The 144,179-nt window shown below is 41.3% G+C and overlaps 2 protein-coding genes across 3 annotated transcripts; both read left to right on the top strand.

Moving 5' to 3' along the window:
* Window positions 1–69,377: 69,377 nt before the first annotated feature.
* Window positions 69,378–70,802, top strand: HRH1 (histamine receptor H1). The gene has a single exon (XM_062500838.1). The coding sequence runs from the start codon at window positions 69,381–69,383 to the stop codon at window positions 70,800–70,802; it is 1,422 nt and encodes a 473-aa protein (XP_062356822.1). The 5' UTR covers window positions 69,378–69,380.
* Window positions 70,803–73,443: 2,641 nt separating this feature from the next.
* ATG7 (autophagy related 7) lies at window positions 73,444–143,975 on the top strand. 2 transcript variants are annotated; one of them, XM_062500435.1, is made up of 19 exons: window positions 73,444–73,468; window positions 73,861–74,061; window positions 74,278–74,332; window positions 75,242–75,359; window positions 76,122–76,199; window positions 76,650–76,766; window positions 77,308–77,457; window positions 77,962–78,050; window positions 79,014–79,135; window positions 80,290–80,380; window positions 81,651–81,795; window positions 82,340–82,498; window positions 84,702–84,896; window positions 87,073–87,273; window positions 87,521–87,636; window positions 88,265–88,340; window positions 89,461–89,541; window positions 101,375–101,497; window positions 143,576–143,975. In XM_062500435.1, exons 2-19 carry the CDS (start codon window positions 73,893–73,895, stop codon window positions 143,606–143,608), a joined length of 2,118 nt encoding a protein of 705 aa, XP_062356419.1. In that variant the 5' UTR covers window positions 73,444–73,468; window positions 73,861–73,892; the 3' UTR covers window positions 143,609–143,975. The 2 variants fall into 2 exon arrangements, with proteins under 2 accessions (XP_062356419.1, XP_062356418.1); XM_062500434.1 differs by lacking the exon at window positions 143,576–143,975 and adding an exon at window positions 101,988–102,116.
* Window positions 143,976–144,179: the final 204 nt, after the last annotated feature.

Raw genomic sequence — 144,179 nt, 5'->3', positions numbered from 1 at the left:
CTAAGGGGAAATTTCCTAAAATGTTCCCAGAAAGCTCCAGGAGAAGATGGACCCCTGCCAGGGATGATAAATTCCAGGATGCTGGGATCAGGCAGCCACATGTGGAATTTATAAAACCTTCTGATCTTCAGCTTGTGCTCATGTCTTTGATTTTAAACCAAAATGTTTTGTTTTTCCCAGCAACCCTTTTGTTTTAGGTAGAAACCTTAATATGGCAATGTGACATGTATTTAAAATAAATAGATGGCAGATTTAATTAATCCAAGATAGATTTATGAACAGAGCAGATCACATTTTTAGCTCATTATTTGATCAGCCAACTTAATCTCAAAGAACAACACTTGCAGCTTCTCACTGCATCTCCTTTCATCTTTCTTTTTTATTATTTTTAATCACAAGCCTTTTGTGTTTTATAACCCCTTCTGCTAAGTAAATCATAAATACTTTGAAGAGTAATTTCAAATATTTCCTTACAATCTTTTCTCCCCGTGTTCCCATTTTGCTGCTGATTTCCATCCTCCCGTGTTGGCAAAAACCCAAAACCCAGAGACAGAAATTTTTGTTGTCATGAAAGTATATTTTTCAGAAAGCCTTTCAGAGGAAAATCTACGTGTTCTTCACCTTCCAAGCCTTCTGGCATGGAGCTGACATCACACACGAGGTTCTTTGCTCAGACGAGCCTCCAAGCAATCCAGCAGAGTCGCCAGCAAAGATTAAGGACACACCAAGGTCAAAAGAAAGGAGAAAAAAAAAAAACCAAAATAGTACCAGAGAGGCTTGCTCTGTTAAACTATTTAACTGCAGACAAACAATCCCAAAAGCTGGAGAAAAATAGGATATATCTGGATAGTCTCGGATTCAGGATGCCCTCTGAGAAAAATTTTTGGTGCTTAATTATTTAAACTGCAAAAGGCTGTTTAGATTAAGCAGAATATGACATCATTCAGCTAAATCTTTTAATGATATCAACTTCAACTTTAACAACAAGCATATTTAACAGAGCATGCTGGGGATTAAAGTGATTTACTGGAGTTACTTCTGAAAATACACTGGTTGAGTTTAAATCTAAATAGTTTATATGTAAATCTGGCAGAAAAAAAATCTTAACAAGCAAGTTTTGCAACATGAGACATTAATGATGTTGGATGTTGTGTCACAGCTCTTACATGGCCCAGAGTTAATGGCTCCGTGCCCTTCTGCAGGTGCTGCTGCCTGTTTTTATGTTGGGATAACAGGACTGGAGCAGGAATCTCTCAGATGGTGGAGAAACTCTCAGGTAAAGCCCTCCAGGAATGGCAGCTTGGTACAGCCAGCCTTTGTTCCATTTGGTGCCTTAGGATTTTAACTTTTATCTGTTTCAGATCCTGTATTGCTTTAGTGCATAACTCTAAACTCCACATAGCCTGTTAATTGCTGTCTTCAGGTTTTATTCAGACACAAACAATTCAATTCCTCTCTAGGGCTGGGAATCAAGGACACCTCACTGTCCCAGGCCCCAAAAAGTACAAGCAAAAGTGAATTTGGAGGGGTGAGCAAACTGGGGGTAAATGACTTCATTACCTGCAGCTGTAATTGGAGGATTAACCCCTGACATGTGAATGGACCAAACTCAGAACTGTGTGAAAAACTCGTCACCATTGTCCAGCTTGGGTGCAGCCTCTGGCAGGCTTTGCCTGCCCAAGCTGTGCCTATTGAAGGCCTTCAGTAAATGCCCACTTTATTCTCCTGACCTTGTCTAGTGTCTGTTCTAGCCACTCCAAGGCAGCACATTCTGCACACAAATCCTTGCTTCCCAAAATTCCAGCCCTGCCTGAGCTCAGGGTTCCAAGGCAGGCAGTGAAGCCAAAGTGCCAACCCAAAATCTGGGCAGCTCCTGTCCTTGTCCACCTCCCTCCTTACCAAACATCTGTTTTGTCTCCTCCCAAATCCTTAAATTGTACCAAAATTCCAGGCAAGAACCCAAGACTTTTGGCAATTCCCAAATCAATTGGTTCCTATGAGTGAGAATTCCCTGGTTTCAAAAATCAGTCTGTAGGTAAAAGCTGTGTGAGGGAGAGGGGGAAATGTCTTGGTGTTGGCTCTTGGTGAGATGCTGCCCTGCTGCTCTCCCTGGAAAGGGAAAGCTTTGGAGTGGAAGGAGTTCCTCATCTCCCACCCTTCTGTGCAGTCCTCCTGCACCAAAGCAGAGCTCAAGCTGCCTCCAAACAACCTAAACTTAGAGTGCAGCAGAACATCATCCTAATCCTCCTTTCCCTGCAGTTGCTGGACATTTCCTACAGTCTTGGAATTCCAGTTCCCTCCATCCCCCACACATATAAAAACAAACAAACAAAAAAGTCCAAATAAGGCAGCTCCAGCTGTTGTCTCCTCAGGATGTGGAATTTTGAACAAAATTATATCCCTTGAAATGTTTTGAGATGGATTTTGCCCAATTTTGGGGTGATCCACCCAAACACAGGCACTGGCCCCTCTTTTGAGAGCCCTTCCAAGCTTCTCACAAAAGGCAGCACAGAGCTTTTCACATGTGAAGACAAATCCCAGAGCTGGAAGGACCTGGAGCTGCTGGAGAGAGCCCAGAGGAGGCTCCAGGATGTCCCCAGGGATGGAGCAGCTCTGCTGGGAGGAAAGGCTGGGAGAGCTGGGATTGCTCACCTGGACAGGAGAGGCTTTGGGGTCACTGAACTGTGACCTTGCAGTGCCTGAAGGGGCTGCAGGAGAGATGGAAAGGGACTGGGGACAAGGGATGGAGGGACAGGACATGGAATGGCTCCCAGTGCCAGAGGGCAGGGCTGGATGGGATATTGGGAATTAGGAATTGTTCCCTGGCAGGGTGGGCAGGCCCTGGCACAGGGTGCCCAGAGCAGCTGGGGCTGCCCCTGGATCCCTGGCAGTGCCCAGTTCCAGGTTGGACATTGGGGCTGGGAGTAGCCTGGGGCAGTGGGAGGTGTCCCTGCCATGGCAGGGGTGGCACTGGATGAGTTTTGGGGTTCCTTCCAACCCAAACCATCCTGGGATTCCATGAAAATAATGTGCAGCTCATCTGTGCAATTGCAGGACTATTCCAGACTCAGTGGGAAAAAGAAAATATTTATTCTGACACTTCCTAGCAGGCAAAGAAGAAGTGGGGCTGATGCCACAGTCTGGGGAAGTGTTTGATCTCAGCATTAGGTCATCCTGCTTCCTGCCCAGCCAGAGCTAATTGTTAATCTGCTCAGTGCTCCCTCCCAAGCTCTGTCAGCACCAAGTGTCCTGCATGCAAACAAATATTCTGGGCAGCCTCCTCTCCCACCTCCTGCTCCTGCCTCTTGCAGGCGAGCACCTGAATTTCAGCTCCTGCATTCCAAAGAAGTCATGAATTTCAAACAGCTGTGCTTCATAGACTCACTGCCCATAGAGTCTGCTGGTAAAAATCCATTTCACAGCTATTTCTGCAGTTTTTCAGGCAACCAGTGACGTTTTGTGCTATCAGAGGCCAACTTACACCTATAATTTCTGCTTACACTTGTAGAATAACAGTTGAAGTAAGGGGAATTTTATGCTTTGAGTGTGGTTCGGATGGTCTCAGCTGTGATTCTACAGTTAAAATTATCTGATAACAAAGAGCCTGGAACAGATACTTTCCCTGGCTTTCCTCCTAAAACTCCTAAGGGTTGAGCCAGACTTTTGCTGTGCCCGCAGAATCTGGCAGGGTGACACACCACCCCTCTCTTTGGTACTTGACACAAACCAGAAGAGAGTGATGAAGAAAATTCCATGAAATCCAGATCCCCAGACCATCTCCTGTAATACCTGAGTACATCATCCCACTTCTTGGTGGGAGGGATCTCCTCCCTTTGTTACCCCAATTCATTCCAAACTTCACAGAGTTCAGCCCAAACTTAAACCTTTTCCATTCCAGCAAGCAGAATTTCCTCCAGTGCATTCTCACATTTTGTTCACTCTGGGAACCCTGAAGTTTTATGATTTCCAGATGCCCAACCTCATTTATCACAACCATTCATCAGATGGGTGCATCCTGCTTAGAGAGAGAGAGAGAGAAGCCACTTGTTTGGGGAAAGAAATGCAGAAGAAAAGAGCTTCAGCAGAAGATTCCCTGGCTCAGTCCTAAAAGGAGCAATAAGGGCCACATCTCTTTCCTCTCCCTTCTCTTCCCCTGCTGCTGCCTCCCTGCACAGGTAGCTCCCCTCCAGTTGCCAGGCAACATTCCTGCCTCACATGCTCTGCATCCAAAAAAAAAAAAAAAAAAAAAAAAAAAAGGAAAATAAAGATTCTGCGGGGGCAAAATTATGCTGACAAGTCGGGAGTGTAAACTTTTTACGGCGCTGCCTCCCCTCCCTGCCATGCTCAGCACCTTTCACAGCACATTAAATCTCATCTCTGCTCTTTGCAGAGCACCACAGACCTCGGGAAAGCCGAGCACACTCGGGATGGGCACTGAAAAAGCCCCAGAGAGGAGAGAGCCCCCAAAGCAGAGCCCTTCCTGCTGCAGGTGCTGAGATTCCCTCTGCACAAAGGGCTCCCACAGGATGCTGCTGCTACAACAAATCCTGCACGTGCCACAATAATCTAGGGCAGGTTATAGACAGAGCTTTGTGCATTCTGCAGCAATGGCAAATCCATTTTCTTTACTTCTCTTATTATCAAAGCCTTTAAAATTTGACCATAAAGCAGAACTCCTCCAGGCTGCATTTTATTCCTAATGCAAGGTTGTAGTGCTGCCTGAACTCTCTCTCTCTCTCCCGTTATCCACCCACACAGACTATGAGCACCCTAAAGAAATAATAAAAAGTACAATTCACTTAAGCTATTCAGCAAATTTGACATTAACCTCTTTATATGTTCCTCTATTCCTGTGTAATCCAATTATTCGAGGGGAATCTCACAGGACTACACTTGGGAAGAAAATAAGTTTACAACTTCATATGTAGGGATATATTTGTTAAGAAAAAGACCAACTACACTGCTCTGCCTTCCTTTAGCAATACTGATTCCCAATTTTTAGGTCCATACCTCACTCCCAACCCTCAGGACTTCATGGAAACCACCACAGTGCCAAGCTTCTTTTAGAAGTACCATAAAATGCAATATATTTCTGTGCTTTACTTCACACCAGTGCTGATCCCTTCAGCAGAACATTTTTCCTTGTTCTCAGACCCCAGTTTGGAAACAGGCTGGAGCAGAGCACGGGTCTGGCTCTGGGCCTCAGTTTACCATCAGTAAAACACATGGGATCCTTTGCTTCCCTGCTTTAGTCAAATTGTTCAGCAGAGAGATTGACTTTGGCTGCTACAACAGGTCCATTTCCATCAGATAATACATATTTGCCATCCAAACTATCTGTTAAAAAGTCAGACTTGATGGCAGGTTTTTGCCAAAAGAAAAAATATATTAAAAAAGGGATGCAAAACCATCAAATACTTTATTTCAGAACAAAGCCAACAGAGCATCTTGTGCAACAAAGACCCAAAGACAAATTCAAGCTGCAATTTTGTAAAGAAAGGATGAGATTTTCAAATCTTCTGGAATTTCAAGGTGAGGCAGTCATGGTTGAATGGAATACTGTTTTTTTGGCTGTGAATGACTTCCTGGAAAAAAGCAGGAGAGGACAGAGCAGTGGAAGTGCCACTGCCCCGGGGGCTCCAGCCCGGCTGCCTGCGACACCGCAAGGATCAGACAAAATTACTGCTGTGGATTCCAGAACAAAACACTGCCCCACACTCCGAGGCCTTTCCTGGCATGGCCATGGCACATTTCCATCCCCTGACCCTTCCTACGATGATCAAATCTCCCCAGTCCTAAAGGAAGACCTCCCAAAGGTTACGAAGGGATAGGAACTGGTCACCAGTTCAAACCTTCTCCTTTATAAATGCATCAGCAGGGACCTGTGAGTGATTTTGGGGCTGAAGATATCAGGGTAGAAGATATCAGATACCTCTCCCAACATCACTTTGCCTCACAGGATCTTTCTCGGTCCAAAATTACCCCAAACCAATCCCCAAGCCCAGGTCTCTTCCCTGGATTTCCACTCCATGAGACCTTCAGCAGCCCCTGAGATTTCTTGGTCCATCCATAACCAAACCCTGTGTGACAGGACAGGTTCATAGCTTGTGACTCTTGTGGCACTGTCACATCAAACCAGGGGAAATATCACTTTGTATTGGCCCACAGCACTGCAAACACAAACCCCAGGAACAGAAAATGATGTGCAGAGAGCTCCCAGCTGGGGCTGGATCATCAATTTCTGTACGACAAACAACAGGGACAGATTTAGGGTGTTTTGCCCACAGTCATAAAATGAATATATTTTGTTCTCAGCAGAGGATGGTGGGCTCAGCCTGCAGGCCCAGAGAAAGACTGAATTCTGTAGTGGCTATTCTCCTTCAGTACAACACTGCTGTGCCTCACCTGCTCATTCAGTGAGAGGGGAACATAAATATCATGAGAGAGAGAGAGAGAAAAGAGGTGTTCAGTTCTGAGAGCCTCGTGGTAAAAAGCGATGGTTACAGGGGGAAAAAAGTGCTTTCACAGCCAAATAGGGGTGCAGTGCTTTGTGCAGCCTGGTCAGAATGCTCCTTAAAGGCTCCCAAAGTGTTTCAGTGATGAAGAAACCTTCAGAGCTAATTTAAGGCAATTAAAGGATTAGTGGCTTTAGGTCAGGAGAACTGAGAAATAGATAAAAAGCAGATTTTGAGGGGGTGAAAATCTTTTCTTAAAAATGCCACCCATATCAGCATAAAAATCAGCCTGAATTATGCTCTCAAATCAAATTTGAGAGACCTGTTCCTCACCCAGACCTCTCACCAGCTGTCACAGGGACAGTGATGTTCAGGGGTAATCAAAATATGGGTTTGTTATTAATACTTGCTTTCAGCTATTAATGTAAAGTACAGCACTCTAAGGGCTGTGAACTTTATTTTAATCAGATTCAATGTAATTTTTAGGTTTTATTGTATATTGTTTGTGTCATGTTTGTATTTAATGTATTTTATTATTATAGTTTTACAATTATTTTAAAAATAAATATACATTTTATTAATTATTATTGCTTGGGTTTTAATATTTTGGGTGTTTTTTATTTTAGTAGAATACAGGGCTAGGACAGGAAAAATTGTACATTGCATGGTTGGTATTGACACTGTTTTTGTTTGTTATGGCATTTTTTTGGTTTTCACAAAATTTATTTTTGTTAGTTCAATTTTTTGTTACTTATCTTTTGTAATTAATAACTTACATTATAGGTTACACTTATTTTAAGGTTAAATTTCTAGAGGTATATACTGGGATTTTTTAATATTTTTGCATTATTTTTTATGTATACCTAGGTTTTTAGGTAAAGATAATTTTATGACTGGATTTGGGACTTTTTTTTTTAATGGGGGAAGAAATCCTCACTGACTTTTTCAGCTACTTTCTTATGTATAATGCAGCATTGGAAAAAAAAAAATGAAGACGAAACAGTTGCTAAATTTCAGAGGTGAAGCCATTCCCACAAGATCTTTTTATAAGGTCACACCTTTAGTAAGAATCCCATCAGAAATAAATCATCCCAAAGGACCCAGCAGGGCTGTGACACCACCCCCATCTCTACACAGACATTTCACACAGGAAAGTGGGCAAGGCAGAAAGCATCTTCTATCCTGGATTCCATTAAATAAATGAAAGGGAAGCACCTTGACTTAAATATGGAATTGGTTTCTCTGCTCTGTTCTGTCGCAGCCTGCTTTAACCACATTTTCTTAGCAAAGCGACCCTTGTGCCCAAAATCTGCTGAGAGTCCCTGTGGCCAACAACCCGTAGCCCAAAAGGAACAGGAGGAGACTGGCAGCCACCAAACCCCACATCTGCAAGGTCACCTCTGCAAACAGCAGCAGGAGCCCCCAGGGCAGGGGGTGAGGAGCTGCACTCCAGGGAATTCCTGTCCTAGACAGGCTCCGTGCAGCTCCAGCGGGGAGATACTGAATTCTAGTTCTGAATTCTAATTCTAGAACTGAATTCTAGTTCTCAGAAGCTAGAGGGTAGCTCTCTTTAAATGCATCTATTGTGCCTTAATTACTCCATGTAATCAAGGAAATCTGTGCTCCCATGGAATTATTTCATGAACTTGAAAAAAAACACAGGTGATATTGCATGTGGGGAGGGTTTCCTCAGCTTCCTCCAAGCCTTTACTCTTCACCTTATTCTACGAGGCTGCTGTGTTCAGTAACGGCTTTAGTGCATTGCACAGGGGCAGAGGGTGAGGGAGTGTGTCTCTTTTTATATTTCTGCATTTAAAAAGCATCTCTCATCTTCTAGGGACTGTCAAGCAGTGAATGCAGTCAGGAAAAAAAAAAATCTCCCAAAAAATGCTGCCTACAGGTGAACACCCAGAAATAACATGAGAGGAGAAAATGAGCTAAAATTAATTAATTAAATCTTGGAAAGTTGGCCGAGACAATTAGCAGCCAAAAGACTCCCTGGCCTCTGGCAGAGGGGTTTCTAAGCCCCTCTTTCAGCTCTCAGCTGCCCTGTGCTCTCATACCAGTGCCAGGGGAATGAGGATGCCTGGGAGGCTGCCGAGCAGATTTCCAGCACGCAGGGAAAACCCCCCGGAACAACACATGGCCACAATCAAGGCAAGCTCCAAGCACTGAGGTGCTTTCCTCTCCAGACAGCATTTTGAATTTGAGCTCCCAGTGCCCCAGGGAGAGCTGTGGGAGCCCAGCCCAGGCTGGGTGGTGGGGCTGGAGCTGTCCTTCCATCCCCTCCCCGGGGTAACAGCAGTTATTGGCACAGGATGGCATTTCCCATCGGGGGCACCGTGGGAAGGTCACAGCCCATTGATGCAATCTCTATCAGGACATGTTCAGCCCTTAAAAACACTGATATTCTACTATTTACTCCAAGCTCAGCTCTGCTGATGCACCCACCTGGCAGGTTCAGACCTGGAGCACCACAGGAGCTCCCAGCCACCGGGAATTAGTCCCAGAGGAGATTATTCCAGCATTTTCTTCCTTCTTTAATGGCTTTTGCTGTAAATATTTGAAACTACAGTATATCCCCTATTCCCTGAGTATGCTCCAAGGTGAGGCCAGCTGTTCTCTAGGACTGCCACTTACAAAAGTCTCTTCCTATCTCAAATACTGGATGGCTCCTGATTTTCTTTGGTATTGACACAAAAAAATATTTATTTAACTAATTCCCAGCCAAAATAATGTGTATTTTACTTTGCTGAGTTTTTCAGCTGCTCAATTAATACCCCTCTGTACAGATCTGGTTCTCTTGGTGGGATGCTGCTTTCCAAACCTGAACAACTTAAAATGCTCAAAAGTGGGTGAAATCAGCAGTTTTTAGTACCATCACTCATCCAAAATTTAACAAAATGTAACTAATCATGAGCAGCAATTATGCCTTAATACACAAACCAGAGAACTGTGGAACGGAAATCCAACCCAACCCTTTTATGCACAGAAATATCTACTGAGTTTTTTAGTGTTAATTATTTCATTTGTCAGTAAATACCATGATTGTCTCTTTTGACACTTGCCATGTTCTCCTGTGAGCTCCACACCAGTTTTTTCTCTACTTATCCCCATTCATTGATCAGCTAATTTCATTTTCTCCCTCTGATTCTCTCAGATGAGGATTTTATGTATATATTGGATTAAATAATAAAGCCAAGAAGTTGTGGGGTTTATATTTAGATAAATATATATTTAATATTTAGACAGCAACTGGAAACCAAGAATTGGCTAATGCAAAATAAAGGACTCATATGACAATATGCATTAATTTGCAATTGTTGTCAAATGTGCACCAGACATTGTCAGGTTCGAGTAGTTGATGTGTTTAGAGTTGAAAAAGCAAATCTAAAGCCACAGTGGCGCTGTGGAAGTGAGGCAGGGTGCTGAGGAGAGCCATTCTCCAGGGAGCTAAAATCCAGAGGCAGCCTTTTTTTTTTTTTATGTCAAAATATGGCCTGGTTTGAACCCTTCAAGGCTGCCAGAGAAGGGCTGTGCAGTTTCACACCAGCCCAAGGAGACATGAAGGAAGTGGCATGTGCCACTTTGAGGGGACACTCTGGGACAGCAAGGGCTGGGCACTCAGCAAACAGGAGGAGCAGCGTGGCAGCTCCAGCAAAGCCAGATTTGACAACATTTTATTCCTTCTGACCTCTTTGTTCTGCCCTGCTCTGGCACTGACACTTACCCAGCCACTGGAAAAGGGAAAAAAAAGCCCACAAGTGAACCAAAACTGCCTCTGCTACTCTGCAAAGACATTTATTGGGAAGATGGCAGCTGCACCAACAGGTGAAAATGAGCTCTTGCTGCTGCGGTGAAGCTCTGATTTAATTTGGCACAAAATCATTTGCAGATCAAGCAAATGTGACACAACCGTCCTCCCTCATGTTTGGCCGTGTCCAGAAACTACAGCCACATCTGCTCTGGTGGCCACACACAGCTCCAGTGCACCAGCACTGAAAAACAAAACACATTCTCCACCTCTTCCTCCCCATTCCTCTCCACATTCTCTTCCTCTTAAGCCTTATTTGAATTTCAATTCCGTTCAGGCTCAGTCTCACCTGGCAGCAGCAATAACCCTGATCAGCATCTTCACTACAAAAACTGGGATTGCTGCATGATCTTGCTGTGCACACAAACTCTGCTTTTCCCATTTGGTTTCCATTTTGTTTTCCATTTCCATGGCTTCATCCTAAGCAGCGCTCGCGCGCCATGACCCTGGGTACAGGACATTGCGAAAGGCTGATGCCACCACTGTGCCCAGCTCTGGTTTCAGGAAGGATTTCTGGGCTCACTGAGGATTCTTGCAGCCTCTGAGGTTTCAGGAGAATCCGTGGCACCTGACAGAGCCTGACGCTGATGTGTACACGTGGCTTTCAAACCAGCTGCTGTCCCCTAAGTGACACACCAAGTGCGAGCTGTAGCAGATGATTTCAAAAGCCAGGACAGATTTATACTTATGTACTGATTGTATGTGTATTTCTATTTCAAATAAATGTGTTTTAAATATCAAGTCTTGTCTGGATTCTTCTGGTTTGTGTGTTACCTTGTCTTTGAACTCTCTTCTGCACTGTTCTTGCTCAGCACAGTGCTGGGAGTTGACCTTTTATTGCAATGAGAAACAAGGCCTTGGGCAAGGCAAGTACAAAATAAATGGACCAAAGTAAAATCTGATGGATTGCTTGAGTTATAACATCAAACTGCTAATGCAAACGTTATTCCTCATAAATCACTTTGCTAAACTACTTCTGTGCAAGAATAGCCTTTACATGTCAGAGCATAATATTCACTGATGATTGCCACATATTAAATAGAATCCCAACCTGCCCCTCTTAAGGGCTGGTTTAATTCTTCCAGGGGAGCTGGGAAAGTGTTAAGTTCTTGTCTTCAAATAGATCCATGTCCTTCTTCCATGACCCCAGAAAACAACCTGGAGCTACATGGCACTGCTGTGCGTGCCTTGGTCCAGCTACAAAGACAGCAGTGCTGGAGAATGCTGCTAACTGGGCAGTTCCTCTTAAAAAAATATTAAAATAATAAAAAAAATAAAAAAAAAATTAAAGTGGTTTTACCAATTGGATTTCTTTCTGAGCCAGTGAATAAAAGCCATCATGGTGATAAATTTCTACCACAGGGTTGTGCCAGATCACATGTTTGGGTTTTATTTCGTTCTTTAAGTTTCTTCCTAAAGCTGGTGGGGCTGGCAGGAGACAGGACTGTGTGGCAGTGCCCAGAGAGGACATCCAGCTCCTTCCTGCACTGATCCTAAAGCTGTGGGAGCAGGGGAAAGTCCTGCTGGCAGATTTAATCAGCCAGCTCCTCCTGCACCCCAGTGAGCCCCAAGTATTTGTTGAGAGAACACAGGCTGCGCTAATGAAGTGGAAATAATAAATTGGGCTCCATCTTCTATGTTTTTCCTCATTTAGGCAAGGGAGGACAGGATTTATGTCATTGTTTTACAGAGGGTACCTGCAGACAATTCAGACTTTTAGAGCGTTTCTACAGGAGCATCCCCCAGGTCAGATCCTGAAAAAGCAATTTTAGTCACGCTGGAAAAGGAGCATCAGACAGGAATCTCCATAAGGTTTATTTCTCCAGAGGACTCTCTGCTCAGTTCCCTTTGCAGAGATGGATTTTGAATCCCCTCACAGGATCAGAGCAGCTCCCTTTGCAGCCAGCAGGGTTTCCCCACTGGGCAACCTCGAGTGCAGGAATCAGCTCTGTAACACATCCAGAGCTGCAAGACTGCTTCTCCTTCCTGTTGGGAGACAGAGGCTTTAATAATTTTAGTAGCTTTCATAATTAAATCCACTCCTTGTGTATATAAGGGTTCAGGCATTACTCCCCCTGATTTCTCCCTGCACACGTTATCCCTGACCAGGATCCTGCAGCTTTCCTCTGGTCCCACAGAAACTGTGCTCCCACAGACCAGACTGTTCTGAACAGCTTTGGTTGATTCATATCCCACAGTACAGAAATGTTTGGGGTCTGGCACAAGCAGCTGCTTGTAGCAGGGCTATGGGGAAACAGGCAAGGTCCTTTTAGGGCTGCTGGAATAATCCCAGTTTGTACCAAGGGCCAAGCCCTCACCTTCCCTTGGCTCTCACCCTTCTGGAGAGGTCACTCAGCCTTCCCTCAGTGACATTTACTCCTGCAGGGGAGCACCACCAGCTTTGGAGCCATCCTCAGCCTTCAACACGAGTCCTCTCCAGCCCCAGAGCCCTGATAATCATCATTTACACTCAGCAGCACTGGATGAAGCTGTGGAAGGCAATTGAAACCCTGGAAGGTAATTCCAGCATCAGAACTGCTCTTTCTCTAGATTTCCTCTGGACAACGAAGCCATTAACGACCTCATTAACCTAATCTTCCCTTAATGCCTAGATCAGGGTTTGGGCAGCCCATGTTTGACTCTCTTGCCCAAGTGACCTCTCCTTCCAGCACACAACTTCTTGCTTGTCATCCTGTCATCACCTCGTGGTGTGAACACTCAGAAGAGAAAGTGGGAAACCACAGCTGAACCGCAGGGAAAAGAAATTCTAGTGAAGGGGTTGAAAACAAAATTGGATCCATTTTGTTCTGGTCACCAGTCAAACAAATTTCCTTAATTATATTTGAATTAATTTATTTCTCTTTTCCTCTCCACAAAGAGGCACATGAATAGTACTAAAGCATGCTCCCATGTAGTAAAGATGCATTCATTCCAAAGTTTTAAGGGACTTTTCTGACAAAACAAACCAGCAAAATATATTGAAAAGCTTGGAAATCAGTTTGGGGAAATAACTCTAGTAACTGAATTGCTTGCTTACAGGTACAAATCAATAAAGCCTAAAATAACTGATTTACAGCAGCTTTGAATTATTAGCTGCTGCCAGAGTTGGCAGTTTGGTAAATTTAAAGACCTTAAAGTCGTTCTCAGTCAATAAGTTTTCCTTGATGCTGGAAAACCAAAGTGCAAATCTCACCAGTAGTTCAATAAATAACAATTGGGTTTGGTTCATATTGGTTCACACAAAACAACTCCTCAAAATCACACTCTTAATATGTGATTCCCTTCTGTGGGAAGCTCATAAAGTTGACACAATAAAGTTGTTTAATTGATGTTGATTTAAGGGAAGCAAGGATTTTAGGGAGAGGAAAACATGGTTTTTTTCAGGTTTAGCCCAACATAGTCAGGATAAAGAAAAATGCTCATTTTGTACGTGTAAAGCCTTCTTTAATACTGGAATAAAAGAAGTTTTTAAAGTTAAGGACGAACCTCATAGCAAAAACAAACAAACAAACAAACACCTCCTAATTTAAAAAGCTCTTATTTTTCTACTAAAATGCAGAAGTGGAAGTGCTTGTGGTGCAGCTACCCAGTGAGGGTTGGGATTATTCACTGGTCTCTCTTTGGGCTCCAAACCAAAATTAAACCCCAGACAGTTCTTCCAGAACCAGCAAAGACAATTTCTCCTCTGAAAATGCTTATAAAGACAGAAAAATATTTTACATATCTCCTCATTTAAGCTAATTCCTTCAGGAATTCCTTCAGGGCTGAAGGTTCTGCTGTCCAGTCCCAGCCATGCCCTACAAACCCAATGGGTTTTTCTTCCATCAGTGTTATTTAATAGACAGATTCCTTCAATCATGTTCTTGACATGTTCTCCCAAATTCCACATCATCCCAGACATGTCTCAGGCTATTTCCATCTCTTTCCTGGATAGCTTTGGACTGTGTCAAGTCCTGGCATATACAATACACTCATTTCCTGGAATATTGGACATTTTCCTGCAGCAATTACTTTCCAAGGCATTTCAATGTCTGCCTGTATCTGTGGTGAATTCTGGGTTTATTAAGGTGGAAATCCACGTGTGCTGCTGTCAGGGAACAGCAAAGTTCAGCCTGCTCTTACAGTGCAGATTTCCAATGACCATACTCAGCTAATTCCATGCTTTATTCCTCACTTAATTGGTCCTGATAATTGATTGTCCTCCTATTTTGCTTTACCTTGGAAAGTGCTGCTACAGGTGAGTCTTTGGAGCTCTGAAATGATTATTTTACTCCCACAAATGGTTATAATTATGTTTTCTCAGCATTAAATAATTGCTGCTCACTGTATATTGTTTTAGCTTGTGTTAGTGTCAGGGTTTGCCCTTTTCTGACCCAGAGATGGGGCGACTGAGAGGCTTTTTAAAAACCTTTATTCCATTTTCAGTCTCATATGAAGGGTGAGACAACACAGATGTTATAATTCACACCATCACAATCAGAAGCCAGCTAATTTCTAATTACAAGGCACTGTAGGAGCACCGTGGGGTAGGACGGTCAGGACGGATGGAGACAAGAGATCTCTGAAGCCAAGTCTTGGAACTTGTGGTTTATTGCAAAGGGCCTGGGTGAAAGGGCCCCACTTGGAGCTCCAGCCACAGCTCAGAGCAGGCACCAAAGGGCAAGAGAGCAAGAGTAAGAAGGCTGAGAGAGTGAGAGTAAAGAGCTAAGAGAGTAAGAGCAGTAGTAAAAGGAAGGGCAAGTGCAAGAGGTTCTTGTTACTACACCATGAATTTTCTTCTGTGTTGAATATTCTAATTTTCACTAACCAATCTAATACAAGATACAAATCCTATAGCATTTACATACAGCCTATATGAATTATTACATTGCCATGCTGTGTTACACTTTAAACCCTAAAAACTCCTCTTTGTATCCCTCCTGCCAAGCTGGTAGGGTCTGCTCTGACCCTTGGAGCTGTCTGCAGGCAGAGGGAATTGTTTAATTAAGAAGGGATTGCTTTCAGTTGGCCATACTATTGTTTTCCAGTTGTTCAGTAACTAAGGTTTGGTATCTCAAAGATTGCTTTCATTTCAATCTCGCTTATAGTTTCCATATTCTCAAAATCTTTAGCCAGGCAATCATGTTTATAAGGTTTTCCTGATTCATTTTCCCCAACATACACTATAAGCATTTCTAAGCCTTTCAGCTTTTGTCACATCATGCTGTCAAATGCCTTAAAGCCAATCATGAAAAATCACCCCTCGTGGGTTATACTACAATGCATCTTTCACAGTTCTAGTTCTCCAAAGTATCCAGTCTTATTTGCAAGGCCATCCTTTGAAACTTTTTTCCTAGCTCCATTTCTCTCTCAACAACATCTGTCCTATTCCATGGCATTTCTAAGTCAGCATTTCTTATCTCCGAGTTTACATACAAATGCACACTGTGTGGGCCTTCTATCAAGCCCTGAGAACTCTCTACAAATACATTTCCCACATGCTAAAAATCTGCTTTCCATCAATTCCTCAGCTGAGTCATGAAAATAAGGGATTTGCTTCCCTCCATCGCCTGGTGTCCCCTCCCAGTGCCTGTGGTGACAGAGCCAGCCTGAAACCTGAGCTACCTGGGACAGCTTCTCGTGCATCCCTGCTGGAAAACACCCTCCTTGTCAGACCCACATCATCACAGCATCCTGGGATTAACAGCAGCAGGTACTGCCAGAGCTCCCTCATGTCTGCTGAGCTCATGGCAAGGCTCCTCCTGCCATCCCAAAGGGCTTTTCCTGTGCATCTCAAAAAGACATGAAAGGGGGGAAAGGCTCTACAAGCATTCTGGACTGACCCCCGAGGTGTTTGGGTCCCTCGGCTTCAGCTCACTGCCCCTTTTCTTCCCAAGCAAAGGTTTCTGTGCCATCTGCCACCAGCTCCCAGATTTTGCTGTTTTTCATGGCATAAATTCCTGGGTTTTCCCAAATTAAAATGGCAAGACACCACAAAATATCACCTGGTCATAATTACCCATTAAGCAAAAAAACAGTAGATTTTTTTAAAAAAATATTATATATTATAGTAGGTATTTTAGATTTCTTTCCAAAAGTATCCAAAGAATTAAATGGTACCAAATGATTTGTGAGACCAAATGAGCACCATGCAATGATTATTTTCCAGCTGCCTCACTGCATTAAATTCCCCTTTCCCAGCAGGGAGAATTTAATATTATTTAATTTAATCAATTTAATTATTCATTTATCATTTATTTTCACCTGGAAATGAACCACCTTCCATTCTTATGTGGATATATAGTTCAAGGAAGCCTTGCTCATAACCTGTTTTAACTACACTTTTTTCAAATTAACATGAAAGTAATTCAAGAAGAGCTTTTAAGCTGCAGATAAAAACAAATAAATAAGAAAAAAAAAAACAACCAGAAAAACAGGGTATGTAGACAAACCCTCAAGGTTCTCACACTCCAAGGGAATCTCAGGAGTGGGATTTGGGATCTGGCTCCTCTACAAGGACACAAAGTCAGTTCGAGGATCAGTGCCACCAAGCCATGTCAGTAGTGACTGACAACTCTGGATATTTACATTTCTCTGTGTTCTTGCTCTGGAATCAATGCACATATTTCAATATTTTCAGGTCTCCAGTGAGGTGACGTCTAAATGCTTTGCATGGACAAATGACCACCACACACAGCTTTAGGATTCCAGAACTGCTGGGTCCCTTGAATTATCCTTTCCTCTGGTGCTCAGTTCCACTGGGGATTGCACATTCAGCGCTCTGGCATGAGAAGAAAATAACTTTTTTCTTCACTCTTTCACCTCTTTCTTGGAACATGGTAGAGCATACTTAAGAAAAGTTAGATTTGATTTAAGCTGTGAAAATTGGCTTTTCCTTTTAACCCCTTTGCTGCCTTTTCTGTTGGGAAATAAAGCCAGATGTATTTCAGGACAGCATTGTGAACAGCTCCAGTTGTCAGCACAGGGTCAGCGTGCTCCTCATTCACCTGCTGCAAATCCTGCTCTGACATTCCCTCATTCTCTCTGCCAATGTCCTTTTAGTCCTGTATTATTTTCCAGCCCTTGGAGAGCATTTCCTGTAGTCTCCCTTTCCGATTTTCCCTTCCTTAGTGCTCCAGCCTGACCTCGCTCCCTCCTTGCAGCCCTTCAAGACACACAGGGGTTTTCAGGGCTGTTTAACTGAAGCCTGTAGGTCTCTTCTCAGCATCCTAATTCAGCTCTTTTTGCTGCTTCTGGAGGAGACTGAACTCTGTGGCCCTCATTTTCCAAAAGCCTCCAATCTCCTAATTAGGCACATGATGTGAGAAGCTGGAATTTCACAAAATCCATCAACACTTGAGCACTGACCTTCTGAAACTCTACCCATCAGCTTCCAAGGCCTTAGGGTTCATAATTTTTTTATATCTAGCCCTCATTTTAGTAGCAAAGTCCTGATACTGTTGGGCAGCAGAGGTGCTGTGCTTTTTCAGGTATTTTTGCAAATACACACAGTGACTTTAAGAAGTCCAAACACAGCTTTATTCTCTGTACAACATATTTTTTACTATTAATTGTACAGACTGAATTTAACACTGGCTGTGAAGAAACAGAATTAAAATCACTTCTGGGATAACACAAATGTATGCTTGTCAGCACACAAAGTATGAGGCATTTGGGGAGAGAGACAATAATTAGAATTTAATTAAGAATGCAGAATATGTGAAAGGAGCAAACCATCTGCTTGGAACAAAGATGGAACAGAACAATGAGAAACCTTCTGAGAAAGAGGGATATTCAGAAGGCTAAAAAAAGAGGATTATATTGCCCTACTAGATTTTAATACCACCCCAGAAGGATTTGCTGTAACCTGGGAACCAAATATTACATTCTGGCTGACTGATGAACCCTGGTTGGCTTTGATAAGGAAGATGTTTCACCGCAGCACATTTCTTGGAGAAAAAGTGAAACTGATAGTTACCCAAAGACCCAGTTTTAATAATCTGTGGCTGAAGGAGCTGTGGAGTGATACAGCTGCACTGGTGCAGTGCCTCAGTGGGGTAAAGACAAGGAAGCCACTGTGACTGTAAAGCACATGGATGCATTTTCTTGACTCCAAGTGGGAGCAAAAAGCAAATTCCCATCAGAAAGGAACGTTTGTTGGTAGCAGAAATGCCTGCAGAGTGCTGCTGTGCAAAGATTCCCCTTCATAAAGGGGGGAGAAGCTGCCTCAAGGCAGAGCAGGAGAAAATCCAAACCAGCAGCGTTCAGCACGGCCACTTCCCCCAAACAACTGCATTTTGTGGTGTTTCCACACGGAAATTCAGCTGGCATTGCTCCCGGGGGTGGAACGGGGGGCTGCAGGCTCCAGGGCTGGGCAGGAGGAGGCAGCTGGGGTTTGGAGGGTTCGGGGTGGCTGCTCACCAGTCCTGGCTCTTGTGGGGACTTAGCAAACACCTGATCACGCTGCTGCCTCCTGTCCCCGGGCACCCTCCAGAGCTTACAGTCCCTCCTGCCTCATTAGATTGATATCTGGGGAGGGAAAATTGCTGCCTGTCATGTTTTTCATGGCTAGACAGCCCTCACTCCGCGTGCTTGAAATTAGCACAACAAGGCAAGGAAAATTAATCAGCAGCTTGGGGCTTCAGCTGGGAAAGGCAGCTTGACCTCAGCTGGTTGTTCTGAAGAGGTCAATTTTGTGTGGCCGTGGTCACACAGACCTCAGATGCTGAGGAAGAGGTCCCTGACTCTCTCCTGGGCTTGGAAGTGCTAATTCAAACCACAAAAAACACCAGGAGAAGTGCATTCTGTTTATTGGTCCCCCACCTAGACAGGTCCTACTCATCCACTTCCACCTCGTGCTCCTGCCTATCGAACAAGAATTATTCCCCACTGGTGAATAGTAAAGTTTAATTAACATTTATGGACTGCTGCCTGACGTTCATGTGGAATTAAACAGAAAGGACTAATAATGGAGAGAATATACAATTCCAAAGCTGAATGCAGAATGTAGGGCACGTAGTCGTGAATCTCATTTTCTGCTTATGCGTGGCACAATTTAAAGGACATTTTTAGCCTGCTCTGTGTGGAGGAGGACAAATACTATGCAGCTTTAAATAAATATGTGTTTTTAAAAGAGGTGTCTGTGGGACCAGCTGGGATGTTATCCAAGAGAGGATCCAGTGGGTACATTCTCTATTCCTTCGTATCACTTCGTTTCTCTATCTTCTCTCTCCATAATGCTTTATTTTGTTTCTTTTCCCCGCAGCCTGTCCTGGTATCTCAGCCCACAAAGCTTTGCTCAAGTCCACCCTGTTCCAAAGGGCTGGACTAGATGAGCTGGACAATTCCTGCCTGTGAGAAAGCCACCCCAGAACAAACCCCCGTGCCCAGGTCTGGAGCACGAACACGTCGGGACAGATCCGAAACACGGAATCAGAGGGACAAAATCTGGGCTGCAAGTTGCTGCCTGTTTCATAGCAACACTCCCCTGATGTCACCCAAATCGTGACCTCAGCATCAGGGATCTGCTCGGGGTCATCTGATGTGGCAGCACACACAACCCCAGAGCCCCAGTCCACACCAGCACCGTGGGCAAGGAGCTCCTTTGCCCTCCAATAAACTCTGAGTGTGCCTGCTAATTACAACAATCACCTGCTGAAATTATGGAATTCTGACCTCAGACAGAAAGGGAGGAGGGAGGGGAATAAGGAGGCCATGGCTCAACCAGGTTGGCAGGGCAGGACTCAGAGCTCCCTTGGGAGGGGACAGGATAAAGTGGGCAAGGAGCTGTTCTCTCCCTTAGGCAGCACAGCCATGCTTTGCTTTTCTCATGCAACACTTAGCTCTCATATTCTCTATTTTTACTCTCTTCATATTCTACATTTTTTACCCTTTTCATATTCTGCATATTTTTACCCTTTATATTTATGGATATATTAAGTTGCAGAGTACAAACATTTTTTTCTTTTCTTTCTGGAGGATGTCATATTCTGTTTCCTTCATTAAACAGCAAAACTGAAAAACCCTTCAGATATAAAATCCAAACGAAGTTGCTTAATGAGACAAAAAACTTAAATATTTTATATATGTTCCAATAAAATATATGTTCCAATTAAACCAATAAATTACAATGAATTTCGTCTTTTCTCTCTTTAACTGGAAAGAACTTATTTCATTCAACATTAACTCCTTATGTAGTGTGAAAAAGACAACAGAAGGCCACATTTCATCCTTTATTGCAGACTTTTAAGTGTGGAAAGTACTTGATGAAGCTGGATATAAATTCTGTTCAAGGCACCCACCCAAGAAGAGTGTTCTTGTCATTAAGCTAAAGAAATTCCTGGGTGCTGCTGAACAGATTTAACACAACAAGGAATGGAAGAGAAAATGAAGAGAAAATGTTCTCCACCTCTGGGTTTTCTCAATCAAACCCCAACTTGCTTCTGAAATCCTTTAGTGTATTAAAACCTGAAAATCTGTCCTCTTCCCACCACCCTGCTTCCACTCATAATTTAAAAAGAAAGACAAATTTGGTTCCCTGAACACTAAAAATTAAGTCAGAGCCATTGGTCCTCTCTAATCCTAAACTTCTGCAGCCAAAAGGCTTAAAGCAAAAAAAAAAAAAAAATTGCTCTTCCATCCTTATTTAACAAATCCTGCTGCTCATACAGACATTAGCATACCTGAACTTACACTTGGAACATAAGCAATCCCTTCTGGTCTTGGATATTTTCCTAGTTTTCCAGCCTATGTAAAATCCAGCATTAAATTCATCTGATAAATGCTTCCTTAAATATTTATTTCACTGGATTTTCTCATTGTCCCAGCACAAATCTTTCCCTGTGCATTTTTCAGCTATTCCAAAGCAGTGAAATACAAATTTGTCCCCAATCAAGCACCCCAAGTAGCAGAAGTCAACAGTTTAGTGGCCATAAAATATATAAAGGAAAAATTTGGAGCAGCTGCTCCCCAGCTGGAACACAGCTTCAGCAGGTATTAATGACAAAAATGGCAATTTTGGAGTAGTGGTAGCTTGACTCTGCCAGACTGGAAAGGCTGACCTCAGGATAGCAGCTTTGGAAAAAAAGGAGCTGTCTGTGATGGTCTTGCAGCAGGAAAAATGGCATAAACTTGTTGGTTATTTCTAGCAGAATAACTGTTGGAATAAATGATTTTGTGGGATTTTCACGGAGTCACAGAATGGTTTGGAAGGAACCTCAAAGATCATTGAGCTCAAAACCACCAACAAAATTCCACCAACAAAACAAACCAAAGAAAATCTGTTTGTGGAGCTCACAATTATTACAGCCCTGTTGGGTTTCATACATACACAGGAATATGTAATAATGAATCTTGATAATGAATAATTATGAATTTATTAACAAACTGAAAAATTATTTCACATTGGCTTGTATACAAACAAATTCGGTGCACTGATTCCCCATCAAAAATAAACGCCTTTCATGGCAGTCTGGTCCTTTGGTCAAAGAACCCAAAGCTCCCACCAGCAGCAAGACTTCCCTGTTTTCTCTTTTATAAAATTAAGTTCATTAAATCAAAGTCAGCCCTGAAACTCAGTCAGTCCCCACAATGTTTTTAGGTTATACTGCATGAATTAAGAAACAGAGAACTTGAGAAAAACAAACCAAGTGATTCTGAATTTATTTGCAGTGAGCTGCAATGAATGCCTGGATCTGCAATTCCTCATCCTCTCAGGACAAAGAACCCCATGTGCCTCTTCCCTCCAGGAGAGCCAAGCGAGGACTAGGCAAAAATCCTCTACTTGAACTTGATAAGTTATGATTTTATAATTTTGTCATTTTAAGAAGAATCTAAGGGTTGATTCTCAAGTCATTAACACTGAGAGCTGGAAACTCCTAAGCTATTTCTATATACTCTTCATCTGAATATAAACGTTAATAAATCACTGCTGTCCTCCTCAGAACACCCCAGAGAGGAACCCTGACATTACCATGAAGGTCTGGCGCATCTTTTTGTAACTTCAGGAGTTCTCCCAAGCTCTGATGGATTCTTCTTTCCTACCTCTCCTCATTCATTCCATCTTCTTTCATCCTTTGATTCTGCCTGCAGCCAAAGCAGCCGTACTGCTTTTACTCTCCCACCATCGAGTTCCCTACTCTCATGGGTATCCCTGAATTTTGCAACAGGTGAGGAATGAGGGAGGGATTTATCCAAAGTTCCTCTTTGCATTGCACACACTGCTGTTGAACACTGAAATATGGGCAGCCTCTTGCCTCGCCAGCCAACTCCTAAATAGCACAAGAACAAACTCTGGAGGACTGCACAGTCTCTGATCAAATTTAAAATAGATTGCTGGGATAAATACTGGAGGCAGTGATGGGACTTTAAATCATCAAACCATCAAAGCGATCTAAAAATAACCAACTGCAGCTTGCAGGCACTCGATTTCAATTTAGAGCTGAAATATTTGAGGGGTCCAATTATTTCCAGGTTGCATGTTTGGTCTCCTGCTTCTCACACTGTTGTAGCTCTGGTGACATTTTACACCAGAAGAAAGGAGCACTGTCCACCTCTCCCTTACCTAAAGGAGCAGTAAAAGGAGAGCCTCAGGTGTTTAAAACAACAGAAGTCCTGGCTTGTTCTGTTGTAGCAGTTGGAGATTTTGGGAAAGGTGGGGAGGGAAGAGGGAATTTTGCTGAGATTTGCTGTTAATTGGGGTTTTTTCTGCCATGGTGCAGTGGCCCAGCTTTGCAGTAGGAAGTGCTGGACTTGGAACATGAATCACTACAGGGGTGTGAGTTCTGCTTCAGCAGCCCCAGCACTTGAGAGGGGATATGTGACCAAAATATTTCCCTAAGACTCAGAACACACAGGCTCCTGTCCCATGTGGCTCTTCTGAGTCCTGCAACACATCTGCATTGCCAAACCATAGAAAGAACCTGGTCAGCAGCGAATAAACCTTAAACCTGCACATGAATAAAATTATTATCATCACTTCATGGCCCCTGTCTGTCAGACACTAAACCACCTCCACTAATCCCATTGAAATAAACCCAAAATCTTTCCTCTTCTACAGAAGGTCTACAATTTCTAAATCAATTCGTCCTCTATTTCGCTTTTTAAGAGAGGAAGAAAATCCAAACAGCCTCTCTGCAGGTCCAGCAAGGTGTTTTTTTCACCTTACCCAGAACCACTGAGTTTGTTGGAGGAAAGGAGGTACCACAGAATGCCAGGAAAGAATCTGAGTGCACCAGGTGGAATGTGATGCATTGCAGAGATTTTGGATGCTCTGTAAGGAAAACAACACATCCTACAGGCACTGCTTTTCCTTCTCTTTGGGACCAGGGTCTGGCTTTGTGCACCCCTTTGCTGATTGTGCCAGTGATGTTCCCATGGCAGCACGTCCATCCCAGGGCCCTGCCCCTGAGCAGGGCTGGCAGCCACAGCCTCATCAGGAATTCAGCTGAAGAAATGCACATCTCCCTTATCACTCCTCTGGACAGCTCTGGAAAGGGAATCTTGTCCCCCTTGCTGTCTAGCGCACAGCTCTTAATTTGGGATTATTTTTCCTCTGCACTACCAAGCACAAAAAAAAAAAAAAAAAAACAAAAAAAAAAAAAAACCTTGCTGGAACTTGCTGAGCTTTCAGTTTTGGCACCATGTTGACACATTTTACTGGGGGAGCACGACAGAAACTACAGCTGAAACTTCGTACCAAGGAAAACACCTTTCTCCCTCCTTGCACTGGCTTCTCATGCCAGTATTTAGATTATTAGGGAGCCCCTCCTGTCCTATTCTGGAATCACAAATCACAGCTAAAATGAAGATGATTTAAGCCCCAGCTAAAATTCTGCAGCCCTCTTCTCCAGACCTTGAAGTCAACCCTTTAGGATAATGCTTTTGCACACTTGGGCAGTTCTGCAACCACTTCTACTTCTCCCAGTGCAGGCAGCACCAAAGCCATCAGCTCTGAACTTTGTCCGAAGCACAGCACAGCCTATCTGTTGCAGCACTGAGCTCAGAACATTTCCCTAGAGTGGTATTCCCATCACTGCCCTGCACCTTCCCAATTTGTTAGCATCACTGCAGCAGCTCTGCTCTGCCCGTTGCGTGCAGGGCTCAGGCTAATGGGATGTGTCACATTGCACAGCCCTGCTGCTGCGTGCTCAGAATCTGCACAAATAAACCTTCCAAAAAGGCCCCCAATCTGGACACTGCTGCAGGGCCAGCCAGGATGGGTTGGAGGGCCACCACTCTGTCAGGGGCTGGAGGAGCACCCAGGAGATGGCTCACGTTAACAGCTCTGGACAAGGCATTTTCTGGCTGCTCCTTGAGCCATCCATCACGGGGCTGTTGTGTCAGGACTGCATCAGAGCTCATCCTATCAGGATTCTGAGCCCTCTGAATTGTTATCATCTCCAACGTGTGCAAATTGCATGCAGGGCAATGCCAGGGCTGGGATTTTTCTATTCCAGAGGTGAGGCTGGATGAACACAGAGCCAGAGCACATTTGTAACAGGAGACCTGTAAATACACACCAAGGTGACTCTGCCTTCAGCTGCACCTGCCTTCATGGAGTCAAAAAATACCTTGATCTGATGAATCACTCCCAAAAGCTTTGCTGCAAGGGAAAACAATCTTCCAAGAACTTCAGACTCTGACATGAACTCCTAGAAATCACATCTTCAGGAAGTCTCCTCCTGGGGGTGTGGTGAGGGGATGCCATTTTCATTAGCAGGACAGCAGTAATGAGGAACATTTTCTTTGTGATCATGTTGTTCCAGCAAGCACAAAGACCAAAATATTTGTCATTTTCTTGTTTTTCCTCCCTCACTCCACATTTGAGTATTCAAAAATTCAAGTCATCCTTTGTGCAGTGCTTACATCTGTGTAAATATCATTGCTAATTATTGATGTTGTGCACATCCAAGCAGAGCCCATTAACCCTACAAGGGACAGGAGCTTCTCAGGGCTCTGTCATAACACAGTGATAACACAGTTTAGGAGAGGAAAACAGAGAGGATAAACTTGGGCCTTGAGAAAGGTAAATCACAGACTGGTTTGTGATTGCCTCATTCAAGATACCACAAGACATTTAAACAACTTTAACACATGGCATGGATGTGCTGAACGTCTGCTTGTGTAGGGTCTGATAACTGAAATAAAGAATAAACACTGAGTTCTGGATGATACTGTGGGGCCAGTGCAGAATCTTCTGGAACAGGATCAACTCTGAACCAAATGTTCACTGCCCAGATGGGTTCAAAAGGGTTTGTGATGATCAAAGGACATATCAGATAGAAGATATAAAACATGTAAAATGAATATATACAGGAGAGCAAGATTCTTCCCAGCAACAGAAGCATGGATCTCCATCAGAAATCAAGAAAAAAAAAAAGAAAAGAAAAAAAGAGAAAAAGAAAAAAAAAAGAGACAAAACAGCAACCTACAAATATATTATCCAGAGGATGGCTTAGTAGAGTATGCAAGAAGAAAAACTCTTTATTCATAACTATTAATTGGAAATGGAAATGAAGAAGAAAATATCTGAAGGACAAAATTAGTGGCAAGGCTAATCCTTCCCGAAGGTCTTTTTCCTGTTCATTTTCTGGCTTATATTTTGCTTTCCTCTACAGCAACTCTTCCCCAGAAGTCCCATTTGTGGGGAGATATGAGGTTTTAAAAGCTGTATTTGACTTTACAAAGATCAAAACTAGTTAGACATCTTCAGAGGTCTGACACACTTGGATACAGGGGGTTTGTTTTCATGTTTAAATCACAACAGCAGCATCAGTGAACAACAGCAATCCCTGCCTCAGCCCTGAGGGCCTCACCTGGAAAAGGCCAAGGAGTGAACTGTGAAAACAAATTGTGATTGCAGCCCATTTAAAAATGTGCCCTGTAAAAATCAGTCTCCAGAAAGAGCTTGTTCCCAGTGAGAAGCTCAGATTTGTTGGAGAACACTTCTCTGTGGGGGGAATCATTCCCCACCTTGGCAGGGCCAGGCTGGCAGAGCTGCTCAGAGCATCTCCCTGCCAGGAGTGATGTGTGCACTTAGAGAAACGAATGGGCTGAGAAAATACCACACTTGGAGAAAAATACAACAGATCTTGTGGATAAAAGCTGTGCAGCAATTTACCATCAAGTCTTCCCAAAGGAGAAGAGCAAAGTGGAAACCACAGCAGAGATCCCCCAGCACTTTGTTCAGTGCCAGCTTTTGGATAATGATTTTAAAAGGTGTTTGTCTGGTTTTGGGGGATTTTTTGAGTCACCCTTACAGGGCAGTGAAAGAAAGTGTGCTGAGGATGTTGCTGCCATTTATTTTGAGGGATTTTGGGGCTGCAGCTGGAAGCAGCAGTGAATGGTAGTGGAGGTGGTGATGGTGAGACTGCAGAGAAGGTCAGAGCAGGGGTGTGCCAGAACAAACTGGGAGACACTGGTACCAAGCACTCCAGGCATCTCTGCTCCCTCAGCACATGTGGGAGCTGTGGCCTGTAGAAAATCAGGTCCTTTTTATTTTAAAAAAAGGGTTGTTTGGTGTCCAGGTCCCATGGAGCAGGGACGACTTGTTCTGCTGGCAGCTCCAAATACAGACCATCCATGAATTGTTATCACAAATGCATGTACTGTCCATGAATAATACAGGTGCTGCTGACAAAACAGCTCCTCGATCCTTACAAAGTGTTCTACAGGGACTTGGAACACGCTTCAAAATTATTATTGGGCTAACATTCAGCCTTTTGCCTCTACTCCTGTCTGCATGCCCCAGTTTGCTCTGAAAGAGTAGCCCCCAAAGGGTGGTTCTGTACTCAGTGAATGCACCTACAGGAACTGTATTTTTCTGGAAGCAAGCCAGGCAGATATCATCCAGAAAGGTAACATTTCATAATTATCATTTAATTGCCACTTTTAGCTCTAGTCCCCTCCAGATTGAAAGCAGTGCTTATCGAACCAGGCTGCAGCCAAGCACTGCTCACCAATAGACTTGATTTTCAAGAGATCATCAGATGCTCTTTGTGAAGCATTCAGCCCAAAAAACCAGCTGAAATTGAGGCAAAATTCACTCAAGCTCTTGGCTGCTGCTGGGTCACCTCTGCCTTTGAGGAAAGGACTCCAGTGACACTCAGTGACACTGACACACATCCACGAAGCCAAGCACGAGGAAGGGAGAGGATAATGAAGTATTTCCTACCCACAGCCCTGCAAAGGAACTTTCCAGCACCAAGAGGACAAAAAAATCAGATCCCTAATGAGGCCAGAGTCTGTCAAAAGAGTTCCCTGTCCCTGAGGCACTCTGTGATCAGGAGCTGCGTGGTTCATGCAGGGTGGAAGAGTTCTCACAGGAGAGAAGAGCCAAGGAGCCTCTGGAGATGCTGGGTCACACACCCTGAGACAGGAGGAGGAGCTCAGTCTGGGTCTCCCACATTACGGACAAGCCAAGAGTTAAATTAGTCCTAAATTTAAAACAAAGCAAAACAAAACCAAAAAAAAAGAGCTAGAGAGCTGCTACTCAGTTTTGTAAATTCTACTGAAATCCACCTTGTTCATACCCTTCTATGTTCCTCCTCGGATTTCAATGGAAATGTTCACTTGAGAATTTCCTTTGAGGGGGATGAATTAAGCAGACACTGAGCCCCCTTCTAGGAGAGGAGGAGATGCCCTCGAGGTCCAGGTCCATCCTTACCTGCCTCAAAGCAAGGTGTCCCCCATAATTCCTGAATAAAATAATGAATGAGAGGGAATTAACTGCTTTTTCAGAGGCGTTTTCCTGCAAGAAGGAGCAGTAACTGCATTAACCTTGAGGCTGATGCTCCTCTGCTGATGGGGAGAGGAAAAAGATGGAAAGGTTGAGCTCTAAACCACCCCTCACCCTCCCATGGACTGGGCACAGACAGCAGCAGCAAAGAACAACCTGCTGCCACTGCAGAGCCAGGGCTCCGGAGGCACTCCTTGACTTTCCAGGAAAACAGATTTGTCGAAACATTGAGTTCTGGTCTATTTGTGTCTGGAACGAAGCAAGTTAACTTCCACTGTGCTGACATCAGCCAGAGCTCCCTCACAAGCTGTGATCCTGCTGGGGATGATTTAACCAAAAGAACAGCATTTGCAGCAGTTCTGGCACACACAGCTCTGACAGCACAGCCACACCACCAGAATGCCCTGCAGATGGAAAACTCACCCCAGTCCATCGCTCATTTTCCTAACTTTTTCTATCCAATAAATAAAAATATTAGGGCCTTCTAGTCCAAATTTAAATTTTCTTATAACTATTTTAAAATTGTTTTTCAGTAAGAATATTTTTTTCTTTTAAAACAGGCATTTATTTATTTATTCTTTGACACCAATATCCCACCATGCCACCCACTGGGCAGGACTGCCTCACCACAGTGGCTGTTTATTCCAGTTTATGAACTAATCCCAACCATCTCTAAGATGCATTTCCTTCCTCTTCTTGTGTGATTCCAATTTTTACAGGTAATTCTGCTCCTGCTACTCTCAGTTTGGTAATAAATTGATAATTTGGTGAACAAATTAGTGAAAAGTTCCCTAAACAGCTCATATGAGCACATCACAGGCGAATTTCACAGCTGACACTCTCTGGGATAACATCCCTTCAATTCCTGGCTGCAGAAGGTCACTCTTTGTTCTCACTTCTCAGTATTAACTTGCAAAAGGGGCATCTAAGGTAACAAAACTCAAGATCACATCATTTATAACAATGAAATTCCTGTTTTTTCCTCCTTTTCACACCTTCCCCTCATACACTCTTCAGCCAAACAAACCTTCCTCCACTTCTGGAAGTAATGAGAAGAGATTTGCTTTTCCAGGCTGAGACACCCAGAATATGTTTCAACTGCTGCTGAAATTTGCACTTCTTTGGGGAAATAATTAGCCAGGTGAATAGTGACCTTCAAAAACTAACAAGAAAAAATCTCTACACAAAATGAAAAAAAAATTCCAAAACTAAAAAAACAAATAAACCAAAAAAACCCCACTCTGATATAACTTAGTATTTTGCACAAAACACTGGGCCTCCAGCTCCTGGAATTGAGGGGTCAATTTTTGAAGCCCAAAGCCATTCCCAGCCACCCAGCTCTGCCCAGGCAGAACCAGCTGCCCAAAATTCCCTCCCATAGTGGAAATCTGACTGCATTCACTGCCAGTGACAGGAGAGCAGAGCAAAGTGAATTTTCCTTAAAAAAGGCAAGAGCCTGGTTCAGACAAACAGATTTAAACATCATTGTGATAAATAAACACAAAGCTGCAGATTCTCAGGTGATGTTTTCTATCAGAGCTCCATTAATCCCATCCATTTATGTCCTTTTACCCAAAAATAACAACTTTCCCCAAATAATCCCCAAACCAATGTCTCCTATAAGATATCAGGGGAGGCAGGAACTGTTGGTGGAATCCAGTTTCAATTCAGGGCTTTTCTGATCTAAAGCAAAACTGAGTGGTTTCAGGTAAAGGATCACCTCATTAAGCTTTAATGCAGAGCTGTTGAAAACCAGTTATTAGGAAATTATTTCCTGCTGCTTTATTCTCTAGTAAAGTTCAATAATTAGAAATGTTGTAAATCTCCTTTGTCTTAATACTCTAATTGTGATGGGGCTTAATGACTCTTCTTAAAGAGAGAACCAAGCAAGGGGAATTAAAAACCTTTCCCCAGAACAGGAAGGGGCTGCAGATATTTGAATGTATTAGTTTACAACACAGCAGGATTGCCAAGAGAAACTTCCCCAAACATCTTCTGGTAAATAAATCATTTGTTCATTTATTCTCTGAAAGACACACACTGTTTAGGACCTGCCTGATATCCAGTGCACCAGAGATTGAATACACCAAGTTAAATCCCCAATATACTGTATAATTGATCCCTAATTTACATTCTGGATCAAGTTTCTATTTATTTGCTTACACATTTCTTCAGTAAAGAGCCTATTATTGTCTCCTTGACACCACTGTAAATAAATTCCTTGCTGATTAGCATTTTATATGTCAGTAAATTCTGAAATCCAGAGGCTGTGGTGTTTTTAATCCCCTCACTTGCTCCAAGATGATGCACTCCAGGTGATCCTGTCTGCTGCACCAGGCAAAGCTGAGCTTGGAAAATGAGGGACATGGATCTTGGCAGGACCAGAGCCACAGAATTCTTCAGTGGCAGAGGCAGAACACACATTTCCCATGCTCTTGCATGACAAAAAAAAAATTCTATTTTGTGCACCTTGATGAATAATCATTCTAATTTTTTTTTAAGTGAGCAGGAGAGCTTGTGCATGAGAAAAGAAGTGTTTGGGTATTCTAATCAGGCTAGCATGGGGGGAAAAAACTCAGTCTGAAGGAGCAGATCTCCTCCAGGCAATTTTGCAAGTTGAAAAACTCATTGCGATGTCAGTTCTTGAACAGTCAAAGCCTTTCAGCTCAGCATTAATCAGGATATATTTTAATCAAGGAGAAATAAGTAGCCAGGAAATAAATCTGAAAAGGAAGCAATAGCAGTGGATTTACAATTAAAATTATTTCATGGAAATAAATTACTTTGTGTTGGGTGTCTTTCAGCATCAGCTTGTGGGGGTTTTGTGGGCTTTTTTCTAAGTAAAGCAGTTTGGTAAATATAGACAGTATATTTTTATATTTCTGCTTCTGATCACTTAAGTAATTAAAGACACATTACTTTTTATCTGCATAATTAACATGTATCATCTTTATTATCCTCAAGATCAGGGTGAAAGTGAACTGAAATGAGATGAGGGAAGGCATTGGACTAAAACCACTTTGAGAAGACACCACGGACACACCATGATGGGATGGTTCAGCTCCTGGGGATGGGAAAAGTCTGTTTTAATGGGAAAGTAATTCATTTGACAAAAGTACAAACATTGTACTTTTGTTAATAAAGATAAATTTCTACTTCATACTCCCACTCAGAGCAGAGGTTTGAGCAGGAAGGGTTCAGAACAAGACAAGGTGAACTTTTCATCCTTACTCTGCAGCTGAAGGATGACAACTTCCTGGGCCATCTTGGTTTCAGAAAACGCAAAAAACCCAGGGTCAGGGCTCTAGAGAGTCTCTGGAATGTGCCAAAATACATCATTTAAATATTCTGGTCAATACATGCAGCTGTATGTGTGGAGGGCTGGCAAGTTCACCAAGGTGCCTCTCAAAGTGCTCATTTTTAAAATACTGAGTGTGAAGGAAAGCAAAAAAGTTACAAAAATTGCAATGAAACAGGAAGAGAAGGGAAAACTATGTTGTTAGACAATACAGATCATTTGGAATTTGCTCCATATTTTCCACTTTAAAAAAAAGGAAAAAAAAAAACAGAATGTGACCTTTTAGTGATGAGAATGAAGAAAGGAGAAAGAGAACTGCAGGGAGGGGAAGAAATAAATTTATGACACGAAATAAGTAAGGGGGAAGTGCTTATCTCTTAAATTCCCCAGGTGTCAAGTTCAAGCTGTCCACAAGAGAGCCAACCATCATTCCTTCCGTTTATAAATGGGAAAACAGAGAGAAAAATAGGAACCAGCTTCCTACAACCCAGCCATTCTGAGTGTTCTTTAAAATAAAAACTCATTTTTATATGTGAATGCACACATCACAGACATTCCTCCATCAGCAGGATTGTTCCCTTGCATGTGCCTATGAATAGTCCCATTTATTCCCTCCTTTTCACAGGTGTTTCACAGGTAACATTCACAGTTCCCTCTTTCTTAAGGCCCAATATTTCCAAACGTGAAAACCACAAACATCTGTTCAAAGCAGCTCCTCTTTATGAGTTCCTTCAAGAATTGCTCCTAATATCTCCACTTCTATTCCATGTGACACACATATATATTTATTTCCAGAAGTTATTAGAGCTTTGCTAGGGTTGCTTCCTTGCTGTCACAAGTCCAATATTTCACTTGTCTTCTCAAAATGAAAGGCTAAATTTGGAAGATTAAGTCCCAACCCATAACTCTGAATTCTCTATAATTATTCCTTACACTAGCTCACTGCAGAAGACCAAAAATATTCTGCTGCATTTTAATATCCGTAACATTAGAGGACACATGGCAATTGTTGTTTTGATATGTGTGTAAAATAACAGCACCAACAAGCAACAGAAGCAATCTTGCTGGTGGGAAGTGTGAAATCCTAGAAATGTGGGTGAGTTTACCCAAATAAAAATGGGTTTTCAGTGTCTTTCAGTAGCTGCAAATACTACACAACCATAATTCTCTCTGTTTATTTTGATTATATGCATTATTCAGATATACCATTCGTGTCTGCCCAATTTTCAGGAAAATTCAAAGACAATGAAGGGGCAGGAGATGCCAACAACCAGCAACAGGAAATCCCAAAGCATCACCACTTTGTTCTTCTGTCCCTCAAATCCAAACACCTCCTTTTGAAATTTCTTTAGTGCTTACAACATCATCAGAGTTTTGCTCTCAGCTCAGACTGGACCTTATTGTGGAGCAGAGAATTTTATTTCCAGAGAAGAGGGGGGTGGAACAGATAAACATAAAATGAGCTACGTGTTAATAAAGAGTCTTTGGGACTTAACAGTGTCTCTTTTTTTTTTTTGAGCCAGAAACACTTAAAAAAAAAAAAGAGGAAGAGGAAGAGGAAATAAATTTACTATAAATAAGTAAAAAGCGCTATTAACCAACACTCTCCACATTTTATAATTGTATAAAGCAAATATGAATTCTGTCACTGCATGAAGTAAAATACTGAAAGTTGCCATGAAGTTATAATAAATTAAGTTATAATGAATGAAGTTCATACAGAAAGAACTGAAACAACCTTTGACCAGAGGAACTGGATGTGCAGTGCTCCCCCATGTACTGAAACATAAATTTCAATGTATTCCAGTTCAATTAATTCTTCACTACTGCTGTGTAGATTTGAAGTTCAGTGCCATGTAAGAAACTCCCTCCAATTTCCAAGTAGAAACAGCAGCTGTGTCAGATTTTAATTATTTTTTTCCAGTATCTCCCCAAGTCTCGAGCCTGCCTCAGCTTTCAGCAGGGCTCCATATGGCTCCTACAACTGCCAAGCAAAATACACTCATCAAGCCCACTAGAACTCTGCAGCCAAAATCCTGCATCAAAATGATGAGCTTTGGAAAAGGAGGAGTGCCTACAGAGTTTGGTTTGATGTGCAAGACCAAAATAAAACCCTACAGAAAGTTTACCAGGTGCTTAACCTGAAGAAAAAATGCTGAAATTTATTGAATATCTTCAATCCACTGAAGAAAGAGCAAGGAGGCAAAGCAAGGCTCAGCCTCCTGTGATGTTGAAATTTAGATTGGAACAGCTCCTAACCCAGGAGTTAAAATCATTCTTTCTTCGCCTTTAAAAGTTCTTTTTTTTACTAAGTTCTCCAACACCTTCTTTTCCTCTTTTAATTAAATAAAAATCCCATCTGCAGCACAGCCACTAGCCTGGGCTCCAAGTGCCCTGGAGAAGTCCAGCTCTTTTCCTGAAAACCTCAAAACCCACAAGGCACAAAACTGTTAAGGGAATCAGCAAACATAAAAATTCAGCCAGGAGGAAGGTGCAGCTTAAATCCCGAATTTCCAGGAGTGCAGGGTGACAAATACAACAGAGCTCTCATTTCATGCTGTCTGTGGGATCAGGCACACGACAGAAAATTCTCCACCTTCCCCATCCTCCCGTGGAATCTCCCGCACCTGGATCTCCCTGCCAGGAGTTCTTGTCTTTGCCATAAAGGCCGAGTCTTTCCTCAGAACTGGGGAGAAACCAAGCCCAGGGAGCAGAAGGAGCAATTAAATCCATCTGTGGAGAGCTTTCCTCCCCCTTGGTGCTGCCTGGGAAAACGCAGCTCGCATTTTAAAGCTGTGAAGCACTTGTCCCATTGCAAACGCCTTTTCTTGTGCCAAGTGAACTCTCAAAAATTAGATATCATTGTGGGAAGCGCTGCCTAATGAGCCAGTGGCATTTAGAATATTCAGATTTTTTATTGCTGCCATCCAGTTGCCAAGCCCTGAGAGTGCCACGAATAGGCTGTGGAAATGCATGGGGTGGTCACAAGCACAATGGACCTGGGGTACAGCTGTTCCTGCAGCTGCCAGAGCCCCACACGCTCAGGGATGGCAGTGGCTGATGGAAAAATTACCCTGCTGCACTCCCCTGTGCAGCCCTGCTACCACACACAATGCCTGGCTGCTCTGGGGAATTCTCACTCTTGAGATCTCCCACCTCCCCAGAATGAGTGTGTATTAGAATACTACAGATATTTATATCAGAAGTAAACACTTGGTGGGGTATGAAGAACACAGCCAATGGTATCTGATCATGAACAACCAAAAATAGGGTGAGTTGCAACCACTTTTATAGGTAAAGAATTTATTTGAGGGGGGGCAAAACTTCCTTTACATTGCTGTAGTTTCACCTTTTAAAGACTTTCATTATGTTCATAGTACACTTAACGAATATTTTTGTAATAGATTCTTACATCAACACCAGGATTTAAAATATTAGACAAAATTTCTTATTTTGCCTATAAAATAATTAGCATTTTGTTCCTACACCACCATTAAAGATCAGGAGCAGACTCGGAGCTCAGCCAAGCTGGTGATCAACAGGTAGCAGGTCATGGAAAGTTCAGATCCTGACAGAATCCTCCCTTCAGGTTTTTCCACGTGCACAGTCACAGAGCCTGCCTTTGGTATTTACATGTCACTAGTTTCAGAGGACTGTTAACATTAGTTAAGAATGGGGTGGAAATCCTGGTGAGTGACAGCACCTCCAGAAATGCCCCAATTTAATGGTGCCATTCTAAGGGCTCAGGCTGCTGGTTGGGGATTTTTTCAGTCTGTTTTTCTTGACCAAAATTAAGAAAATTGAACTTTTAGGAAAGATTCTTAAAAAAAAAATCAGATTTTTTTTCTCTCTTTGGGAACAGAGTTCAGACGAGTAAATTCTGCTCCTTACCAAAAAAAAAAAAAAAATAGAAAAAAAATCCACCAACCAACTAAAATCCCAGAAAAGCCCCCAAACCCCGCAGTGAAATAGAAGGACCCATTTTCCCCCTAATCACCAAGTCTTTTCTGGCTCAGAGTGAAGCCTGGTGCCTTCATCACCCCCAAAACAGCATCTCTCCAGGTCAGCATACTGGAAAGCTCAAGCCAGGAAGGCAGATGTTCCCAAATCCTCTGGGAAAACGGGCAGCTGGCAGAGAAGAGTATCAAAGTCATCACAGAAAAAATAGATGATAATAAAAAACTAGAGTTATCACGAGCAGCAGTTCAGCATGGGGAAAGTTTTCTGATCCTGCCTCTTCTGTTTCTCCACGTCAAATATATTTCTTACTGCTCCCTTCCCACACCTCATGCTTCCCAAATCCAAAATGCAGTTTTAGAGCTTAGATATAGAGACAAAAAGAAAAGAAAAAAAAAGCCTTTGTGCTACCTGTACCTCAGGTAGCAGGCTGTGGCAACCTGACCTTAAAAGACACTGGAGCACTGGAGCTGCATCTAAACAGAATAAAACCCTGTGAACACTTTGATCTGGACAAAAAGCAGCACTTCAGAGTGAATCCAAAGGATAACATTCCTCTTATCTCCATTAGACACTATCTAGAATTGCAGAATAATCTTCTCTTCCTTGCTCCATAATTACAGGAATCTTGGAGCATCCTATTGAAACCCCTGCAGAGATTTCTCTTTGCAGTGTGAGTCCAAGGGAGTTTTAAATGGAAATGCAAAGGGAGCTGATCTCCCACCAAATAACCAATAAGACCTCCACAAATCTATGATGTTTTACCAAGTTTTTGAGCTGCAAAGGATCCAGGTGTATGGGGATTAATATCAGAAATTAATATTTCTAGGAATAGTATCTGTCAATCACTTAGGTACTTCTTAAATAAAACACAAACCACAAATTCAGCATCATTATCCTTCATGCTACACCAGATTTTTCTGTCCTTTTTGTGTTCCCAACACCTCTGATTTCAAACACTAATGTTTCCATGGTGTCATAGCTGATAGCAAATAAAAATTTTAACACTCTCCCTTGCTTTATTTCCAGTTCCCTGCTCCGTGTCTCAGGAGCTGTGCAACAGCTGGAGAGGCAAATGGAAGCAGACACATTTACAGTGGATCATGTTCAGCCCCAATGGAGTCTAAAGATAATTTATCTGTCCAAAGCCTCCATGACGCTTCTACATTTGAGCAGATTATTGCAAGGAAGGGAAAAGCCCCTGGCATACAGGGAGAGTTCTAAAGGAGCAACAAGTTCATCAAATGTTATTCTCTGTGAGAAGAGTGAAAATTTTCATATGTAGACAAAATAAAACATTTCCCATTTCAATGGGAGTCAGACTGGCAAATGGGCTGATTTTACTGGAGTCCATATTCCACAGGAAATTGCACCTCAAATCCTTTCCCCCACCAAATTCCAGGCAAGAACCTTGCCATGGAAAACTCTTCCCCTCTGTGCTGTGCTCAGGGCTGTGTGGAGGGGTGACCCTGCTTTTATAATTACACTGTCTGAGCTTCTATGTGGTTAAAAGAGGAATTATAAATATGGAAAAATCACATTTTTCAATGCTTCTGCACTGCAGCATAGATCCTAAAGCTGCTGGAGCATTTATTTCAAGAAAGAAAGGCATCCTGTGCTTGACTAAGATAATATTAGCCTTAAATTGATTACACAGCAGTGATTCAGGATAATGATACAACAACAGGCGGATGGTTTTAAACTAAACAAGGAGAGATTTAGATGAGATTGGGATGAAATTCCTCCCTGGCAGGGTGGGCAGGCCCTGGCACAGGGTGCCCAGAGCAGCTGGGGCTGCCCCTGGATCCCTGGCAGTGCCCAAGGCCAGGTTGGACATTGGGGTTGGAACAGCCTGGGACAGTGGGAGGTGTCCCTGCCATGGCACTGGATGGGCTTTGAGGTCCCTCCCAACCCAAACTGTCCCGGGATTCCATGATTTTAAAGCAGAACAAGGCTCTTGGTGCTTTCCCTGGAAGCAGCACCAGCCCCAGGACTGGACCCTGCTGGGATCCCAGAGCATCCTGTGATGCCAGAGCTGCTCCTGCTCCTGCCTGCTCCTGCTCAGCCAGAGTGGGGCTGCCCAGGGCAGGATTCCAGGCAGGAATTCAATCCTTGGGAGCCACACTGGAGGGCTCCCATCTCATCTTGGGAAAGAACCCAAATATATCTAGTTACTGGTTTGAATTAGCAGGTTTTACTGGGAGCAGTGGTAAAAATGGATCCCTTAATCAGAAACTGGCCTGTTAAAGTGAATTTCCTTTAAACCTTTTCAGCCAGCTGGGTACCTGCTCTCCTCACACTCCCCTCTTCCTTCATGTCCAGACTCCTCAAGTTTATCCTGCAAACAAGCCCTGGTCCACACACAGTCACAGAATTTCAGTCTGTCTCCACTGCAATCTACTTTTTCCTTTCTTATTGACCATTTGCAAATAAATCGAACAAAATGAGTCCCCAAGCAACTGCTGACTTGGCCCAAAGCCAAATTATCCACATAAATTCTGGCTGATGGCAGAGCAGAGCTACAAAGAATGAGCTTTTTCTAAGGTTCTGACATGCTTTTTGTACAACAAAATAAATTCAAAACCTACAAGAAATGGGGTGTTTGCACAAAATGTAATAGAGCTGTGGAACTCCTCTGAAGAAATTCAGTTTTAAAAAGCAAAAACAACAACAAAAACAAACCTCCAACAAATTCGTGGAAGAGGCCTTTCAAAAGAGGAGACCTCTGGATCTTTTTTACCAAACTTTTATATTATTCCCTGTTGAAGATACAGCGCTAATCAAATACTCCTTTTGGCCCATCCAATTAAACTTCTTCTGAGTTCTACCATAAATAAAACATTCACCACTTAAGCAGGAATAAACAGCTCTATTAACCTATATTTGCTTGCGTCAAATTAATCCTGTCTGACAAACACCACTTGTAACCTCACCTGACACACAAGAGAGTTTCAGGATTTAAAGCACCTGTGCAATTTGAAGCATACATATTCATTGTGGCAAAATTAATTATCAATCTGCTTTTCCTAGCAAGAGGCAGGATGGCAAAGGGGGCACTGAGATTTGTGTTTTCCACAGTGCTGAGCTGACAGAGAGCTGCCTGCATCCAGCACTTACGTAAAATGTGAATTTTCTACAGCATCCCACATTTCCTTCACCATCCAAAGCCCTGAAGTTCAGAGCCCAAGAGTTTTCTAAGAGCTGTTGGAATAATAACAAACAGAGCAAAGAAATTCAGCTACAGTTTAATGTAATATTGTATTTTCCTCCTCTTCAGATTTCAGAAAAGAAGATGTGTCATGAAAAGAAAGAATCAGTTTTATTTCCTCACAAATATTTCATTTTTTAAAGTCAAACATTGCCATCCAGTGGCAGCAAGAGCAGTGCTGGCATTGCCAGATAACAAATCCTGTCTCTTTTTCCAGGGCCACCCGGCGTCACAAAAACACAGGCAAACAAAGTTGTTCATTTTCTTCCCTGCTGCCACATTCAGTTCTAATTTCACATGAGACAGCAGAAGGATTATGTAGGTAACAAAGCTCCTCTCTACAAGCTCATCAGAGCAAATGCTGAGATTTAAAAAGCGTTTTTAAAATTTCCCTTGATGTTTAAGCTCAGCTGGGACTTTTCTGGTCCTACCCTGGCACTTGAGGCAGCTCAGAGTCTGTCCCAGCTCCCACTCTGGGCTGGAAATGTGAACTGAACCCTTCATTTCTCCCTTCTGCACCAGATTCCGTCAGGGTCCATCAGATTCCATCAGATTCTGTCAGGTTCTATCAGATTCCATCAGATTCCATCAGATTCCATCAGATTCCGTCAGATTCCATCAGATTCTGTCAGGTTCTATCAGATTCCGTCAGGGTCCATCAGATTCTGTCAGATTCTGTCAGGTTCCATCAGATTCCGTCAGATTCCATCAGATTCTGTCAGGTTCTATCAGATTCCATCAGATTCTGTCAGGTTCTATCAGATTCCATCAGATTCCATCAGATTCCATCAGATTCTGTCAGATTCTGACAGGTTCTATCAGATTCCATCAGATTCTGTCAGGTTCTATCAGATTCCATCAGATTCCATCAGATTCCATCAGATTCTGTCAGATTCTGACAGGTTCTATCAGATTCCATCAGATTCTGTCAGGTTCTATCAGATTCCAGAATCCACCCTCTCCCCAGCCCACCCTGCAATTTACTGTGATCACAAGCAAGCCTAGCTCAACTTTTCCCCCTACAGAAAACCTTCCCTCAGAACATTTAACCAGCCACTAATTAAAGGGCTGCTGTAAATTAAATAACTCCTTAAAAAAAAAAAAGGGGGGGGGGGGGGGGGGGGGAAGCAAAGCAAGGACACACATTCTCCTTAGCATACAGAGTCATGTCCCGGTGGGATATTTTCAGGGGAAGAATTCAGGAGATGAGACTTCTAATTAGAAACTGGGGAGAAAAGTTAAAAATCCATACATTTTAAAATTCCCAGAAGTTCTGCAAGCTGTTAACCTTGCAGCAGAATCCTCTAATTATGCTCGTTAGCATTGTTAAGAAAAGATCACAGGGACTGAATTTGCATGGAATCTCTCTGAAGAGGGCCCCAGCCCTGCCTGGTGCTCAGGAACATTCTCAGACGTGCCCTGGGCTCCCAGCTTGGCTGGAAAGGCACCAAATCTCTCATTTTGGCTTGGATTTTTACAGAACAGCTTCTGGAGCAGCAAAATCCACCCTTTCAGCCCAATAATTTAAGGTTCACTCACCTTTCCTCACTTAACAATCTGAATGTGGCTCAGAATCCTTGAAATTGTTCACTACACGTTCATTAACGTTCTCCATTACTCCCATATCATTAATTATTCCCATATTCCAAATTCCCATTTGTTATTCCCCTCTGAGCAGCTGCAGATGATGATTTTCCTGAGTAGGATAAGAATTAGATTAATTCACAATCAATTTCCTGGGGCATTTGGCTGCCAAAAGAAGTGGTGGTTGGCTTTCCTGAGAAGGAATATTTTAGCCAAGAGAAAGGATAGGAAGTGGTCAGTTGAAGCAGTAAGATTTTTGGCAGTTTGTTTTTATTTTTTAGGGGAAAAAGTATGCATTGTACATCCTAGCACAGCAGGATTTTTGCCTGGTTATTTTAGTTCACACACAGAAAAAAAAAAAAAAGAGAGAGGAAAAAGACCCCAGCTGTTACAAATTTAACTGGAATTCAACCTGCAGCACAAATTCTGAATTATCAGAAGTCTTCAGCCACAGCATGGAGCCCTTGCTTGACAACAATTTATCAAAGTACCCGAAGACTTCCTCCAAAACACAAGACTTTAAATACACATTCAAGGGCCAAACACAGTGAAAAGTGAGTTTACACATTAAAATGGAAAGTTTTTTCTCAGCCCAGCGCTGGCAGAGGTGGATCCTGTATTGGTAAACCTCTCACAGGGTGCAGAACCTCGAGTGAGCAAAAGATTTAAAACAGACACATAAAAAAATGCAGAATGTAACTTTCCTCTGGGAGAGGGCAAAGGGAGGGAAGGAATAAAGGAGGAAGGAACAAATACTTGAAGTGCACTTTACTGAGTGCTGCTAAAAATCTCCATTTCTTTCACTGCAGCCTCACAATCTTGAGATCTCCACGAGTTTCCCAAAGATCCTCAGTTCCTCTGAGCAGGATGTGCTTGGGATGGGTGCAGCTTTGGAAAAGGCTGAAAGAAATTTGGGAAGGTTTTTTGTTTGTTGTTGGGTTTTTTTTTTGGTTGTTTTTGGTTTTGGGTTTTTTTGTGTGTTTTTGTTGTTGTTGGGTTTTTTTGGTTTTTTTGTAGGGCAGGTTTAACCCGGTCCATAAGGCAGCCTAAGAGACAATACCAAATCACAAAGAGAATTTTATTTCCTTTACACTCGGTTTATTTGGTTCACAGTGAATATTTTATTTCTTTTAATCACCCTTTCAGCCCCATAAGATGATGGAGGCAGCTTTAAAGTACTTTTTTCAAGAAGGCTGGGTAGATTTTCATTAATTTTTGTTGTTGTTTTCATCTGGGGTTTTTGCCAGCAGAGGCTGCTCTTCCATTTCAGTTCAGAAAACACACACCAGTCCCATAAACACAAAAATCCAGAGAACCAAGTCTTGTGTAAATTGCTTGTTCTAATGAAATCAGGAACACTCAAAATTTAAAAACCAAACACACAGTTTACTCTAAATCCTACCCCACTCATTTATCATCCAATGCTTCCCAGCAAAAGTTTAATAATTTTTGTTTATTTCCTTCAGGTCAAAGAATTTTAAAGTTGGAACTTCATTCAGCAAATATATTCATTTCAGTGATATTTATCAGCTTTTCTACAATATTTATTGCTCAGGTATTTATGAACCTCAGGAGAAATAGAGATTCATTTTCTCAACTGTGCAGCATGGAGAAAATTCTTATCCATCTTTGCCAATGGGGAAAGCCTGGAAAATTTGGCTGCGAAAAAGATGTCCAGCTCTCCAAACCTCACTCACTGCTTTCCCTTCATTTTAGGTTTGAGGATCTGAAGCATTTATCAGAGACTTTTAAGGAATATTGCTTCTATTCCAACAGCTCTCATTCTTTTAGAAACAATTCAAAAATCACTGATCAGCCCAGGAGTCCAGCCTGACCCCAGGACTGCACAATCAGCATTACCCAGGAGTATGGCAAGGTAATAAATACAGCAGAGACAAGGCACAGAAAGGAATGAAGAAATAAAGGCAATGTTTTAAGCCATGATTCTATTTTTCATTAGACACCTGACAGTCACATTTACAGAGTTTAGCACTGCCCTCCTGCACTTCAACACTTCAGGTCTTACAGCCCAGTGGTTTGGCTGAGCCAAACTCCACTGATTCCAAAATAAAAAAACAAAAATAAAAAAGAAGATAATTTCTCCCCTTCATTTTTTGTTCAGCATTAAGATAGGCAATGACATGGTCAGCTGTGGGTGGCATTTCAAAAATCCAGAATGTGCTTAGGCACAGCAACATCCAAGCTAAGCTGGAATCCATGTGACTACACTTTTAAGAGAATTTCCATTTAGCTCTTCCTCTCAGAACCCCACACAGGCTGGCAGAGCTGGGGGTGCCCACCTGGAGAGCAGAAGGATCCAGGGAGAGCTCAGAGCCCCTTCCAGGGCCTGAAGGGGCTCCAGGAGAGCTGGAGAGGGACTGGGGACAAGGGATGGAGGGACAGGACACAGGGAATGGCATTAAGCTGAAGGAGAACAGATTTAGGCTGGAAATTGAAACTGTGCCCTGGGAGGGTGTGGGAGATCAGAGGGTGGAATTCCCAGAGCAGCTGTGGCTGCCCCTGGATCCCTGGCAGTGCCCAGGGCCAGGTTGGACACTGGGGTTGGAGCAGCCTGGGACAGTGGAAGGTGTCCCTGCCGTGGCACTGGATGGGCTTTGAGGTCCCTCCAACCCAAACCAGTCTGTGATCCTGTGATTCATTTACAAACCCCTCAAAGACCACTGAACCTGAGTTTATTTGCCTTTTTCCACTGCTGACAGCCACAGCAAACACAAGGGAAATGAAGCACAAGAAGCTGACAAGAAATACAAGGACACTCGTTAGCACAAGACCTTTCTACCATTTTCTTTCTGGAATCTATCTGGCTTTTCTGTTCGCATTCAAACTCTTCCAATGTGTGCACTGATCCTCCAGATCAGGGGAGGAAACCAGCAGCAAAAGCATCCCATCTTCCACCCTGGGAAATGCTCCCAGCAGGAGCTGCCTCTGCTGCACAGCCACACCTGGTTCTGCCCTGCAGAGTGCTCCTGCTGCTCCTCAGCCCCACAAACCCCACAAAACCCCACAAACCCCACTCTTGCTTCCCCCCTGGAACATCCCCAGTGCCTGCTCACCTGCTCACCGGGGACACAAACTGTTGGGAAGAAGAAATCTGTTTTTTCTGCATTTTGTAGAAAAAACTTCTTATTAAAATTGCAGTGGGTACTGGCTTTGTCTCCTTAGTGAGGAGAGTAAAGAATATTGAAATTGCAGTGGGTACTGGCTTTGTCTCCTTAGTGAGGAGAGTAAAGAATATTGAAATTGCAGTGGGTACTGGCTTTGTCTCCTTAGTGAGGAGAGTAAAGAATATTCCTTCAGGTGAGCCCCTCACCCCATGCAGAGAGGGACAGGAATTCATGGACATACAACAGCACTGAATTGCCTCAGACTGCTTCTCTGTTCTTAAGACCTATTACAGAGGGGAAAAAAACAAACAAACAAACAAATGCACTTCAGAAAACTGTCAATGTTTATAAAATAAAATGGATAAAAGCCACATGTCAAGGCCATTCCTTAGGATCCAAAGTGTACATAATGTAGCTGTAATTATCATTCTGAACACACAGGGAAGGCAGAATGTGCTTGAAAAACTTGAGCAGAAAGGCATTAAAACTGGGAGAGAGGTGTGGGAAAAGAAGGGAGGAATTGCCCTGGACTTAGACCATAGACCGTAAGATATATTTTTATTTTAAAGGCATCAAATGAGCAGCACAAAATTAACTTTTAGTGAGCAGCTGCAGCTTATCAGTGCCAGCACACAAGGTGAGAAAGGCCTGAGGATAATCAGGGGACTGAAGAACATGTTAAAGATAAGAGTCAGACCCACCTGAGAGATCTTTCCAAATTGGGTGAGAGGCACCAAGAACAAGGTGCAGCCAAGGAAATTTCAACTGCACATAAGGAATGGTACTATTCCTGCTGGTACTGGTCAAACACTGCCAGAGACACAGTGGAATTGTGTCATTCAAGATCCCCAAATTCCACTGGTTAAGAATCCAATCCAACTTCAAGATCAGATCTGAATTTTCCATCTGGAGTAAGGGATGGGAGCAGAAAATGGCCAAAGATCTCCTTCACTCTTCAGTATTATATAAATGTGCAATATTTATTATTATTTATTTATTATTCCCATTCCCGCTGGGAACTCAAGGCTGGGAGTTCCCATCCTCCAGCAGAGATGTGGGTGCCAAACTACTGAAAAATCCTGGGCAGTTCAAAGAGAAATCCAAACCAGAGGGCTCTTTGGAGCCTGTCAGAAGGAAAAGGAAATGGCTCCTTTGTCAGAATGATTTAATATTGTATTACCCTTAATGAATCACATAATAGATGATTAATGCACTGCCCAATCTTTGTGTACAAGCTAGAGGTAAATCAGAAGCTGTCAGGAAGAAGCCAGGGCATTTGGCAGGCACTGTTCAGGCTTCTGGCACATGAGAAGGAAGCTGAGAGATTAGGGAATAAACATCCAGCCAAATGTTTATGGCAAAATTATTAGAAGCAGCACAGGCAGTTAGGTGGCAGGATAATTATCAATGTACCATTCAAACAACACTTCAGGGCTTGAAACATGGGGTTCAGGACTGGAAAATGGGATTTTAAGTAGTAACATTTTCTTGATAATAAAGGAAAATACAGTTATTTTCTGAAGTAGATAGAAGAATCATATCTTCTACTTGTTCTTCTTTCATGAGAGGGGTATTACAGAGCTGGGCAGAGGATTTCTAGTTTAAAACAAACAAGCAAGCCAAATGAGAAAGAAAAAAAGCCTCCCCCCCAGAAAAAAACACCCCAACAAAACACCCCAGTTCCCTGTATTCTTACAATTGGTACAATTATGTATAAAATTCATACAGGAAATTTACTTTTTGCTCCAACAAACCAAATTCATGGGAAAAGGTAAGGGTTAAATGAGAGGCCAGAGAAAGCCAATTCAAATGGCCTTGACTTTCTGTAGGTGGCAGGAGCCTGTGTTTGTAATAAATAGTCCTGGAAAGATTCAAGTTGGTTGGACAGTCCAGAGGAGACAAATAAAAGTGTTTGTGTATGTCAGAAGGCCAAAGAGAGAACAACTTTTTAATTGTTTAGTGAGGAAGCAGCAGCAGAATCTGTCTGCAAGGGGGGCAGAACTTCCTCACTCCTGCCATGACAAAGAGCACAGCTAACAATGGACTGAGCTGATGGAAGGGAAACTCTCCAGGGCTCAGGAAATACTGAATGGATTTTTAAAGGATTTTTAGATTTTCTTAAAGCTTTCACCAAGATCTTGCATGCAAGGACTGGCAGGCTCTGGGATTATTGACCTGTCCTTTTTCAGAGTCTGGGAGGAGATTACAGCAGGAATTTGTGTGCCAGTCCAGCAAGAGGTCAAGCAACTCAGAATTTAGGAACACATCCCCTGTGTCCTGGGCTGCATCCTCATCCTCTCCATCCACCACCTCTGTCCATCCCCAGTCATTTACCATTAAAAAATTGCACAGGCACTAGCCAGAGCAGTTCTGAAGCCAGCAGAGCTTTCAAAACAATTTCTTATCAAATTCTGAATTGTCTTTTGAAGTCTGGAGAAGCTTTTCTCGCAGAACTGCCGGAATTAATTCTGAAATTACTATCTCACAGTGTCTTACTATCATTTGAAATAATACACAGTATTTAAACCATCTGAAGAAGGATTTTTTTTCAGTGCTTCAAGAAAACCTTCAGAAGTGTGCTGATGCTTCCTCAGAACAACAGAGGTTCATTATCAGTAACCAGGAACACAGGAAAACACAGTCAGACAAGAAAAAGAGGGCAAGTAGCTACATTAAGCAAAGGTCATGATCTCAATTCTACTTTTCCCCAGAATATTTCCTAGGCAAAACCAGAAGGAAACTAGAATTTTTTTACTTTTAGCAATTAACTCTAGTTCTTATTTATTTTCCACATCATCACCCATTATTATTTCCTGCTAAGTATCACCATGAAAATATTGCTTTTAACTGTAAACACTCCCAGATGAACCATCCCATCTGTGCAGAAAACCACAGCAGCAGAACCTGCACTCATTATTTCATGTACTGGAAGGAGTTTTGGAGGTGATGAGCTTTATTACTTCCAGAAAGGGACACCAGGAAAATGCCATTCTGCAGCAGGCTAGGAGGCAAGGATGAGGAAGCAAACACAGCAAGGTGAAAATGTATCCATGTATTTATGGTTTTTATTCCCCTTAACTACCCAACAACAAGAAACCAAGATGTAATTCCTCATCTAAATCCTGAAGGATTTTTAAACCCCCTTCCTTTTCCTCACACGCCGATTTTTAACACACATTTTCGCCTCAGAGCCATGCTTTCAACACTTGTGTATGTACAGATGTTTTTAAAGCAAGATTCTGCTTTGATAAACACAGGACATGGTGAAAACGAAAATTCTTCTCCCTACCTGCAGTGCTTCTGCCTGGGTTTAGGGAGTTATGATTTCCTCTAACAAACTGATTATGAGGCTCTAACTTGGAAAATATTAAATCAAACCCATCCTCTGCAACTTCCCCATAAATTCAGCATTCTGCTCTCAGTGACTGCAGTCAGCACAAGCATCAAACATTTAATTTTTTTTATCTACAAAAGCTGTGCCTGGTTGATGTAGGTCTGTCAACAAGACATTTTTTGCCACACAGTTTCTCTGGGAGTCTGCAAAAAGTGATGAGAATATTGTTTACATTTCCAGCTGATAACTTATACAGACATGTGCTGTTCAAGCTTCCTCATGGATCTTGCCAGGGGTTTTTTGGAGATATGAAATTAGTGATTAGAGCTGAAGGTGACAAAAGCGCTGAAGGTGACAAAACACTGAAGGATGAACATTCCCCCATCTCAGCAGAAAAGTGTAAAGCAAATGATGTATATTTTCTTGACTCTTGTATTTCTTCATCTCCCCTCTCTACAGATGTCCGTGTCCCTTCCCTGTCCCTGGAATTCCTTTCTTGTTCCAGGACCATTGTCCTGAAGGCTTTCCCAAAAGCCACCCTGCCAGGGTTCCTCCACCTCTGCACAATTAAATCCTACCATTAAATCCAGTTAAAGCTTTGTTAACCCTGCACTGGCAAAGGTTGCACAGAAATGCAATTTAACAAAGCACAAATAATCCAGCTCACCTCCATCCATCCTTCCTGTGGCACAGAAATGCCATTTAACAAAGCACAAATAATCCAACTCACCTCCATCCATCCTTCTTGTGGCACAGAAATGCAATTTAACAAAGCACAAATAATCCAGCTCACCTCCATCCATCCTTCCTGTGGCACAGAACTGTAATTTAACAAAGCACAAATAATCCAACTCACCTCCATCCATCCTTCCTGTGGCACAGAAATGCCATTTAACAAAGCACAAATAATCCATCTTACCTCCATCCATCCTTCCTGTGGCACAGAAATGCAGTTTAACAAAGCACAAATAATCCAGCTCACCTCCATCCATCCTTCCTGTGGCACAGAAATGCAGTTTAACAAAGCACAAATAATCCAGCTCACCTCCATCCATCCTTCTTGTGGCACAGAAATGCCATTTAACAAAGCACAAATAATCCAGCTCACCTCCATCCATCCTTCCTGTGGCACAGAACTGTAATTTAACAAAGCACAAATAATCCAACTCACCTCCATCCATCCTTCCTGTGGCACAGAAATGCCATTTAACAAAGCACAAATAATCCATCTTACCTCCATCCATCCTTCCTGTGGCACAGAAATGCAATTTAACAAAGCACAAATAATCCAGCTCACCTCCATCCATCCTTCCTGTGGCACAGAAATGCAATTTAACAAAGCACAAATAATCCAGCTAACCTCCATCCATCCTTCCTGTGGCACAGAAATGCCATTTAACAAAGCACAAATAATCCAACTCACCTCCATCCATCCTTCCTGTGGCACAGAAATGCAGTTTAACAAAGCACAAATAATCCAGCTAACCTCCATCCATCCTTCCTGTGGCACAGAAATGCAGTTTAACAAAGCACAAATAATCCAACTCACCTCCATCCATCCTTCCTGTGGCACAGAAATGCCATTTAACAAAGCACAAGTAATCCAGCTCACCTCCTTCCATCCTTCCTGGTGTCTTAGAACCCAAAGTGGTAGTGGTCTGGAACCCAAGCCAGCTGAAAATCACCCGCAGAGGAGCTCAGCTGTGGTTTCTGAGTCCATGCCCTGCCTGAGAGCCCGGTGAGGACACAGCTCCCAGGGTGACCCGAGGGACAGCACACCAGGAGGGGAATGCTGCCTGAATGCCAAGGGATGAGCTGTTACTGGGGTCCCAGCTCCTCGCACGCCTTTCCTGACACTCACTGACCCCAGAGGCAGTGGCTGGAGTTCCATTTCCTCCTTTGCCTCGCCTCCTTCACCCCTAGAAATTATCCCCCTGGCAGGGACAGCAGGATGCTCTCTCCCAGGACTGGCAGCTCTTTGGAGAGGCAGTGAGAGGTGAAACTTGCAGTGAATCCCTGCTAAGTGACAGATCAACAGGAACAGAGGGGAAAGTGAGTGCTTAAAAGCTACTTCTACATCTTTTCTCCTTTTTTTTTTTTTTTCAATGAGACATCACTGAGAAGATACTCCTCTGTGTAAGAAGTATCTGCCAGGTTTTCAATTAGGAGGATTCCTGCACCTGCTTTTGTGTGTTTCCCCTCTTTGTGAGCATTAACAGGGAAGCCTTTCCTTATTTCTCCAAAAGCTTTCCTCCAGGGTAGCATTTCTGTGCAAACTCGGAGGAAATGGGCTAAAATCTGTGAATATCTGTCACTTCCAGGATGAAATCCATATTGCCCCTGGACATCATGCCAGACTTTTCCTTCACCTGCTTGCTGCTTCAACCCAGACACTCCCTGAACTCAGTTTTTCATCACCAGCTTATTGCAGGAACACATTTTGGGGGAACAAAAAATTCAGGGCAGCCACAAATCTGTGCACATGGGCTGGTCCTTCACTTCTGCCAATCTGCACCAAACAGACCCCACAAAATCCAGGGAAAGGCATTCCTTAGAAACAATATTCCAATAGGAGCACACAAGTTTCTAAGTGCAAGCCTTCCCCAAGACTGCATGTTCCAGCATGAAATGCCTTCCAGTTCTGCAGGTTTTAGAGACATCCTTTGTTTGACTCAAAGCAGCAGTGGCAAACCACATTTCTGGGTTTGTTGATATTGCTCACAGTCCATTATTTCCTTTCATGACCAACACTTTGGTTTGTTTGCTTTAAAAACTAAACAGACCTAGGCTGTTTCTTCTTCTAAACTCAAAATAAAGTCTTCAGCTACTCTTTCTTTTGGATTTGTCTCCCCATTGTAGCTGGTGGTTACAGAGACTAAAAACAATATTAATAATAATACATTATTCTTTTTCTATTTCTTGATGCTTCCTGTACTTTTCCCAGAATTCATCCTTCCTTTCATGTCTTCATTGTGCTTATGTCAAGGCAAATGGAGAAAGAGAGAAATTAGGCTCATTATATATATATATAAATATATATATATATATATAATAAAAACCAGAAAACTCTTTTGCATCCAAAAGCAGACAAAAATGACCAATTTTAAGGACACAAGTAAGACTTCAGGTAAACCATGGTCATCATCTCTGGAGAACTTGTGGATTTTTGCAAATGCTGAGGGAACCCTGGGACAGGAACACAAGTTGCACTGGGCATGGTTCCCATTAAAAGTGGGAGCAGCAGCAAAACTGCTTCCATGCAGTCCCGACCAGGATTATGACTTTATTTAAGCTTTTCTTGTTTAGTTCCACAATGTACATCCCCTTACACACATATATTTGATAGATATATTTTGTAAATCTTTCAAACAAGTAATTTGCTTCTGTAAATTTTACAACGTCTCGGTCTGGACAGAGCATTACCAAAGAATTTCTTGTCATGGAAAAAGAGGAAAACCCTCCTGTAAAACAAAGATGTTGCCTCAGTTCCAAGAAAGCAGCTAAAATGCAATTATATACCTGATTTAATTCTATTGTAAGAGATTCCCCCGAGGTATTTCTTGCTTATAATAAAAATTCTCAGTATTTGCTGGTGATGACATATTACAATTGTACTTATAATTATAATTTCCTGTATTACTGATAAATAAGGAAAAAAATAGAAATAAAAAATAGACATAAAAAATTCTTTTTAAAGAAGAAATGAGAGCTGCACCCTATGGAGCAGTTTGCTGCACTACAGTGGTGCTTCATAAACACCTGATTTATGGCATTAGTGACTGCTCAAAGCCACTTCCAGTGCACTCCTAGATAAATGAGAGCATTTTACAATTAGCTGCTTAAATATATGCAGATAAATATGTTTCCACCTTTCCTGTGACCCACTGGAATTAAGAGATCACTTCTTGTCAAAGGATCACAAGGATTTCCCTGGGGGCAAAGCCAGGGCTCCTGTGTTTCCTGCTCCTGTTCTGATTCACAGCCACAACCCAGGAAGAAAATGGGACTGGAGGGCTCTCAGGAAGGAAAAAACTGTGAATAACGTGGGAGCTTAAAGCCTTTGGCTGGAAAAGCGAAGTGATTTATCCCTGCTAATTTACAGGGGGAGAGCGAGGACAACACTCATAAAAACCAGTCTTAGTCTGTAAATATTCTGGATTTAGAGCAAGAGGTGCAAAGTGGAATGATGAAATGATGCAATAAGACCCATGAGAGGCTGAGCTGATGCCTCTTGGGACTACCTGCAAACAGGGGCCAGACAGAATTAAGGCAATAAAAGCAGTTCTGTTTGTTGAAGGCTCCTCAAGTACCTTCTGGGCAGACGAAGTCCCCCAGGGGCTACATCCAAAAATGGACAATGTTTCTTGGGTTTTCACTCTTGGAGCTGGAAAGGGGCTCAGCCTGGAGAAAAGGAGGCTCAGGGGGAATCCCTGGCTCTGCACAGCTCCCTGGCAGGTGGGGACAGCCAGGGGGAGATTTGGGATCTCGTCCCAGGGAACAGGGACGGGAGCAGAGGGAATGGCCTCAGGCTGGGCCAGGTGGGAATTTCCCCATGGAAAGGGTGCTCAGGCCTTGGAGCTGCCCAGGGAGGTTTGGAGTCCCCATCCCTGGAGTGAACAAGGAATTGCTGGATGTGGCTCTCGGAGCTCTGGGCTGGGAACAAGGTGGGGATTGGGCACAGCTGGGACTCGACCTTGGAGCTCTCTTCCAATTCTTATGATTTTATGTGGAGAAAAGTAGCTCTGGGGACATATCATTGTGATAATTGATAAAAGATTTGTGTTAACAATAAAAGTTTTGGAGTTTCTATAAACTACAATACTTAGATGAGACATGGAACTAGATAAAGGGAAATATATGATTAAAACCATTCCGTTTAAATCCCCGTGTTGTGAATATTGTGTTTTCTATGTAAATTGTATTTGATACCAGTTTGTAAAATGAGGTTTTCCCACAGCCTGGAAGATTTTGCAAAATCAGATTTCCTGCCTTTGTATAATCAAATGCAACCTATCTGCTAAGGCCAGACTTCCCACTTCTGCTTTCTTTATCTACCAAAACCAAATGGTTACTTGACAAATTGTCCAAATATTTCACACAGGGGTCCCATGGAAGTTTTTTGACCACCACTTCTTACCTGGCAGAACTATGACAACAAAAAAACAACAATTATTGATTACTACAAGGAAAACCATGCTATAAAAAGGAGCTGCAAACCAAGGTTGGATGAAGCGTGGAGTGGGCGCTGACCCCTCACAATCACCAGCGCTGCTGGCTCCCTCTATATCAAATAAAGCAATCTAAATTTTGCTAAATATCCAGACTTTTTGTTTCTCATTTACAACATCATCCTTTATTACTGAGCACTTCCTAAACTCTGAGAGTGCAGAAGAATGGAATATAAATTTCCAATGTCACCACAGCCACTGCAGCTCTTGGCTCACCTGTGACAGCCCAAAGGTTCCTGGAGTAAAGTCCATGTTAAAACACTTGGTGCAGAAACACAACACCCTCAGTTTCTCTCCTCTACAAGGCTGCTGAGTTGATATTACCCCTTCCATTCAAGCAGCCCTTTACAACCCAAAACATTTACACAGAACTGCAGGCAGCACACAGGGGCACCATGGAGGCCAAAGTGCTGAAGGATATTAGATTTTTCTCCCCATACCCAGTGGTGTACATTAAATGGAATAATGTTCAAGTGCTTACCTGTGAGCAGTGGATAAATAGTTTATTTAGAAGCTTTTTCTCCCCTTGGGATCATTTCCTACTTTGTTTCAGTTTACTCTAGATATATTGTTATAAGTACATATTATATTATTGGCTTTTTGCAAATACTGAATGAATGCTGTATGTATAATGTTGGAAAACTTTGCTGTATGAATATAATTTCTTTTAGTTCTGCTATTAACAAAATTTAGAAATAGTAGTGTGATCAATATATTTTTTCTTGAACTATAACATGGCGATGTAAAAATCTTTTGTTCTTTTAACTAACTCAGAGAATGGTAAAAAGATCATCAGAAAATTCTTCACATTCTTGGATTATCCTATCTGGATGAAGAAAAGCAGAACTCCAGGGAAGAAATTTATTGATCACAGAGTAGGCAACAGGATGGAGCCACAAAAAAAGTTGATTTACAGGTTGGAGGAGGGATGATTTTGAATAAAGCATGAAGCTCTATGAATATGCATATGTTGATGCATTTAAAGAAGTGTTTTCTGAGTTAGTGTGTGCTCTTGGCTGAATGTGAAGCACTCAGCCACAAGAACCTTTTGCTTTATTGTCTTTGTCTCCCATCTGTCTTTTCTTATTAAACCTTCTAAAATTTACCAGGAAAGTGAACCTCATTTTTCACACATATGGAATAAACTTGTTTCTAGGCCAAGCTTAGCTTTGTAAACATAATTCTTCACACTTCAGAGCACTCTGTTTTCAGAAGGCCTTCCACTACTAAAATTCTGCTAGACTTTGCCTCAAAACAAATTCCTGTGAGGACAGCAACATTCACGTTAGTTGCATGAATAGAGAAATTACAAAACAATTTCAGATAAATACACAGATGGGGACAAAGGAAGGGGAGAAAAGGAATGTTGAGTTCCAGAAATCCCTTTCTGAGCTCAGCTCAAGCTGCTCCAGAAAAGTTTTCACCTTGAACTTCCCTCTGAACTCCACCCTAGAGCTGCAAGAATAAGGGCACAGATAAGATGAACTTCTTTTTTTAAGCAAAATAATAAACAGTAAATGCAGCAGAAGATGAAAATAAATGGCTAAAGTGTCTGAAGAGGCACTTAATCTTCCACTGAAAGCCCTTCTGTCTCCCTGAATCCATCTTTCAATTATTAAGGACCCTTTTTATCACTCAGAAATATTTATTTATTTATTTATTTATTTATTTATTACATAGGTTTTATACCCACAGCGACATTGTTTTAAAGTAGACTTTTAAATCCAGGGCAGGGAAATGAATTCCACAAACACCACACCTTGTGCACGAAACAGCAGCAAAACAGTGCAACAATTTCTGGTGCTATTTTTTACATTTTTCAAGAGTATAAAGCATTTCTCAGTGTACTTTTTTCCCCCTCCCAAATCCAATCCAGGATGCTTAGCATAGATTCTCCTGGGTGGCCTCATTGTTCTTCCTCATAGCACAGAACAAGAAAATCAGCCTGATTCATGAGGAGAACAATTCCCAGATATATCAAGAGACATGGATGCTACCTTATATTACCTAATATTCTTACATTATCCTGAAGTTATTTTATGTATTTTACTGGAAAGAGCCTTAAATCACCTAGAAGACTGAGTTTATATCTGTAGCACAAGGTTCTGTGAAAAAAATTTCTACCCTTTTTCTACATTTTCCACATTTCTCCATTTCAAGAACTTCATAAGAATGAGCAAGGATGTCAAATGAAACCTGTCACCAGATTTTTGGTGTCATCTTTGGTCAAATTCCCCACAGCTGAACTCAGATCATTTGGATATGAACCACTTGGAAATATTTTAGCATTTATCACCATTCAGCTCTGAAAAGCTCATGAGGAGCAGCCACAAGGAGAACTGCATTGATGGGAAGAGACTATTCCCAAAGAAAATACTTGCAAAAGGAATATGCAAAGTGCTGCCAAACCAAGCCTTGAAGGGACTCAGGTTCCTTCTAAGAGCTGCAAAAAACAAGAGGAAAACAATCTCTCCCTCCAAAAGTTCCAAAATAACCTTAATCCTGAGAACAGCTGAGACTCACACTTTCCTTTGAAGTTTAATTCTGTTGAAAAGGGATTTTGGAATTTTTATCAGCTTTTCCTTCAGTATTCCCTTAACCCATTTTCTGTAAAGGATATGTAAGCTGAAAATGAAGGTATTTGCCAACTCCATGCTTTCCAAAGTGCTGATGGAGCTGATGCCAACCTGCACAGAGCTCCTTGAGATGCTTTCTGCACCATCAACATCCTCAAGAAGCATTAATGAAACATTTCAAACACCGTGGTTCGTTTTCCTCTCCTCTTAAAGCATTTGTAAGATACAAATGTGTGATCAGAGAATCATTTAGGCTGGAAAAGACCTCAAAGAGAATCAATCACACCCAGAAGTGCCAAGCCCACCACTAAATCATGTCCCTGAATGGCACCTGTAGCTTTTAAATGGCACAAACACATTATTCCTGTCACAAACAGCCTAATGGAAAATTAAGATAAACATTTCCTTATGGCTGCCAGATTTCCTCCTATTGCTTCTTCAGAGCCAAGTAATAATTAGAGGGGGAAAAGAATTTTAAAGGGGAGAAATAATCAGAGTGGTTCAAGGTTCAGACCCTGCACTTGTGAAACTACAGAATCTGACATAATCCAGGGTGCTTCCTTTTAATCAATCCTGTTGCAGCTACAGCACCTTCTCCCACAAGTGATAATATTCAGAGGTTGTATAAAATAATTTTCCCCATAAAAATTGTTGGCTTGGTTAGCAAGGCTTCTTGGCTTTAATCTTACTTCTTAGTGTGGACAGGTTTCACTTTCTCCCTCAAAATATCTGAAAGTTTCTGGAATCAAATCCAATATTTTAAAAAAAAATAAAGTTGTTTTGGTAAGTCCAGTTAAATTTGAGTACTTTTGCAGATATTAGATCGAATCAAGTCACATTTTACAAATATTAAAATACTCATTAATTTGCAGACAAATCCAATATTTTCTGTATTAAGAGGACCTCTTGCTCTTTTCTCTGTCAGATATAAGAGCTAGAAAAATGTAAAATAATTAATTAGAAAGGCAGCCTGAGTTTAGCTGGTCACATCTTAAAGACTTGGTTTCTGGAAAATAAATGTCTAACGAGGAAAAAAAAATTCCCAGCACTAAGAACCTGTCACAACAACACTCATCCAGCAAGCAAAGAAAACTGCACTCAGACTCACAATAATATTTTTAGAATAATATTCTCTCCATTTTTCAGATAAATTAAAACCAGATAAGGTTTCAATTCTTGCAAATGAGGTAATTCCAGAGCATTTCCTACTTGGAAATTTATTTATCTCTCAGACAACAAATGTAGATCTGGATAGCAATTAGTGACATTAAAGGTCATTAAGATACCTGATTCATGCCACGATCCCACAGCAGTTTCTTTCTGCAGCATCTGCTAAATTCAAAACTAACTAACTGAGAAAACTTATTTTGGAAGATACTGACTGGTTTGGGTAGGAAGGGATCTTAAACTTCATCCCATTCCACCCCTGCCATGGCAGGGACACCTCCCACTGCCCCAGGCTGCTCCCAGCCCCAATGTCCAACCTGGCCCTGGGCACTGCCAGGGATCCAGGGGCAGCACCAGCTGCTCTGGGCACCCTGTGCCAGGGCCTGCCCACCCTGCCAGGGAACAATTCCTAATTCCCAATATCCCATCTAACTTACTTCAGAAGAGTAAAAAGCACACAAAAAATACCCAGCATCACAGGAGGTGAAAAAAAAAACAAAAAACATAAAACAAAAACATTAATAATATCAAACCCAGACAAGAAATACAGGACAGTTACAGGCAGGTGGAATGCAAATAATTCAGCTGGCACATGTACAACTATGAAGGACACCCTGGCTTTGCTAAAGTGGGAGAAAATTATTGGCCAAGACTTAAATTTTTTACAGCTTCTCTTTGAGATGTGAACTACATTGTACCTATTGCCTGCAACGTGATTTCATGAGTCAGGACCAGCCAGCCTGGAACCAAGCTCCTAAGTGCACCACAAAGCATCCTTTGGCTTAAGGAAAATCCCAAGGACAGGGGTTTAGTGAGCTGAAAAGGGAACTCAGGACTGTTCTGATCCCCACAGCTGTGCCAGGATCAGCCCCACAGCATCGACACAACACCAGACTCTTCCTAAAACCACCCCACAAGTGATTCCCAACTCACACCTCTGCAAAATCAACCTTAAACCCCCTCTGCATTGCCACAGGGTTTATAGTTCCATCTGCAAACGGGGCACAAGGGAAAATGCAATTAGGAATCATGATCAAGTGTGTGAAAAATGAGTGGGAGAAGTCAGTATAGGCAAATTATTAAATATTATATATATTATCTATCATCATTTACTTGCAATTATAAACACATACACATAATATTTGCTTCTTATCCAGCGTGCTGTGCTTAGGAAGAAACTTAATCATGAAAAGTAGGATGCCCTGAGGGGGAAAAAAAATGAAAGAATAACTACGTTTATTTATGTAATGGGAATAAAACCATGCTGCTATCCTTCTGTTGTACATAAAGCCATAAAGAGGAGCAGACACACAGTTCCACACTAAATATAAAATTTATAAATATACCCATTCACTGGGAATTATGGATCTAGCCAATAAAAATTACTTATTTCCACTTCATAGGGTGCTTCTCAGCATCACCAAAATTAGCATCACTAATTATTTTTCATCAGAGACCAGAAGAACTCTTCACTGCCATCAGCAGAACTTCTCCAGGTGCTGAGATAAGAAACTGAGGACAGCTCAGAACTGCCTGCTGAGGATTACCTTAATTAAGGGAAAAGCTGTGAACTCCTCCCCCCACTGCTCCTCCTCCAAGGAAATATTTCTGTGAGCACTGCAGGTACAAAGGAGAGTGGCTCCTCGACACTGTTTTTTGGGGTTTTTTAAATTCCCCTTGGAGTACTGAGCTCTAGAATTCCCTGAAGCTGAATTCGGGATTTGTGTGGAATATTGCTCAGGAAGAGCAATCAGCCACTGTTCCTTCCTGCTAAAACCATCTCAGAAAAATCTGAAACTCATCATAACTCATCATAAACTCTCCTGTCAGGTCCATGTCATGTCCTACATGATTAATTCTGAATATATCATCCAGAAATAATGTGTGAATTTATTGATATCTGACATATTTTGTCCACATACACACACATCCAGGATATGTTGGACTTCCTGAGGCAAGGACTATCTGGCAATTTTCAGGATGAAAAGTTTTTCAAAAACTTCTTAATAGAGAAAAGCAGGGAGGAGGAAGAAGAAAATTTTCATCCCTAAAACCTCAAAGGTATTTGTGAAAACAACTCAGCTTCTCTGCTGAATTCAGTCAAGGCCAAATTCAAGATTCAACTCCTCCAAGTCTCTTCAGGATCTAAAATAATTTGCTTTCCTCATGTCCCTGGCCCCCTGTCAATGAAAACCAATTTGATGTTCTCATTTCCACCACCTTCCTTCAATACAGAGGGGCAAAACACCATTTTATTTCCCTTACCTTGAACATGAAAATCTTTCTTCTTCCTTTACAAAACACAGTTACCAAACATCAATATCTTCCCTAAGTATCTAAAACTTAGGATTTTTGACATGAAGTTTCTCAAGATTACACATTCCCCCAGACTGCTTTTCACAACATGAAACTCCTCATGTTTTCTAGTACCAATAAGATACAGATTTAAATTAGTATTTTAGAAATGTAAGCACCTGACAGTGGCCTATGAGCACTTACATGTGGTTTATGGGTGGCTTAATGGCTAAGAAGAGCTCTGTGCTTCACTAAAAAAGCATTCGTGTATTTTTAAAAAGCATTTTTGTATCAGTGCCTGGTGTGAAACGAGCCTCACCTTTCACCTCCAGCTAAAAACAGATCCATCTCCTGCAGGCAGATGGAATTAGAAAAGAACAGAATCCTCTTCCTGGCCACTTTCTGTTCATCCACAGAGACAATCAGCCACTAATGTTTAAAATTCATGGGGAATTACCCAACTTAACAGCTCCAGTGTGGAGGCAAGAATATAAATAACATTTATGTTGGAAATTACATCAATGTAAAACCAACATTCCCTTAACAGCTTCAGAAATACAGCAAGACAGTGGGAAACAGCAATCAAAGTCCAGAATTTCTGGAAATTTCCAGCAGAGCAAACTCTTAGCAGCTCAAAAGCAGAGATGCTGGAACAGTCCTTAGCAGAAGCATTAATAAGAATAATCTATTCATGTGGTGGCTGAACACTAGAATGCACAAACCAAAGAAATCCCAAAAACATTTCCCCCACAAGGTGTTTCCATTCTTTATAAAAACTATATATATAAAAAAATAGCTTAGTCACAGTTCTGAAAATAAATCAAGGTTATTTTAGTTCTTCCTTTCACAAGCTTCCACAATGCTTCCATGTTTTGGAAACTGATTTTTCTTGTTTCTTGTTGCAGTCTGACAAAAAATTCAACTCATCTCCATTGGAGAAAACTCTGCATATCAACATCCATGCATGGAGAAATGGAATTATTTTCAGTAGGAAATATTGAATTTGATTGCATTAGAAAATTGAATCTGGTTTATTTCTTTGTTATCAGTCATGGATGTGACGTTTAGTTTTTGCTTTATGTTCTGTTCACAGCAGAAATGTTGGAGGGTCTGGAAGGAGGAGTCTTTGTTTCCACCAGAGATTCAGTCTCTACCCTTTGTGGGAAAGCTCAGACTGAATGCAAGGACATCAAAGAAATTAATGACAATGAAATTTTGTCCAACCTTCCCAGGCTGGCTTGGTCTGTGACTCAATCCCATACTCATGACCATCATCACAATTTGCAGGCTGACAGGGTTCCCTGGCCCTCAGCTACCCCCAAACCATGCAAAGAGATTTAAACCACAGATGGAAACAGCGAGTTCAGGATGACAGCATGACTTCCCACACCAAAAATTCTTCTTTTCATATTTAAACTGAATAACTAAAATAGCAATTTTAGAAAGGCATTCGCAATGACTCTTTCCCAGTCTTATTCCCTTGGTTAAAATGTGAGAAGTTTATTAAATATATACGCTGCCATAATATATTTATTTTATGTTGTTAAAAAATGTTCAAACTATTTCCAGGCTGCCCTCCTTGCTCATGGTTAATATCTGTGCAGCCATTGTGACACAGTAGAGCCCTCTGAAGGGCTAGAAAGCTGTTCCTTATGTCCACTGGTTTATCTTTACCAGGCAGTTTCTCTGACAGAAGTGTTTTATCCTGTTCCAGAATAAATCACTCTCTGTAAGCACAAAGAAACCCTGAGCATATTTATAAAATAAAATCAATCTCCCCATTTATCAGAAGGGCCTGGCACAATCTACAAGACAGCAATCAGGCAATTCCAGTCCCAGAAGCCAAGTTCTCAAGTGTTTTCTGAAGATGACTATTTTGAGATTTCTAGGGAAATTTTACCACATCACAGATCTCTAAGAGTGTAATTTCTCTTAATATTCTCAGGAACTTGGAGCCAACTTTTCCATGTTCTTGATCTATGGCTGAAAAGTTGACCACCCAAATGGACAGGTTGGGCATTCAGCTATACTTAAACAAATGTCCCAAAGGTACCTGGCATGTTGAAACTATAATGGGAATTTTATATGTACATTCCAGAGCTCCATTTCTCAGAATGTAGCACTGTCCAAACAAAACACCCACCACACTGCCAAAAAAAACCCCAACCAAAAAATAAATCATCAGAGACTGATTGACAAAGATAATATCCATTACACCTCTATTCATTGACTTCTATGAAAGGCAGCACCAGAAAAGTTGCCTATATTAAATACTTCAAGTTTATATAACAATGCCATGGATCCATTGATAACAAAACAACGCCCTAGGGACAAAAATAACACCCAACAGGTGAAGAACCAGCACAGAGGTTGTCCAAAGCCAAAAACAAATGCAGAGTCAGAATTCAAACCTCAATCCAGAATTCCTGGTCGTGGAGTATCAAATTTAACCTGCCTGCCTCATTTTCCTGCAGCCCTGAGCTGAGGGAAAGGGGATATGGGTGAGCCCATAAATCTCCATGGGAAAACATTTATAAATTCATTTATAAATTCATTTCTAAAAACATTTATAAACGCACAAATGTGGCTGGGACCCATTTGCCTCCTTCTTCAGCTCCACGAATGTTTAGGATGTCCTTAAGATGACATTTTGCACCTCAGCTTTTGCTTTGCAGATGTTTAATTTGAGACTAAGAAACATGGGCTTCATTTTCCAGTCCCAGAATCTATAGGTGCACAGCTCCACATTTAAAGCCAGGAATAGCCAAGAAAATATGAATATAAATAATGAAATAGAAAATAGAAAAAACAGAAATAACAGAAATATAAATAGTACATATACGAAGTAAATGTTAGAGTAATTATAAAAAGAGAGAAAATCAAAAGAGAGAGGGAGGGATAAAGCCAATTCGGGGGCAGTTTTTCAATCAGAAAAAAAAAGAAATTTGCTAGGTGAGTTTAATGATGTTGAGTCCCAAATTGGAAAATTATGCAAAATAACTTAATGGTTTATGTGCACTGAAAGCAGCGAGTTATGGATATCATTAAAGACATAAAGCTTACAAATATTTCAAATACATCTTGGCAACAGAAGATTGCTTGCATCCAAAAGAACCAATAGGAGAAAATAGAGAAAAACAACCCCAGTGTGTATTTGAGCTATCACATATTACTACTTTTGGCACAATGGGCACTAAAAAGAATTCACAAAGATTTATTCATCTGCATGGGTGGATTAATTTATTATTTATTATAAAGATGAATCTGCAAATTAAATCAAAAATCTACTTCAATAATTGCTTGCAGTACTCTGAAGTTTAATATGCAGAATTAAAAACAAGAATAGTGGGCATGCAGACACTTAATGAACATTTAAACAAAGTTTAAAAACCCTGACAAACATTCCAACACTTGTACTATTATTAGCCTGTTGCTCACTTTTCCCAAATAAAAAGTAATAGTGGTGTAAATCAAGAGGGCTCCATGTCTCAAGCCATAATCCATTTGCTTTGTTTGAAATTCCATCAGAGCTTGTTTGAAATAGGATCTCTTCAGAATCCTCCAGCAAAAGTAGTCTGGGTTAGAAGTTTTTAACAGGAAGCTTGGAAAGCCTGCTAAATTTGTACGAGTACCTTGTAAGAAAAATTCTTATTTATAAGCCTCTGTGAGCCTGATCACGTTATGACAAATTTGGAACTTTGCCAGGCAAAATAAATTACAATTTCAAAAGAAATACAGAGCTCTGGACATGAGACAATAGAGGCACATCCCCCAAGGAATTGTCATTTCTGGGACAATGGGAGCTCTTTCAGGTGTGGTGACCAGCAGGGGTTCCTGGGGACAGGGTGGCCGTAGGGATCCTGGGGACATTGGAAAGAGCATTCCCAGCAGGGCAGGGAGGGATTCCCTGCCCAGCGCTGGGAGCACATCTGGAGTGATCCTGCCCCTCTGCCCAGTGCTGGGAGCACATCTGGAGTGATCCTGCCCCTCTGCCCAGTGCTGGGAGCACATCTGGAGTGATCCTGCCCCTCTGCCCAGCCCCGTGAACACATCTGGAGTGATCCTGCCCCTCTGCCCAGCCCCGTGAACACATCTGGAGTGATCCTGCCTCTCTGCCCAGCCCTGAACAGAGACCAGAGGGGCTGTGGGGTCTCATCCCTGGGGATATTCCAGAGCTGTGTGGACACAATCCTGTCCATGTGCCCTGGGCTGGCCCTGCTGGAGCAGGGAGGTGGCACCAGCTGAGCCACAGCGGTGCCTTCCAGCCTGACCCATCCTGGGATTCTGTGATTTACTTTGGTCCTTTCTATATAAAAGCAAATTTCAGTTCTACCTTCAGCAGCACAAAGCCCCTGGCACTCAAAAAGGAGGTTAATTCCAGTTTGGAACAAATACCTTTGCTGGGAGACAGGAACATCCCACAGCACCCTACAGCATGGGGTTAAGGCCTCCATCTCTGGTTGTGCTTGCAGAAAGCATTGTCTGGATGGCAGAGGTCCAAAGGAGAATAAACACATGGAGCAGTTGCAAATCAGTGTTATATGAAACGTTATAAACATCCCTGATTTACAGTGCTCTACCTAAAACCTGTTTGCACTTCACAAAAAGGCCAAAGAGCAAAGGAGACTGAGCAGGAAACTGCTGCAGAAGTGAAACTAAACATCATTGGGTGGGCAGTGGGGCTGGGAGCACACAAGTTCTTCTTCAAGTCCTGTGTGACAGCCACGAGCAAGAAAAGATATTCATCTCTTGCAGAACCATTTTCCAGGGTAAAGCCTCTCAGCACAGAATCCCAGGATGGGTCAGGCTGGAAGGCACCGCTGTGGCTCAGCTGGTGCCACCTCCCTGCTCCAGCAGGGCCAGCCCAGGGCACATGGACAGGATTGTGTCCACACAGCTCTGGAATGCCCCCAGGGAGAGACACTCCACACCCTCTCTGGACAATCTGTTCAGTGTCCCAGGAGAAAGTTCTTCCTGCTGTCCTGGTGGAACTTCCCGGGCATCCCTTCCTGCCTGTTGCCTCTTCTGTTTCTCAGCACCACTGGGCATAGGCTGGTGCCTGCTCTGACACCCAGAGACAGGACCCAAGCTAGCATCTGTTCAGAAATTTGGTTTATCATAACTGCAGTGGAACAGGAAACAAGTCAAGAGCAGAAAGACTGCCATAGTAACACCAAAAGAAGGAGTTAGTGGATGTAACACCTTGCTGAGAGTTGCACTTTTTGGCAATGGATATTATCCTTTTAGACTAAGGGCAGGAACATGGGGATTTCCTGTATTTTCCTATTTGCTCATGGTAGAGAATTGTGCAAAGTTTACAATTCCTCTTCACCAGTTTCACAAACAAATGAAGTTACCAAGTGCCCAACAATGCTGTTTGCAAAAACATCGTTGTACAAATTCTTTGTGACTTACATAACAAAATTACCCCTTTGAATCCACAGAGAGTTTTGTGCGACACATTTCTAAACGATTTTTTTAAAAATTAGGAGGGAAAAAAGCATGATCTTAAAGAAAGGAATGAGTATTGGTAAGTTAGTTGCAAGGACATCCTCCAAACTCTGCGTGCATGTTTAATACCAAGCACCCAAGCAGATGTACTTGGACCTACGTGAATCACAAAAACACCAGTTTAGCTAAATATGCAATAATATGTTGCACATTTGGGATTTCCAGGTCTCAAAGTCGTTGTGTAAGGCAGCTCCCCTAAAAGAAACTCCAGCTACCACTACTTCAGCCCCAGTGCTGGTCACCAGAGCAGAGTGACAGCCCTGGGACGGATGAGGACTGGGATGATCCCAAACCAGGATGTGGTGTCTGATCCTCCGCTGCCTCCTGGGGTTACCTCAGGTGAACCCGCACGTCACCTCGCCGCTGCAGCCAGTTCATATTTCCACAGGTTTGCAGCCACACCCGGGGCTCTTCGGCGGGCGGGGAGAGCAGAGCCAGACCGGGCTCTTCCCCGGAGAGGGGGGAACATCCCTCTGCAGCGTGCCGGAGTGCCCGGGCGGGACGGGGCCGGCCATCCCTTCGCATCCTCAGCCGTCCTTTGCATCCCATCGCATCCCATCGCATCCACCGCATCCACCGCCTCCCATCACTTCCCATTGCTTCCTACCGCCTCCCACCGCCTCCCATCGCTTCCCATCGCTTCCCATCGTATCCCATCGTATCCCATCACATCCTCCGCCTCCCCCGCGTCCCAGCCCAGCCCTGCCCGTCCCTCCGTGCCCTGCCCAGCCCCGGCTCCGCCCGGCCCCGCTGCCCGAGCAGCCGCAGCCGCTCCCCGCTCTCCTCGCTCTGGTGAGTGAACAGCGACGGGGAAATGGAGGAGGGAGCCGAGGCGAGGGGAAGCGGGAGGGATCGGAGGGACTGGAGGGATCGGAGGGATCGGAGGGATCGGAGGGATCGGAGGGACTGGAGGGATCGGAGGGACTGGAGGGATCGGAGGGACTGGAGGCAGAAGAAGCGCGGGAGGCTCCTCGGAGCTCGCTCGTCCCGGCTGAGGCTGAGCGCAGCGAGGAGCGGGGAGGAAAAGCCAACAGGAGCAGCACAACTCACCAGCAAACACGCTCCGCTTCCCGTAACTCTCCCTCAGCATGAACTGGGAGCCCTTGGCCGACTTTGGCTGCTCCTTACCCGGCGCATCCCAGCCCAGCGCAGCACAAGGGAGCGTGGAGGAAAGGTTTTCCCGTCGGGGCGAACCAAGCTGAAGAAAAATCCCAAACGTGCATCAATAGCCTGCAGGAAGCTCAGCCAGCTTTCCTCCCCGGAGGACACTTGTTCAGATCCAGCAGCTCCAAAGGTTCCAGGCTCGGCCCCTGCCCCCGGAGCAGAGAAGAGGCGCTGCGGGTCAGACCAGCAAGGGCCAGAGCACGGAGGGGATGTTCAGATGGAAATGGAGAGGAAGGGAAGGGAAACAGATGGATAAAGTCCAGATTCTCTGTTGTACTTAATGCCCACACTTGAATTAAGATGGTTCGGAGTTCCTGTCCACCCGGAAAATATTTATGTTTTTGTTTCAAGCATCTTTCTGGTGAGGGAAGGGAAGGGTACGTGGCTGGGAAAAACAGGCAGGGAGGGGTTGGTTCCTCGTTTTAAGGGAGAACAGTGGCTTGGCTTAAGAAAGAGGAAGAGAAAGAACTTAAACTCTCACTCCCTTCTGAAAACAATGGTGCTCTAGCGAGGAAAAATCATGAATGCATTATTTTCGTACAGATCTTTTCCCAAATACAAGTCCAGCACATGCTGCAGGGGTTGACCCTATAGCAGGGACATAACCTGGCCTGATAACAAAACCTTATCCCATTCTTGCTGTAGCCTTCCCAGGCCTTCCTTCACAGACAGGAATGACGGAGAGGAATGGGAAATCTTGGATAAGATGTTTTTAACAACTTTTTACTTGCAAGGCACCAGGCTCTAGCACTGTAAGAGACCCTGTGTCCCTTTGCCATCTGCTTAATCCAACAAAAAACATTAAAGCTGCCTGGGCAAAAAAAAAAAAAAAAAAAAAAAAAAAAAGCAAACAAACAAAAAGCAAAGGTGCTTGTTTAAGTCAGATGTATATTTCTAGAAAGGAAAAGCTTTGTATTTTTAATGAGCTATTGCTAAAATATGAAGGAACTCATCAAGTCACTGCAGTAAGTTCACCAGATGTTTGAAGAGACTGAAAATAAGGGTTCCAAATTCGAAATTTAAAAAAAAAAATAAGTGATGCAAAATACATCTTTCAGTAATAGGGTTTACTTTTATTCCCAGTACAAAGAGGCAGTGCCTCCTCACACCCATTAGGATTTCTAAAACTGTGCATTTTTGTGATGGTATTCATACAGTTCCAAGGCACCAGAAGTTCACTTGAGCTGAATTCAAGTACATCCCCAAGGAGTTTTCATAGTTCAACCTCACCTCTGAAAGAACTCCCAACTCTTATTCACATACATAGTTTTTTACCTTTGTGAGTAGTCATTTCCCAAGCCACTTGGAAAGAACCAGGTCTTAATGTTTGAAAGACAAAGTGAGTTACATTTTTAAAGTTAATTGTATTTCTGATGCAGAGGGATTAAACCCACCAAGTTTTACAGTTGTCAGGGGTTGGAGTCTGTAGTAGCACAAGGTAGAGTCCAAAAAAACTCAAGGTTTTTTTTGCTGTTCTTGTAGGAAAGATGTCCTGTTAGACTGAGTTGGGATAACGGGTTCCAAACCCAGAATAGAAAGGCACCACTGCAGCTGCTTAGCTTTGAAGGAACCACATTCCTGGGAAATTCCCCTTTGTTTATACTGGACTTTACAGCTCATGGGTTTATTTACTGCATCAAAGGTCTTTTCTTCTGTTTCAGAAGTGATTTCACAGGTCTGGCACCTACAGCAAATTCTCCTTTTTACAGTAATGGAGTAAACAGCACAGCAGCACTTAAAAGAAAATTACATTTAAATACTGTTTTGCTAGGAGATCACATTGATGACCAATTAGTTGATATTGATAATGTTTAGATAAGCAGGGAAAATTAATACCATATCTGGAAGCTTTGGGATTCTAGTCAAGATGAGTTTTTTCTCCAATCTCTTGGCAAAAATAATCCTTTTTTGGGAAATGCTATCACACGAACAAGACTGGATTTTGTCATGGAAAAACTGACATTTAGAAAAACTTAAACTAGAAAATTGAGCTGCTGGAAGAGGAGTCTCATGGAAGTCTGAGCTTACATTTAGAAGGCCAAAACATTCTTTGGAATGTGTCCATCTTCTGTTAGGTCTTTTTAATATTCATGGAATACAAGCCAAGTGTTAAAGAGAGTTGTTAAAAAAATGCCAGCCAGAGTCAAAAAAGTCTATCTATCTCCTGATAATTTCAGGTTAGGGCTGAAATGTAAAAATAATAAATTAGTTAGAAAAAAAAAAAAGGAAGTAAATACAAGTGGTGTGTAGAATATTGTTTAAATATGTAGCTGCTTATGCTGCTTGAAGGACACTGAAGCTACACTTCCAAATTGTCCTGGCTGGACTGAGACATTGTCATTTGAGTGGGAACAACAAGCAGGTTTCCCAAGCTTTTTCATTTACTTTTTATCAAAAATATTCCTTGAATATTGGCAGGAATTGCATAGGGAGTGTCCCCCTACAGAAAAATAAATTAGCTTTTGAGAGGGAAATTAATCAAACTTCTAGCATGTTGATATTTTCAACAACTCAAGAATAATTTAGGGAAAAAAATCACTAGAAATAAAAAAGTCTCTTAAGTACCACAGAGTGATTAATGGTCATCTGAATTAAAATCTCACTTTCTGCTCTGATGAACAAGGATTTTGCTCTTTGCAGCTGTAATTTTGTAAAAATCTATCAGCAAGAGATGTGCTAGTTTCTAGAAACTTACTCCCACTCAGTCAGGGCTTAATAGATTGCACCTGCACTAATGAGGCACCGAGGCATCCACTTAGCATCTCCCAGTAGATTCTTATTCCTTGGAAATGTAATACAATAAAAAATCATGATTGCTGAGCCTCCCTGTAGAAAAAGCTCTTCACAGACAGCAAAAATTAAAGAGGCATTTCACGGTGAGGTCAGGGTTTGAAATTTCCGCAAAGCAATTCAAGGTTTTGGGCTGGTTTTTTTTTTTTTTAAAAAAGTCTGTTCTGTCTTAGTGAACTTTGTTTCAGTGTAATTAAACTGTGCAAACATTAAAACCCATTTATTCATTATTATTACTTTCCTCTACTGGCAGCTGAGTTAGAGATAAGGAATTATATCAGTGGCCCCTGGAGAAAGGGCACATTAACCTTCTTCAGAGCAGGAGTACCCTCAAGCAATTCTGCAAGTTGCTTCCTAAACCCTGCCCTATCCAACCACAGCAGTGCTGTGAAAGTTTGGGAAGCAGTGAACACCATTTACTGTATTGTGCTGTTTTATTCACAGAATCCCACAATTGTTAGTGTTGGAAGGATCTCTGGAGATCATCCGGTCCAAGCCCAAATGCAGTTCATATATTCCATATGCAACCAAGGCTGCTATTTTTTTCAGTTGAAGACTCAATCAAAGTTGGTTTTTCTCCCTTTACCATACATTTAAATGGAAATATGTGGGGATGAAGATCACTTGTTCCAGGTTCTTACATCAGCTCCTTGCCTTGACCATGCCCCGTACACTTAAACACATTTGAAGAGGTGGAGAGGAAGACACAGACTGGGATGCAACCACTCTCCAGGCACGCTGGTTTAACATCCATGGAGTAGTTTCTGTCCCAAACATCCATGGAGTAATTTCTGTCCTCAACATCCATGGAGTAATTTCTGTCCCTGTTCTCAGGAGATGCTTGAAGGCTCTGGAACCTGTGAGCAGTTGCTACAGAGGAAATGTCCTGGCAGAGCCTGAAGGAATCTGGGATCACAGCACTCCCCAGGGTGCTCCTGTCTCCTCTGCCTATGGATACTGCAGGCCCCAAGGACACAGCTCCTCTCCCAACACCCACCTGTGAGTAAAGCCCAGGCAAGAAGGAATTTGACCTCCCATAAGGAAGCATAAATCATTTCAGCTTAAACCCTGATTACTGGAATAAAAAGGATAAAGTTAAATGAAGTATTGCATCATTGAATTTCAGTAGGAAATCCTGATTATTGAACAAACTGTTGAATTGTGTTGCTCTGGCCATGTTTAGAGTTATGAGGGTGAGTACATCTTCAATGTGTAAATAATTTGAGCAAATATATTTACAGTCTCAATTTCCTTCCTTATTGCTCTAAGAGATTTACCAGAACATAAACTCAGACAAGCCATGAAATGGCACCAAATGTGTGTCGCCCTCACAGACATTTTTCACCAGTGGACTGGAGTCAGAATTTGGTCAATTGATCATTTACTCCTAGATATAAAATACTATTAATCAATTCTGCACTGTGGATCAATACATGAAGTTAGCACTTGGGAAGCAGAAGATGCTTATTAATCCTGAAAAATCCTGTTATTTTGCATTTGATCTCAAATAGGCCTGGCATCTTTAAATGCTTGAAATCTGTGTGAGCCTAAATTGTGTAGGAAGAGATTACTCATTACCTATAATTTGAATGACTGCTTACTGACTGCCAACTGCTGGATTCTCAAACTGTTAGATGGAGGTTGTAAATAAGCACAGCCTTGTTTAAATTATTTAGTACAAAATATGTTAATATTGCTTTTTGCTACCACATTTTAAATTGGTTTGCCAATATGGAGTTTATGTTATGGTTCATGATCAGCTGTTTACTGAGATATAATGAATTACAACTGTGAGGAATTAAATTTCTTCTTCAGATTCTGGGGTCAGAAATAGATGAAGCTCTATGAAAACTGTTTGGAATTGGTTAGTGGGGTTTCATAAAGCACAAGCAACCTGCAAAACCTGTACAAACAGTACAACCTGTAAAAATGTTGTAAAAATCTGTTATTTAGGAAAGTCCTAAAAGTGCTAAGATGAGGCACAAATTAGCTTTATTATCTTATTACTACAGTGACTATGTTTTTCTTATTTTCTCTAGTTCTGGAAATAAAAATCCCCAGGCAACCCACCCAACACGTTTTCATCCAGGAGTGCAAACCATGACTGAACATCCAAGCCTGGACGTGCACTGCGATTCTCAGTCTGTCCACGAGAAAGATGTCCAACAACACAACAGAGAGCTCCAGCAACGCTTCCTCAGCTCTGCTGGGCCTGTCCCTGGGAAGCGTTTCCCTGATCACCATTGTCATGAACATTTTAGTGCTGTGTGCTGTGAAAATGGAGAAGAAGCTGCAGACTGTGGGTAATTTATACATCGTGAGCCTCTCCATCGCGGATCTGATCGTGGGGGCGGCCGTGATGCCCCTGCACATCGTGTACCTGCTGAGCACCAAGTGGCCCCTGGGGCTGGCAGCCTGTTTGTTCTGGCTCTCCATGGATTACGTGGCCAGCACGGCTTCCATCTTCAACCTCTTCATCCTGTGCATGGACCGGTACCGCTCGGTGCAGCAGCCGCTCAAGTACCTCAAGTACCGCACCAAAATGAGAGCCTCGCTCCTCATCCTGGGGGTCTGGCTGCTCTCCTTCACCTGGGTCATCCCCATCCTGGGCTGGCACGTTTTTGCCAACAAGGGGAAAAGGAAGGTGCCGGAAGAAAAGTGTGAGACAGAGTTCTTCGACGTCACCTGGTTTAAAGTGCTAACGGCCATTTTCAACTTCTACCTGCCCTCCCTGCTGATGTTGTGGTTCTACTGCAAAATCTTCAGAGCTGTTCGAAAACACTGCCAGCACCGAGAGCTCACCAATGGATCTTACTGGTCTGCCATGGAAAAAAACGTGCAGCACACTAAAACCAAGGATGAGAAAAATAATTGCCTCCAGAAGCAAATCTTAGGTGAGAACACGCCTGGCACAGACAAGCAAAGCTCCGCAGAGCCCCAAAGAGTGGAGGCAAAGCTTCATTTCAGCCAACCTGACAAGGCTTCCAAGGCACTGAGAAATGGGAAGGTCCTGAAGTGGAGCTGTTTCTCTCTCAGCACAGCCACGCCTGAGCCTGGCTTGGGTAAAGCAGGGAAGAAGGGCGTGTGTGCCACAAGAAAACCTGGGAACAAGGAGCAGCCTGACAGCCAGGACAGTGACTCCAGCGTGGCATCCGACAACCACACCTTCACTGAGGTGGCCACCCGTGCAGAGCAGCCCAGCCCCAGCCCCAGCCCCAGCCCCACGGGAGCCTGCTGTCCTCAGGGAAGGACGGAACGCAGGGATTCCAGGGGCCTGACGCTCCTGAGGAAAACCTGGCACACCCTGCACAGCCATTCCAGGAGCAGCCACCGGCACGGGAACAGGGAGAGGAAGGCGGCCAAGCAGCTGGGGGTCATCATGGCAGCCTTCATGCTCTGCTGGATCCCCTACTTCGTGCTGTTCATGGTGGTAACGTTCCACGACCAGAAGCAGCTCTCACAACTGCACAGGGTCACCATATGGCTGGGCTACATCAACTCCACCTTAAATCCATTCCTGTACCCGCTCTGCAACCACAACTTCAAGAAGACTTTTAAAAAGATCCTTCACATTTATTGATGCTGGTCTGGGGTTTTGGAGCTCAAGTGCAGCTCAGGAGTTCAACCAAACAAAATGTTCCGGTTTCAAAGGACGGGTACAGTAAAAGACTTTGGCAAACTGTAATCTATAAAGAAGTGTTAGTAGAAGTGGGAAATGTGCATTTAAGAAACATTTGAAGAGCAACTTCAGCTCAAGAATCTGAAAAACTCAAGGTCAACATATGAACTGTTACACTGTTGTCAACCTTTTACCCTTTGAGATCACTATTTCCATCAGAGTAATGGAGATATAAATTGATGTTTTCAGTGATTATAAATTATTCAGCTACAGAAAAATGAAGAAATCATATTTCTGTGATTGGCCAAAAGCATTTTTTCTTTCAACGTATTCCATTAAACACATTGCTTGTGAAGTGAGATTTGCAAGTGGAGGCACTTTGCACAGTCAAAGAAAGAATTTTCAACTGTTCAAAAAAACTTCCCTATTTATTTATAGCTTCCTATCTTTAATCCAAATCTTTAATCAATTGTCAAGTTTTAGCATGTATCCTACTGTATCTCTTTGATATCATGCTTATATTAACTGTACATTAACTTTGCTGGAAAAAAGTAGAATTTTTATGTCCCAAAAGAGTTTCCATGCTCAATATACTGTCACCATCTGCTCTGCAAGGGTGTGCTGCTGTTTTTAGACTTGCAGAATATAGCTGATTATACATGAAATAGGTTCACCTTTTCTACCCTTTATATTTAATTGTATTTCATAAATCTTGCTGTCAAATATTTCAGGAGAAAAACACAATAATAGAATACTCAGTGTTGGAAACGAGACCAAGATGTTGAATTGCAACTGAAAGCTGGACTTGCTTTGATGTTACAAAGAAAAAATAAAGTCCTTTCATTCCTTTTGTTGTGCTGATGAATTTCCCACGTCCTGAACACTTTCTTAATTGTATTTAAAGGATTCAGTATTAAATGAAGCCCTGATATATCTACATTTTAATAAATCTGGGAAATGTGCTAAAGGAATAAACTTAAATTCAGTCTATTTCAGTGTATCATGCAAGGTTCAGAGACAGACTTTGGTTTCAAGTTGCACACAGGAAAAACTTAAGGAAAACTTAAATCTAGGGGAAATAAGGCAAAACGCAGGGAGAGAACATAAAACCAACAAAATTCAGTGCAGAATTCAGACAACTTTTTCACTGCAGGAGGAACACCTGCTTAAGTAGTAAAATGCACCTTTTTGGAGTAGAGAACAGAAGCATTTGAAACACAAGCTCTAATCCCTGGCCTCTCACAAACAATTGCTGAGGTTCACAGCCATTAAATTGGTTTTTTTCTACTCTGATTTGCAACAGCAATTCTGGCCAAAAGGGATGGTAATTTAGATGATCCCTGAGGAAATAAAAGCCACAGTTATTAGTGCTGAAAAACACATTTACCCAAGAGCTGCTGGGAGTTATCAAGAAATCTATTCTGCTGATCATGAAAATTGCCTTTTCTGACCTTAAAATGTACTAATACATGACAAAACCTCAGCAAGGATATTGAAAATTGGTCTAAAAATGATGGTGACTGTAACAACAAAAGGCTTTGGTAAAAATAAAGCCCATTTAAACAGATAAACCCAGGAGAATAAAGCTGCCTGAATATTTTTATTTCAAGTCGTTTTTCCCATGATCTTCGTGTAACTGTGTTAATCACAAAGACGGTATTTGTGATAGTCACATCTTACAGCTATTATATAACAATAAAACAGAGAAATGGGATAGTGCCTAATTTAAATAGTGCCTAAAAAAACTTCTGTTTATTTCACTGACTGAGCAGGCAATTCCAGTGGCTCTGGATATGAGGGAAGCAGAGGAAAGCAAATTACGGTAAGAAATGGAGAAGCCTGCCACCAACGTGGGGCTAAGGCTCAAGAGAATATTTCAGGCGTGGTTTCCTGCAAAATATTTTCAGCGTTTTTCAGTTCACGACCAAGGCCAGTGGACACGGAGTTTCCGAGAACACAACGAGAGTCTGGGGAATTCTTGGAGATGTGCTGGGACGAAGGCGTGGTGGCGGTGGACCTGGTTTTGCAGGTACGGAGTTCCTCTCGGAGCGTTCCCCGCGCCACTGGGGACATCTGGTGGGACAGGAGCGAACCCCGGGATGCTGCAGGCAGCCACGGCAGCAGCAGATCTCTCTCCACCGCGCTTTCCCCCGTGCTGTCAGGAAATGCCGCGGGAGGGAGAGGGAACGCCAGTGCAGGTGCACATGTGGGCCTTCCCCCCCTATCTAAAACAACTGCACTACATGTTCTGAGGGCTCTGTTGGGTGCCGGGGAAGCTGAGCAGGACGCGGCACCGGGCACAGGGCTCCGAGGGCTGAGGGACACGGGCTGGCCTGGGCCGCGGCTGCGCCGGCCTGGCCCAAACGAGGGAAATTACCGAGGGCGGGCGGGCACCGCCGGATCCCACCGGCACCAGGACCGGGACCGGCACCGGGACCGGGATGGAGATCAGGATGGGGGATCAGGATCAGGATCAGAATCAGGAGATCGGCATCGCCACTGGCACCGCCCACCCACACAACGTCATCACCCTGCGCCGTCCGCCCCGTCACGTGCGTGGCGCTGAGTGGCGTCACCGGCGTGCGCCGGCCGGCGATGCGGGAAGTGCGGAGCGAGCGGCGCAGCCGGTGAGGGGAGGGGGGATGGAGCGGGTGGGTCTTGCCTGCCCCGGGCACCGCCACGGCCCCCGCTGGGGGTCACAGCGCCGGCACTTCCCGCAGTCAGTGTGTCCGGGCCTCAGCCGGCCCCCGGGACTGCAGTCATGTAGATGAGGCGAAGGCTGGCCCGTATCGAGCGGCCGGGGCCGGGTCTCTGTGCAGGATCGGTGTCGGTGCCGTGTGGCTGTGCAGGGCCGGTCCCATGTCAGTGTGCGGGGATGGTGCCGTGTTGGTGTATGGTGTCGGTGTACGGTCCCGTGTGGCTGTGCGGTGCCGGTCCCGGTGCCGTGTGGCTGTGCGGTGCCGGTCCCGGTGCTGTGTCCCTTTGCCATGGACTGACTCCCCCGGTCTCTGCGTTCCAGGGTTCCGCGCAGCAGCGATCCGCAGCTCAGCCATGGCCACTGCCGGCGGGAGTCCCGGCCGGGCCGGGCTCTCCAAGCTGCAGTTTGCTCCCTTCAGCAGTGCCCTGGATGCGGGATTCTGGCACGAGCTGACCCAGAGAAAACTCAACGAGTACCGGCTGGATGAGACCCCCAAAGTCATCAAGGGCTACTACTACAATGGTAGGTACAAACTGGCCGTGTTGTACTGGGTCAGGTTTCTCCTGGCTCTCCTCTAAGCATCTGACATGTTTCACATGTTTTGCTGAAACACTAGAAAGCCTGCCTGGGAATTTCGAATGTTTCACTGGGTAGTTAACAGCAGCAAAAAAACCAAAGGGAAGTAATGTGACTATTTCCGTTTAAAAGGAGTTTTGTTGTTGCTTGTTTTTTGTCCAGGTGATCCTTTGGGTTTGCCAGCTCGCTTGACACTGGAGTTTAGTGCCTTTGATATGTAAGTATGAGCTGTGGTTTACCTTCACTTGGGTGTGAAGACATTTTCCTGGCATAATATTTATATATTAGCTAGAGAAGCTCACCATGAGAATAAATGACATTTTAATGAATTTAATAACAGTGGATAGACTGCTTTGAGTCACAAAACGTTAACTCCTTTTGTTTGAATTTAGAATATTCTGAATTCTCAGATTCACTCACTTTCAGCATGTATATTTATATAAAAATGTGGGTTTTTTTCCTCCCTCATTTCCTCAGCTTTTTGCATTAGGGAGGCTTTTTTGGTAATTTGATTCCTTCCCTTATAGTATTAATTAGGATTTCAAATAGTGTTTACAGTCCCTGGTTGTTACACTCTAATATCTTCCAAAGTGTTTATCTGTTATGACTGGAGAGATACCAGATTTTGAGAACAGTGTTCAAGGAGGCAATGAAATCAATCAGATCTGTAAATTAAGGGATTACTGTAGGGATTTTATCTAATTTATCTCAAAAATAAAATGCTGTTTGCCAAAAGCTGCTTCTCCAGCTGATGATGTTACAAACTACAAAAGCTGCTCGATCTTTTGTCTGGTTTGGGTTTCCTTTGGGATGTGTTTTAAACATCAAATTTCAATGAACTCTTAAAGTGAGTACAGCATTGACATCTAAGTTGAGCCTAAATTAGTTTTCCTCAGTTGAAGTCCGATTTGTCATGAGTAGCTTCTATTTGATCAGAATTTTAAAGCTTCAATCCCTGATGTAGAATCTACCTGGACAAAACTCATGCCAGATGTATTTTTGAAGCCACGATGGAGGTGTTTGTTTGCACTGGTTATTCTATCAACCCATGTTCATAAAGATGTTTTCATTAGAGGTAGTGTTAATTTTGTTGCTGTGCCTCATCATTTGATAATTTTTTTTTTAGGAATGCTTCAATACCAGCACGTTGCTGTCCTGCTTTTGGAACCTTGTATAACACTAACACTTTTGAGACTTTCAAATCCTGTGATAAGAAAGCACTTCTGGACAAGGAAGCAAATGAGGTAAGATTTAAAATCAAATCACTGAGTGTTTCCAAATCCTTTCTACCACTTGAAGTGCTTTACATTCTGCCCCAAATTTGGAGATACTCCAGTCCTGAGTAGCCTCTGGATTTACCTTATTCTGGAATGAAGAGTTTGGTGATTGCTTTATTACTCTTCTCTACAAGAGAGTAGAACCTAATTTAATTAATCATAACTAATTCTACTTTGAGAGCTCCATCACATTTAAGCTCTCCAATGCTCTTGGAGCTGCCAGGGACTAGAGTTCTGTAGAGCACATTTTTAAATTTGTCTTCATACCCAAAAAGCAGCAGTGCCTGATGTAAACCTCAGATTACTGCAATTTATCTGTGTGACAGAGAGATGGGGAAGCTCCACAGCAGCAAGAAAAAGATGGGTTGGAGGGGCTGGTCTGCCTGCACTGTCACCAGTTAATTAAATGTCATGGCCTGGGGAGAGGTGAAAGTCAAATTTAAGTTGCTTTACTTTGAGCAGTACTTGATTAATTTAATTTACTGCCTCAAGTAACAAAATGCACATCTTTACTCCAAACTAGGAATTTTTTGCATTCCTGTGGCCTTGTAATTCCCTGTTGTCCCTTTAAAATGCTTTTAGCACAGATAATAATGGACAAGTTCAATTGTGTTTATTTGCATACTTCAAAGGTAGCTGGAAGAATTGCAGATTTTTGCTGCTGTTCTCATGTTCTTTTGGTGTTTCTCTGCCCTTTTTCTTCCTTCTTGTCCCCTCAATCCATGGCAGATCTGGGAATCAATCAAATCTGGAGCTGCTCTGGAGAACCCAATGCTCTTGAACAGGTTCCTGCTGTTGACATTTGCAGTGAGTACAGATAATTTGTGTCTCCTACTTGTAGTGGAAGTAACAAAGTCATTTATTTTTAGGAGTGTTAATATATATTTTGCATTAATAATAACGCTGCACTAATATGTTTTTATGTTATTTTCTACAAATGTATGAGATTACCTGATGGCATTACAGATATCAGTAAAAGTAGAGCAGCTGTTTCATATTTAATAAATTGAAAGTTTTGCTAAATGCTCCAGCTAATGAAGCCTGAAGGATTGTACACACATTGTCTGTTTAATTTTTAAATTTAAGCATATACAGAGAAGTCTTGGAGTATTTCTGTGATCTTCTAAAGTCATTGTGAGGTAAAGATCCCTGTGGTTTCCATGGTTAAAATGATAACCCATTAATTTGAGTTACTGTTGTACAATTTACTTTGATATGTCTCTTTATTATGTAATTTTTACAATTTTTTTCCCCTAGGATTTAAAAAAGTATCATTTCTATTACTGGTTTTGCTACCCTGCTCTCTGCTTCCCTGATGGAATTCATGTAACTCAGAAACCTGTGTGTCTTGGGGACAGGTTCTCACTGAATCAGGTATTCAAAATCCTAAATATTGTGAATTCTGCAATACTGAGAACTTCTGTGAGCTTTAAAACTCACTGCTTTTTATTAACATGAACTGAATGAATTGGAGACTCTATTTTCTTTTAAAATCTTTGCTTTTTTAGATTTCCATGTTGGTTTTGTTGTTTACCTTTTGTTCCACGATTATTTAAATCCTCTCAGTTTAGATGCAGATATGGCATACAGTTCTTGAAGAGGTGACTATACTAAGCTGTATATTTATTTTTGAGATCTGTATGTTAAGCTGTATATGAAAAACTAGAATTCATGTGTAGTTATGTATATAGCTTTGGTTTTGAAACTCATTAAAAAAATCTTTATAAAGGGGCATCCCCTGAGCGAGCAGACTCGTTAAAATTACAAAATTATTATTAAGATGCATGATTAGACAAGAAAAAACCTAATTTTGAGATTTTTTTTTTTAGGAGGAAAGTTAAACAGTTTTTAGTTTCTTTCATAGTATAGTGCAGAGCTGTTAAAACTGTTGATTCAGCTGTCTTCTCACTTCCAGATTCAAGCCCTGCAGAAAGCCTACGATGACCTCTGCCAGGAGGAGGGGGTGACAGCCCTGCCTTATTTTTTAATTAAGTATCATGATAATTCTGTCATCATATCCCTGCTGAAAAGGTGGGATGGCTTCTTTCAAGACCAAGGAGAAAAGGTAATGGGAATTTTATATCATTTGACATAATTGTATAGAATTGAATGTTTAATCTGTGAATGGTTTGAAGTTCTAATACTGAGCTGGGCACAGTGGTTGTGTCTTGAGGATGGCTGTAAAGTGATTTTTATGCTGTTTTCCCTTGGATTTGTTCTCTTGCTGGCCTGTACCCTTTTACTTTTTGATTATCACAAAATCAGTGCAGAATTTTGGGTTGGGAGCAAAGGTTGGCTATGGGCTTCCCCCATATTTTTTTTTTTAAGGTTATGAAGGAGCATTTATGACAGCATGCATCCAGTGTCCCTAAAGAGACCAAAATGAATAAATATCAAAGCTGTGGCAAAAGCTTGAGTAAAACCTGATGTGACCATGGATTAAATATTTATAAATATGCAAAATATCTGTGTAGGCCTGCCCTGTCCAGAATTTGTATTTAAAAATGCCAGATAAGCTTTGCATGACTGTGGATGGATGATTTCTCATGTAGAACAATTTGGTTTGCAGGTGACAGTTGGAGTTTATGATCCCTGTAACTTATCCCAGTATCCAGGATGGCCACTGAGAAACTTCCTGATGCTGGCTGCCCACAAATGGTATCTATTTTATTCTTTCCCACAAAGACTAGTTCTTGGTTGATATTAAATGAGGTATTTTTCTCGTTGTGACATTTCACTTATATCACCCACCTGAGATTTTGCTTTTTCCTTTGACATTACCCACTTGGAGGGATTCTGATTTTGTGCATGATTCTGTTTCTACTTCTGTCAGTCACAAATTCCTGTTAATCCTAATCCTCACATGAATGCTTGCACCTGGAAATGCCAGCTTCACACCCTGCTGTGTCAAATCTTGTTTAAAATACTCTGTGAATTTATATAATTAATTAGTGTCAAGTAATAGCAGATTTATATTTTAAAAATCAGTTACTCTTGGGTTTTCTTCTTGTACCACTTGAATTTTTTTGTTGGGGAGACAATGGGAAGACAAGACAGAGTTTTACACTCTGGGTTTTGAAGGGAAGGATTTAAATTATCAAATAAATTTAGGTTGCTGTAACAAAACTGTAATTAGGTTACATTTCCATAGTTTTGAGTGTTGCATTTACGCAGCCTTGGCGTTCAGAGGGGTTTAGGCACTAAAATTCTCATTTTTTGTTTGGGGGTTGGAATCATAAAGAGAAAAAGGTACATATATTGAGAACTCAGAGGATCTTGGTGCCACAGCAGAGTCCCACCGTGTCACCTGATGTGTGCTCTGGTGCTTTTCTGCTTTTTATTCCTCTAAATCTGCAGTTTGTGCAGTGCTGGATAAATGCAAGGACAGGCTGACAGTGGCATTGTTTTGGAACTGTTTCACACCAAGCCACTCATTTTCTTATTCTTCAGGACTTCTCTCTTTCTTTACCTGATAAAGGCAGCAATGTTCACTATAGGGACAAAAAGTCTCATTCAGAACCTGCAAAGGACTGAACCTGTGAGACACGGTGGTTAAAACAAGTCCCCTTTCTCTTAAAGAAGTTGCATGTCTGTCTCTATTTATGTTTTATTTAATGGCAGGGGCAGCAGTCTGCAGAAGGTTGAAGTGCTCTGCTTCAGAGACAGGACCATGCAGGGGGTGAGAGACATCACACACAGCATCATCTTTGAGATTAAACTGCCAGAGACCCCCCTGGCCCCAGGTAATCCATTAAAAACATTTTTCCCCTCTTTATTTTCCTTCTTAATTGCTGCTGACATTGCAAAATAAATTACTGCTATAAAATTGTTACTTATGTGAAGTTATTTCAAATGGATTTGAAATTGTCTGGATTTCTGTTAAATGTCTCTAAAGGAAGTGGTTCCTTTCTTAAGACAGAAGGAAGAGGGAATATTCTCAATTTTTTCCTCCTGTAGTTGTGTTTCTAATTGAAAACCAAGAAAAGTCTTTCTAGTGTCATTGAAAATAGAATAAAACAGCTATTTCTCTCTTTTTTTTTTTTTTTTTCTTGTTGCATTTCTATACAGTCCCTCAGGTAGGAAAAAAATGATAGTGAATTTATAGGATGAAAGATTTCTGGAGAATGATAAAAACCTGCCTCAGAGTGGAGCTGTTCTTTTAATCCCATAGTGACACATCCAGGTGTATTTTAAAGCAGTGGACTCAAAATATTAAAACATAATCTCAGATTTAATTTCTAGGTACAGGACGGTATCACAACATTTTTCTACTTCAGTCAAAAAGTTCTGAATGCTTCACATGTCATTGTTGCAAATTATTTAATTATATATAATTAAGATATGCAGTTCCCCACTGCAGTTACAGATGGGGTCTGGGGACCATGAAATGATACCTGAAATTGGCAAAATTTGCTGAATTATGAATTTACTGAGCTTGACATTAAAGATCTTCTGAGGGGGAATGATGCCAGCTCGGTGCTGGGTTTGAAGCTGAACAGGCAAAAGCAGCAGAGGACACCTGAGAGCAAAGAAATTCTCCAAAAACTTTCTGTTGATGGAAACAGCACAATTTGTATAGCAGGTTAAAATACAGGTTATTTACTGGCAGGTTTAAAATATGGTTTTTACCAACAGGGTTAAGTCCAACAAAATTTCTTTTTTTTCCTGTCCTGCAATATTAAGGTTTTCATTCTTTCTTTCCTTTTTTCTTGCTCTGTCTGTTTGCTTTGTTTGTTTTTCTTTTGTTGGGTGGGGTTTTCGTTTTTTTTGTTGTGTTTTTGTTTGTTTGTTTTTTGTTTTTTGTTTTGTTTTTTTTTTTTTTTTTGTTTTTTTGTTTTTTTGTTTTTTTTTTTTTTTTTTTTTTTTGTTTTTTTTCTCTTTTAAATGTTTCAAACAGATTGTCCAAAAGCTGTTGGATGGGAGAAAAACCAAAAGGGAGGCATGGGGCCAAGGATGGTGAATCTCAGTGAATGCATGGATCCAAAAAGGTTTGGTTTTTATCTTTTAAATTCCCATAGTTTTCTTTACTTGGGTTTAATCCATAGCAAGTTCAAATGTGAAACAGGTGAGAATATGCAGTAAAGCAGACACTGGATATTGTTTGGAGTTTCCTTCTGGAGGTAGGGACCTTTACAGAGCAGTGCACTGCCTGCAGCAGAAATCTTGGCAATTTTTGACTCTAGTTGAAAATTCTGAATGCATTTATATAAAACTGAGTGAAATGTAGGTCAGAGTGTTAACAGTCCTGTGGTAATTTCATTGAATTCTGTAACCTGCAGGGTGTTAATGAAAATAAGCATGGGGGAAAGTTCATCCTTTGGGATTTGTGTCAGAGTGGGACAGGAAAGAGCTCAGGAAATGTGATCTTAATAATTTTTATCATTCTGTACGTAATGGTTGGGCAATGGATTGAAAAGAATAGGGATACAGAGTGTCTGCATCTGTGTCCTTGCCTTGGAAAAACTTACTGGTCTGATGGTTCAGGTTCTCATTTTGCCTATCAAGCAAAGCCGTTTTTGTCAAGCATTTGTGGAAATTCTCACTGTCTTCACAGATATTCAGTAAAGTTCAACTCAGAATTCTTTAGGTAACTTGATCTTCTTCTGTAAATTTCTATAAGTGCTTCCCACAGAGGAGTTGGTAAAATGCCAGCCTTGATAGTTGCTGTTAAAATCCTTGTTGGACAAATAATTTACTGGATATTGAAAAGATTTTATTTCTGATGTGTGAGGGACTGAAACTTGCAGGAATCTGGGAGCTTGGTGGGAGTTTTAACACCCTGTGTTTTGATGGGTATAAAGATCTGCTCCTTGCTTGAACGCACATTTGCTGCCTCATTTTCTTTCTCAAACTTCCACCAAGAGCTGCCCACATGCTTTAGGGCACCAGTGGAATATTTCATGTTAAGGGCAGGCATAACTGGATACTGGAAACCAGGTAGTTTTAAAAAGTAACAAAAAGTTATGGACAGATTATCTGTTTTAGCACTCATCTTAACAGGAATCTTGGCTCAGACGCCATTTTTATTTTCCTGCTTGCATCAATTTTATTACTAAAATTGTAGCTTTGGATTGTTACTTTTTCAGAAGCCCTTGCCTGTTTATTTTTCATATTACCCACGTGTTATACTGCTGAATTCTTCCTCTCTTTTACAAAAAATGTTTACAAATTAACTCGTTCAGCTGAAATACCAGCAGTTCCTTTGTTGGAGAAGCACAGGAGGGTTCAGAAGTTCTTGTTATTTATTCCATGGCACAGGTTAGCAGAATCATCTGTGGATCTGAATTTGAAGTTGATGTGTTGGAGGTTGGTGCCTACTCTGGATTTGGAAAAGATTGTGACTGCCAAGTGTCTGCTGCTGGGAGCTGGCACCCTGGGCTGTAGTGTTGCAAGGACCTTGATGGTAAATCCTTAATCTTACAAATAATCTGTTTCTCATAAATTCTGTATTTCTTTATTTTTTTGTCCAGCTGCCGTGACACATCAGGGGCAAATTGCATTTTCTGCATCAAAATGCACATTATTTATATTATAAATTGCAGGGAAGAGGTGAGATCTGTAGCTACTGGAAATAAATAACTAAAGTTTTGCTAATATGAGATAGTAAGGTATCCTTGACTCAATAGTTTGAATTTATATTTAAAAAGAGATTCTGGGACGAATTAACAAGCTATAAAGACTAAATTCACAGTGAAGCACCTGAAATAACTGTGCTGATAATTCCTTTCAGGGGTGTTCATCAGACTCCACTGAATTCAGCAGGGTTTGAGGAATTTCTGCTAAATTCTAGATTTGCATCAACCAGATTTTCTGTTGCTTCGATTAATTGCAAAAGCTTTTGTTGCTTAAAAAAGTGGACAGAACCCAATGTTGAGTATGTGGCATTCCTCAAAAAGATTTTTCCAAGGCTGTTGTAATAATCTTTATTAAATGTTGTTCTCCTTTAGGGCTGGGGGGTGAGGAAAATCACCTTTGTGGACAATGCAAAGATCTCCTACTCCAACCCCGTGCGGCAGCCGCTCTACGAGTTCGAGGATTGCCTGAGTGGGGGCAAGCCCAAGGCTCTGGCAGCAGCAGAGAGGCTGCAGAAAATCTTCCCAGGAGTGGTAAGATCATTATTTCCATGTTACTGTCACTGGGGGGAAAAACAAAAGTGACTTTAAATCGCTATTCCAAGTTTTGGCAGTTAAATATTAAAAACACAGTGCAGGTGTTCTGTTGGTTACTGGAATATTTTACTTCAAAACTCTGCTCCTGGTAACTGTTGAGTTAACTATTTGTAGTTAATCATCTTGTAGCTTATTGATAGTGAAGTGAAATATTTTCCTGTCTAGGATGTCCTTTGAGTAATATCAGGTCAGACATATTAATTGTCTACCCTGGGAGCAGGTCTTGAGGGAAGTAATAAATGTATTTTTTGAGATTTCCTATTATGTTTTAGACCCCAAATTTGCCACCTTCTCTAAGCTGATTTTCTACTTTAGAAGGTAATAGTTTAGTTTTTAACTGCCAGCAAAGGGAACAAATAGTGCCCCCCTTTTTAATGCCATTCTAATATTTTATGAGATGGTAACTAAATATTTTGGATAATTTGGAGACATTTTAGAACTTCTCTTAGATTCCTGAGATTCTGGAATTCTGTGGAACATCAAGGTCTTTCTTTGGGGATATATATGGACATTTACTCCTCCTCCTCCTCAAAATTATACCAATGTACCCTTTGAGCTTTTTTTGCCATTGTTTGGCTGCTAGAGTGCACCTCAGCCACTTTGGCTGATGTCTGCTGGTTTTTTTGAGGGACAGTTATTCAAATAAAATTGTTGAAGCTGCCAGACTTGTCTGTATTCCTACAGCTACAGTGTCTGTATTGAGCTTTTTTTTTGGACTTCTGGTAGGATTTTAGTATTTACAAACCGCATTGACCATTTCTTGGTGCAGCTAATGTCCAGCATATTTATTTTAATTTATTAAACAAAAAATTGCCCTCCTAAGTCACTAGCAGAGTCAGTTGAGCTGATCTAATCAATCAGCACTTTGCAGCAAAGCTTGATGAGTTATCCATGAATACTTTACTCAGGGACAGCATGGATTAAATGTTGTATTCCTACCACAACATTTTGGAGGAGATAATGACTCTGAAATTAAAGCCTGCCCCAGTAATTTCCTGATGTCTGATGATACAGAGACAAAAAAAAAAAAAAAAGGGGGGGGGAGTATCCTTTGGTGTGGTGAATGCAGATGTTACCCACAGTCATTTCTCCAAGCTGCTGAGTGGACCTGGTTCTTTTTATCCTCAGGGATATTTATGTATGGTCAGCTTTCTGGTAATTTGACTCACCTGGATTTATGAGTTGTGCTGGTAATTAATTGGTCTGTGCAGAAGTACATTCCACCAACCCTCCTTCCCTCTCTTCACGTGGAATTTTGTGCTTGGTTCATCCAGTGTTTATATTTTGGTTTTGAATTTTTCCTGCAGTGCCAAGCTGGGGGGCTTTGCAAAGCTTGTTCTCTGTAACATAAATGAAGGATCCATCCTTCCCTTCCAGCAGATGGCTGGCAGATTGTGCTGACGCATTTCCAAAGGAGTGAATTAATTGTTTGCATTGTACATGCATTGTGTAGATGCTTATTTGGCTCAATATTTGCTCTCAGATTGTTCTGCCCAAGCAAGGGGCTGGAAGAGGGAAATGTTTCTGCCAGAGGAACAAACTCCTCCAGCATGTGCACAGTGCAAGCCTCCAGCTCTGCAGTGACAAGTCTCAGAAGTGCTTTTTGCTGTCTCAGGTTCCCACAGGGCTGGGGAATTACAGGGACATCATTCCAGGCTGTTCTTCTCCTCAGAAGCTGAAAATGAAGAGCAGAGTGTGTGATACTGTATGTCTGACTGTGCCCGAGTCAGTATTTAGCAGCAGAATTACAAACTGCAGCCTGTTAAAATTGTGTGGGAAGAGGCTGGAAAGAGAATCCAGGACACAAGTTTTAATTACAGATCATAATCATATGTAAATGCTTGGCTTTGGGGTGAAGTTTGTAAGCCCTGGCGTGAGGAGCAGTTCAGTTCCACTATGTTCTTGTGGTGATTTCCTAGGCCTGCTGAGACTTCCTGGGTTTGTTCTGCATAAACACAGACTGAGAAGCCCCAGCACTGTGCTGTGGTGCACAGCACTGCCACACAGAGAGGTGCCAAGAGCAGAGGTGCCGTTCTGACAAACAGCAACTGAATTTGTGCTCTGATTTCTATTGAATTTTACACCCGTCCGTCACGAGGTTACCTTTTGAACTCGTGATTTTCTGTCTCCCTCCCTCTAGAGCTCTGAAGGTTACAACATGAGCATCCCCATGCCAGGCCACCCAGTGAATTTTTCTGAGGTGACCGTGGCCCAGGCTCAGAAGGATGTGGCCAAGCTTGAGGAGCTCATTGATGCCCACGATGTTGTGTTCCTGCTCATGGACACACGGGAGAGTCGCTGGCTGCCTGCTGTCATTGCAGCCAGCAAGAGGAAGGTATTGTACTAATCCATTTCTTTCCTTTTGTTCTTCCTTTGTTTTAAATACATTTCTGGGCCTGAACAATGGACTTCTATTTCTTCATAGCTCAAATGAACTTCCCTTTGCCAGTGGAGAGATCAGTGTCCCTTTAATGAGGGCTTCACTGAAGTACAACTTCAGGTGTGTGTGTAACTTCATCAGTTCCTCCTTAAGCCTCTTGGCATTTCTGCAGCTTGCATCTGTGGTCTTTCAGCAGTATTTTGGTGATTTAAAACCAGCAGAGAAATGACAAAAAGAGCAAGTTTGGAGAGCTGTGTGTTGAGCTGGGAAGTGCCAGGGCCAGCCTACTCTTCCACGTGGTGTGATGGTTGGGAATTTTCAGCAATATATGGAGTTTATGTGCATATTTTGTATGAATCCTGTTTCAGTCAGGATAGAGTGGTTTTATGATCTCCAAAACCTCCCTCCCACATTTTCTTAGCCAGCAGTGCCCCTCTATATTTTTCTTGCAGCATTGAAATAATTTTGAGGATAAATGTTGAAACTTTTTTGTGACATTTCTCTGTTACTCGGTGGTGTAGTGTGTCTGCAACACAGTTGGTTGGTTTGATACCATCACTTTGATCTGAGGAGATGGAATTCTCTGTCACTGAGAAAACAGAGCAGGGTAATCTAGAGGTGTCCAAACAAATGCTGAGTGTTTTATGTTTGTAAATGCTCCATGAGAGCTCTGCTTCAGATGGGATTTTCTGTGGCACCTGCAGATATCTAGTCCTGCACAGTTTGGTCCCAAAAGTCTCAAAAAGGCACACAGAAAATAAAGACCATGGTGAGTGATGATTTGTGGAAAATGCACAAAAGCAGGTCTATGGGTAGTAGTAGGAGTTGTTCTCCCCACTTCATCATTCAAGTGCCTTGATGATCTTTGCCATTCCTGCAGTCCTTCCCCCAAACAGCACCTCAGACAAACCAACCCCTCAAATGCTAAATCCTCATGTCAGATGTTAAATCTGTTCCTGCTGAGCACTGGAACTTGTTACTACTTCCGTGTTTCTTCTTTTTGTTAATCCATGCCAAAAGATACTTCCCATTTGACTCTTAGACTTTTCTGTTGTGTCTTTATCAAAGCCAGATAATTTTTTTAAATTAAGGCTCAAGCAGTTAGAATGAAATAGTTACCTGCCAGTATACTGAGAAGAGAGAAAGTTGATTGTGGTGGGAATTGTTTAACAATATTATTAATTTCTGCTAATACCAGCTCTTACTCATATTTTGGAAGTGGAACACCATATTCAGTTTTTACAGGTAGATGCAGTGAGAAGATGCAATCTTTTAATTGCTGTAGTAGCCCCAGACAGATTCAGCAGCAGGGTTCCACTTCAGGACTGAGGAAAAATAAAGTACTCCAAGGCTGAAAGAGAATATGCAGAAATAATTGGAAATACTGAGAATGATGATGAGACTCAAAGCTTGCTAATTAAGATGACTAATTCTTGAGAGCACTTCCCTCAGTGTTCTTTGAAATAATTCCTGGCTGGAAGAATGGAAAACAAGGAAGTGCTGCACCACAGTTTCTATCAACAGTATCTGCAGATGTTGCAGTGCATCTTCCTTTATACTTGTCTGGCTGCAGTCATTATTGTGTTGGTGTTGTACTTCAGATTCCTCTGTGCATTTGCTACAAAGTGCAGAGAAAGGGGGAAATGAGGACAGAGGAATTGTGCAGCACAGCTGCTCCTGCTCCCCATGTCACTAAGCAGATGCAGATGAAGCCCATAAGTAATCATTAATTGCTTTCCTTACTGAGCAGGAATTGGTTTGGATAACAGATGGCATTTCATTGCTTGAAGTTGTTGTTGCTTTTTTGTCACAAGTTTGTGTCACAACTAGAGGGAGTCGTTCATTGGGATTAGACTGCCCTGAAAGGCACAGAAAAAGGCAAGGGCCTTGTGACTTCTTGGAATAGACTTTGATTTTGGTTTTGTTTTTTTTCTAAGTGCTTGACATCTGGAATTCTGCACCTTTCAGAAACTCTCTTGTTTATGGCTAAGGTGCAGTTAATGGATTGCTCATTCATCTACAGCATGTGGGTTTTTTGGCATTTATAGTGAATAAAAACCTCAAGGCTGCTTTTTTCCCCCTCCCTTTTTGGCTCACTTAAAATCTGTTGTTCTCCCTTTATTGTTCACAGTTGGTCATCAATGCTGCCTTGGGATTTGACACTTTTGTTGTTATGAGACATGGCCTAAAGAAGCCAAAACAGCAAGAATCTGGTGATTCACATTTCAGCAACGCCTCTGCTTCTGATCTGCTGGGATCTTCACTCTTCTCAAATATCCCTGGCTATAAACTGGGCTGCTACTTCTGCAATGATGTTGTGGCACCAGGGGATGTGAGTAGAACCTTATGCAGATGGTGATTATATCTCTCTTTTGGTGCAACTTGAATTTTTATTTGGCTTTAATGGTGTTTCATAAAGAGATCTGCGCTATGTTGATGTGCACGAGGCTAAAGAAATAGCTGATTTTTATTTGGAAGATCACAGATATGAATTGCAGTGCACTAGAGGTGTTTTGTACAGGGCAGCTGGTTACTTTGGAGTTACTTTTCCTTCCCTTCAGCACTGTGTGTGTTTGTAGTCCACCAGGGATCGGACACTGGACCAGCAGTGCACGGTCAGCCGGCCTGGACTGGCCATGGTGGCTGGAGCCCTGGCAGTGGAGTTAATGGTTTCTGTCCTGCAGCATCCAGAAGGGTGAGCCATTGCTGCTGTTCTGAGGTGTTCTCTGAAAGATCAGGCACGTTTCATAGAACCTTTAGGGAGGAGGAGGAGGAATTACACCTCAAGAAGGACAACTCTGTCAGTAAATTAATGCAGTCTGCAGTGTTTGAGGGAACTGTTTCATCAAGTCTTAGGATTCTCTTCTCCCTCTGATTTTTAACCACAGAGAAGCATTAAGAATCTTTCAAAAGAAGAACTTGTTGCTGTTAGTGATCTTGGCTTTCCTTTGTTGAGCAGTGTTTGGGTGTGATGAGGAGCTGTTGTAAAGTGTGGCACATGAAGGGCTTCAAGAAAAGCCCTGTGTCGCAAATCTTATTTTTAACTCCGTTTGTGTGGTACAGAAATTACTCAGAAATTCTGCACCTCGACCATGAGGCTTGTTTTCTCTCTTTAAAACCTGTGAGAGAAAAAGTGACTTAGGAGCTGAAGATGAGTCTGAGTGATTTATATAAATTCATCATGCTGAATCTTGGCTCCTGTGAAACGGATTTTCCACATAGATTCCTTGCCTCATTCTAAGCTGTAGCAAAATGTCTGGAAGCTAACTGGAAATTCGGAGTGTGTGGTCTTGCTCTGATTTTCCCTGTTGGGTTTTTGGCAGTGGTTATGCTGTGGCCAGCAGCAGTGATGACAGAATGAATGAACCACCCACTTCTCTTGGGCTTGTTCCTCACCAGGTAAATTATTTGTGATAAAACCTTTTGTTTAAGAGCTGGGAACTGATCATCACAGATGCTGTCTCATTAAAAAATGTTGATTCTGTTCTCCAGAGGACTGACTCTCCATGTTTATTTAAAAAATAAATACAAATAGTATTAACTCATCACACAGCTCAGGCAAGGGTGTTCCTGGGCACTGTGATTGTGCTACTCATGGACACAAAATTCCTGCTACCTACTGAGGAGGAATTTGTTGGAGTGGAAATTATGTGAATAAAGCAATTCCTGACTTTTCTGTTCTCCGTCAGAACTGCCAATATGAGCATCTTAAAGATCACTTTTGAAATCTCTTCAGTTTGAAAACAATTCAGATCAGCCAACTCCCAATTATTACGTGAGTTGGCTGATTGTAATTATTATTTTTTGTTTTTATTTTCATCACAAAATATTCATGTTGTCTGGTACCATACAGCACTTTTTTCTTAAATTCAACCCATACTCCACTTACAAATGTATTACAGATATGCAAAAATCCAGTTTCAAAATTTCAGAATGGAGATACTATTATTTGTATTGCAGAGTTACTTAAGTTCTGTTCCTGGTGACATCTCATCATTGTAATAAACAGAATTAAAAGGCTGATCAATACTCCAAAGAGTTCACAACTGAAGTGATCAAACCCTGCTGCAAAATGTTTTCAGTGCTCCCTCTGTTAGCAGAAATAGTGGTCTAGAATTTTAAAATTGCCTATCAGTAATACCATATTAACATCATAATTGAGAAATGCACAACAGTTGCGTGCTCAGACTGTAAGTTATAGAGATGGGGGAAAAATGTGTTTAAGTGGTCACCCCATGACTTGTTATTTTTCATGGAACTTTGCACTCAGAAAAGGCCAACTGCAGATGGTGCTGTGCCTCTATCTCTGGTGAAATAATGCTGCATTTAGGCAGTTGTGCCATTATTTGTACATCAAAAAGCAGTAATAGGTGATTAGTATAAATTCACTACACGTCTTACTGGCAGTGACTGTTAGAACATGACAGATGTTCATTTTATGGAATGTATGTGTCCAGTTCATGTTGAATTTTGGAAATGTTTAAAATAATAATGTAATTTCTTTTTTTTCATCTTCTAGATCCGAGGATTTTTATCCAGGTTTGATAATGTTCTGCCAGTCAGCCTGGCATTTGATAAATGCACAGCCTGTTCAGCCAAGGTAAGGCTGAGTTTGTCTGTGCTTTCTATTATTCATATTTCACATTTCCAGGTCAGTTTTAGGGAACTTTTTGACATTTTTTCTGACTTCCTTAGGGCTTGAAGTCTGTTCCCACTTCAGCTAAAGTTCTTTTACCCTCATAGCTTTCTTTTTGAGCTGTTTTCCACATTTCTTTGGCGTCACTTCTTAGCATGCTGCACTGTTTATCTCCACGTAAATGCTGCCATCAGCTGAAGAATCCAAGCAGAGATTGACCAAAACATTTCTGGAAAGTTTTTTACAGAAATACTGTCATTATCTTTCAGCTGTGTAGAAAGGAATAAGATTGGTATTATTTAAGAAATCCTTTCTGATGTCTGTTGAATAAAAATCCCTTTAGCCTTCTGCAGCTTAATGTCTTCCCAAATAGGCAAAATAGTCAAAATTTCTGGTTTGTGATACAAAACAGACAAATAATGAACAATTGAGGGCAAAAATCACTTCTTACCATTCCTTTATTAAGCAGAGATTGTTCATTTTGCTGCTGGTGCTGCCAATCCTGAGTCACCTCAGAGTTCCCAGCTGTTTCTTGGCTCTCTGGGGCAGCTCTTGCATTGTTTCCCTCTCCTGTGGCCTTGAAAAGTTCCCTCTGGCAAGTTTTTTCTGGCTGTGGAGTGCAACTTCCAGAAGTTTTCCCTGGGATGTCTCAGCAGGGAGATTCAGAGGGTTTTTGAGTCATGGTTTGAACTGCTTGGAGTGCCATTAATTGATTTCACTCTCCTGTACCTTGAGACTGACTGCAGGAAGTTCATTCTGTTCTTTCACTGTACTTGTCCTCCTTTCCAAGAGCCATCAGACAATAATGGGACACTGGCATCTTTTGGAGAACTTGCACAGTATCTTCTTCTCCAGTGTGCCTTTGTTTCCTCTGAGCTCTCTGGGTACATCTGACAAGTTTTGAAGGACTCTTAATATGTATTTTCTCTTCAAAAGCTGAAGCACTAAAGTTGGGTGTTTCTAAAAATAATAGCAGTTTTATTTACCCTGTGGAAGAGCTGAAAGCTCAGCAGTAGCTAAAACCTTGATGGTGGAGAATTTAAACTGTTAGAAGAAGTATTTTTTCTTTTCCTTTTTCTCTTATTTTTGCCTTATCTCCAATTCAGGAAACACTGATATGTAAAAACAATAAAAATGTACATCCACGCAGATAAATTCAATGCAGGGATCAATTTTTCCTTAGCAAATAATTTCCTCTTGGAGGTCATTTTAAGAGAGCCCCGTTTTACATAAACAGACTTGATGATTTAATAAAAACTGCCTTGGATTTTAGCAGCTGTGCTATTCCCAGAGAGATCACTTTTCATGTGGTTTGGAGATTGAGTTACTTGCATGCTGAAAAGGTTGCTCCATTGGCTCACGGATTTCCTTACAGTAGAAACACAGCCTTTGTTTACTCTGCTAACTTTATTTATTAGCATAAGAATATGTCACCCTGCATTATGTGGAAATCTGATGCTGATACTTTGAAATGACAAATCCAATTACAATTTAATTGTAGTCTGTATGTTGGTTTGTTGTTGTGAGGGTTTGTTTGGATTGGTTTATTTTTAATAAGGTAATTTAGCATCATTTCTTCCTGCTCTATGTCAGAATTACTGGAGATTCAGACTTTCAGTGGAGATAGAATTGAATTTGCTGGCATTGTGTTCATTGTGGGTTTATTTTTTTGTCAGCATTCTCCTTCTTGAGCTCTTGTCACTGTGTAGCTCTTGAAGCACAAAGCCAGGGAATGTTAGAATTTCAGTGCATTCTGAAGGCACTCAGTCCAGCTGGAGGACTCAGGAGAAGCTGGTAATGATCTGCATGTTTGGAGATCTGAGTCCTTTTCATTTTGACTCAGTCATTCCTTCATTTCTCTGCTTTTGAAGCTGCAGAGGCCAGACATGCAAGCAGCCAACTTTTCCTTACCCAGAATTGTCCTGCCCAGGCCACGTGCCAGGGAAGCTTCCTGCAGGCAATTGTTCAGGAATTTTGGGATGGTCACAGCAGGAAACCAATCTATTTCTATTCTGGGCCAGTTTTTCCTTGTATGATTCCCCCTCTGTCTTACTCTGGTTGTGCAGAAGCTGTGCTGGAATGTCAAATATCCCTGTCAGAGCTCAGGGCACTGGGAGAGCAGTGAGAGCTCTTCTGGTGCCAAACTTGTTCTGGCATCCATGAGGGAGACTCCAGAGTTCTTCAGGATGGATATTTATTTGTAACAACTGCTTTATTTACAGGAGAGAATGTTTATCTTATTACTGACTGGGCTAATTAACCTATTTACCGTGTTGGGAGCAAAATGAGGCTTTTTTGTTCATTTTGTTATGGTGAGAAGTGTTGCAATTCCTTGGAAAACAGATCTGATCCTTGTAGAAAACTGGTTAAAGCCTTAAATCATGAATGTTAAAATACGGGTGCCTGTTAATGCAAAACTGAGTGTTTCTATTTTAATGAGGGCAAGGAAAATTTCCTTCTACTGCTCCCCTGTAGTTCTTGTGTACCATGGAATGAAGGAGGACACCTCACAGATGCCAAGTTTAATGTTACAAAAGATAATTGCCACCAACCAACCTAGATGTAAATATGTAAAGACCCTCTGTTTTTAGAGGTAGCTCACATTGCTTCCCGAGTTAGGGTTTAGCACCCATGTGCTGGAAATCTGACTTGTTCTCCTTGAAGAGGCTTCTCTCCTTCCCCTACTTAGTCATTCTCATGTGAAACTACCCCCACTGTGAAATTTATAAAAAGTCAGCACAAGGATCTCTGCTAATTTCCGAGTTCTTTCCCAACTTTCTCCTGGGTGTGCTGGGAACTTGAGCTGCTGCAGTGGCTTTTTACCCACTGAGTTCGTGGGGAATGCTTTTCGGTTTCGTTGCATGTCACCAAGGGGCAGACACCGGGATCAGGGACGGTGTTGTTGGCATTATGTTACAATTTCTGTTTTCAGTCAGGATATTGCCCTGCCCTTGCAGATCTTTTCCTTTTTGCCATCTCAGGAGTACGTTAAACCCTTTTGCTGTGACATTTACTGAGCGCTTGGGTTGCGTAAGTTATTAATGAGTGTTTCAGTTTGGGAGTCTGTCATCGTGGAGCCTCAACAATGCTCTCATTGTTCTCCTCTGCTAACTGCTGTGCCTGCATTTTTATTTGAAATTGTTCTGATCACTTATGACAGCGACCTGCAAGATTCAGTCACTCACTGATGTTTTTCAGTTGAGATAATTTTGATTTTGATACCAGGCCCTTCAGATGTACCCTGACTGCACTAAGACATTCCTATTTGCTTTCCCCCAGTAGCAATGGATGATCTGTCACTGAAACTCCTTTAAATCTTTTATAGTATACATTTCTCAATTCAAGGCTTGTGTGGATGTAAAAGTCATGGGGAGAAAAAGCCTTGGTCTTTCCTGTGCTTAAAAAAAAAATCTCTTGCAGAGCTTGCAGAAATCATGAAGGAAATGGGGAGAAATGTTTGTCCTTCAGGAATGAACATTTCACAAATTTAAGAGAATCCTTTTGAAAAGTTGTTTCTGTAGCTGTGCTGTAATGTGAAGTCAGTGAAACAAAGTCCATTTATAACTTTCCTTATTTCCTGAATTTACACACGTGAACACTTGACAAGTCTCTGTACAGTGCAGCCTCTGTATTAATATTGGATGGATTTCACTGGAACTTGAAGAATGCATCAGTAATACATCTGGGCATATTTTCAGCATACTGAGTTAAATGTAGGACTTCTCCTAGAAATTAATAAAAATTAATTTTCCCATTGTTACATTTAAATTTGAAAGTAGTAGGGTTTAAAGGAAAGAAGAAGTCTTCCATTAAGATAATTGAATAATTTCTGACAGGTTATATTTCTGTTGCATTTAAAATGAAATTTTATGGATCTTAAAGGGTTTCTTGTTTGGGTTTTTTTGCCAGTATTTCTTCCAGTTCAGAGGAACTCTAACTACAGTTAGGACAAAGTAAAGGACTACCAATGAGGAAAAAGACATCACTGCAGTTGTCTGGTATTAACATGTTCAATATCTACCTGTGCCTAGAATATAATTTTTAATTATTTATATTAGATATAATCTGTGCTGTCTTGTCATCTGTCTGTGAAGCTGTTACACAATTCTTTTTCTGTCAGTTCAAACAAAACTGAACTAAAATACTTTGGCTTGAAATACCTACCTACAAGTGCTGGAAATACAAACTTGGAGAACACTGAACTGGATTAAAATTCAGGAATATTCAATGTGTGATGCTGGGGTGATGATGATAATGGTGTTCATCCCACCATCAATTCCAGCCCTCATTCTGCAGGATTCCACCTGGAACTCAAAAGATCAATTGTTTATTTTGATGGATATGAGCCATTTGTAGTTGTTCTTTTGTCCGTCCGTGAGATTTTTGCATTTTTGCAGCCTAGTGCTTTCTGTTCCCGTGGTAATTGTTCAGTTATCCTAAGGAATCAGTGTGTATTCATGTTGACACAATATTTTTGATTATTTGAGCTGTTTCTCATTTTAATTGTCTTTCCTATTTTAATTATTGTACTCATTTTCAGGTGTTTTTCTGTCTTCATTGCAGTCTTTGACAGGTGTCTGTCTGTCCTGATGCCCATTTTCTTAAGCTTATCGTCAGCCTTGCTTTTTTGGAAAGCTGGTCTTTGCAAATATTTTTTGAACAGTTTAAGCTCAGTTTGTCTTTCTTCAATTTTTCCACGTTTTTACAGTGCTGATATATCTGTCCTTATAGAAGTGTTTGTTTTGTTTGAAACTGGAAGAGTGGAGGGTCTTTAATTTTAAGGGATGGTAAAGTAACAGAAATCAATGAAATCCCTTACATTCGGTTTTGAAGAAATTGCTGTTGCTCCTGCAGTGCTGTTTTGTATAGGTAATGAAATAATAAATACTCAATATAAGACAATAAAACCCTCTGCTCTGAAATAGCCCACAAAATGTGGGTGTTGAAGCTGGAGCTGTGGCTTTGGAGCACTGAGCAGCTGCAGTTTGTGCCTGAGGCAGTGGCAGTTTTGGGTGCTCAGCGTGTGACAGATCTGCTCTTGTTGAAGTGCTGCTGGCAGGGGAGGGCTGCGTGGAATAAATGGCTTTTCCTGGGCACTACCCAGTCCTTGCTGGCTGCTGGCTGGCTCCAGCCAACCCTGCAGAGCTGGGCCACTCCTGCCTTTGTAAAATCCAAATTTTGGGCAGACAGCCGAAGCATCGTTCGGTACCAGGCAGTTGCTTTGTTGGAGAAGAATCATTTCTTCAGATGCTGGCAAGTGCCCTTGTTTCTCTCCCAGCTTTAGGGGTGCTCTGCAGGCAGTGGATGCTGCTCCTGAACTGTTCCTTCAGAAAACTGGGGATTAGGTGCCTGTCCCTGTGTATGTATAACACAAGATGCGGCCCCAAATTGTTCTTCCCGTAGGCTGGGAGGGATCAGGGTTTTGTGCCTCCCTGTACAACAGAGGGTGACTGATGCCAGGAGGAGCTGGAGCCAAGCATGCTGGAGCTGCTGATGAGCTCAGCCGCAGAAATTTTGCACAGGAAGCAGTGTGGGGATAAATGAAGTTGTAAATATCCAAGCTGTAAACAGCCATCCTGTGGAGAAGGAGGAGTGGGCAGGGAGGGGACTGAAGGATACACCCACGTTTTCAGGGAGGTCAAGACACATGAGCTGATGGTGCTGGCTCCCAGAAACCCCTTTTGTGCCTCTTTCTCCGTCTCTACAATGGAGATTTTTTATTTTTTTTAATGGTTTATGTTTCTCTCAATCCTTTCATATCTCTGTACTCCTGTTTTCAGGCAGGAATTCAAGTTTTCAGCTTGTGTGCTGTGCAATTTCCTTAGGCTGGCTGCAGTCTGAGGATGCTGTTACAATTATAATAACTTGTGAGAAATATTTTAAAAAGAGCAGCTAAAATCAAAACCTTGCAGTTTTATCTGTCAGATATCAGAGAAAATGGGTACTTGATGAAGCATATCAAGATTATTAGAGGAAACAATGCATGCATCTCCCAAGAGCTAAATGTTGACTAGGCCATGCTTAAACTGGCATTTCTTAAATTTCTAAGAACTCTCTACTTAGCTTCTTTTCGTTTTTCAGAAGAAACTGAAAATGTCAAGCTAAAAAAATCCCCTTGAGACCTTTCAGAGCTGATTCTTCAGTGAGTTACTTCTCCATTTTCTGCCTGTTGCAATTCGAAATCAGGGTAGGAAATAGCAACTGGCAAAGCTCATTTGTATCACTCCTTTCCTACTCTGAATTAAACCAACAATCTCTTCCTTAAGTGGTTTTTCAGCACACTGTACATGGATTAGTTGAGGTTTTATACTGATTTGCTTTCATTTTTAATAGTGATTATGGGGAGGAAAGGAGAGAATTGTATATATGCAGAGGGTGATTTCATGATTTGGAGGCAGCCCAAAATTATTCCATGTTTGCCTCATGGTTTCTAAATTTCCAGTATTTCCAGCATGTCCTTGTTCAGTGCACACCTGGAGCACAGCTTGCTGCACAGCTTTGTTCTTCAAACTTAATCATGTGTGAATGCACAAGTTTAGGTAATTTCCCTTTAGATAATTTTTGGAGTATTATCCTTTTTTTGTGTAATATTGTCAGACTTTCCTGTTTCAAACCTATGAACTGAGGCCCTGAAAAATCCTTCCATGATCCTCACAAAAGTGCAATTTTATTGCCTTCTTTTTCATAGCTGTGTTACATTAGACTTTTCTTGATGGCTTTTTAGGAGCAGATGGCAATAAAAATTGAGAAATTCATGAAAAGGCAAGAGTCTGGGAATGAGGATGTTTTTAAGGAAACCAGAATTATGGGTTGTATGGTGACATTTTGAATATTAAATCAGTGGCTCAGCTTATTCTCATTCAGGAGAATTTTTCACAGCATGAAACTTTTGTTAAATTGCTGTTTTTTACAGGAGATATATTGAATTTTGAAGAGTGGAGCTGGCAGCTTTTTCATGTCTGTCTTTGTAAATGTGTCTTTTCAGCAGGTGGACAGTAATTTTCTGTCTTTGCTGCATGGCATGTGATAAGCAGGGAGTTAACAGCATGTAAAAATATATCCAGGCCTGTGCAATTTCTAAACAGAATCTTAAACATTGAGATCTTTTATGACTGAAATATTTGGTGAAGTGTCTACTCCCTTTTTGAGAGGGAAGTGTTTAAATCGAGGAACTTGTTTTGGGGCTGAGTTACCCAGAAATCTTATTTAATGTCAATAATCCAGCTGGTAGCATTCATTCCTTATTTTATTTTTCCTGGAAAGTAAACAGCATTGGTTCAAGCTCTGCAGGTGCAAACTACTTTGAAAATGGGGGGGTAAAAAAAAAAAAAGCCAAACCAAATGTAAATACTGGTAAAAAAGTTTGAAATCGATGTGACAAATAAAACAAGAGCCAATTTTGCATCAGTAGCCAGCTTCTTTGGGTTAGGAGCTTATTTTCTGTGTTTTTGTTTAACCAGATACTAACTTTTCTGCTATAAAGCAATCCCGGAGCCAGATTCTTTCTGAATGTCTTTGTACCCAGCAATTGAGATGACTTTGTGCAGAATGTTGTTAAAAAGAATATAACAGCAAGGCTGAACATCTGTTTCTCATTTCAAAGCAAGTCCTTTTACTCCAAGCCTGTATTTTTTTCCTTCTGCCATGAGATTTGGGGTTTTTTTTTTTTAACTTCAGTGAGTGGGCCAGAATAAAAAGATTGCTCATGAAATGGGTTGCTGGGTATCATTTACTCAGAAAACTTTGGCAATCCATGCTTTGGTCCTGTTGTGGTGATGTGCATCCACAGCTTGATTTGTTCTATTAAAATGCCATGTGTAAAGAAAACCAATTCTGGAGCTCTGGCTCTGTGAAATGGAGACTGAAATCAAGGTTGTGGCATCAACCTGAGAGATCTGCATGTCCGGAGATGGTGGTGTGAAAATGTGGATTCTCCTGGCAGTGTTTGTAGCAGCCATGAAATCCAGAAGGAATTGGTGTTTTGCAGCTCTCCTGAGCTCTGAAAAGTGACCTGCAGGTGAGGAAAAGATAAGAGTTCCTTAATAAATCCTTCCTGCTCCAGCTTGCCAGGCTGGGTGCAAGAGTTATGTATTTCTGGTTCTTTTTATTGTGCTTTCGTAGTGGTTTTTCTGCCTGGCAAATGAATTGCTGCATGGTGACACATCACTGAAGGACTGGGTTCATTCCCTGAAAAAATGCAGGTGGGATTTTGTATATCTGTAGTCAGACAGTAACTGGTTTGAGATCAAGAATCATAAAAATTGTAGCATCTCTCAAATATTTTGTTCCTGTAAGGCTGTTCCTTGGGAGGATCACAGTGCGACCAAGGATGGTAGGGAATTGTTCAGAAGTGCTAAAGCAAATTCTTGCCAGCCTTGGGCCTTTGGGCTCTGTTGGACATGATTAAATAGGAGAAAAATTTCTTTCCATGCAACAAGCAAATTGGTTACTTATTAAATCTGGAAACATTTTTGAGAATAATTTTGCTGTCTGTCTGTTGTCCGGACTGGTTTTATTCCTGTGTGATTTTTCCCTGTGTGGTCTCCTGGCACAGGAATCTGAGATGATTTTGCTTCATACTTTTTCCTTTCTGAGGGTCTGCTCAGTGGCTGCTGAACAAATCTGTGCCCTGTTCCATTTATCAGAGAAAAGCTGCTACTGAATTTGGGTGGGAAAGGTTAGATGTGGGCAGCTTCATGGAGTGCCTCCCTTTTGTGGCACTGACAAGTTTTAATCATCTCAATTGGGAAATAAAGTGCCTGAGGGTGACAAAATGTTCTCCCACTCACTGCCTATATTAAAAGGATTTCATTATAGGGGTTATCTTCTTTAATGATACCTGCTCAGGCAGCAAATGTGGTGCTGCAGGTGATTTTTTGGCTCTGATAGGGCATTTTTGGCTTGTGTGGCTGGAATTGTGGATTTAAAACTACTTAACAAATACTTCCATTATCCAGCAGGCTGTCCTCATTGTAAAAAGCAAGTTGTTGTAATCAGCAAGTACACCGTTTTAGTACAACTTTTCAGGCTTCTGTGTTTGCTGCTAAAAGAAAAAAAAAAGTTCTTTATTGTGCTTTAGGTTTTTAAGATCCTGTGTGTATGGTCAGTTTTATTACCTGAACCTGAATTTGCCATTGTGGCACCATGGAAGGTCTCTGCCACACAGGGGGAAAATAAATGTTTAAATCTTTTATATAGCAATAGATTTGGTCGTTTTAATGTCTGCCAGTACAATGAAAATGTAAAAATAATGTATCTGCAAACTCCTGGATCTGCAACCTTATTACTATTTTATGAATATGAGTACTTTAAAAGGCACTTAATGAGAGGCTTCCTGGCACTGTCCAGGCTGATGGCAATACAAAGGGCACTTGGATTTAAGGAGAGCTGTTGCAGGTGCTCCATCCCTGGGCACTGCAGGACCTTGTGCACGTCAGGGGGCTCTGGCTGAGCTCGGCAGTTCCTGGCAAGGTCTGCCCATCTCGGAGATCTAAACCAGGGCACCTCACGCTCAGCACCCTGGCACTCTGCATCCGTGCACTGACTGAGGGAGCAGCACCTGGAAATTCTCACTCCAGGCTCAAACCGCGGCTTTTGGGAGCGAGGATCAAAGCAGAGCTTGCTGAATAACAAAGCCAGCCAGCCCGAAGGGCTGCTTGATGGACGAGCTGTATATAGAAAGGTTGCACTCAATTCCCTGCTCTGCTTATAGTATTTGCATAGCCCAAGGTGCTTTACATCTTTTAGTAAGTTTTACCCCTGGGAAGAGACCTGAATACCTCACTGTTGTTGTCTCTGCAGTTCTCTGAGGTGCTGTAATAATTTAAAATAAGGCTGAGGTTTGCTGTGTGCAGGCTGGAGATGGTTTCAGTGGGCCATGAACTCTGATCTGTCCTGCAGCACCAAAAATCTGGGTTGTGGTTCCCCCAAAAACCTTGGATAACCGTGCCAGGGTCAGGAATTCCCAGAGCAGGGCTGTGAACACGCTCCAGGGTTAGAAACTGGTGTCTGTGCAGTGTTCCACTTGGAGCCAGAGGCAAGAGACTGCTGCACTTGGGTTGTTTGAGTGGAATTTTGAAACCCAGAATTCTCATTAAATGTGTAAATCCACAGTGCAATGCTATCATATTTAATGGATAATATTGAAAGGACACAACTTCACCATTTCATGTGAGATGTTCAGTTCTCTGTATTGCATTGTGAACATTCATGTTACTTCTTTTATCTCGGGATTAAAAAACCCAAGGAAAATACAAGGAAATGCTCCCAATAAGTTTTTTAAATCCCTTTTTCTTTATAAATTCATGATTATGTTCATCAGTCATTGTACACACATGCCCTATGGCAAAATAAATCTTTAAAAGTATGAAGAACAATTTCTGTAGATTCAGGAAGAGAATGTGAAGTGCTGATTTTCTTTATTGTAACGAAGTAAGTGTGATCAAGAAGGTGTGAAATGTTTGATAATCACCTACATCTGTCTTCCTCTTCACAGTTGTGTTTCAGGTGTTTTTGTTTGTTGTTTGACACCTAATTATGCAATAAATTGTTTTGCATGAAGAGCTGAGTGAGGATCCCGGTCTATTTTTATCAGTAAACTTAGAATCCTGTCAGATAAATATAAATACAGTTTTTAATGAGCTTGAATTGCTGTAGGACTCGGTGTAAAAGCTCACAGGATGTGTTTTGCTGAAGAATATTGTTGGGCTGGGCAAGTTCCCACAGTTTTATCAATAAAATTTGGGACCATTAGGAATTGTTAAATCAAGTAGGAGTAAGACTGTGAGAGTAAGTTGTGATTTGATGAATTCTGTTCCTGTGAAAATCCTGCCTCTTCAGGATCCAGGGTGATCCTGGTGATCCTTCCCCTGTCACAAATTCTGCTCCCTTCCAATTCAGTTTGTGTGATTTGAGGTCCCTGCATAAATCCTGTTCTCCTCCTGGAAGTTCTGCAGGAAAAGTTGTTCGGAGTGGATCAAGCTCAGCTGCTTCATCTGTGAGAGCAGGGTATGAAATGGTCAGAACTTGGAACAAAAACAAGGAAACAGTGGATACTGGGATTGCTCAGGCATAAGTTCCTTCCGTTTTCTGACTGCCTGCTGACACAAGACATGTAGAACTGTGTTCATGTTTGATACTTATCTTCTCTTCCCTCAATCTGCATCTCACTGGGATGAAACCAGCCTGGCAGATCCTTCCCTAAAGCTGACCTAAAGTTCTTCGTGGTCAGGGTTTGAGAGACACAAAAACTGAAACCTCACAGTTCTTGTAGGAGCCTGTAAGATTGTCCAGATACAAGATAGACTAGGGAAATGAAAGCAGAAAACTAGAGGGAGATACAGGAGCCTCAGAACCAGGAGTCCCTGGAGACTGGGTGGGAGGATGGTGGGCTTGGACACCTACTCAGGGAATTTTATCAGGCTGTCCCAGCACGGTTCTTTCCTGAGCTGGTCCATTGGAACAGGCTTTACTGTTTCCAGCACTCAAATGCTCCTTTCATGGCTTTGCAGCCAAGTTTTCCTTCTTACCCTATCATCTGTCTTGTTCTAAGCTTAAAAATGTAGTGAAAACAAGAAATCTTAAACCCCACTGCTCTTCCCTCTTGCTTCTGCCTTTCCTCACTGTAGAAATTGAGTTGGGGAAGATGATTATGTTCTGTCATTTTTACCTGTTTGCAGATGGAGTCATTTTCTGAGTGTTCAGAAAGATTCTGCTTTTATATTGTGAGCCAAATACGAGGATGAATCAGATTATGGGCATTATATTTGAAATACTGCTCTTTTTGTTTATTTGGCAGGTCCTTGACCAGTATGAACGAGAAGGGTTTAATTTCCTAGCTCAAGTTTTTAATTCTTCACATTCCTTCTTGGAAGACTTGACAGGTCTGACTTTATTGCACCAGGAGACACAGGCTGCTGAGGTAAGCAAATCAAATTTGGATGTGAATAATTCGTGTGATCAAATGATAGAATTAAGCACCGGTATTTCATTTACAGAATGATTGACACAGTGATTTAGACAGTTTCTTAAATTTATTGTAACTTTCTGTATCTTGAGTCCTTAAATATTACTTTTAAAGGAAACAGGTGACTTGGGTTATGTGGTGTGAGGAAATTAATTGCAGTTTCAGGTCAATTAAAACATAATTATGCTGTTTGATGGATTATAGCATGGGGGAAACAATGCTGTTTGTTTGCCCAGTGACAAAAAATGGAATGTGGGCAGAAACTGGGGTGTGTTTGATCTCATGGACAGCAGCACTAGTGATAACTCAGTATTGAGTTGTGATACTGTGTTCCATAAAAAATGGAACAGATATCTCCTAATATTGTATTTAACAATGATTTGTATTCCTTCCTCCCTCTGCCAATATCTCTACCCTTCTGCATCATCATTTAATTTTGGCATAGCTGTATCCCAGGGATGGTTCTGAAGCAGAGATTATTCAGTCCCTGCAGCCTGTGCAAGTGCTGGAGCTGTTTTTTCAGCTGGAAAGGGCTCCAACAGTGTTTCTTAATAAAGTTTTGGGTGGATAATGATGACTTGGCTCTCTGTTTCATGTTTTAACCTTTGAAAAAATAATTGCAGCAGATGCTGGAAACATGAACTCTCAAATACCCAAGGCATTCTGAAATCAGCATGGTCGTACCTAGAAAAAACTTAAATATCTATATGTGAGGGATTAAAGAAAGGAAAAGAAGCACCCTTTACCACGTGCCACTCATTAACAGCAAGATTAATTAAAGTCTGATTTCTAGGCCTCACTTTCAGAGTCTAGGCTGCTAATATAAAATGGAAAAACAATTACAACTGGTAATGTATTATCTTGCAGGCATTAATCCATAAATCCCTTTTGCAGCTTCACAATAGGTGTTTTTTAATGAAGTTTTGGATACTCTCTACAAAATACAGAGTCTAGTGTGAGTTTACTGCAACTTCCTGAAGTTCAAAGTTTTGCTTAAAACCCGGGATTTGTGCCCTTTCAAAAATCCTGGGGTACTTTAGTGAGGTTTGTGCAGTGAAATCACTGCTCAGAGGTGGAAAATCTGACATACAAAGTATTTGCAGAGCTCATGCTTTCAAATCAGGTTAACTTCCATAAACCCAGGGAGCTTGCTTGATTCTTCCCTGTAGGATTACTGCATTTTTTTGAGAAAATTCATCTCTTTTAGCAGTTAACCAGTTTAATAGTCTTGATGAATCTGTGTTTATGAATGGCAAGGGCTGGCAGGCAGATTACTTGTAGATTCTGGAGCCCTCTTGCTTGTTTTGGATTAGAAACCAGTTCTTTGTTACATTTTGCCACTGTTGGCTGTGAAAAACAAGAGAGGTTGTTTTGTGCTCCTTCACAAATCTCTCAGTTCATCATCTGGGGCAATTCTTATGTTTTTTAGGGGCACAAGAGAGGGCTTTTAGTATCTTTTCTGCAGAATTACTCTCCTATCTTGAGCTCATTTTCTCTTGTATCTCGAGCTCCTTTTTCTCACGCTGCAGCTGGGGAGTGTGAGGTCTGCAAAATGATTTTTCAAGTTTCTGGCTGCCTTGGAGCTGCTCTTGGCAGAATGTGTTCCCTAAAATGGAGCCATTTGGTTTGCTAAGGGTGGTGCTCCTTTGATCTGAGACATTCTCGTTACACTCTAAAGACTGAAGCAAAAGCAGTGAGAGGTTTCATCAGGTGTGTATGGCCTGCTCTGGGATGGGAATATTTCATTTTTCTGGTGAGAAGTTATCTGCTTTTCAGCATTCAAACTCTTCAGAGAGATTTTGTGGATTATTGGTGCGTTTGGAGACCATAAAAATGGCTTCTGGTAACTACAGATTTTCCTTTCCTCCTCTCTAGTAAAATCTGTCCAGTGCTGGTCCAGAACTATAAAGAAAATAGACTTGTAACGTTAGATGTCGTCCAGCCTTATTTACCCAGTAACATCATAATTGGGTTGTAATTCCATATATAAATCCCTGGTACTTCACTAATAAACCTGGATCTGATAGGGGAACTACTCAGTCTTGTGCTTACTTTTAAAAGGCTCTATGTTAAAATGTGAATTCATTCAGAGCATTCCATTGAACATTTTGCCAAGAGTGTTTTGTTGCAGTCACAGAAACTGTTGTGCTGCCCTCATGTTTCAGTTTTTTTATTTAATATTTTTTCTTTTTGATTCACTTAAATGCTTAGCTGCTTTCATGATGTGTGTGTGAAAGTGCTTTAATGAGAATTTTTTTCCAAGTTTGGAGTTTGCCTAGAAGAGAATCTAGGTGAGTTGTGCATGTTCTGCAGGAGTGACTGCTAAATACAGCTTTTTAGGATATTTCCATGAATTTCCATGAAAACTCCCCCCACGTTATTAGCACTGAGTGTGTCTGCCCAGATTTAAGGAACACAATTTGCAGGAAGATACGGGAGGCTTTTCACTTAGTGAAAGACTTTTTTTTTACTTGCACTGTTTAATTCCTATTCCAGGGCTGTGCTGTTGACCATACTATTTTAATACAGACTTAGTGTGGTTTAAAGTTGATATAAATTGCAGGATTTTTTTTGTCATTAGAACACCTATTTCCTCAACATGAGCTGCATCAAGAAATCCTAAATGTTCTCTGTGACTTCCTTAGCCATGACCATTAATAAATAATAACATCAGCAAGCTTTCCTATCCTGTCTTGAACTGACAGTACATTTCAGGAATTTGCTCCTTCTGCATGTGGCTTTAATTTAGGCTCTGTGGAACATTTTGGTTTGGTTTTCTTTCCCCAGTTAGACCTTTCTGTGCAGCTTGGGCTGTGATGACACAGGCTCGGAGGGCCAATGGAAGCTGTGGGAAACTCCCCTGTCAGCACTCAAGCCCTGTTTCCACTGGATCCAGTTCATCTGGGGAGCTGCCCAAGCTGATGGAAGTTTTGAATTTCTGTTTTCCACATCGCTTTGGTGCCTTTTGCCAACCTCAGCTTCTAAACTTGACCCTTGCTCACCGTGCCGTTGAGTTTAATGGCTGGGTTTAAAATAGAGACAGCCTGAGCATCCTTGGGTTGTTAATCCGGGGCTGCAGGTGTGGAATGGGAGGCAGAGAAGTGAATAATTTCCAGGTCAGATCTTGGCCAGGCTGCCCAGGACTGTTCCATATCAATTCATCCCTAAACCCAACTGGTTTTCTCCCCGTGTGCTCCAGATTAACCCTGCAAAGGGTGTTGGGGTGTAAAGATGCTTTTCCTCTAAAATTTCTAATTCAATCTCAAGTTTTCTTATCCCAAGTCACAGCTTTGCTGATGTGCTCATTTCTCTCTCTGTAATAAGACACAAGTGTAAATATACTTCTCCTACTTTGGATTTCAGTTCCTGAATTACTTGGATGCTTTACTGCACTTCCTGCTTTCATCAGGATGAAAGAAAATTATAAAACACACACCAGAAATAAAATTTTCACTTGGTTTTCTGATTAAAAAACAAGAAGGGGTAGAAGTTGCAATCTAAGAGGGTCATAAAGAGCTTTGGGAAAAAATCAAATTTGGAGCAGAGTTTCTATTTTTGAATGTGAATTTAAAGGTCAGGTATTGGTGCCAGCAGCTCATGTCTGTGTTACTTTACTCAAGTAATGTTGTATTTCGAGTTTCTGTCTCTTACAAGAAGTGTGGTATGTGTAGTTTCTGTGACAAGTTCTAGTAGTCAGTGAATGAGGCCTGTTTGGCATTTCCAAAATCCCTTTTCTGTGCTGGTTTACTGTATCCCAAACAATCCGTATTAATGAAAAAAAAAACAAAAAACAGTATATAATGAATAAATTACTTGGAGAAAATACAGACAACCCCATTTTATCATTTCTGTACTTATTTTAGGTTTGTGCCTGACCATTTATCAACAATTTCTTGAGGAGCACGGCTTAGCAGTAGAATAAGCAGCTGGTGTTAAAAAGGAACTTGGTGTTAGTCCTAATGTGGAAGAAAATTCAGAATTTCCAGTGTGCTTTGCTATTAAAAATATCCTGCTTGTTTGTGATTCTGCATTATATTATGTAATGTATTTGATGCTGAAACAATAACATATGACTAGCCAAAAAAAAAAAACCAAAAAAAAAAAAAAAAACAAAAAACAAACACCCAAGCAAAACAGAAGAACCCAGCTATAACAATATTGTAATAGTAAATTCTGCAACTTGACAATTTTTCTCTGTTAGCCAAGTATTATTCAGAATTTAATTTTATTTGGTGTTATGAAAACTTCCTAAGGAAATCATTGCTGATGGGTTGCCCAAAATTAATATTTGAGACTTTTCTGTGACTGTTTTTTCGTTTTCCTTCATGTTTTTAATCTGGTGCATTCCTAGAGAAATTCATTTTGACAGATTCAGGCCTGCCCTGGAATTTCTTTCTTAAGAGATTAACAGATTAATTTGTTTTCTTTCAGGAGGTGGGTTATTTTTTTTTATTATTTTGAGTTTTCTCATGATGTCAATTAGTGTCATCATTTTTCTTCATTCATCAAGCAATGTTTCCCAGCTCTTTGAATAATGGTATTTTTTTTTTTGCTGATGCCTTCTGCTGCTTTTGAAAGGATTTAGAAATACCTGTAAAGTGATGCCACTGTTTGCTACCAAAACAGGAGCTCCTTGCCTTTCCCCTGATACCTTCCCTGATAATTTTAATTATCATCATTAATTATATTCAAATGATCTTCCTGGGACTTAATGTCTGTGAGTGATGTGCACAAATACTCCTGTTCCATGATCTATCTGAATAAATGTGTTTTGCCTTTAGGGCAGGGAGGGGCTCGTGCAGACATTTATATTTTTTGAAGGGAAGGACAGTTGGTTGGTATCCAGTTATCATTTTTGTTTGAAATGTCAAATATGTTGGGGAAAAAAGCCCCACTGAAAGAAATGGAATGATGGCATTTGGGTTAGCAGTAGATTTTGTTGGGTTGTTTTTTTTCCATGTATTTAACTGAATTGCTGTCTTAGTGTCAAAACATTGATAGAGTTTAAATCTCTATGTAAAATTCCACAGTCAGTCTCCTAAGTACTAATAGGAATAAATCTATTATCTCATCACTTTTAATGTGAGAGGAAGAGGCTTTGCCAGAGAAACCTGGACAAAACCTGCAGCAGCATTAGTGTGCATTCTGTTGCTCATGAAGCTTCTGCAGACAATCAATAGTTCCTGGCTGGTTTTCCACTTTCTGAGCAGTATTGATCAATACTAGCCATTCCTTCCCAGGGGGGCTCTGTGCTTGCTGGGCTTTCCTCTCTTAGTAAGAACTCCACCTCCAGCCCAGTTGCAGAGGTGCACTGCTGTTCTTTCCGACTCATTTTCATTGCCCTCGTTACATCAGCACCTAAACAAGGACTATTTCAGCTGATGAGGTAATGGTTTGGTCTGTGCCATGGTAGTACATGATGTTAAATTGTACTTCATTGAAGATTTTAGAGTAATTTTAGCTAATGATGAACGCAGCACCCCAACATTTTGAAGGGAGCAGCTAGATTGAACTGTAAAATCTTTATTTTGGAAAAGCAATTCTTCTCTAGAAAGAGTTTCAAACTCTGCTGACTCTTCTTCCTTTGGAGGAAAAATCTCCAGTAAAGGAGAAATAATATAATTCAGGGATTAAATCTCTTCCATTCCAATATGCTTTGTCACAAAGGAATGTATACACTGTTCAAGATGCATTCTGTTATTCTCATGTGAAGAATGAAAAATTACACAACACAAACATGCTGATGAACTTTTTAAATTCTAATAAGGACCATAAATTCTACCATGTGCATCTCAGTCCAAGAGTATATGTGTCCTTGTAGAGATCATTCAAATAAAATAAATTAAAAAAGGGAAAAGTTTGCTGCTGGCCAAATCAGTGCCAGATTTCAATAAGCACCAATTGTTGTAGCCTTACCCAGAGGTGCTGTGAATGTCTTGGGGCAGGACTGCTTCAGCACCCCCTCAAGTCTTAATTAAGTTACTTCATTAGGGATCAATGTGCTCTGGTCATCTTGGAGCCTGTGAAATGTTGTCCAGCAGAACATTTTCATTGTTAACCGTGTTTGCCTCCTCCTGACAATCCAGCTTTCCTCTGGCAACATCTCCTGAGCTGCTCTGAGGGCATTTCTGTCCGTGGGGAGAGCCCGTGCAGGCAATCATCACATCCCCAAGTGCCTTGGTGCTTTGTTACTGCCACCATCTGGTTCACACCGCGCAACCTTTCTGCTCAAGCAGCATGGCTTCTTCCCAACTTTGGGATTGATTTTCCTGTAAATATAGGTGGAACTAGGAAATGGTAATAAATGAACTCGACTGAAATGTGAAGGGCTGCTGGAAAATCCTGTGGCTTTAGCACAGCCTCTCTTTAATGCCAGTAGTTGCTAATTCACAGAGGAAATTAAGCAGCACAGCTTCTAAGAACAGAACATCAATTTTAAGACGTGCTCCTATGTGGAAATCTCATATGGAAAACTGTGAACAACTTTCAGCTTAAATTTTCACTGTGTGTCTCACTGGGTTTCTTCCTTTTGTGAACAATTGAATCATTTTGCCAGCGTGAGTGTTTAAAGATTTGCATCCATGTTGCTACTGGATTTTGCTTGACACTGATTTGTAAAACAGGCAGATTTGAGAGCCTTTAAAATTAATACTAAGCTAGCTCTTACTGGCCCAAGCTCTCTTTCTGTTTGAATATTTTCCTGGTGTTTGCACTTCAGTGAACATCTCTGCAAAGAGCTAGTGTTTCCTTTCTCTCACTGTAGTTCAGGTTCTCCTGAAGTTTCCTTTTTCCAACACTTTTTTGGAACATATTAAAACTTGGCTTCCTGCTGAAATCTGCCATGCAACATAGTTGTTTTTATGGAATTGGCTGGAGTCCTGGAGAAACCACCTGATATCTTAGGAGTGATAAAAATTAATGACCAATTCTATAGTTAAAACCCAGCTTTGATTTCAAGATGAGCCACTTTGCGACTGAGAAGATAAGGATTGGTTCACTCTTATCTCTTCAGTGATAATTTTTCCTTACCAGTGACTTTTCTTACTTGATTTAAGGTCAAATTAGTGGGAAAGTTCAATCTTGTAAATTGTAAATTGAAGTTGTGCCTGACCTCATGAAGAGACATCAAAAAAGTCTGCACTGTTACACATGTAATAAAAAATTAACCAAGAGAAGTGTCTCACTTGTAAGTTTGGAGAGCATAACATTAAAAAAAAAAGTTTTAGGATGAGTTTCTGTTTTCGTGGTCTCTCAGCCTTTAAAAACCCCACTCTAGGTATTAGTAATTAATAATGTACTTCAAGTTAGTGATGAGTTGCTGCATTTTGTAGTGCTGAGCCTGGAACACCAAAGCTTTTCCTACATGTGATATTTAATGAAGCAAAAGCTGCATGGGAGTTACTGGCTTTGTTGTTATTTCATATGCAGGAAAACTTCTTGTTATCCTATAGGTGTGGTGATGATTTTTAGTCATTTAATTGTTACCCAGCAACCTACTAATAGTGAAGTTTTACTGGATAAATAGGAGTAGTTTTGGTAAATAGAAAATGCTAGACTTGGAAATCTAACAACAGAACTTTTCAAAAGTTAGGCTGAGCTGCAAGTCCTGGTAGGAAGGAAATTGGTGACTGAAATGGGATTAGGATCAGCTCCCAGAGTTGATTTGAAGTCTGTGTGTAGCAGTTCTGCTGCCATCTCTGTGCAGATGTATGTGCAGATGCTGTCTGATTATTTAAGTGTAAAATATTGCAAAATGGCCATTTAATGGCATGGGATTCTCTAAGACAGGAGGTGAATTGACTCTGTTCCAGATAAAACATGGAAGTAAACAGAATAAAACTAGTCTAGTTGGAATGACCTTAATGCTGTGAGATTATGGAAATAAATTTGGAGAGAAACTCTTCGTGTGCAAGTACATCAGTACTCTGTGATCTGAAAATAAGGGTTCTTTTGAAGTACTTGTTATATACAAAATAAACTTCTGTAATTGTACAGTATTGACTCAGGCCCACCAGGCAATGCATTTAATCCCCTGCAAGTCAAGTGTGAAATCCAGTAGGTTAATGAGCAAATACAAAAAAATCCATGGTTAGGAAATAGATACAAACCGTGATTTAGGTGGAGATAACTGCTTAGGGGTTTATTTTTTGGGAACTAAAGAAAGTCAGTCACAGAAATGGAGAAGGGAGGCACAAGTAACCCTGTAAAGAATGAAGCAACCACTTTCCAGCCTCTCAAGGGGATAGGGGTTAAGAGATACAGTTTAAAAAGTCTTTATGTTGTTGAAAAGTTTATTTGTCTAATGTCTACTGAGACAGCTTGCCAACAACAGCAAGTCCAATGCAAGTTAGAAAGAGAAAACTCCTACTGGAAGAGAATATGAAGGCACAACAAAGCTGTTTAGAAACATTGCAGTGCAGCAGCTGGTTTTGCTAATGCTTCTTGGTTATTAAAAAAAAAAATCATCTAAGTCCTAATTCCCTTTGTCTTCTCACTCTGAGTAGCTGCAGTGTGTGAAGCTTGCTGGCCCATGACTCATTCTCCCCACTAATGCTATTTCTTTGAGTAGCCCTTGTAAAAACATGCATTTTGTGTCAGTTGTCTTAGCTGGCAATTGAGGAAGGTTTTTTTTCTCCCCGGGTGAGTGATTTATGTGTGCTAATCTCTGGATCTGCCTTTGCCACACATGGTGCCTGTGAAAACACTGCTGGTGCTGTACCTGGGGTTGCTGTGCTCACCTTTCTGCAAGAGTAACTCAGGCACTAAAACTCACTTAATCTCTTCCTCCACAGCCAGTAGTCTCATATCTAATAAATTCTGATATCTTGGGCTTCTTTTCAGGGACAGGCAGCCATGAAAGTGAAGCTGGATTTTTAATTCTTACTAGCTCTGAAAAGGGTAATGTACAAAGAAAATGCAAATACAAAATAAGATGTTATTTCCAGCCTCTGAAAGAAACTTTGCATTTGATACTTCTGCTTTCTGGATTTAATCTATATTTTAGTATTCAGGTGAAATTGTTAGATGCATTTAATACTGTTTAATTCGTAGATTTATGCCTGCAGATTGTTTGGATTGCTCAATAAAGTAAAATCCTGATTATAGCCAAACATGTTGATAAAGTTCAAGGAGCTGACTGACTTTTTATACGGTGGAAATCAGAGATGGTTATGGGGGATTTGGGAAAAGGAAGTAATGCTGTTAAATACCATTTTAGTTAAGTTGAGGCATGAAGGTCACGCGGGTTTCTGCTAAGTGAGTTAAATTCAAGCAAGGTTGGTCAGTAGTAACATCCCTTTATGTAATAGCTGCTGGAGAATGCTGCAGGGCTCTTCAGGACAATACTAGAAAAAAGTCAGTGTATTTGCAAAAGTGCTAGGATTTAAGCTCACTTATAAAATAGAAGAATGTTGCTTTCTTTAAGAAATTTCTAAATTGAAGAATAAATGTTTTGATCATTTTGTCTTTTGCATTCGAAGGCGAATGGTATTTCCAGTTCTATCATGAAGTCTGCAATCCTTCCTTTTGTGTGTGTTTTTTTTCTTCTGTTTAAAAGCAAAGAAAAAGAATTTATGGCAGAGACAACTGGCTGTTTAGAGTTATTTTAATAGGAAGGGATGAGGTAATAGAGCACAGTAGTAACCTGCAAGCTGCAATCTTTGACTCCAGCATCAACAATTCCACAGGCCTGATCGTTATTGGATTTTTTTCTCTACATTTGGGGGGGTGGGGGAGCTCTGATTAGCATATGTGTTTCAGGAGGAGTATCAAGAGTTCTCTAATTTCATATTTAAAACTGGGATCTGATTAATACTCGAGGCATGCAGAGAGCTGTAACATGAAGGCTGGTGTTACTATAGTGAGATGCTATTACATACATCACAAGACTTGTTATACAAGGAAACATGATTACTTTGGATTAAAGGAGTTGCCAAAGGCTTGAAGGATTTATTGGTGCTGCTGCTTTGAGTTATATATAACTTCATTATATTGTTGAAAACATTGAGATCTAGAATTAATGAAGCAAAGTAAATGCTGCAGAAATGAATCAGCAGGTTTGACAGCTTTGTACTGACACTGAGCCACTGATGAATTTTATGGGAGCCTTCTTTCGGTCTCCAGATTGCTGGATAAAGTACAGAAAGGAATAAACCCAGCTTTTGCATGGAGAAATGAAGCTTAATGAGTGCACCGAGGTGCAGCAGAGTTGATGTGATCAAGATCATATTTCTGAAATGACTTGTGATCCCTGAGCTTGTGGGGGGGGAAATGGCCTGAGCTGCTGGGGATGGGCTGGACCTCTGGGATAAAACATTCAGAGAGCAGTGGGGATCTGCAGAGGTGAGTGGCAGCACAGGTCATGTGGGTCTGAGCAAGGCAAGAGGTAGCGGGGAATCGTGGCTTTAGAAACAAAGGAACTGAAATTGGCTTTTTTTCCTGCAAAACTTAGCCGCAGGTAGAGGGGAAATGCAGATGTGAAACAGCTCTGTGGTGTGCTGGGCTGCTGCAAAGTCTCTTTTCTGTGTGAAGCAGGAGTTGAGTGCAGCTCACGTCCGTTGGATCAATGCAATCTCAGCTGGATAAAACTGGCAGCATTTTGACATTGCTTCCCTAACCCAGCTCAGAGTGCTGTGACATCCAGAAACGCTTTCTAGACAGCTGTATTCCACTCCTTTCTGTAGAGTGTGTATTACTGCACAGATGTTTCAAAAGGATTATTGCTTTAACAGATGATTAATTGCAGATTAGTTATTGCTTTCTTAAAATTAGCTCGGCAGTCATCATTTGCTCTTGATAGCACAATGCAGAATTAGTGCTGTGGGAATTAATATGAGTCTGAATGAGAAATGAGCCATAATCAATGATGAAAGGTTTTGAAGTTTTGAAATAAGTCTTACAACATTAATTCCTTACAAGCAATACTATAAAGACAAAATATGTAATGGCAGAAATTGTTCTTGAGCTCCCTTTGACTCTCCCCTTTGTAATGTGACTCAGGAATTTAGTTATGTAAAAATATGACTAAGTCCCTTTTGCCTGTGAGGTACAGCCCTGGGTGAAATCCAGTATGAGATTGAATTTCAGTAAATTGGATAACTTCTTTCCCAGTCTTTTTAACTTTGAATCTGGGACAAAACTACATCAAAAGCTGGAGTAGCTTCCTCATCTAACTGTTCCATGGCTGAGTGGGTTGTTTTTTTTTTCTCTTCAGATAGTGTCTGATTAGTAAATTAAGCTCTCAGGATCAATAAATCATTTCCCTTCAGGGAAACCTGTAATTTTTCATACCTGTTGTCTTCTGTACCTTTTGAAATCTCTCTCTTGGGGCTGTGGAGTGACTCCCAGGGCAGGTACAGCAGCCAGAGAGCACAAAGGAATCCAGGTGCACGCTGCAGTTTGGTGGGTGACACGCTGGACGCGTTCCAGAGGATTTTCTGGGGGATTATGGGGTCTCCAGAACAAGGAGCCAAGTGAAGAACCCAGTGAGGGGTTTTCCAGGAGCCACAGACACCGTGCAGTGTGATCCATGTGAGACTTGGCAGGGCACTCCTATTCCCAGGAAACACAGAGGATCATTCCTGACCCTGCAGGAGCCCAGCTTAGGAGCCAAACCAGCCCAGCCTGGTGCTGCAGTATGTTTCTCACTGTTTGGAGGTAGATCAGTCTGCAGAGCCAGCTGTGTGGAAAGGGTGTCCTGGTCTGAAGCGTTGGCTTGCAAAACCCATTGGACAAATGGCACTGGAATATTTTAATGTAGGACTTCTCATTGCGTGCTCTGAGGGGCACCACAAAATCAAAATCTTCAAACGAAAAAATCTGTTTGTTCTGGATGTCAAAGTCAGAGAGGGGGAGGGAAGAATGGAAATAATCTCTTGCACAGATTATAAATTAGTGGCAATTAGGAAAAGCCTGTTAGTCCACAAAACCCCACAGCTGAGACTTCTGTCCTGCAAGCCTTCAGCTCATTTTTATCTTTCCATCCCACCCAAAGGTATTTTTAAAGCTCAATGAAGACAGCTCTCATTCTTTATTGTGCTTATATTGACATAGTCACAGATGTTATTGCTATGCAAACCACTGTATTATTTTTGCTCTTAAGTACTTTCCTGGTTTCCCTTTTGCTATGACAATTTTGTCATTGTTGCTGGGAGCTGGAACTGTTTCATTCATGGGCTACAAATGTTTTCTGTTACGAATTCAAAACCTCCCATCCTCCTATTATGCTTTCCCAGTGTACTATAAAGTGCTCCAGCCCCATCCAATAGTTTGGTTTAAACCTTCCTCCCTTCCTGTTATTTTTAACATTTTCTCAGTTTTGCTTTGATTCTCCAAGATGTGTCACTGCTGTGAATTTAGTGATGAAATTCTCCTGTCTCATTCACTCACTTCAGTCTCATCTCTTGCTTCCTTTGGATTTCCCTGCATCCCAGCACTTCTGCTCTCATGTCCCTGTGCCCCATAATTTCTCTGTTTGGTTCACACCTGCCTGCATTGGTTTGAATGTCTCCTTTGCATCTTCTGGATGTTGGATTTTAAATAAAAATGTTCACCTTTTCATCTTCCAGATTTGCAGACTTACTTTAAGTTATTTCATGGTAAATACTTGCAACTTCCTGTTATTTTTGTATTCTTTTGTTCTAGTGGTGGTTGTAAGCTGATACAGGAATGCTTCTAAACAATTTACAATAACGGACTTGTTCTTTTTATCAGAATGTTATAAAAAATGCTATTCATTATTTGTCCTTTCTTGCACTTTTCCTGAGCCTTGTCATGTTAAAAAAAACACCTATAATTTTTCTTGAGTCTTTCTGCTCTTTCACAATAACCTGGTTGAGTAATGCAGCATTTATTCAATTTATGCTTGCAAGCACTTCAATTTTAAACAGCTACTGGACAAATGAATTACATCAGTAATTCTGTGGTGCTATTAACTGATTTATACTTAATTTTTATACTTAATTTTTTGTCTGCATTTATATATTTAAATTTGTTTTGTACAAAAACTGAACTTAAGGTTAGGATCAGGTCCTGTTTTTATTCTATTTGTTCATTTTGCGAGAGGTAGCTGCCTTGCCCAGCATTTATTCTGTTCTCCCTATAAAGTCAGTTTAATATTCTGGTTGATTTTCCATTCTTCTTGTACAAACATGCACCTTCCAATATTTGCATCCCTGTTGGGCAATAAGAAATTGTCAGTACCTGTTTTTCCTGCCTGTTGAGTGTCTGGTGCAATTTGCCAGGCATTTTTGGGAAATATTCCTTCAGCCCATTGCCCCTTGTCAGCAGCCTCCCTCAGCCCTGTGTGCCTGGGGAATTATTCTAATCCACAGTTCTTGCCAAGGCCTGGTACCTCCACATCTGACAGTTAAACATCAAAAGTTACGCTTTAAACCCTTAACACTTCTATTAAAAAAAACCAACTTTTTTAAATCTTGTTTTTCCTCTATCTTCCTCATGTCTGAAAGTAATGTAGTTTCTTGGAAATTTAAGGCAGGATCCACGTACTGATGGCCTCAGATACCTTTTTTAAAAAACATATTTCCATTGTCAGAATTAGATGTGTGCCCTCATTCAGACAAGAGTGAGTCCATCTGTTTCTGCCCCCTTTTTTTTTTTTTCCTCAGGATTTTTACAGACTTTTCTGGACTTTCCACTGGAGGTGTTGCTGTTATTTCACCCCACTTCCATGGGAAGACTGGAGCACAAGGAAAAGCTGGGCTAAATCTCTTGTGTTGCAGTTCTTGTACCAGGCTGCTGCTGGGCTCTGGGGTTTTGTGTGTTTTTATTACAAACCAGAGCCTGCTGACATCACCAACAATTCCCAAATTTATTTTTAACCCTCCTCACACAAACAGAAGGGAGAAGGAACCCCCTCTCTTCCCATTTTTTGTTCAACTCAGGTCTCTCCGTAGCTTTTTATTGAGCAGAAGAGCCAAGGATGTGAAAATCAGAGAGAAATTTGTCATCCTTGTTCTCACTGTCAACTCCAGCATGTTTAAAGTCAAATTTTTATCCCTGGCACTTGAGTATCTCTTCACAGAAAAATACTGGAAGTTCCTGGAATTACAAACACGTCAGGCCATGAGCCAAGCTTTCCCTGGCTAGGCAGTGGCAAAAGCTGCAGTGGAGCTGAGTTTTATGTGGTGTTTTTTTCTGCTGTTCTCTCTGAGATTATCAAAACTTATTGCAACAAGGATTCAATACAGGATTTTAATCGTTGTTCTGGAGTTAAAATGGGAATTTTCACTCATGGAACGGGCATCGGATTGTAGCTGAAGTTGTTCATCTGGAAATTTTAAATTAAGTTTTATCCCAGTATATTAGTAACTTCAGCAGAATGTTCTAATCCAAAATGAAAATCAGATGTTCTTCATGGAAATAGGGAAGTCCAGACAATGGGTATTGTGTTTAGGTTATAAGACTTGTGGTCTTCCTTTTTTAAATTTTATTTTCATTGTTTACATTGCAGGCAAGTCTTTGTTCATTTTAAGGAATAAAGCCATTAGGTTAAAAGCAATATTTTTTTAAGGTTTGTATCCAAAAATATTTCTCTTGAGCTGTATAAAAAAATTGGATTTTCTGGAAATTCATTGCCCTCATGGACGAACTCCTGGCGAGCGAGGAATTTTTATGACTCCCTTAAAAAAAACAATTGCAGGCATTCCACAAATAAACAATACATTGATTGGGGGGGGAGGGGGGGTGTGCATTTTAATGTCTATTTTATAATTATTTGTTCTCCAGTGTTTATTTCAGTATGGTATGTTGTAATTTTTAGCTTAGTTATCCTAAGAATTCCCTTGTACAGCAGAGAGCAGACCTTTGGAGCAGGAGCCAATTCCCAAGTGCAGACACAGGCCTGACTCTGGAATTTCACTGATTTCCACTAGTCCTGGAAGAAGAGCTGGAATAGTTCAGGCCAGCTGCTTTCAACTTCTTTTTGCATCTTGTTTTGGCAGTTTTGATCTCTTTCCTCAATTAGATTTTCCTCCCGTGTCTCTCATTAATAAATTTCACATGTAATTTTTCTTTTTTTTTGTATTTTTCTCCTTTCAGGGCTTTTTTTGCTGAATAGCTGACATTCACAGCTCCACTGGATGTGGCTTTTCCTGTATGTAAACCCTTGTGAGTGACAGTTCTGATTTTCCTGGCACAAGAGTGCAGTGCCCTGCTTGTGTCCACAGCAGCACAAACCCTGACATTGCACAAGAGGCTTGTTTGAAAAATGGGGCTAAGGGGGACTGAACAATCCTGGATTGCTCCTTGTCCCAGAGGGAGCAGCAGTTCCATCATTGCTGCTTTTGGACAGCATTTACTTTTTTACTGCTCAATCTGCACATAATCCGGGAGATGCTGTTACCACCAGCAGCAGTTTCTGTGATTCAGCTCACGCTCAGTTGCTGCAGTATTTCTTCTGATTTTGAGTCATGTCAGTAATGCTTTGCTCATTCTGAGAGAGCTCAGAGGGAAAATGATAGCATTTAGAAAGTGAAAGATGTTGTGCAGCCAGGATGAGCCTGGTGTTTCAGATGTTTGGGTCTTGATTTACTTTTTGTCAGACCTCTGTGTGTGTCACTTGCGTTCTCAGCAGGTTTTTCCTCAGCTCCTTTAATCCGTGAGGTAGAAATGTTGCTGGTTTTTACAGAAAAACACAGATTAACTGGCAGCCTTTGTGTTTGCAGCAGCCCTTGGTGTGTGTTTGGGAGGAGAGAGAACTGAAGTTCCTTCTGTGTGTACACGTAAATAACACAAAATACAAATATGGACAGCAGTGATGTCAGTGATCAGATTTTGTCAGTCCTTCTTCATTTGAGGGAGCCTGGCAGACTTTCAAAGGTTGCTGCTGTCAGAAAATCATGAAACAGAAAAAGATACAAATCAAAGCTCCCGTGATCTCCTTCCAACTCTGCAAGAGCACAAAGTCACTGTGTCAGAAACCAGCTCACTTCCCAGTTTTCCAGAGCATCAGAAAGCAGAGCTGCCAGGGCTGCTCTGGGAGGGAGCAGGATGCTGTGGAACAACATTATTCCCTGGGATTTGCCCACTCTCAACAGAGTTCCTTATTTTTCTGTCTGAATCAGTATTTCTGACTGTGACAAAATGATTTATGTCACAGCTCAGCACCCCTGGCCTCAGCAAACAGATCAAAGAAATGCATGTAAACATCAGAGGAAGAAGAAGTAGGTGTCCAGAATGGGGCCTTGCTGGGTGTTTTCAGAAAGTGAAATGAAGCTGGGTTTGTGCAAGTTCAAACTTGGCAGGACTCTACAATTTCTCATTAATTGATGAATTTTACAGAGGTTTCATTTCATCAACATAAAAGATAAATGTTTTTACTGTAGAGGAGCTGAGCAATCAACTTCTTTGTGTACCTCCCCACGCTGGGGTTTCTTCTAAACCCCAGCAGCAGAAGGAGAGTCATTGAAAAGCAGAACCTCTTGCTGCTGCTTTATTGCTCTACTAAAAATTGCTATTTGTACTTTGTAAGAATAATTAGAGGGATTCAGTTTTACTCAGCTTTATCTTCAAGCTGCAAATCTAAAATAATTTGTAATTTCTTTTGTGAAAACCTTGAAATTTTAATTATTTAAATGTCCCAACAGTTCTGACTGCAAAGAGATTTCTTGCTGCTTTCTTTTCTGATAGAAAAGCTAGTGGGTAAAGTGAATTATCACAGAGAAACCAACATCTTCTGAGCAGTGTCTCAGCTCTTCCAAGGCAATTAAAGCAAGGGGAGCAAACTTGGATGAAACTTGGGTGCCATTTATTAATTAATTAAGAATACTGAAACTAAGGACCTTTTCAAATTCCAGTTGCAACCACATCAGTTTTACTCAGCTGTATCTTAAAGCTGCGTGTGCACTAATCTGAAATAATTAGTCACTTACTTTGCAGATTCCTTGAAAAATATATTCTTTAATTGTTCAAACACTTCTGCCTGCAAAGAGATTTCTTGCTGCTTTCTTTTATGACAGAAAAGGTAGTGGGTGAGTGAATTATCACAGAGAAAGGACACAGAATTATCACACAGAGAAATATCCACATTGTATTTCCCTGTGAGTCCTTCCCAATACAAAACGAACGTGCAGCCTCTGTTTGAAATAATTAGCCATGGTTTACTGGGGGAATTTTGGGACTTTCATGTTGCACTAGCTTTTGATCAAAATTTCCCTGCACTGCCTTGTTTAATTCTGGCCATCTGGATTAAAAGGCTCTCTTAATCTTAAATACAGATTGTAACTCTTTCTTTTGGAGTGTGCTGCCATAAAATTCGGGCAGTTTTCCAGCTTTCTTCATTAAAGCTTGCTTTATTATGGTTTGTCGGCCATTAAATGATTGTTATGCACAATGGGTGCTTGATTATAATTTGCTGGAGCTGGGAATCAGTTACAGCAGTAATCCAGTTCTGTAATTAAAAAAAAGCATGTTTATACCTGCTAGCATCTCCTGAGAGCTGCTGAGGGTGAGGAGAAAACAGACTTGAAAGGCAACAATTTCTGCTAATAAGACGTTGAAGGGCTCTAATCTGCCAATGTTTTCTGCTGTGTTGTGGAAGTGTGATTTTTTCCCCATAATGACTGGGTTTGCACCAAAATCTGTGGTTTGTGACAGGGATAAAAGGGCAGTTTGATTAGTCATAAATCCCCGCAGATCTTGGATTTTTGTTGGAGGTTAGAAAGAAATGGGAATTTCTTGAAGAAAAGGAGCAATCGGGGATCCCCCAATCCTTTCCAAGTTTTGTTTCTGCTCTTGTGGTTTTTTATCAGGGAGCTCAATCTCACTCTTTCTGTTTTTTAACCTGTCAAGTTTTGAAAAACTGTGAGAGAATTGCTAGCTTTAAAATTATTTTAAAAGGTAGTTTTTCACAGGTGCTTGTGCCATTTACTTTTATATTTTGGCTGTTGGGAAGTTGAAAGAAATAAATATAAGTTTGTCCAAGCTGCACAATTGTTGTATAGCTGGTGGGGTAATTTATTCTGATTTTAGCAGTACTTTATGGATAAACTAAAGTAGATACATGATAATTTAATAAATATTAGAAAATATTTCTTTGTAACGTTGAAGTTATGTAGCAGCTGTGGAATACTTTTTTTCCTGAACTTGTGTCTCCTAAAATTTCATCTTTGGGATACCTTCCAGTAAATCTGCACCTGGAAAACTTTCCTGGCACCTGAATTTGTGCACATTTGGTGAGAAGAAGCTGCTGAATGAAATAAATTAATTTTTAATTTTACAAGCATTTGTTTGGCTGAGAACAATTTTCTGTCCCAGCTGAGAACTCGAGAGGTGCAAATGCTGTGTGTGCAACAAATTCCTGTCTTGCAGTTAAGTATTGGTCTGCAGGAATTGTGCATACAGGAGGTCAGAAATTTGCTTTTTAACATCTCTCAAATTGATCTCAAATTGGAGCTCTCGAATTAGTAATTGAAACATTTCTAATGGACTAAAATAGAGGATAATGTGGCTTGTGGATAATTAGGCGGTGCAAAAATCAAGGAAAGCTGCAGAATTTAAGTCCCACAATTCTAATGGGAATTCTAACAACAGCAATTCTAATCAATAAAACCAATTCTAATCAGAGTTGTTGATGATTTAATCCGGAGTTTTCAGTCTTGTTGAACAAGTGGAATAAAACCAGGACTTTATAATCCTGCCTTTCCTCAGCATGGGAGCCCTGACGTTCTGGTGGACACAAAACTGAGATGTTCAGGTCTTCTGAGTAAATCTCAGTAACTTGGAAATTCAGAGTTACCTGAAAAATCCTTTCTTTTCCTTTTTATGAGGGTTTTGTTGTTGTTGTTGTTGTTTTTAATACCATTGTTGATTTTAGAAAAAGTAAAAGGCTTTTCTTGGTGAATGTGATCTTCCTCAGTGGCAAGCCCTTGCAGTGCCTTTGCCAAGAGTTTATTTCACATGTATTCAGTCCAGTTTTCTGTGCACATATGTGAAATAACATCTTGGCAAGTGGTAAACAAAGTATATGCAGCAAAGAGAAAGAGACCTGTGGTTTTTATTTAAGTGAAAAGACACATTTTATGAAATAATCCTTTCATTGACGTGAGTAATTAAAACTTAAACAAATAAGATTTTATAAGAGATTGCACAGTAGTTATGTAACTTTTAAGAAAAAAGAGTTGATGGTAATGAAGTCTTTGCACTTGACTGGGTTTTTCTTGGAAAAGTGCAGGATCATGTGATGATGTACCACAGTGTGTGAGAGCAGTTTATTACTACAAAATCCTAACATCCCAAAGAGATTTCCAGAACCCAGATGTTTATCAGTTCTCTCTTCTGGAAGGGAGCAGGAAAGTTTTTATTCCAGGTTTTTGAGTGGTGTAGCTGCACATTTTTCCAGTGGGACTGGGCACTTGTGCATGGCCCACAGAGAATTCATGGTTTAGGAAAGAAAATTGCTCCTGTGGCTCCCTGGGAATTGTGAGAAAAATTATCCTGAGCTATTCCTGGTTCAGGAAATATATATATATATATGTATGTATATGTGTGTGTGTGTGTGTGTGTATATATATAAATGTATTTGATATATACTGTATCTATATAAAATATATATACACATATTTTTATATTTATATATATATAATATAGCATATTATACGTGCTAGCATCTCCTGAGAGCTGCTGAGGGTGAGGAGAAAATAAACTTGGAAGGCAACAATTTCTGCAAATAAAATTCCTTTTCCTATTGTATTGAATGCAAACTGAATCAAATCAGGGGTGTTCCCAGAGCTTTTAAGTGACCCCCCCAGAGATATTTTGAGGTGATTTGTTTTATTATTGGCTCAGTTTATCAGAGCATAGTGCTAAAAACACCAAATTTCTGGGTTTGATCCTTGTGTGGGCCATTCCCTTAAGAGTTGGATTCATATTATTACAACTAAAAGTGCAATTAAGATATTTTAATCATATATGTACTTGTCTGCTTTCACAGAATAGCTAAGATTGTTTTGAATATGTAATCCTACCTAATAACATAATAATGTTTAAAATTAAAAAAAAATGTCAGAACAAAACTAAATTATGATCTTTATTTGCTGTGTGATAGTTCTAGTTCCAAACAGAAAACTAATGACATTGAAATTGCATATTGTGAGTTGGGGATGCATCCTTTTACCATTTATTTCTATCATCCAGCAAGAGAGAGGTATTTCAGCATTGCTGTGTTTTCTGTGCTGGGTTGGAAATGCAGCTGTACTTGATTTGACATGGGCTGTTACAGTCTGACAGCAGCACACCAAAAACTCATGGTGAATTAAATGATATTTGGGTTCCTTTTAGCTCTGAAATATATATGGCAGTCTATAATTGTGGCAAATAAGAATGTTTTTATAGGAACCTGGTGCTAATCAAATCTGGTAATGGCACTCCTATGCAAATACTGTGAGGTTTTGGAGGGCCTTTGCACAAAACTTGTACCACGAGTCCTTTCATGAGAGGGTTTTATTTCAAAAATCAAAATCAAAGTGTTGCTGGGGGGTGTGGCTCTCAAAAATGCTCATTCAAGCTTTCCTGTTGTGGTTATTGATAATAAAGTCAGGCTTTAAGGCAAGTACTTTTCATGATCATGACTCCAAAGTTAATTTATTCCTGCAGTTCTATCCAAAGTGCAGGCAGATCCTGTTACTTGTATTTAATGTAAGTATCTGTAGTAACAATCAATTTCTGAAAAATTACCATTTCAAGATATTTAGTGGTATTTCTCTTTAATGTCATAAGGTGCAGTAACTTTGCAGCCACTGTCCCATTGCAAAGGCTGTGTTTTGAATAATTTCAAACAATTTACATATTAACAGATATCTTTACAACATACAGCTCTGTTTGATTTGTTCTGTGGAAGGGAATTAGAGGAGATAACATCTGAAGCCTTTATGTGATGCTTGCAGTACAACTGTGTCTTTTTGAAGGATTAATTTGAGAAGTGAAGCCTCTGGGGTATTTCTCAATATCTATCAGAATTTTCACATGCAGGCATCTTGAACTCCTTGAAGTAACTCAATTCCAGTCAATATCTTCAGGTTATAAATTAGTTCCTAATTAACATGATGGAATTTTGACAGAAATTAATGAAGTCTTGAGAGCTCTTGCTTGTGTAGCAGACTTTTCCCAGCTGTCCTCCAGAACTTCTCTAGGGAAAATTTGGGAATTTCAAACTTAGCAGGAGTGCAGGTATTACAAAATGGGATTCCTAATTGCATTGTCTCACACTTCAGCTCAGTTCTCCTGCCTCCAGTGTCAGTGGTTTCACACCATTCTCACATTCCCCTCTCCAAGGAGGAAGAAATACAAAAAAAATGGTACCAAAAATTCAGCAACTGGGACCCCAATATTCCAGCTTCTCCTTCAGTTCACTGAGAAATGTTTTTCTTTAGGGAAATGTGCCACGTTTTGCTACCTAGGAGAGAAAAGAAGACACTTCAGCTGTGAAGATGTAGGTGACAAATTCACTTTGGTATTTATCTTATCGTGCTTGGGTGCTGCAGAAAGGAAAAAATCCAAATGCAAAAGCTCTGTTGGAAGTGGCTGCAATCTCAGTCAAATGTATTAAAATTCGGATGCATTAAGATACTCATCTTCAGATATTTTGGGGATTTTGTGGGACAAAAATAACACTAAGTGCAGATTTGGACAGTGTCGCTTGTATACACTTAGCTCCTGTGCTTCCAGTGACATTCCTGCTGCTCCTGTTCCAGGGGAGGTTTTGTTTTTAATTCTTCAGCCAAACTGGTGGAGTTTCGTGTCTGTAGAGCCTCAGATCCCAATTTAAACAGAGCACTGTGAATGGAGCAATGTCAGGGAAATAACCCAAACCTGAAAGCTGGAGGTTGTCTCACCCTCTGCATGGGGATTCAGCTTTTGGGGTGCTGATGTTGTTATTCAGCAAATATTTGGGTAAGAGCAGAACAGGAGGGGTTTGGCTGACCCTTTCCAGCTCCTGCACACAGCAGGAGCCTTCTTTTCAGGGAGAGGCACAGGAAAGCAATTTGGCAAAATCAACCCAGCAAGGACATGAACTACAAAAACATACCCAGTGCAAGGTTTGCAGTTCAATTAGAAAAACTTTCTGCAGATATATCTGCCTAGTGTTCACTGAGGAGCAAATGTGGAGTTAATCCTTCCCTCCTGCTCATCCTGCTCCTCCCTTGCTCATCCCCAGCCTGGTTGGAGTGTCCTGATGCAATTCCAACCTGCCAGGACCTGATCCAGGCTCATTCTTCTCTATTTTGGCTGCTTTTTAGTTAATTTTCCAATTACACCGTGGCACCATGGGCCTTGGGAATGTGGGACAGAGATGGAATTCTTTGTATTCTTGGTTTTATTTTGTAGAGATACATCTCTGGCTCTGGGTTATGTAAGATGCTGACCAAAATTGAGTGTATTAGAATATATTTACACATCAAGCTTCTATTGTATGTGGTGGTTTGAAAATTAACAGAGTGAGCTTCTCTGAAAAGGCTCAGTCAGTGCTGGATTTTGGATGTATTTATGCTGTCATGCTGTCTTTGTTTTAGTTGTCCTAAATAGAAAAATATGTAGTGGTCAGGGAGTTGTTCTTTGTTGTGTCCAAGTTTTCAACTGGGAGATTTTCATAATTAAGTCTGGGGGATATTTTAATATTTAAAGAAAAAAAAAATTGAATGCCATTTGACTGTAAAAATTTTACTCTTTTTCCTTTTTTGTCAGGAGGAAAATAATCCTAAATTGAGAAGTGTCTTTGGTTGGACTTACTTGTCTTAACTAAATAAAACAACCTCTAAACTGTTTGTTGTGACTAAATTATCCCTTGGAATTAAAAAAGTCAGATTACACCTGTCCATTATTTCCTTTACTGTAGGGTTTGTTATGATTTGCTTGGAGGGAAATCCTATCCTTGAATTGGTGTTGAAACCTGGTTTCTAATTGAAGTTAAACTAAAAGAAAAGGGGCAATTTACAGGACAGGCTTCGTTTGTGTGGGGCTGAACAAAAATCATTCTGCTGTCATGAATAAAAAACCTTTCATCATAAATATGTGATTTTACAAAGCAAAACTTTTTGGTTTTGTTCACAGGAGTGTGGTTAGTGTTGAGATTTTGATTTTAAATTTCCAGTGCATGCAGAGGGGTTTTCATTCTGAGGGAACTTCATATTTTGCTGAGGAGTGGGTTTGGGTTTAAAAGTGATTTCATTCCACACTTTCACACTTTTATCTGATTTAAATCATAATTTTTTAATAATCCCATAATTAAGGCTCTGCACTTGGAAGACAACATTTCTGTCTTTCAGAAAGAAAGCAGAAAACTCTGATAGAGGTGGGCAGCAAAAAGGTGAAGACAGTGGCATTATCCCATTAGGGGTAGAAGGTTTAAATGGGATGACCTCCAAGTGTCCCTAATTTAATTTTTCTATAATTCTAAGCAAAACTTCAGTAGTTCCTGACATAATGAAAGGAGGTTTCTGAGATGGATTAAGTATGAAGATGGAGAATATGTGCTGGATTTTATGCCTGTAATGGAGACAGCAAGATGAGGAATTTATATTTACAGAAATCTTAAAACTGTCAAAAGACTATAGAAATTGTAATTATGGAGAATTCATGCGTGTAACTAATCCAGAAAGAAAAAAAAGCAAGATTACAAGGAATTCTGGAGGTCAGTCTTTTAAAAATGTGTTCATGCAAGAGCTCTCAGAATTCTGGAGTGGTTGTGCTGAGGATTTGTTTTCACTGGAACTTTTCACCCGTGCACTCTGCAAATGCATCAGATTGTGCAGATATGGCAAATGTTTGCTGCCTTTTCTCTTTCCCCTGGAAGCCTTCAGGTATCCTCACACCTCAGCTTCTAATTCTATCTGTGATTCTAAAAAATCCTGGAAAACAGCAAATTGTTCTAGTATGGGGTATCCTGAAAATGTAAGGACATGGTGGTAACCAGCACCATGGACAAAAGTCTTATTTTCACTTTAGTACTCAGTACTTTTAGAAAGTGTTGGTAATAACACCCTCAGCTTTTTTTTTTCCTTCTCGTTTTTTGTTGGAGCAATAGATTTATTTTTTTGAAAAATAAATATCATAGCTTATCTTGAGGAGGGTTCTTTCTCAAGGGGAAAACCTTGCTAAGTTAATGAACTTCTTCCAATGGTAGAATTAAGATCTTGCTGGGCCAGATTTATCAAATACATTATTCCATTAGTAAAGATGAGAAAGTGCACAGTATTTCAGTCCTGCTGAGTCTTTACAAGCTCCTGATTTGAATGCTTGCAGGAACAGGAATGTTGGCTCTTGAAACATGGGGAACATGTCAGTGCTTCTGCCAAGCAGCATTGATGTGCATGTCAGCTGGAAAAGAAATGCCAGATACTGAGATGAGTCTGAGAGTCTGCAAATAAATATTTGGATTGGCCATGTCTTTAAAATGCATTTCAGTTGATTTTATTAAGGCTGGCATCCTTCCAGAACTGCTGAACAAACACTTTGGGATCCGATCCTTCATCATGGAGAGAAATGCCAAAATCCCGGTGGACTTCAAAGGGAGCAGAATTAAGATCTCAGTCCCCAAAAGACACAGCGTGATTTTTATCTCCTGAGCAGGAGAGAGAGGGTTTGTTTGTCAGGCAGGAATCAGGACCTGCAGGGAGGTGATTCCTCGGTGTTCCGATCACTGAGGCACCTGGAGCCTGGGCTGAGCCTGCTTTGAGCCTGGCTTTAAAAATATTCTCTCTCTTCAGATGTGTTGTTAAGCAGTCAGGGTGTAACAGTTTGCACTGAGCAAGAAAACTTCAGTGATCCAATTGTCCAGATTATTGCTTACTTCAATCTTTTTTTTATCTGATTCTCCAGCTGAAATTGGTGATGTGGAATGATGAATGTCCTACATCAGTGGCAGGCAAAGGAATAAGCACAGGTTGGCAGGGAAGGAAATATCTTGGAGTAGGGAAGGAAATACCTTATAATAGGGGCACTGAGGAGCTGGAAAAGCCAGCCAACCTCTTGGTGTAGAATATTTACATGTCAAGGAAAAGTTGCAAAATTTGGGGTGGCTGGAGCTCATTCATTTGCTCTGAGAATGTTTGATCGCACACACCCATCCTGAGCCATCCCCAGTCCCTTTTTGCCTTTTGGGACTGCTGTTGGATTCTGTTTGGGTTTTATTCCTCCCAGGTCACTTTCACACTCCATTTCCCAGTGCCAATCCCTGCAGGAAGGGTTTGGAGGCTCCAATTCAGCAGGGGACTGGAGAGTGTTGAGTGGTCAGGCCAAAATGAGGAGTGTGAGATCAGAGATTCGATGGGGATTGGTGGATGTGGCCTGGATCGGTGGATTTGGGCTGATTTTGTGCATTTGGGCTGATTTGGTGGATGTGGGCTGGATTGGTGGATTTGGGCTGGATTGGTGGATTTGGGCTGATTTGTTGGATTTCGAATGGATCGGTGGATTTGGGGTGATTTTGTGGATGTGGGCTGGTTTGGTGGATTTGAGCTGATTTGGTGGCTTTGGGCTAGATCAGTGGATTTGGGCTGATTTTGTGCATTTGGGCTGATTTGGTGGATTTGGGTTGGATCGGTGGATGTGGGCCCATTTGGTGGATTTGGGCTGGATCGGTGGATTTGGGCTGATTTGGTGGATTTGGCCTGGATTGATGGGTTTGGGCTGGATCGGTGGATTTGGGCTGATTTGGTGGATTTTGGCTGATTTGGTGGGGATCAGTGGATGGTTTCATGGAAACTGGATGCTTCTCCTAGTCCAAGGAGTTTTTCATTCTTCTTGAGACTCTTGGCTGTAAAGCATTTTCTGGAAAATTTTCAATAAAAAGATTCAATAGAGCTCCTTGTTAACTTGTTCCTTCCAGATTCTCCACATCTCCTTTCCCATCCTGTGTCTCACTTTCTCTTTTGAGTCAATGATGGCACCTATGCTCATTTATCATTTTCTAATTTAAACCTATTGTGGCAAGCCAGGCATCAGAATTTCTTTTAAGTTGCACTGATTGAGAGAATTATTTTTCCTTCTGCACGTTGCTGTTCATTACTCAGTTAATACATGGAAGAAATTATCCATTTAAGAATCATGGATTGAAAAGAAAATTTTCACTAATTAACTCTACTATAAAACATTTAGGAGCAGTGTTAACATTAGGAACAATAGTTAGATCTCCTACACTCAATAACCTGCTTATTTTCTTGAATTTCAAAGTGAGAATATACAGATATTTGTGGGGAGGATGTGTGCAGCATCGTAAGACCCAACTCATAAGTAAAGGTTTCTCCTTTTGATGGGTGGCTTCTTTCTAGTTCAACAAATAAACAAAAAATAAAAAGTTTTCCTTTGAGCCAGAGATGGGAATTTCATTCAGCTGTGGAGACATCTGATGTGCCCTGGGGCAAGATATGGGAAGAAACAGATGGCCATAAAAGGAGACACACTGGGGAATAAAATAATTGAAAATTCCAAGCAGGAGTTTCTAAATAAAATCTGTGGAAGCTTTCTGTACATAAACAAAAATCCAAAGTAGGATCCTGCATGCCATGGGGAATCTTAAAGGGGATAGCCCAGGTAAGTTGCTGGGTTTGCATTCACTGTCTTGTTTTGGGCTTTGTGCTCCGTGGAATATTTTGCCACGTTCCAGGGAGATAGGCACATCATATAAATAAAAAGTGTATTATTTTTAATTGAATCTTACCTGCATTTGTCTGCAGGATGTTTTGACTGTGTTTGTTAGAGCTTGTTTGTTTTCTGCTCATAAAAATTAATAACAGCACGAGTCAAAACATTTAAAAATTCAAATTGGCATTGCAGTGTTGTGAACTCCCTTTGAATTTTGCAAATTCCTCAAACACATTCTCTGTGGACCTTATAATGTCTGCAGTTATAAATATTTCTTTTTGGGTAGGGGAATAATTCTTCAGGATTAAATAGGTGACTGTTCAGACTTTCTGTTCTGGCTCTTGGGGAACACTTGTATACATCAAACCCAGGCCATTTTATGATTCTGTGATCTTGGGCATGATTTTAATTATTATATTTGAAAAGTCTTATGTGGGTGTAATTTGGACATTCCTGTGGGTCCCTTCCAGCTCATAATATTCTGTGATTCTTGAGTGCTGTGACAAGCCACTACAGTCTGTTGGGGTTGTGTGTCTGTCCCAAATTCTAATTTATGTGCTGTCAAAAAGGTATTCTCCTCCTGAAACTGAACTTTTGTTCACTCACTGAGGGGGAAAAAACCCCTCCTTACCTAATATGTATAGGTCAGCACAAAACATTGCATTTTGGCCTCCTTTCAAGAAATCCTCTTTATTTCTTCATTGGTTATTTCTTTTCAGTGTGCCTATACAAGGCAAACCCTGATTACAAGAGCACTGAACTCATATCAAAGGCACAGAACCCTTTCCAGGGACGTTTCTTCATTTTTATGTTGTAAGAATAATTATAACGAGTTTGATTTGCAACTGCTGCCAGAGCAGCTATTCCAGTCTAGTCAACTTGGAGAAGGTTAAAAATACGGTGGGATAAGCCTGGGCTTCAGCCAGGGAGAAAGATTCTGTTCCTACTTGCCCAGCATTAAGTGCAGAGTTCTCTCCTGCCTCTCTTCTCCTTCTCCCCCCTCGTAGCCACGAGCAGTCTGTCATGTTGACACTGGCACTGGAGCTGTCTTGCTCTGAGTTTGAAAGAAGCACTTTTATCATTTCTAATATGCAGCCTAGGGCCAAAACAGACAAAGCAATTTGGAAGGACGAGGTTCAGCAGGAGGCTGGAATTCCCATTGTGCAGCCCTTTGGGAATAGGAGTCTGGAGCAGTTTTTTATCACAGTCACAAGTGATAAAAACTGCCCTGCTTGGTCTGCTGAGCTCCACTGGGCTGGGGATGAGCTCGTGGCTGCCAATCCTTGAACACAACAATTGTGATCTGGTTTGTTAGAGCTGTCAGAATCAACCCGTCTCGTTTAATCCGGTTCTTAGACTTCAGTAATCATAATATTCCCATATATCCCAGTATTTAAAACTCATTTCATTCAATCCAGTTCTTAAACTTCAACAATCATAATATTCCCATATATCACAGTATTTCCCAAAGATGTTGGTCCAGATCATTGTTTTGACCTTTCCAAAGGAAAAATCAATTCTTCAGGCAGATGTGCCCCCAGTACTGAAGATGACTTTCATGATCCAGGAGGATCCTCCTGTAGCACTGATCTGCTTTCATCTCCAGGATTTTCTCTTTTATTAAGCCCCATGTAGCACTGTCCCTACAGTTCTGTCTCCAGTGTTTTACCTATGTTTTGCACAAAGGATTTTTTCATTCTAGCACCTCTTTTTCCTTTATATTGTGAGTCACCATAAGCTTTTCCATGTTTTGATCTGTGCGTCTCGTACCAAACTCTCAGCTTGTCTTAAAAATTATTTTACTTCATTTCAATCTCCTTTTGAACTCTCTTCCCCAGTGCTGTCAGTGTTCTGACACCTTCCTTTTCCTGCAGGATGGTTCCACTCTGCAGTGATTTTAGAACCCAGTCAATACATTTTTCATCTCAGTTTCTATGAAGCACTTCTAATAAATCTCCTTTAACTCATTTTTCAGAGAAGTGTCATCAATAATCAGACAATCTAAACATGTTTATCCTTCAGTCTCTGTGCGGCATGATTTCATCAGTTTAGGTGCTGCCCTTTCTGGAGATGCTTCTTTTTTTATGGATTGTAAATCAAAATGACACCACCATTATCTCAGAGTGACAAAAATTCTCTTTATTAATGTAACTGTGCCATAGTGAATAAGTCAAGGAACAGTTTTATCCCTTATCCTGCTGACCTGATGCCCTTTGAGTCCAGTTACAAACATGAAGAAATGCAAGACTTACCCATTCCCCATTGTCTTTTAGTAACCCTTGACTCGCTGCATAATTTTCTGTAAGTTTTTATGGCACTTTTCATCCCTGCATGAACTTTTATAATTATAATAATTGTTACTTGTTCTGCCTTTTGAGTGATTTGTTGGGGTTTGCCTTCTTTCTTCTTGTTAGCAGCAGTGCCAGAATTTAAAAACCAAATTCCCCCCAATGAAGTAATGGGATATGCCTGCCCAGCTTTGTACTTGTACATATGAATTTCATTTCTCCTTGCTGTGGGAAAAATTCTAGTTGAGATAAATCCCTTTTTGATTGGCCGCTTTGAATAAAGCAAACAGCAATTGTCTCTAAACTAATGGCACTGATGTTATCACTGCCCCAGATTAGAACTTGGAGACATTGATGGAGATAAATAATTTCTTTTATTGAACCTGATCTTTTGGGTTTTTTGCTCGTGAAAAATAAATCCTCCTCAATTTTTTAATGAGACATGAAGCCTAGACATAGTTTTTTGTTCAGAAGGGATGAAGTTTAAAGTAAGTTTAAGCTATTTGTTAAATTTTTTTAATATGTTAATTAAGAATTTGGTAAAATAAATTTGTGTCTATCACATTCAAGGCTTAAAATTTTCTAGAATGCAAAATTAAATTTCCATATAAATATAAAAACTCCAACAGAATCAGTCCACCTTTGGGTCATACCACATTCCCAATGAGACACAGAGATCCAAAGCAGTAAGATTTATGTGGTAATTTATCTATTATGTATTATTTGGTTCAATATTTTGCTGGTTGTGGGACATGAAGCCAGCTTTGTGGAGCAGGAAGAGCTCTTAATTGGTTTGGAAGCCATATTAATAATGGATTCTAATCCATAATTACGGATTGGAAGCCTTGCAGGAGTATTTTAGGAAAGAATCCTGCTACCTGCTCCATCCTTTTAGAAATGAAGACCCCAGTTTGGATTGCTGTCCCAGTCTGCTCTGTGGCTCCCATGGCTGTCCTCAGTTCTCAGTGGGCACTGCAGCTGGGTTTGGAGATCGCTCGGAGCCATTCTAACTCAGAATCCTGCAGACATCCCTGGGACTGCTCCTTTCACTGCTCCTTTGTGAGCTCCTGGTCCCAGCACCTCCTGTGCCACCAGCCTGGCTGAGAGGGCTTCTGAGGTGGGAGAGAAGGGGTGGGAAAACAGCTTTGGAGAGCTGCTTGACCCGTGTGGAAAGAGGCAGAGCAGATGTGGTGCAATACCCTTCCCCTGAGCAGACATGACTAAACAGACTTGGTCTGCTCCCAGCAATTACAGAGTTTGCCAGGGTGTGCAGGGCCCCACGCAAGTTCCAGCTTGCTCCCAACTGGGAGAGGAGTGTTCCAGTCTGTGCACAGATGTCTTAGCTGCTCATGGTCCCTTCACTTCGGGCTTTGCTCAAGAACTTGAATTTTTCATCAACGCCTTAGTCTTCACTTCCAGCCTCTGGATTTTTGAATTCCCTGGAAGCAGTGCTTTGCACAGCCTAAAAGCAGGCCTTGCTTTAGATGAGAACAAAGTCAGAAAATCCAGTGCTGTTTATTCATGACCACAACAGCTTTCTGTCATCGTGACTCACAGAAAGACCCTGAGAACCTCTGCTCAGATTTCTACTTTCCATGGAGACTCCTGAGTCCGGGCTCTGCAGTGACATCCCCGGGGTGCAGGTTGAGCCTGCCGCTGGTGGCAGGGGCACCTTTCTGCACAGTTAGTAAGAGAAGGAGCCGGGAAATCACTAATGAAAGCTGAGACAGAAATAAATGAGGTTTTTCAGGCTGGGTGGGGTGATCACCTGGCTCCCCTGGCACTGGGGCTGTGCTTTGCTGTGCTGGGAGCAGCTGGAGAACCCCTCGCCTCTGAGGAAGGCTCACAGGCTGGACTGGACACACACAAAGGGAATTTTCACAAGGCCTTCTTGCTCTCGTTCTCTCTGGTAATTGGAGAAGTTTTCTGAAGTGAGTCTGAAGTCCTGGCTGCTCTTCACCCCAGAAGATGAAGCATGCAGATGCAAACCTGAGATGGGATTGTTAAAGGCTGGGTGGTTTTTAGCCCCTCAGCGTTGCTGGTTAATGTCATGGAACTTGTGTTGTTGGGATTTTAATGGGGCTGCACAGAGGGTACAAGAGTTTCCATGAGCAGTTCCTTCCTTACATCACCAACGTCACCCTGGACAATGTTTGAGTATCAGATCCGTAGGAAATGAGTACATCACACCAGGACAGCTTAATATTCTCCTTCAGGAACCTTTTGAGCTAGAAAACAGCTCCTTGACTTTCAAAACAAGGATTATAAAGCATGCTTTTGTGCTAATTATAGATGATTTCTTTATTAAAATAATTGGTATTTTGTTAAATACTTTAATTTGTTGTTTAGGTTTTTCAGCTGGAAATGGAGCTTCTCTGCAGTGCATGCTGAGCAGCACATGAAAAACAAATGCCACCCCTCTTTCCCGTAGCAATCCCCCCACTGCCACCAGGAAATACACTTTAAAATAGAAGAGATTCAGTTAAGATGCTAAACCCACCGGGGGATTAAATTGTTCATGACAAATATGACTAATTCATCTGAGTAACGTCATAATGGCAGTACAGCTTAATTTGTTTAATAACTTAAGTTATTAAATTGATAGTTTGTCTTAGAGAAGGAAGAAATTGCATTTTAAAAGGAAGTTATTCCTCTAGGTGAATTTTATGTGAGCAGGAAGAGTCAAAGCTTGCTTTATCTAAAGAGTGCACTGACAGAACTCTGATCTGTAAAAGTCACCACTGTTACCAAGTTTATTCTCTTCATTATAACTGTGTGTGTCTGGAATAATTTATCAAGGTTGCCTGTGCCAGGTGTCTACAAACTTTTACCTGTGGAAGAAACAGCTCATGGCTTCAAAGATGAAGAAAAACTTTGCTTAATCTTCACAATGCAACTGAACTATATTAAATGTCGTACAGAGGGGCAGAGAGGAATAGCTCTAATTCAGATTTAGCTCATGAGAAAATATCTTCTACTACCCATAATGAAAAATAAAATGGGGGGAAACAGCCATCCCTGATGTGGAGGAAATCAAAACCTCAGGTTTTAGTTGCAATATAAAATTTTATACAGTTCTGAGGACAAAGAACTCCTTCAGTAGAATAAGGATGGTGTTATTTATCACACCAGAAGAGAAATATCAGAGGTACGTAACAGATCTTAAATATGTTTTGTGCTAAAGTAGAAGCACTTGAAAGGTTAATGCAGGAGAGGGTGGAAAGTCACAGGGAGGAAAGTCACAAAATTGACTTTTCTGAGCTCCCAGTGAGGATGGAATACTGCTCCTGGGAAAACTTGGTGCTACGTGTCTTTTGTAGGGTTGTTTGGGTTGAGGTTTGGGTTTTTTGAAGTGTCTGCATTAGTCAGCAGTTGAATGCAGCACTGACATTTTGCAAGAGTGTTCCATTGAGCCAGGAAAAGCGATATGAAGATTTGGTGTGGAATCAGACAGGCTGAGAATGAGGTGATTCCATGTGGAGCTGAAGCTGGGATGCAGTTTCCAGCATCCCTGGCAATGCCCAAGGCCTGGCTGGATGGGGCTTGGAGCAGCCTGGGACAGTGAAACGTGTCCCTGCCATGGCAGGGGTGGCACTGGATGGGCTTTGAGGTCCCTTCCAACCCAAACCATTCTGAGATTCTGTGATTCCAGAAGTGTAATACGATTTAAAATTATTTTAGAAGAATAAAATAAAGCTGATTTTGGAAAGAATGTTTTTTTTTTCTTTTTGCACCTGTGAAGGTGTCACTCAGGGCATATTCTGTTCTCCAAGTGCTGCTGGAGTCTGCTCCTCCTGACACCAAATGGAGTGGAATGGCAGCTCTGTGCTGGGTGCTCTGGGATATGTCCCTGCTGAATGCTGATGGAGCCTGGAATCACCTGGCTTGTGCATCCTGCTGGGAATTCCAGCATGGGAGGGATAGTCCTGAGAGCCCTGCAGTGTTTGACCATTTTCTGTTTGAACTAAAACTCTTAATTGTTCAGAATGATTCAAAACAGCCTCATGAGTGTATTCCAGATCTTTCTTTGCAGGGGAAGAAGAGGTGAAGTGACAAAAATGCGTTATTTAGGGTAATGCAGATTTAGTGCCATGAAGAGGTAAAGTTTGTTCTCACAGTACAGGAGATCTGTCATTTGTTTTAAGATTAATTTTATGGAAAATCCACTGAACATCCTAGTTCTGTATTCCCATTTTGAAACCACACTCACTCTATTTGCTGCCTGCAATCAGATTTTTAAAGTGGCTTCTCACCCTGTCACTCTCAGCTGGACTCACACATTCTTTGTGATCTGTAAACTCACAGAATGGCAATCATGGAACAGGCCAAAAGATCAAAGCCACCCCAGATGGGGGGAAAAGGGAATTCTGAGCCAGAACAAGCTGTCTGCCTTGTAAGCAACTGGGAGCCTCTGCTGGAGCACATCTGGGACATCTGCAGAGCTCCGGGGGTGCTCGTGGTCCTGGCATCCATGGAAGGGCTGCAGCTGGGCTTTGCTAAGCCTGGCTGGGCTGGATAAACCTGGAATAACAGGACTGGTTTGTAGCTGGGTCCCACTGCAGGGGCTCTGTTTGTCCCTCTGCTTTTTCCCAGCTCAGCTGAGGAAGTGCAGCAGGGTGGGTTTGGTTTGAGGCTGCTGGACATTTTGCAGCCCCCAGAGACACCAGTTGGTTGGGGTGGTCATGGACTTCCTGCAGCTTTGGGATGAGGTTCACCCTCCATCAGGAGCTTGGGAAAACGTTCCTGGGAATGAAAAACCAACAGCAGAGCAAGGGGGCACCCACTTTGTTACAGGTAAAAATTGGGAATTAAATAAGGAGATTTGGTAGCCGGGACACAGCTACTTGCAGATAGTCTGTTAGTCCAGCAGATGTTGAAATTCTGTGGTCAGAAAATCAAAAGCAATTTAGAAAGGGCTTGCAGGATCCAGATCCCTGCAAGAGCCTCCAGGCCCAAAATCTCTGCACAGTCTCATCAAAATTCTTGTTTGTTCAGTTGTTTCTGTGTTAATTGAAGTGTTATAAGAGTAAATCTGACACGTGGACCCAAGTTTTCAGCTGGATCTGGGTTGGGCATATGGTTTTAAATCAGTACATAAGTTTTTTGAGTGAAGTTGAGGCTGCCTCTGTTGTTTATTGTTAATTTATTGTTAATTTACTGCATGGGCCTAGCAAATGTTTCCAGAGCAAGGCAAGGTGCTCGCAGAGGTCTCTCAGTGCTGGGGAACCTTCTGCTTTTTCAGGTTTTCCTGTGCATTTGAAACAAAACCAAGCCAAAAACCTGATCTGCCTGTTCTATTTCTAGAACATCATTACCTTACCTGTAATTACTGATTTTTCCCTCCTTGTGCTTTTATACCAGGCCTTGCAATTTTCTGGGTAATATTTATTTTGATAAACCCAATGAGAAAAGTGGCAGGATTAATCAGGGGAGAAACTGGCACATAAGATTTTAATGCATATGGATTTATCTTCCCTAAGTTTCTGAAGTATATAACATGAAATAAATCTGATAATCCTCTGAGCATTTAACACTGCAAACCGTGTTCTACTATTCCCTCAATTTATATTTTCAGGAATTATTTTAGTTTCTAACTGTATGAAGAGCATTCCTCCTGTAAAAGAGGAGAGAGAAGAAAGTTTTCTCTATCTTCTTGCTGCCTCCTCCACAAGATAGAAATGTTGTGTACACACCACATGTATCTCCATGGAAGCAATGATGAGATCTGTGAGGTCACTGGATAAATCAAAGTTTTCATGAATTCATATTTTGATTGCATTTCAAGTTTTCTGTTGCTTATGTGTTACAGACAGTGCATGAGAGGAAGTCTGGTTGTACTAAAGCTGTGCACAAAATTCACATGTAAGATGACATAACTGCATGTGGGACATGTGTTAATTTTTTCTGCCAAATGTTATTTCCTGATAATGAGAATTGAGCTGACAAGGATCCCTGTTGTTTGGTTTGGAGTTATTTAGAATAATGCATATTTTGCTCGTGTTTGCCAGCTATGCTTTGTGAGGATGGAGTGTGGTTGATCAAACGTGAAAATGCTGGAACTTGACTCATACCTGAGTTAGGTGGCCTCCCAATAGTACTTTTTATTGTTATGGGAATCTGTGTCTCAACAGAAAATGATCAGTGCTCTTTAATCAGTCACTAAAGCCTCAAGGATTTCTATGATTTTTTTTTTTCCCCTTTGTAGAATTTGGGAGTTTTTTGAAAAAACAAGAAAAATTTTCCCAGTTCTCAGGGACAGTGTTCTTTGATGATCTGATTTACAAATGTCAATCCAAGTTCCTTCTGCCACCCAAAATCTCTGATTCCATGGAGAGTGGTGGGATTGTTCTTCCCCCAGCAGTATGCCCTGCCTGGCCAGCCAGCCGGAATTTCTTTGGAATAAATGAGGATTAGCTGGTTTTTAGGTGAACACAACTGTAGAATTCAGCATCTTGAAGCTGTTGGAAAGGCTGGATGAGTGTGCTGGGCTTGCCAGGAGGCTGCTGCTCTGCAGGGGCTGTGGAGAAGCACTGTGAGGGTGATGATGGTGATGATGATGATAAAAAAAGACATATTGATGGATTTGTGGTAGCTATGGGCTAATTTAACCAAGATGATCCTTGTTTCAGAAGAGGATTTAATCTCATATTTGGATGTAAAACCATTGGAGCAGGGTTCTTGGAGAGGCTGTGCAGTCTCAGAAATGTTGAAAACTCAGCTGGACAAGCCATTCTGTAATTGTGTGGTGGTTTTATGGACAGGAGCCTGAACACCCTGAGGCTCTTGGTCCTGCTTTGGGTGAAGGATGGACAAAATTATTTCCAGAGGTGTCTCTGGAGCTCAGGAATTCTGTGCCTCATGTTAGAGCACTGAGTGTCTCTCAAGTCCCATCTTTTATATTATTTATTATTCATTATTTCTGGGTTGTTTATTCCTGCAGTTCACTGGTGGTGTTAATCTGCTGCTCGTTTTTAACCACTAGCTACCAACTGATTGTTATGACCTGAAAACTCATTTTTTGACAGCATCTGCATCACCTGGGTGGTAAAAAGATGCAGTGGGACAAGGCAGATTATGGATTTACAACAAAACAAACACAATCTGAGCAGTTGGAGTAACACAGACTCAGGTGTAGAAATGGTTTAATTATTCTGAAATCCATTTATGTATCCAATCCACATTTCCTGTACAAGCCTTGAAAATAAATTTGCTTTTATATCTGTTAGCAGGTTTTTTGCAGGACTTATAAATGTAGTGAATATAAACTTACAGTTTTATTTTTAATGCAAAACCTGGGCACAATCAAGGAGGAAGGTGATAGAAGAATTCAAATATACACTACTATATAATACAATGTTTTATTTTCCTTTCAGTGAAAGGCTTTCTATCAGATTTAATCATTCCTATGACAGAATTTCCATTAATTGTGGCTTCCTTCAAACACACCTTCTCCTTGGATAGCTGCCTGTTGGTTGTAGTAAATTGAAGTTGAAAATCCCCCACAAAACAGAATAATGGCAATCATCAAACGTGCTTGGGGGGTGTTTATTTATTTTCCCATTTATTTGCAGTTTTTAAGAGCCTGAAGAAAAGGGTGAGTAGTAGAAAGTCTCCTCTTAGAGACTTTGCAACAGCTGCAGTGCTATGCCCTGAAAAATGTCCTTTTCAGCTCAGAGCACAGGAGAGAAATTGGGTTTGTGTTTGCTGCCTCTGTGCTTTGGGACTTTTTTTCCCCTCATAAAACAAGGAACAATGGAAGGAAATCTGTCTGAGGCATTTTTATACCAGAAAAACCCTCGTGTGCATTTTTTTTTTTTTTATTGTTTCGATAATTGTTAGTCGTGACCAAAAAAAAAAAAATTTGTGAATGTTTTCATGTCATTTTCTTACGAATACCTGGGAAAACTGGTCTGTCCCAGAAGGGACTAATTACTGCTTGGTGCTACTGTTTATCTACCTGTTTGGAACTAAAAAGACTTTCTAGCTAGTAGTTTATTTGTAAATACATATTTTCTGTGCTGTTTACTTGCATTTTTCTGTTTTGTTCTTAAAAATAGCTTTCAGAGTCCTTCAGATACCAGTTCTACAAGATATTTAGGCTATAAGGTCCCTAACAACTCAACCCATTCTGTGCTTTTAGGTATTGTACATATATTTAAGAAATCTTCATGCAAGAGGAACTTGTAGAAGAATTGCTGTTTGTTGAGATTAAAATGAGAATGCCCCATCACCCTGACCTTGCACGCTGTGGCTGTGGGCTGAAAATGCAGAATTTTGGAAAGGCTATAAGGGCAAAACAAGCAGCAGTCAGGCCACCAGCATTGAAAAAACAAACAAACAAACAAAAAAAAAAGGTGTGAGGTTGATGGACTTGATTTTGTTGCGAGATAGTGAAGGGAAGGCTATGGGGGCAGACACAGAAAAAAAGAATTTGTGGAGGTACAAGGGATGCCAGGGATTTGTCAGCCAGGTCAGCTAGCTGGGATAGGGCCACTGTGTGCAGGGATCTGGAGAAATTATCCACCCTTTCCTCCACCTGCTACTGAAATAAAGCAGCTTGAAGAAAGAAATGTGGTTTTTACAAGCCTTGGATTTGATTATTTTTTTAGGTTAATTTCCCTGTGTGTGTTTTAAGTTTGGAATTTGTGTGTCAGCTGAGGGAAAAAGTATCTGATAGTTCATTATTCAGATTATGGCTGATTCTGGGTATAGGTGAATTAGAGGAAGTTAGAAGGTAGTTTTGAAAAAAACCATACGGTAGAATGACTGTGGGATGAGGTCTTGCACTGGAAGCACAAGTGGATCCTGGCTGGAGTGCATTGTCCAGCTTCAGGCAACCATAAGAGAAGTCATAAAAATGGGAAAATAATAGAGGCTGGGTGGGTGAGCTCCAGTTTTGGAGCTGCTCTTGTGGGAGTTCAGTTTGCAGTACCAGGTGTTACTGTGCTAGGGAGGAAATGCAAAACTCTCAATTCCATTGCATTTATTGAAAGTGCAGTCTGGAGCCGGGGAAAATCAATCCGTGGGAATTTGTGGGCTTCCCCCTACCCCTCATTCTTCCTATTATTTATTATTTGTATTTATTCTGAGCAGGCTCTGAGCAAAGCCAAATCTCCCCTTAGTGCAGAGCACTGCTCTTCTTGGGTGTTCACTTTTTTCCTGTGGGAAAGGGGCATGGAGGGAATAGTTGAATATGGAAAATGCTCTGAGTGTGCTTGGTTTGAGGGAGATGAGGGAAGTGCTCACAGTGCCATGAAAGGAGGGTGCTGAACTTTAGGATTATCCCCCTCAGTCTGCTGCAGGTTGGAACTTGCAGGGATTTCATGAATTTGAAGGTGCAGGTTCATTTTTGGTGCTGTTCCTGAGATGCAGCCAGGGATGGAGCAGGTCCCACAGTGGGATGCAGCCTGCTCTGGCCAGGGCACTGCAGCACATTCAGCCACATACCCACACACATGGGGATGTTCAGCCAGATATCCACACTGGAAAGGGATTTAGGCTGCCCCACATCCTGATGTATCTTCTCTGTGGCAAAGCACAGAGCTAGAACATGATTTACCTCATATCTAGCAAAAAACTCACATTTTATTGCTGTAAAATAACAAAAAGCTGCTTGAATGAGCTTTCATTAAAAATCCTGATTGTTCCTAAATCACAGACTGAGATTTGATAATTACTCTGTGAAGCTGTGTTCTCATTTGATCTTCAGCTGTGCTCTTTGATCGATGAAACATTTCATTTTCAGCCTTTAGAATTTTACTCTTTACTCCTCACCATATGTGAAGCATTTATAACCCAACAAATCCTGTAGTTTGCATTAAAAAAAAAATCTCCTCTGGGTCCTCCCAGGCAGCGTGTTTTGGTCCATGTGTCTGTAAATTCATCTCAGTTGTGTGCAGAAAACAACACGTGTGGAGCTGGCTTGGTTCTTTTTCAGTTTGGAGGCAAGGAACTTCTCAGAATCCCCTGAAGGTACATTTCTATTCTTGCAGGTTTATTTATAAGATAAACAGTGGTTATCTGTTTGAATCACAGATGTTAATTTGAAGATGCAAAGCCTGGCTAGGTGAGCAGCAGTTTTGGAGCTGCTCTTGTGGAAGTTCAGTTTGCAGTACCAGGTGTTACTGTGCTAGGGAGGAAGTGCAGAACTCTCAGTTCCATTGCATTTGTTGAAAGTGCAGTCTGGAGCTGGGGAAAATCGATCTGTGGGAATTTGTGGGCTTTCCTCCCCTCATTCTTCCTATTATTGATGAAAATTACAGTTGGACTTGCAGGAAAACAAGTGTGGGAATCCTTCTCTTCTCCTGAATAGCCATAATTTGCATGTGAAATTTAAGAAGCTCTCCAAAGAAGTTTGAATATAAAAGCAGGTATTTGAAGGAGCAGGTGCATTCAGATAATCTGCCCAGGTTTGTGCAGGCTGGGGTGGGGCTGACAGCTGCTTCATTATCTTCCCATTTTCTGACTCCTCCTTGTCCTTGCCTGTAGCTGTGGTTGGGTTGGCTTGCCCAGGTGTGCTGCAGGACAGAGGAGACGTGAAAAAATTCAAATTCACAGCTTGGTTTGGAAATCAGACTCTTCTGACCGTCATTTCACATGTTGTCTTTCTTGGCTTTTATTTTATTTCCTCTCTTAAAAGGTTCACTCTTTTGAAGTAATCCCCAGAGTTTGCATAGTCATCATCTATTAAAGTTTAAACTTGTTTTTGTTTTTTTTAAACCTCTATTGCTCTTAGTTAGGAGCCTGTGATAATTTAGCTGTCAGTGTTTCACACAACTTCCTTTGCACAATCTGATGGAGCTTGTTTTCTTGAAGGTAATTTGCAATTGTTAACTTCTGTATTGAATTTGTCCCTTTTGTCTTGGGTTTTCCTCTTCCCTCTGCTTCTGCTTTGTTAAGATACCACTGCTTTGGTTTTTATAAACCTCTGTAAATTGGACACAAAATGCTGTGCTGGAATTTTGGAAGTGTCCAAGGCCAAGTTGGAGTTGGGTTGGGGCAGTTTGGGATAGTGGAAGGTGTCCCTGCCCATGGAATAAAATGAGCTTTAAGTCCCTTTCAACCCAAGCCATTCTGTGCTTTAATGGTTCTGACTGCTCTGAGGCTTCATGAAGTGTAAACTGTTTTATAAAATACTCTGTTCTCCTCCAGGGAAGACACTTTCCAAACACTTAAAAACCATCCTACTCAATCCAGGATGTTTGAGTTTTGGTTAAATAACTGGGAACCTAATTTTCAGAGTTTTTGTGAATATTTTTTGTTAAAAGCCTCCTAGAAAAGAGCTGTGCTTTAGAAAGGAGAAAATTTCCTTGTCAGGGCTGCAGTCTGTGGGCTTTGTTTTCAGGCTCTGGGCTAGGGGGACTGTCTGAACTTGGGATTTTTGCTTTTCTCTGGCTTGAATCATACCCTAAACTCTATTTAAAGATTTTGCTTTTTGTATTTATTTTCCACATCCTTGACCCTGACTGGCGAGCTGGACATTTGTGTTTGCCTTGGCAAGCTCCGAGCTGCTCATCTAGGGCAGGAGGAAAACTCTTTTTTTCCTTTTGTAAACAAACTGTTCCTTCAGTATTTTCCATAAGGATTTACACCACCATTTTGTGCCGCTTCTAGGAATGGAGAAAATCTTGCCATTCAGAGTTTTCCTTTCACACAGCTCCTAGCACTGCACAGAAATATTTGATTTTATGTGTTTCCCTAGGTTCAATTCGAAGAGCTTCTTTCAGAACATTTTTAAATTCCAGAAATAGTCCATTTCTTTCCTGTAAGGGTTTAATAAAGCTATAGGTCAATAGGCATTGTTGCCTGTCTAGAAAAGGGGTTATTTGTATTTTTTTATTTGTCTACCCAGTGCAGTGAGAACAGTGCCCCATTGTCCCAGGCACTGTGTGTATGTAAAATACTGCTTTGTGCCCTGAAGAATTTACAGCCTAAATGACTGTTCGTGCTCTGCTGCCAGGGGGTTTGAGATATTTTAGTGGTCAGGATGTAAAATGAGAGAATAACTCAGCTGGCCACTTGATGCCAGCACACAAGTTGTGTTTTGGAACAGAGGAACTCAATTTTATTTCCCCATGGACACCAAAATGCTGCTGCTCCTTTGGTCAGGTCGTGGCCAGCAAGGGATTTCTGGGGGCTCTGGAAAAATGGCATTTTTGTGCTTCTCATCCAAACCACTTGCCTTGTGTCATCTGCTGTCAAGTGCTGTAGGTACTTCAGGCAAGTTTGAAATGCTCCCAGTCACAGACACTGTTTTATGTATTATATATTTGGTGTTAGGTGTTAAACACAGCTCAAAGCTGAGTACCCATGTGAGTCCTGAGCTTAAACTCTGCCAGGTGGGAAGAGGGTCTAGGCCATGAGCTAACCCTCTAAAATATCAGAAAAAGTGTTTCAGGAGCATCCCTGTTCCTCAGGAAGAAAAAGCTTGGAGGATATGTTGGGAATATGTTCTGCCCCCAGACAGTTCTGCAAATCCCTGGTCTGAATTTCTGCCATTCCACCTCAGTGTGTTCACAAGGACACCTCGATACTCTGTAAAAATATTCACTTTTCCCACACTCTATAACCATTGACTGGCCAAGGGCAAAACAGAAAGTAAAAGTACAATTATGTTATACTGCAGGGGAAAAATGGCGTAGTTAATTCTTTTTTAAGCAGTAGAAAGGTACAAATTTCCATTTAACTTCTTGTCCTTAAGCTGCTGTTTATGAGATCTAATATTTAAGTGTAAAATGACCACTTAATTCTTCATGAATGCCTAGAAATTTTTCTGCAGTGTTTGGTAAATTAAGCTGTTTATTGGAAGTGATTATTCATGTGAAGTGTGTGCCACTGAGTCCGCAAACCAACCTAAATGTCTGGGGTTTGATCTGAGCCTTACTGTAAATGATAATAAATACCAAATAGCCAAAGTAACAAACGCTGAAAAGTAGATGTTAAAAATACCCCCAGGATGACAAATAAGTGTTGGTGTGTAGGTTGTTAACAGAAGAGAAAAATACTGAGTTTTCTGTAATGCTCCATTGGTGCTACTCAACAGTTCATAAAATGCTATTAATTATTCCTTTCAAACAGCAATATGAATTTTTAAGAGTGTTTGAAGAGCATATTTCAACTCCACAAGCTGAAATTGCTTTTTTTCTTGCAGATCTGGGACATGAGTGATGATGAAACAGTTTGAAATCAGGTGCTGAGGAGGAGGAGGAGGAGGAGGATGCTCTGGACTGCAGCCTTTTATCTCTGCTTTGAGGAGTTAATGATTGCTTACCCCTCCTGACTGCTGGAAAGACAAACAAACAGAACCCACGTTTTGCCATGAATAACTTCACTTTCAAAGCAGTCTCTTAGGGACAGAACTCGCCATGTTTTCATTTTTATTGTGTAAATAACTGGAGCGATGTGCTTATGTTTAAACCTGGTCTTTTTTGTTTTGTTTTGTTTTGTTTTCAGTATCTAAATATGGCTTACATATAAAAAATGCTGCTTAAGTGAATTTGGGTGGTTTGTTTGGGCCAGGTTTTATTTTGCTTGTCAATGGCCATGTCCAAGCAGCATTTCTGAATGGCTTTTCTCATCTCTCTCAGATTTGAGGCACTTTAGCTGGGATTTGTGAAGATTGAGCATTTTCTGCTCTTGGGAGTTAACTTTATTGCTTAAAGGTGGGCAGGAGTGGGTAAGGACCTGAACCTGCTGCCTCCACCGCAGGAATTATTTGTAAACATGAATTTCAGGTGCAGTTGTTCTGGATGTGT

This window comes from Cinclus cinclus, chromosome 12, assembly GCF_963662255.1.
Source record: "Cinclus cinclus chromosome 12, bCinCin1.1, whole genome shotgun sequence".
In the NCBI taxonomy this organism is placed as follows: Eukaryota; Metazoa; Chordata; class Aves; order Passeriformes; family Cinclidae; genus Cinclus; species Cinclus cinclus.
The sequence above is the reverse complement of the archived record's forward strand: the minus strand, read 5'-3'. Positions and strand labels throughout refer to the sequence as shown.

Bases quoted from the DNA above. Each gene is read 5' to 3' on its own strand.
- ATG7 (XM_062500434.1), top strand. From the start codon at position 73,893: ATGGCCACTGCCGGCGGGAGTCCCGGCCGGGCCGGGCTCTCCAAGCTG. The intron at 78,051-79,013 runs GTATCTATTTTA...ATTTAATGGCAG, and splicing joins ATGCTGGCTGCCCACAAATG to GGGCAGCAGTCTGCAGAAGG. The intron at 101,498-101,987 runs GTAAGCAAATCA...ATTTTGGCATAG, and splicing joins AGGAGACACAGGCTGCTGAG to CTGTATCCCAGGGATGGTTC.
- HRH1 (XM_062500838.1), top strand. From the start codon at position 69,381: ATGTCCAACAACACAACAGAGAGCTCCAGCAACGCTTCCTCAGCTCTG.